Source organism: Tiliqua scincoides, chromosome 1, assembly GCF_035046505.1.
Source record: "Tiliqua scincoides isolate rTilSci1 chromosome 1, rTilSci1.hap2, whole genome shotgun sequence".
In the NCBI taxonomy this organism is placed as follows: domain Eukaryota; kingdom Metazoa; phylum Chordata; class Lepidosauria; order Squamata; family Scincidae; genus Tiliqua; species Tiliqua scincoides.
Genome location: NC_089821.1, coordinates 194,461,078 through 194,565,034, shown reverse-complemented (window position 1 = coordinate 194,565,034; position 103,957 = coordinate 194,461,078). Strand labels below are relative to the sequence as shown.

The window sequence follows — 103,957 nt, the reverse complement described above, 5'->3', positions numbered from 1 at the left end:
CAAAATGCTATGCTGACATTGGAGATGGCATAGGCATTTTAAAAGCCATAGGAGACAACCGGGAAAACTACCAGAAAATCTAAACTCGTGTCACCCTCTCCCCCTCACCCACTATGTCCCTATGCCAGAGCAAAGGACACGGAATATACTTTGCAGCCAGTCATATCAAACCAGCCCATGCCAGGGAGACCACAGAAACTGTTGCATTGGCACACAGGAACTGTGGCAATGGAAGAATGGTATACTTTGGTACTTTGGTATTCAAAGGGAGGACTTTGTACAAACAACCTGATCCCTCACAACATATATAGCAAGATACTTTAACACTTGTCTCCTTAGGATTCTTATTTCAGATAATCTGTCCCAGGACAATTCCACAAACACACACCCAGGTGGAATCTCCACTCCACCATCCCAACAGGTGGGAGGATAATGCATCCTGCAAAGGTAAGTAATAGAGAATCCTATGTCACAATGCATCAGTGCCGCATATCCCTTCTCAAACATCTGTTGCCTTGCAAAGTCCATGACTGACAGTGAACTAAAAGCCCAATCCTATGCATATCTAGTCAGAAGTAAGTCCCATTATAGTCAATGGGACTTACTCCCAGGTAAGTGTGGATAGGATTGTGGCCTAACTGGTGTAGCTAGACCTCAGGGACACCTACTGGCTAACTGTTGAATACCTTGCAAAGGCACAAGAGCCTAGCTGGCCAACAACCCCACTTGCATATTTCTCTTTCAGATGCTGCTGTTGTTGAGATTGTGCAATGAAACCTTTGACCGTCCCAATCACATTTGTTGCCTCTTGTTAGCAAATAGGGATCCATTCTCCCGCTTCTCAACTCTAGTTGTTTCTTACTGGCTTTGGGTGGAACCCTTCAGGGGAGGGAGAAGGGCCTCTCTGCTCCCATGGCTCAGTGCCTACAGCAGGGGTGTCCAAAGTTTTTGGCAGGAGGGCCACATTGTCTCTCTGACACTATGGGGGGGGGGGAAGAATTAACTTACATTTCAAATTTGAATAAATTTACATAAGTTTAACATAAATGAATATATTAAAAATGAACTTTTATGAATGAATGAAGGTCTTGCAATAGTTCAAGGCCTATAAAAGGCCTTGCACAAAGCCAGACCAGCCTTTCCTTTGCTGCCGCTACTGCATCACAGTTGTGAAACAGGAAGCAGTGGAGGAAGCCCTCATCCCACAGTTCTGCGAGAGGTCAAACAGTTGCCCTCATGCTGGGAGCAGTTGTGTCGGGCCAGTGCGGGCTCCAACAAATCTCTGGAGGGCCAGAGGCTCATTGGAGACTGGGTGCTCCCTGAGGGCTGCATTGAGAGGCCTCGAAGGCTGCAAGTGGCTCCAGGGCCAGGGTTTGGGCACCCCTGGCCTACAGCATCCTCGCTTTCTGATTCCTCGGGGCTCCAGTCAGGGTAAGCAGATGTCCTCTTTTTCCAGGACATGTCCTCTTTTTTATCCTCATGTCCTGGCAAAGAACTGAAAGGTCCTTTTCCCTGTGAACAGACCGCTGCAGGCAGCACATAGCCTTCTAGTAATTAATAAATTCTATGTAATATAGTTTTAAATTTAATAATAAGCCATAAAGTGAAACCACATGAAATCAGTATAGGAGTGTTTTTAGTTTTTATTTTGTTATGTCCTACATTTTTCTTGGATGTCCTACATTTGGGGGTGCCTTGTCCTCCTGTGGCTATGACATCTGGTCACCCTGGGAAAGGGCTATACTGCATCTCACATGAATATCACTTACAGGTGTTCCCAACACTAGACGGGCTTATTACTGAGTCAGGATGCAACCCTGTCCACACTTACCTGGGAGTAAGCCCCATTGACTATAAGGAGATTTACTTCTGAATAGACATGCCTAGGCTTGTGCTATAAGGCTCTAAGGCTGCCATCCTATCCATACTTACCTGGGAGTAAGCCCCATTGACTATAAGGGAATTTCCTTCTGAGTAGACATGCAAGAGTAGCTAGCCCGCCCACCCCAGCAGACCCTTAAAGCCAATTCTGCAGGCTCCACTCATTGCGCTCCCCATCAGCGCCCCCTCCTGCCATCATTCCGATGCATGCTGGGAGTTGTAGTTCTTCGCGTCGGCCTGGGCGCCGCTGTCCGGGGCAGCCGAGCGATCCGAAAGAATACAAGCCCCGTGGCGCTTTGCGCGCGTCGCGGGGGCTCCTCCCTCTGGGCTAGGGCGGCGGAGGGCGTCTGGTCGGATAAGAAGGAGGGGGCGGCGGGGCCGGGCGGGGCTGTGGTGACGTCGGAGCGACCCCAGCCGCCTCTCCCTCCGGTGGCAGCTGGGCCTCTGCGGCGACTGGCAGGGCGAGGAAATGGCTGAGACCGTCGCGGACACCAGGCGCCTCATCACCAAGCCGCAGAACCTGAACGACGCCTACGGGCCCCCGAGCAACTTCCTGGAGATCGACATCTCCAACCCGCAGACGGTCGGGGTGGGCAGGGGCCGCTTCACCACCTACGAAGTCCGGGTCAAGGTGAGGCGGGAAGGCGCCCCTGGGGGGCTCGGGCTGCTGCCTACCTGCGTCCTCCAGGCAGCCCAGGGCCTTGCCTCGGGTCTCCCCTCTCCCGCACAGAAGGCGGGGAGCCCGAGCCCAGGCTCTTCTACTCAGAAGTAAGTGCCACTGGAGTCGGTGGGGCTTACTCCCAGGTAAGTGTGGATAGGGTTGCAGCTGTAGAGCCCAGTCCTATGCCCGTCTCCTCAGAAGTAAGTCCCATGAGAGTCAATGGGGCTTACTCCCAGGTAAGTGTCGGTAGGATTGTAGTCTGTATGCCTGACCTGGGCATGTGAGAGTCTCTTTCTTCTCAACCAGTGGTACAGTTACCACCAGTGGTACTTGAAGTGTTGCTTGGTGGTACTCGAAGGACCCCTGCCACCTGATAGTGAGACCAGAACGTGGCACTGCAAACAGTGGTAGTAGGCTTGGCTCAGAGGGGAAGTGCTCCAAAGCATTCTTTTCTGTGCTTCAAATACCCTCCCATCCACTCTGAGCCTCTTTCTGGTGTTTGCAATGTTGCATCTGGCCTCCCAACTCAGAAGTAATGGCAATGATGCTATCACCAGTTGCTTCCTGTGGTACTTCAAATAGGTGGGCCATGTGAAGTGGTTTGGCAGAGGACAGACCTTGAGAGACATGGTTCTGAACTGCGGAGGTCTGGTGTGTTCATCTGCTCTCTTCATTCCTTTCCACCCACCCATCCTTCTCTCTGGAAAGTGTAAGGCAGCCTCCAAAGGAAAATCTTAAAGGCCCCAGAAAAGATTCTGCAGTTGCAGGCTCATAACTGATTGATATTTCTGGAACAGTCTCAACATTTTGATCTTAACTGACATCTTGAGTAGCTGAAGGTGGGGAAGGTGGCAGCTTGTCTGTCTGAACCCATCTATAGAAAAAATAGTCTTAACACAGGGGTTCTTAAACTGTTTTATGTTTAGGCCCCCAATGGATTGCTGATATGTCTCCATACACCAGACTGTCGAAATCATCCTCACTAGTCCTGTGAGGTACCAGTATGATGACAAAAGGCATAAATAGTTTAGGTTTATATATGGATAACTAGGAACAGAATATTTCAGTCTGTATTGATAATGGTGATAGTTAATAATCTAATCTAAACAATTTTCTTAAAATTGTTCCATGATTGAGTCCCATACCCCCAAGGGATATGGATACCCCCAGTTAAGGATCCCTGGTTTAATGTGTTCAAAGTGCATGCTTTCCTCTAGTATCTTGTAGTTCTCAGTCCTGTGTCCAGGCTACCAGGTTAAGGGTCATGTTGGTTCTACAGTGTGGAATGAAAAGAGTGATGCCAGCATATGGCAAAGCTCTTGAATGACAACAAATTGTCAACTTGGACACTCTCAGATTCTTGTCACTGGAAGAATGTGTATGTATTCCAATGTTCCTTATTTCTGACTCAAAAAATAACATTCTCTGTTTTACACTGTATCCTCTTGGACCCCTGAATCACCAGAGTGAGATAAATAGTGTGCATACCAGTCTTCCCATTATCATTGGATGATACTTTTAACCTCCAGCCAGACTTGTGCATAAAGGATGCATGGATGTCCCCCACTGATTTTCATGCAAATTCCTTTCATTATTTTTTTATTTTATTTATACAGGTATTTATATACCGCCTCTCTTTGGTCGTCAGATTTCTCCTCAGACTTTAATCCAAGGTGGTTTACATAGGCAGGATGTTCTAAACCCCTGTAGGGATTTTTCCAATTGAATAGTTCTAGTCTTTCATAGAACTCCTCATTCCAGCTGGATTCCTTCCCGGTCTGGCCTCTCTCTGGCCCTTCACCTCCCACGCTTCACTTGATGGTAACTCCTCTCTGCCACCTCATCAGTATATCAGCTCATACTGATATACTCATCAGTATATCAGCATGTTGTCAGTTCTCGGGTACTTCCGGTTGTCTTGAACTGGCAGCCTCAGATCTTCAGGCATACAAGGCGGCAGCTCAACCAACTGAGCCAGACCTCCTGCCTCATTATATGCTTAAACTTTTAAGTAGACTCAGAAGCACATGTAGGAGGGAGGTTCAAATGAAGGACTTTCTCTTCATATGTTTGAAGAAACACACAAAAAGCAGTTGGAGAGGCTACGGCTTGCACATGCCTTAAAAACACATATCCTTTACTGCATTGGGTCAGTTCGTGGTTAAAAATAGTGGCTAAAATTGGCCTGCTCTGAGGAGGAAGTTCCATGATACTTGCTGTGCTTTGGTTATCCACTGACTATAGCATCAGTTCAGATGTGCACACTCTGTGTGCACAACTTCTTGATTGTGGTAGGAGAGCATCAATGTGTATCAGACCAGAGGAACCTGTACTGTATGAGGAGGACCCACAATGACAGCTGGATGGTCTTTGAGACTTTACAAGTGGTGTGTGATGTCTGGAGATCAGGGTTTATTTACTGTCCCAGTGGAAACTATTTGGGAGTTTCATTTACTATTAGGTATTGATTGACTCTTTCCTTCACAGAATGACACAGCTCTCCTTTTTGAGCCCCCTCCAACAGCATTCCCTGAATTCCTGTAATTTAAAGGCTAACCAAGGAATGTGTTCTGTTGTAGAATACCTCGAAGTCATTGTGTTAATAACATATTGTGCTTCTCTTGTTGAAAAGATAATCTTAAAACTGTTCAACTGATATTATCCACTCATTCTCTGGGGGCAACATAAGCAAAGTTCTGCTGGATCTGGCTGAAGGTCCCTTTTAATCCAGCATTCTGTTTCTCATTTCTTGTTTCTAGGCCAGCATCCTCCTTGCTCCCCTGTAAAGGTATTCAATGCTGTACTATTGCTGATCCTGGATGTAGTGCATAGTCATCTTGCCTAATGGATCTAGCCATGAACTTCTTTGGTTCCCCTCTAAAACCATCCAGGCTGTCTTGGCATAGCACTTGTGACATGAAATTCTGCAGAGTAATTATGCGTTATGTGAAGAAGTGTCTCATTTTCTCTACCTTAATTCTCCTGTCAGTTGGTTTCATTGGATGACCCTGGTTCTGTGTTTTTTTTCCTTGTCATAGCAAATCAAAACCTTTATTGGCATATATACAAAGAAATGGTCCAAAAAATCATCCACATCATACATTGATTAAACTCAGCTACTGGAGACAATTATATAAACATGATAATTTAGCCATATTGATACGACATCATTCCTGCCAGTTTCAGATCCATTAAGTGACACAAGAAGGAGGAGTCAATAGCTCCATAAATCAGAATAGCAGATGCAATTTAGTAGGATATGGGGGCCTGTCTCCAAGGAACCTGAGCCACAGCAACATGCTTTGGATTGTTTAGCATCAAACCTAGCTTTCATCTCATTTGAGGGAAGAGCACTAAATCTAGCTAGGGAGAACACTCTGTGTTCATGCAGATTCATTAAGAAGATTAATTACTGCTGAAATCAGCTGCCCACGGTACTCCAAAGTGAAGTGGGGAACAGTTTTTTGGAGCATCAGCTAGGAGCTCTTGTTTTTCAATATCCCATATCCGGGTACGAAGGGTCTTAAATGCTGTTGACCATGGCATCATACCCAGCAGATCCAAGGAAAGCCCCAAAGATTGGACTTTCTTACTGAGTAAGGTCAGTCCTGGGGGATAAAAGGAGTCTTCTAAAACCTTTTTCAGTAAAGGGTCCTTTGCAGCAGCAGAGCCAATTCTGAACCAGTGTTTGAAAAGGCGAAACCAGGCTAAAAACTCAACTTTATGTTGCCGGACTTCCAGACATAAAACAGCGTAAGGTATGCATCAAGGTACTGCAAAGATTTTATAAAGGAAGAGAGACTGAATCCTCTCAACCATAATGCAGAAGGCAGAAATCCAAATGGGGATTCCTTATAGAAGCTGTGTCACTACCTTAGTTTTGAATGCTTGGAGCGCTGCAGGTGTGAAGGAATTCCCCCAAGCAAAAAAGAATTGACTAATTGCTTGGGCTGTAATATTGCTTTTTATGGATTGCTGATTGCTGGTGTACAGTCCATGAATGCCTGTAGTGAAACAAAACTCCTAGATATTTAAATGTTTTTACTTGTTGGATGACATGACCTTCAAAGGTTCATGTTGTTGGTTTCCAAGAGTGGCCAAAAACTATTTTTGATTTATCGAAATTATCAACTCGTTTTGTTTAAAATATTTTAAACATGTCATTATTAGTCATTCTAAGCCAATTTTTGTATGTGCTAGTAAAAGCATATCATCCACATATAGTAGTGGAGGCAGAGCTAATTGACCAATTTTGGGTGAATGAGTGTTTATTATGGGAGCTAAATCATTTTAAAACAAGTTTAAAAGGGTGGGGACCAACACACAACCTTGTAGGTTCTGTTGTTAGAGGGACAAAAATCTTTTTCCCCCTTAATTTCATGTCTCGATCGTGTCCCTCCCCATCTTTTTTGCAAGTTAGAAAGCACCAAATGTGGTATAGTGCCTTTCCTCCTAAAGAAAGTCCTCCAGTACTTCGATAGTTTGGTTGCCATCTTGTGTCCTTTCCAGCTCTGCAATATCCTCCTTGAGATGTGTTGATTAGAACTGTGCAAAATATTCTAAATGGGACTGCACTTTACTTGTTGGAAAGGAATATATAAATATTTTTAATTTGTATAGTGATAATATTGGTAATTTTGTTCAAAGAGCTCTAGAAGATTTGTGAGGCAAGACTTATCTTTGCAAAAGCCATGCCAATTCTCTTTAAGGCCAATTCTTCTATTTTTTACATTTTATCTTTAATTGTGCTTTCTTCCAATTTTTCCTGAGCAGATATTGACATGAATGATTCGTAATTTCCTGGATCTCTTTTAATATTGGTGTTGCATTGGTAGAGGTGTTTGTTTCCAGTGAGTAAGATGGGATTACAGCGTAAGTCTTACTAAACGTGATAGGTTTACTTCTGAGTAAAGTGAATAATATCATTTTCAAACACCAATATATCTTGGCTGCCATCTGGTCCTCTGGTACGGAAACTGATTTAAAGGCAATTTATGTGTGTGTTAGATCAGAAATCTCCCATTTGAGTTCCTTGAGTGGGTACCATCCAGATCAACTTGAAATTTATCAGTATGTTCTAGAACAGGGGTGTCATTTCATGTGGTGGGCTGAATAGCTTTCATGGTGCCTGCTGAAGGCTGGAAGTGACATCATTAAGCAGGAAATGTCACTAAGCAGATGATGGCCAGGAATAAGCACTTTGTTCTTGTCTAGAAACACATTAGCTGCAAATGACAGAAGAAGAAAATGTGCAAAATCTTGATCATATTTTCAAGATATGAGAGAGCCCAATTATCATGTAAGCCATCTTTTCAGGAGTAGTGTCAGCTGTGGTATCACTTTGCAGCTCAGCAGCTGAGAGACAGTCTGTGAAGTGATGCCTTGGCAGAAGCAGCGTTGCTGAAAGGGTGGCCTGCATGATACTGTAATTGGGTTCTCCCAGTGTCTGACAGCGTCTCCATTTCTCCCTTCTCCTTGACCCTTACCCCATAGAGTTCCCCTCATTCTGTGTAGGCTCTGAGAAGGACAGATAGAAGCAGTACTACTGAAGGGGCAGCCCTGGGAAAGTCCAGTAATCACAGGGGCTGGATAAAGAGCATCTGGGGACTGCATCCAGCTCCCCCAGGGAGCCACCCATGTTTCTTTGGAGGGGAGAGAGTTCCACAGTTTAAAAATGCCCTGCTCCTCATAAATATGCCCTGTTCCTCTTTTCTGTCAGGTGAGCTTAATTGAAAGGTGGACACCAAAGCAAGGCTTGAAATGTAGAACAAAACGTACATATAGGTGAAGATAGACCAAGTATCTATGTTCTAAGCCAGGGGTGTCTAAAGTTTTTGGCAGGAGGGCCACATTGTTTCTGACACTATGTCGGGGGCTGGGGGAAAACGAATTAATTTACATTTCAAATTTGAATAAATTTACATAAGTTTAACATAAATGAATATATTAAAAATGAACTTTTATGAATGAATGAACGTCTTGCAATAGTTCAAGGCCTATAAAAGGCCTAGCACAAAGCCAGGCCGGCCTTTCCTTTGCTGCTGCTACTGCATCACAGTTGTGAAACAGGAAGCAGTGGAGGAAGCCCTCATCCCACAGCTCACACGAAAGGTCAAACAGTCGCCCTCATGCTGGGAGCAGTTGCATCGGGCCAGTGCGGGCTCCAACAAATCTCTGGAGGGCCAGAGGCTCATTGGAGACTGGGTGCTCCCTAAGGGCTGCATTGAGAGGCCTCGAGGGCTGCAAGTGGCCCCAGGGCCAGGATTTGGGCACCCCTGTTCTAAGCCATATAGGGCTTTATAAGTAACAACCAGTACCTTGAACTGGGCCTAGGAGCATACTGGCAACCAGTGCTGATAGTAAAACTTGGGAATAATGCGATCAGACCAAAGAGGTGCTGCATGCTGTAGCACTTGAAGCTTCCAGGTTGTTTTCAAAGGCAGTCTTGTTTACAGTCCTCTAAAATAATCCAAATGTGATGTGACAAGAGCATGGGCCACCATAGCTAAATCTGCTTTCTTTAAAAACAGGAATGGCTGGTAGACCAGCTGAAGCTGTGCAAATACACCTCTGGCCACAACCATTCCTGGCACTCCATAAGAGTTGAAAAAGTTCATATTTTTGAATTGAAAAAGTTCATATCAAAAAGTATTATCAGGGTGGTCTAGCTTCACAAAATAATCATAGCTTCGTTTAATCAACTGTCTTACCTATTTGATTATCTTGACTTGTTTGTACAGACCTGCTTGTCACTTAACTTGTACCCTGTTCTAGCTAAAACTCTCAGGATGTCTTAAAACATCTAGTGAGTGAAGTTGTGGCTACTGTGTAGGTTGCTTACTTAATATCATAACTTGAACAAAAAGATTTGTACAGACTGCTTGTATATGAAGTTGGAAGAACTATACTCTAGCTAGGATATTTATTAAGGAAAACTAACTTCCCAGCTTACCTGACATTTGCTGCCTGACAGCACTAGGGTTGTTGGAACATGATGCACTTCCTGGTACTGCCCCATTGTCCTTCCTTGTACTACACCATTGCAGAATTTGTCATGTTTTGTGGCTTCTATGTGGAACAGGTCTCAAGGTTAGCTCCAGTAGAGTGTAATGAAATAGTGAAGGGTCTGAGAACAGGAACGATGTTGGCTAGATGAAGGCCTGAGACATTGCAACCTCTTCACCAGATGGAGATTGTACAAAGTACCCCTTGCTATTGCTGTAACCTGACTATGGGGGATCCTTGAGTCCAGTGATAGGTCTTGAAATGGCAAGACTATGAACTGTGGAAACTGAGATGCTTGGGTAACTTGAGTTTGACTGGATTAAGTTTTGGTCTGTTCACTGGCATCTAGTCTGGCAGTGGTTGTGGATGTTAATATTTGAAATTGAAGAGAACTAGAATTGTCTTGTTACTTTGGTATACTCCCTTTTCTTCAAAGAGCTCAGCATGGTGTGTAGGCTTATCCCATTTTATCTTAATCCTATGGTGTAAATCAGGCAAAGTGCTGCCCAAGGCTGCCCAGAGTGAGTTTTTTCAATCAAAATCAAGCACTCCATCCACTATATCGCACTGAGAACTGGAGACAGTTCACATAGTGATGTGACAATGGTAATTTTCCTATTGTCTCATAAAAATCATGGCTTGTGTTTTGATTTAAGCTTTTAATATTAATGTTTTCAGTGTCTTACCCAAGACGCACTAACCAAAAATTCAAAGTTCAGCATAAAGGGGGCTGGTAAATTCTGTCTCTATTGGTAGACTTCTCTTTGGGTTTATTGAAGGCTTTGTGTTAACTTCTAAACAAGAATATATTTGTTGGGCGCACTGCATTCCTGCATCTGCCATAACCATGCCAGATATGTAAGTTGTACATATAACTTGCACATTTAGTAGTATAATGTATCCAGTGGGTATAATGTATCCAGTGGGTCTGGATACCCACCATACTTCTGCTGCATAATGTATCCAGTGGGTCTTCCTCACTGGGGTAGGGTGAGGAGCCAAGTACTAAAAATAGGCATGCTGACATGCACTAACATAGGGATGCCCGAACCCCCGTCTGGGGGCCACTTGCGGCCCTCGGAGGCTCTCAGTAAGGCCCTCGGGGGGGCCCCAGTCTCCAATGAGCCTCTGGCCTTCCGGAGACTTGCTGGAGCTTGTACTGGCCTGATGCAACTGCTCTCAGCCTGAGGACAACTGTTCGACCTCTCATCTGAACTGTGGGACGAGGGCTCCCTCCACTACTTGCTGTTTCATGTCTGTGATGCAGCAGTGGTAGCGAAGGAAACGCTAGCCTTTTATAGGCCTTGAGCTATTGCAAGGCATTCATTCATATAAGTTCCATCTCTAATATATTCATTTATGTAAATTTATTCAAATTTTAAATTGTAAATTAATCCTTTCTTTCCCGGCCCCTGGCACAGTGTCAGAGAGATGATGTGGTCCTCCTGCCAAAATGTTTGGACAACCCTGCACTAACAAATTAACTTGGTAAGCTGTGTGCTTACCTGGGAAGCCTAAGCAACAGTTATTGGACTCTGAGGGGGAGAAAATTCTTAATGGAATTTTAAAAAAATATTAATGTGTCAACCATAATATCAGATGGTAGGAAAATGAATACCAGCCCACTCCCCCCCCCCAAAAGAATTGGGGCTAGATATTTGGGGTATAGATCAGAATCAGTCTCAGATCTCCTTATTAATCAAGGAGACCATGAAGGGCATGTTCATTCACTAACTTTTTTTTGTCCAGTGCCCAAATAAAAGTAACCATCATTTGACCAAACTGTAGGTGGTTAATAAATACAGGGCATTTATATTTTCAGATTGGTGCTCTTACCTTCATAAGCAACAGGTGAGCCTCAGGGTTATTATCAGACAGCAGAGTAAATCCTGAGTTAGATCTTCAGTGTAACCTTTTGTACAGATGAAATGCTGCTGATCATAAGTTGCATGTGTTTGTTAAATCCAAGCTGACATTAATTGAATGAGTCATAAGAGCTGTCCTGTTCATCCATCCATTCCCCCCCCCCTTTGGGTGGGATCTACTTAGATATTGGCACTGGCTGAGGGTTTATTTGATATTTGAACATGGAGTACCAGAAAGGGATCTTCTCTGAAGTTGGAGAGGATGAATACTGCTGAATAAATTTTTTTAAAAATCCTTTCCTAAATTAATGTGAGAAGCTTCTGGCTTCTTTACATTGCAGAAAAATCAGCCAGTTGCAATGTACTGCAGCTAAGAATGAGAGTATGACCTGTTGTATCTACTCCAATAGAGAGCACAGGCAACCTTGTATCAGCATTGTGATCCATCTAGTTTGAGAAGTTAGGGAGAAATTCTACTCGGTGTGGCAGTCTCTGCTTGCCCCCTCCCCCCAGCCAAGGTTATGTTTCAACTTTGTTGGAAATGATTGACATAAGTCTGATTACCTCTTTCTTCAACATGGAATGGAGGATACAGCTCGGAGTCAAATTTGCTGTACCCACTGACTCTTCAGAATCCCTGTAAACCAGTTACATATTGGTAGACGTTAAAAGATGCAGTAAAACTGGCATATTCTTAAAACCACAAGTAGTGATTAGATAGGCACCTCAGTGAGCACGTAACTTTGTATCATTTTGGGGGGACTTCTAAGGAAATTTTATCTTCGCGCTAACTGATGGCCCTCAAACAGATACAATGGGAAGCTGACAGCATAAGCTCACTTATTTGGCAGGAGGATCATGGTGCCTACGTACAGCAGAGCATAAAACTGCCTATGACAGATAGAAAATGGTATCTAAGGACCTGGACAACATTGATTGGAATATAGCCGCCTTGAGTCCCTTCGGGGAGAAAGGCGGGGTAGAAATAAAGTTATTATTATTATTATTATTATATTATTGGTGTTAGTACAAACCCTTGTTTAAGCCTCAGGAAACTAGAATGCAATTCATTAAAATGCATATTGAGACAGACCTGATTGTATCAGTGTATAGAGCTCTAATCAGAAATGGTTGGTGGTCCAGACTAGTAGCAGCAAACTTGGTTTGGACTAGATCAAGCTGTGTAGTATTGCCTACAGTAGTGGTTCTCACACATTTAGCACTAGGACCCACTTTTTAGAATGAGAATCTCTCAGGACCCACCAGAAGTGATATCATCAAGCAGGAACATTTTTAACACTCCTAGGCTGCAATCCTGCACACACTTACCCAGGAGTAAGCCCCATTTACTATCATTGTTAAAAGAATATACATAGTAGCTTGTTCAAAGTACAGGTCTAACATTTCCTCAAATGCAGGCACATACCATAGTAGCGTCAAGTCTAACATTTTAAAAATAAAATATTGAAATGAATGGGGACCCACCTGAAATTGGCTTGCAACCCACCTAGTGGGTTCTGACCCACAGTTTGAGAAACACTGGCCTACAGTGTTCAAAAACAGAACATGACAAAAGGATAAAGCAGTTGTAAGTCTTTTGTCTAAAACCCAGTTGTAAGCTGGGTCTAAAAGTAACTGTTTAATTATGAATTACAACCCAGATTTATTTATTTATATCCTGCCTTTCCCATGCCAAAGCAAATGTCCAAGGTGGCTAACAAAATTTATAAACAAGTACATAGTATAGTGACAGGTAGAAACATCAAATAAGGTATTAACAACATTAAACTTTCACATGACCTAGTGGGATGTAACCAAGACAGAGTAAAAAACTTAGCAATTAAAGTAAGTCCAGGGAGGCAATCAAGTCACAGTAGTAGTTCAGAGGCAATAGAGGGTAAGTATTCACTCGGTAGCCAAATGCCAGATGAAACAGGTATGTTTTGAGCCCTCACGGAAAAGCAATGAGAGAGGGAGTAGTTCTCTATTCCCCTGGGAAGGAATTCCATAGTTGTGGTGCCACTACAGAGAAAGCTTACCCCCAAGCTGCCTCCCCTGTCACTTGGGATAGAGGCAGCACTTGTAGAAGAGCCCTTTAAGATGACCTAAGAGGGCAGGTTGCAATGTATGAAAGGAGGTGATCTTTCAGATAGCCTGGACCCAAATCTGGAGGGCCTTAAAGGTTAGAACTAGCACCTTGAATTGGGACTGGAAGCAAATGGGCAACCAGTGTAGCTTTTGAAGAGTAGTTCAGCTGAGTCATATCACTTGGCCCCCATAACCACTTGAGCTGCTGCATTCTATGCTAATTGCAGTTTCCGAATTGTTTAAGGTAGCCTCACACAGAGGCTTTGAATTTAGCAGTCATTTTGCATGTAACGTAGGTGACATGTAGTAATACTGGCCTCATTAGACAATGTTGTCCTTTTGGGCAGATCGAATTACATCTAGATCAAATACAGATTTGAATTACATCTTGTGGGCTTTCTCCAGCTATTGTGTAAACATATGACTTTGTAAAATCAGAATACCATGATGGATTTTTGCACATTTGTTTGGAATTCTGTAACTTTGAGGATCTGTTGGTAAGGAATCTGTTATCTTTCTAGTTGATTCTGGCTTTTCTGTCCAAGCAGGAAAGTAGAGCTCACTTGGGGGAGAGAGGGGGGGAGTCAGTTCTTGTCATTATTTCTAGATATCTTTGGCTACCTGGAGACCCTTGAAGAGAACTCTTACTGTATGAAAGCGGGCCTAGGGGTGGAGGCAAGTAATCTTGAAATATGGAGGACATGCCCTGTGTTAGTCTCCTACAAAGCTTTACGCTGTGAGCAAAGTGAGTGGAATCTCTCTTGCTTTGGTAGGAGTCCATCTGTTTGTGGCTTGTGAGTAGTGGCACTGTATAAAGTTCTTTTCCTTAGAGCTCTTAAAACTTGTTTAATTGTTTAGGGGCAAGGCAATATTTAAAAATACCATTCCCATTTCAAGCTTATTTTTGAAGACTTGTTTGCCACTGTGCAGGTTGCAAACTGTCCCCCAGTGTATGCTTGCTCTACACCAGAAAGTATACTGAGGTGCAGAGAGAATGTAGGAATTCAGTTCATTTATGTCAAGGAAAAATAGCTTGTATTGCTGTGAAATTACTAGTAGGTGTGCCTACTAGTTAAAACTCTCTCCCAAGCCATAAACCTGATGGAAAAGAGAAGACTTTTGTGTATGGCTTTTATGCCATCTATGCACTTATTGTGGGGAGTTCTTTAAGTGTCTTGGATTCCCAAGGCTAAAACCAATTTGTAGGCCACACTTGATCTGAGAGCTTGGAAGGTTTTGTGGCAATAACTGACATCAACGGGAATCTGCACATAACTGGAGTATGTTGCTTTCACAGAAGACAAGGACACAGGCATTTCTTTGGCTTGACTAAAAAGTTACCATTGAGTCTTCTAATGGAAACTCCTTTTTTCTTTTTCTTTGGCAAGCCTTAGATTGGATACTTAAAAGCTATTATATCTTGCATTTACCACTTGACCTATATTAACTTTTAATACAAAGCACATGGATTTAATTCTTCATGTTCAAATTTTGAAAGGTAATTGCTACCTTAAACACTCCATTCAAGAAAAGCTTCATTGAAAAGTTGTGATGCTCTAACTAAACACACATCCTATTCTTACCCTTTTGGCTTTCTGTTATTAAGGAATCCGGGATCTGTATTAATGAAGAAAGTGGAGGTGAAGAAGGCATAAAACTCTGCTCTAACAGCACTTTAACACTACTTTTTATTTGAAATGCACCAGGCTGTTATCAGATCTTCAGTAGGTGGGGTCGACTTTCAATTACAGCAACACTTTTCACCATTCATTGTAATTGTGTTGTGATAAAATGGTGGTAGCATTAAATACTTTTAAAATGTGCTTGCTTTCATTAGTTTAAAAAAGAGATCCCTTTGAAGCCAGGTCTATTTTTGAGTGACTTGAGAAAGCTGATATGTGTAGGAAGCTAGACTAATGGAAACTTCTGCATAGGGTAACCATGAACTGGTTTCTGTGATAAGTGTCGTGAACTTTTAACTATCAATAAGACATTAGTGATGGAAGAATAGACTCTTGGGGGGGGCACTGTACTTGGTAAAGTCCCATCCTAGTAATAACACTGCTTGGATTCCTGGAGAAGAATTGTTTTCTTCTTCATAGTTCACTAAGTATGTGTTGCTTAAAAATTTTTTAAGCAGCCTGATCTATGATGTGTGCTCAGGACTACATTGGTTTGTACTCAAATTTGTGACATGGATCAGATTCTGCACTAGAAGCATATATTTGGCTTGGAAACAATGTTCTACCTCTGTTTCCATCTCTTCCAGCTGGGTCTGCTTGGTGAATAACAATGGTTATTGGGCAAATAACAATGGTAAAACTATATATGTTCAATGATTTGTGAATTGTTCAAACTGCTGCTATACAGTATTTTTTGTTGGCAGTGGCAAGCAGGAAGGAATGAATCTAAAATAGGGAAATGCTGCCCTCAGCAACCAAACTGCTTTCCAATCATAAAGTTTATAGTTGGTGGAGTTAAACCAATGCACACTCACTAAGTCACTAATTGACTTTCACTTCTCCCAAGTGAGCTACAGCAATCTAGGATAATGAGATGTCACTGTAATAGAAAGTTACTGCAAGCTTATTGTAAAGTAGAACAGCATTAAGAGCATGGCGCTTTGTCACAATAAATGGTCTACTGGCTTCTTCAGCAACTATTCAAGCTGCATGCTTCACCAGTGTATACTTTTTTCAAAATAAAGGTTTAATAGTCCAGTGTTTGACCTGAACAGTTGCAATAAAGTTGAAATTTACAGTATGTATTGGATAGCCAAAAACAGTCCCAAAACATCAAAAATTATAAAAGTATTAGAATTGTTCTCTAGGATCTCCTGGCCATTTTGAGTACAAGAATACCTGGATTAGTAGAGTTGTGTTAGCTAAATGGAGAGGAATCTGCCATTTCTCATAATAGTTTCTCACAAACTGGCTTTTTAAGAATTTTCAATATGTGTCTCACAACCAAGAACGTGAGATGTACCCTATAATTTAATATTTTATTGTAAACGTTTGGATCAAATGCTAGTTTCATTGGACTATGTTCAGGGAATCTTTAGGAAGAAGCTGTATACACTGTACTAAAGGCAAAAAGTAGATAATCCATGGTAGCGGTTTTGCCTGAATCTGTTGTTCCTGATAAGGACATGTGAGGTGTGGCTATAGCTTACTAGTTCTATGCATGTTACACCTCTGACCAGAAGTGTTGTGAGGAGTTGCTAATTAAATTAAAGTAAAAGTCCCTTGAGTAGTTTCAAAACTGGTCCCAAAAGGTCAGAAGTGTTTTTGTGGTATCTAGCAGAAGATAATAAGGTGCTCTCAGCTGTTGCAGTTAATACTTGCTGTTCGAATTTTTCCTTCCAAGTTTGTACACTGTACAGTATATCAGTTTATTTAACAATATACTGCTTTAACAACTCAGTGGCTTCTTGAAATGCCTTTTAAGGAGCAGCCATATAACTTTTATGTTCATGTCCTTAGCAATTGTGCAATTCCTGGATTGAAGCCTAACCTTTAGCAGAATACCATTCTTATCAGAAGCTCCTTCTGTTCACAGAAGGAGAGCTGCATTCTTACAAAAATCTTTTCTGCTCTCAGAAGAACCCCTTGCATGAGTGCAACTTTTGTTCCATTCATGGAAGAAGCTTCCAGTGACTGAGCATCACTTTGCCAACATTTAGGGGCCCCTCTATGGTGCTTTCACAATGTCACTTACATTGGCAACAGTTTGATCATGTGACCAAGAACAGATCCTCAGAGTTAAGAACATAAGAACATAAGAACAGCCCCACTGGATCAGGCCATAGGCCCATCTAGTCCAGCTTCCTGTATCTCACAGCGGCCCACCAAATGCCCCAGGGAGCACACCAGATAACAAGAGACCTCATCCTGGTGCTCTCCCCTACATCTGGCATTCTGACTTAACCCATTCCTAAAATCAGGAGGTTGCGCATACACATCATGGCTTGTACCCCATAATGGATTTTTCCTCCAGAAACTCATCCAATCCCCTTTTAAAGGCGTCTAGGCTAGACGCCAGCACCACATCCTGTGGCAAGGAGTTCCACAGACCGACCACGCGCTGAGTAAAGAAATATTTTCTCTTGTCTGTCCTAACCCGCCCAACACTCAATTTTAGTGGATGTCCCCTGGTTCTGGTATTATGTGAGAGTGTAAAGAGCATCTCCCTATCCACTCTGTCCATCCCCTGCATAATTTTGTATGTCTCAATCATGTCCCCCCTCAAGCGTCTCTTTTCTAGGCTGAAGAGGCCCAAACGCCGTAGCCTTTCCTCATAAGGAAGGTGCCCCAGCCCCGTAATCATCTTAGTCGCTCTCTTTTGCACCTTTTCCATTTCCACTATGTCTTTTTTGAGATGCGGCGACCAGAACTGGACACAATACTCCAGGTGTGGCCTTACCATAGATTTGTACAACGGCATTATAATACTAGCCGTTTTGTTCTCAATACCCTTCCTAATGATCCCAAGCATAGAATTGGCCTTCTTCACTGCTGCCGCACATTGGGTCGACACTTTCATCGACCTGTCCACCACCACCCCAAGATCTCTCTCCTGATCTGTCACAGACAGCTCAGAACCCATCAGCCTATATCTAAAGTTTTGATTTTTTGCCCCAATGTGCATGACTTTACACTTACTGACATTGAAGCGCATCTGCCATTTTGCTGCCCATTCTGCCAGTCTGGAGAGATCCTTCTGGAGCTCCTCACAATCACTTCTGGTCTTCACCACTCTGAAAAGTTTGGTGTCATCTGCAAACTTAGCCACTTCACTGCTCAACCCTGTCTCCAGGTCATTTATGAAGAGGTTGAAAAGCACCGGTCCCAGGACAGATCCTTGGGGCACACCGCTTTTCACCTCTCTCCATTGTGAAAATTGCCCATTGACACCCACTCTCTGCTTCCTGGCCTCCAACCAGTTCTCAATCCAGGAGAGGACCTGTCCTCTAATTCCCTGACTGTGGAGTTTTTTCAGTAACCTTTGGTGAGGGACCGTGTCAAATGCCTTCTGAAAGTCCAGATATATAATGTCCACGGGTTCTCCCACATCCACATGCCTGTTGACCTTTTCAAAGAATTCTATAAGGTTTGTGAGGCAAGACTTACCCTTACAGAAGCCATGCTGACTCTCCCTCAGCAAGGCCTGTTCGTCTATGTGTTTTGAGATCCTATCTTTGATGAGGCATTCCACCATCTTACCCGGTATAGATGTTAGGCTGACCGGCCTATAGTTTCCCGGGTCCCCCCTCTTTCCCTTTTTAAAAATAGGCGTGACATTTGCTATCCTCCAATCTTCTGGCACCGTGGCCGTTTTGAGGGACAAGTTGCATACCTTAGTCAAGAGATCTGCAACTTCATTCTTCAATTCCTTAATAACCCTTGGGTGTATGCCATCAGGGCCCGGTGACTTATTGATCTTTAATTTATCAATGAGGTCTGAAACATCTTCTCTTTTAACCTCTATCTGACTTAACTCCTCGGTCAGGAGGGGCCGTTCGGGCAGCGGTATCTGCCCGAGGTCTTCTGCCGTGAAGACAGATGCAAAGAACTCATTTAATTTCTCTGCCATCTCTAAGTCTCCTTTTATCTCCCCTTTCCCTCCCTCACCATCCAGAGGGCCAACCGCTTCTCTGGCGGGTTTCCTGCTTCTAACATATTTGAAGAAGCTTTTATTATTCCCCTTAATGTTGCTGGCCATGCGTTCCTCATAGTCTCGCTTGGCCTCCCCTATCACCTTCTTACATTTCTTTTGCCACAGTTTATGTTCCTTTTTATTCTCTTCATTAGGGCAAGACTTCCATTTACGGAAGGAAGCTTCCTTGCCCTTCACAGCCTCTCTAACTTGGCTGGTTAGCCATGCGGGCACTCTCCTGGATTTAGTGGAACCCTTCTTTCTTTGCGGTATACACCTCTGCTGGGCCTCTATTACTGTTGTTTTAAGCAGCCTCCATGCACTCTGGAGAGACTGGACTCTTTTTACCCTCCCTTTCAGCCTCCTTCTAACCAGCCTCCTCATTTGAGGGAAGTCCGCCCGTCGGAAGTCAAGGGTTTTTGTTAGAGATTTGCCTGGTATTCCTCCCCCAACGTGCACGTCAAAACGGATCGCAGCATGATCACTGTTCCCCAATGGCTCAGTAACGTTTACATCTCTAACCAGGTCCTGCGTACCACACAAAATTAAATCCAGAGTCACCTGTCCTCTGGTGGGCTCCGTGACTAGCTGATCTAAGCCACAGTCATTTAGCACGTCAAGAAATCCGGTTTCCTTATCGTGACCAGAACACAAATTGACCCAGTCAATATGAGGATAATTGAAGTCCCCCATGATTACAACCCTGTCCTTCCTTGTCACCTCCCTGATCTGTTTCCTCATTTCAAGGTCCCCATCAGATTTCTGGTCTGGAGGACGATAGCACACCCCCAGTATTACATCGCTGCTCAAGCCTGGTAATTTAACCCACAGAGATTCTACGGTGGAGTCGGACCCACCTTCAATCTCTACTTTGCTGGATTCTATCCCTTCCTTAACATAAAGGGCCACCCCACCTCCAACACGCTCCTGCCTGTCCCTCCTGTAGAGTTTATAGCCCGGGATTGCGGTATCCCACTGATTCTCCGCATTCCACCAGGTTTCCGTTATGCCCACTATGTCAATATTTTCCCTTGTCACCAGACATTCCAGTTCTCCCACCTTTGCTCGTAGACTTCGGGCATTCGCATAAAAGCAATTATACACGGAATGCCCCAGGATGGGCTGCTTATTCGCTCCTTTGTCCCCGCATCCTCTCATTGTGCCAAACTGTCTATCACATCCCATCTCCCTACCTTTCCCAATTTCTTCTCCTACCCTGCCTTTGTCTTGTTGTTCTCTAACCTCCCCATCCTCATCCCATAGGGATGAGGAGTCCCGAACCGGATGCCCCTCGGCTCCTGTCGGCCTTCCCCAGGGATCAGTTTAAAAGCTGCTCTGCCACCTTTTTAATGTTATGTGCCAGCAGTCTGGTTCCATTCTGGTTCAAATGGAGCCCGTCCCTCTTGTACAGGCCCCGCTTGTCCCAAAACGTTCCCCAGTGCCTAACGAATCTAAACCCCTCCTCCCTACACCACCGTCTCATCCACGCATTGAGACCCCTGATCTCCGCCTGCCTAGCTGGCCCTGCGCGTGGAACAGGTAGCACTTCAGAGAACGCTACCTTTGAGGTCCTGGCTTTCAGCTTCCTGCCTAAAAGCCTAAATTTGGCCTCCAGGACCTCCCAGCTACACTTGCCCACATCGTTGGTGCCGACATGCACCACAGCCGCTACCTCTCCCCCAGCACTGTCTACCAGCCTGTCTAGACGAGAAGTGATGTCTGCAACCTTCGCACCAGGCAGGCAAGTCACCATGCGGTCCTCACATCCGTCGCAAACCCCCCTCTCTATGTTTCTAATAATCTAATCCCCCACTACAAGAAGCCCCCGACCCCCCTCCTGCCGAGGAGTATCCCGAGTGCGCTCGGATACGGGCCCATCCCCTGGAGAAGGGATCCCCCCTAGGGGATTGTTTCCCTCCTCTCCAGGATGTTGTCCTCCAGTCCCGAGACTTCCCACCCGGGCAGCCAAGGAGCTGCACGCCTGAGGTTGGGACGAAGCCTGATCGTCCCCAGAAGTCTCCCCACGGTCCTCCTCTGGCTGCCTGCGCTTCTCCAGGTCGGCCACCAAGGCTTCAAGGGAGCGGACGCGTTCCCTGAGAGCCTGGAGCTCCTTGCACCGAGGACACACCCATGACTTATGCCCCAGAGGCATATAATCATACATGTGGCACTCGATGCAAAACACTGGATAGCCCCCACCCTGCTGCTGGCTGTCTGACTGCATAGCTTTTTTGTTGTTGTTGTTTTATTTAGGGGTCCTTTTAAAAACCGTACACTGGATAGCAGCCCTTTTCTCTAGGGAAGAGGAAGGGCAGTGTATGGGGCCCTGGCCTCCTCGCCCTGCTGCTGAACTCGCCCAGATGCTAAACTCTTGTGCCTTACCTGGCACTTAGTTCCCAGAGGCACTGGGTTCCCAGAGGCCACACGCGTCTGCAGAGAGCCTCACGCGATGGCCTGCCTAGCTTTATACTCCTGGCTGGCTCCTCCCCCCTCCTTCCTTCCTGATTGAAAGGGGGCTGGCCTTCCCAGGTGAGTTTACAAAAGCTCAGGAAGGCAAATGGCTGCTGATGGGCGTGACCTACTCTGCAGGCTCCTGAATGGACTGCTTGGATTAGCCTAATGGGGCTCTTAATGGGTTGGGAATTGGCCCTTCCTAGGTCCTTTCCCTCCTAGTTCTGTTCTCTTAGGCTGGACTGTTTTTGTAACCTCAAGCTAGTTTTTATTTGGGTTTGTTTAATTATTTATTGCTCTCTAGATCCTGTGTCCCAATTTACTGACCTGTTTAGGTTATGTTCCAACTTAGATTAGGTTTAACCTGGGTTAAGTATAGGTTTAATTTAAACAAGTAGAAAACCTGCTTTTCACTTTATCCTCCTCCCTTCCTTCGATTAAGTGCTACCTTAGGTGCAGCTAACTTTCAATTTTGATTTAAATGCCTGACCCTTGGGCACTTACTCATGAGTAGGACTCTGCTCCTGCTCAGAGTAGCCCTATGTACCTCCCTTAGGTGCTAACTTTCAATTTTGATTTAAGGTTGCTTTAAAGGTAAGGTTAAGGTTAGAAGACAGGGAGTTAGAAAGACAAAGCGTTAGAATGAGTACACTTACCTCCTCCTCCTGCTCCTGCTCCTGTCCTTCTCCAAAAACTCAGAGGTCTCCTTGCCTTCTCCTCGCCCAGATGCTAAACTCTTGTGCCTTACCTGGCACTTAGTTCCCAGAGGCACTTGGTTCCCAGAGGCCACACACGTCTGCAGAGTTGCTGATCAGTCTTGCCAGAAGCGCCTGTATATAGCTTTATCTCTGTGTGACCTTCAAATGCATTTAAACTGAAGACATTTTTTCCTTGAAAGGAAGGAAGAAGAATGCAGAAGGAAATCTAGAGGAGATAACTTATTGCTTGAAAACTGGTTGCCCACAAACACACCACAACTGACAAGACAACCAGAACACAAACTGAATGAATTTGCAGTTCATGAGGCCATCTGATGCACACACTGTTGGACAATCAAGACAAAATGTTTATGCTGCTGCCTGATTTAGATGAGCAAGTAGTGGCGAAAGGTCAAATAGGTCCCATGTCTAGGAGATTGGTTTCAGTGTCTTTGGAAGAATTTGGGGGAGAAAACCTAACACATCAGATCCTAGCAGTTTGTTACCCAGCCCAAGATCCTGAAAGTGGAACTTAGCCTAGTTTGACAGCACCATCAAGCCTTGTGGTTGAGATTCCTCTGTATGGATAATTCCTGGGCAGGGGAAACACCCTTCCTTAACATCCATACCATTAGAACTTGGTATTGACAAAGTCATGAGTTTGCTCTCAGTTGACTGTAGCAATGAAGAGTGAACATAGAAAGAGACTACAGATTCAAAGTCTGTTTTGGATCGTCAATTCCAAATCTCACTTGTCTAATATCTCCTTAAGAAAGCATCGGCACTTCTGCAACTTTCTAGGCTTGTCAGTGGACACTCACCAGCAGTGTTGAAGGTGCTTATTTCTCTTTAGCTTGATTTAGATATACAACCTCTTACTACTTTCCCCTCCCCACCAGCTTGTAGTTTGGGGGGAATCACTGTTGCTCACAGAAGGCAGTAGATCAGCAGCTGTTAACATAGTGTCTAGCTCTTAATGCTCTTCTGCCTTCACAGTGTACTTAAGGTAACTTTTCATTAGTGACATTCTCATTACCCTGGATAGATGCAACCAGCAAGTGACCTAAATGCATGCTTATTAGTTTAACCTCACTAGCAGTACCCTACTAGTGAGGAATACTGGCCTGACATGTGACTACTTGCACTGGATTAATGTTTTTCCCCAATGCTGGAAGAGATACTAACTTCTTGTAGTGTTTATAGCAGTGGTACTCAACCTTTAGGAGCCCGCTGACCACTGAGGCAAACATTAGAATTGTCATGGACCACATGCAACCCCTTCCATCTCCACCACACAAAAAATACAATTCAGTTTGGTAGCCTGTGGTTTGGGGTGCTCAGTGAGATACTGAAAATGCTAGCTGCAGGGGGTCCATTTTCCACCCTCTCTGGTAGTCCATGAGGAAGCATCTCATTGAGTCTACAGAATACCAGAAAGGTTAGAGAATATTACCCTCCCATAGCTGGCACTTTAGCAAGCACTGAACCACCAGAGAGGCTGGAGAATAACTACCTACAGGCATAGCCGACACTTCAGTGGTTCATGGGGAAGTGCTCACTTGGCAAGACACTGGAAGTGATCAGAGGATCATCTTTTTTTCCCTCAGACCTGACAGACTACTTCTCAGGCTCTCACTGACCACTTGTGGTCCCCAGACCACAGGTTAGGAACCACTGGTTTATAGGAACGCAGTAGCCCTCATAGGAGTACAACATTCAGCACAGCACATCCCTTTCAGTAGAAGTAAAAATAATTTGCATTTATAGCGTTCTCTGTATTACAGGGGGAAGAGGTGGCCAGCACTCTCTACCATTCTTAATACAACGTTAACAGATAGTGAAGTGTTTTATTAAGCTATTTCTGCCCAATGTTGCATATATGTAACAGGGACCAAATGTGTACACTTGTGGACTAGGCAAAAATGGGTTAAGGATAGGACTAATATTTATGAACTTGTCTCCTCCCTGTAGCTGCCTGAAGGGCAGATTGAGGATGGAAGGACACACTGAGGAGATTAGACATGGGGTATTTCACTTTTCCCCTATAGAATTCTCTTGATTCCCTCAGCAGCATTTAATCCATGGCAGCCAGGGATTGAAGAATTTGTAGAAGATGTTGAGCACGTCTTCCTCTGTTCCTGTATTCATGAGTTTGGGAATCTGCAAATGCCATGGTGATATGTAGATCTATCCCAGCATCACCAAGTTTTATAAATCAAGGGAAAGCATTCCACTTTTACTGCTAATAATTTAAAAATGACAACCTATATCTTGAGCCAGACTTAGGTTTGAGCACTTGAACTTTCTAGTGCAGGGGTTCTCAAACAGGTGAGTTGTGTCCAACCTGCCACAGAAGCCCCGTCTCTGCCCCCTCAAGGGGCAGGGGGATGGCAGCAAAGCTATCACCAGGATTGCATCACTGCCAGGGTGAAAAAGGTTTTTTCAGAAATACCTAAATCCAGTGCCAGCCCCTGGGGGTGTGGGAAGCTCTGCAGACACCTCTGCAGGGCTCCCCAAGCCTCCACAAAGCTAAAAATAGTGATTGTAACCCACTGCCAGTTTTGCAATTGCAAATTGGAAGTGGGTTCTGATTGCTTTTTCTGATTGCAGGACAAGGAGGGCAGAGAGCTTTCGATTACTGTGCCTCTTCTCCTTGCCCACTTAACTGCTTTTTTTTTTTGAGCAGCTGGGTGGGCAGGGAGAACAAGGAGGTGATGGCTGTGGCAGCAACAGTGGCCTCCCTTTTTACTCTCCTTCATCCAGGAGTCTGCACTACCCCAGTCCTCTTCCTGCTTGCTTTCAGCAAGAAGATCAGAGCAGTGGCATAGCTAACCAAGTTGCTACCTGGTGCAAAAAAAATTCTGTAGCCCCCCTCTGTGGCAATGATATCAAATTTAATTAATTAAATTGGATCTTTTTATTAAAGTGAGTGAGAAATGTTAGTTAACGTTTTAAAATAGCATGCACTTGTTGAAAGTACTTGTTGCACTTTTACAGCGCAATCTACTCAGAAGTCCCATTGTGTTCAGTGGGGCTTACTCCCTGGTAAGTGAGGTAAGGTAGGATTGCAGCCTTACACAGTTTGAGAGGTGCAGGAGGGGGCTGGAGAGAATCATGAGTCAGCAGCTATTCCTTTAGGAAGTGGAATCATGTGAATAAACGATGAGGCTGAGCCATGTGCTGCAGCAGCAACTTGCCTCCCATACTGCTGTGCCTTGCATGCTACCCTCTTCAGGTTCCTGCACATGCGCAGGTAACCTATCACAGTCAGCCAACTCAGAGCCCTATCCTCTGCATCTCTACTTGGAAGCTGGTCTAGTCAATGGGGCTTATACCCAGGAAAGTGTGGATAGGATTGCAGCCCAATCTCCTGCATGTCTACTCAGGAGCAAGCCCTACTGGCTTAGATTGCTGTGACAATCGGGCTGCTGCAGCCCTGCCAAGAGGAGGCTAAGGGGGCAGTCAAATAGAGAGAGGATGTGTAGGAAGCAGAAGAGCATAGGAGGCGCGGGGGGGGGGGGAGAGATGAACAGCTGGTCCTGCCTCATAAGGAGACCCCTCTCCTCAGTCCAGGCTGGGCTGCACAGGGGTCTCTGGGGGATTTGCCTGCTTGCCTTGAAGGGACTCCATCACACACAAACCCTGTCCTGACCAGCATCTGACAGCCCCCACTCTCCTCACAAACACAGTTCTTCCTCCCTCTCTAAACACTGGCAGGCAGGCACCCTCCTCTGCTCCCCACATGTCCTCTTGTTTGCCATTTAAGCCAAAAGGGCTTTGGGGGCAGCATGTCAAGCAGGACAGGTGGGGGAAATGATGGAGGGAGTGAGGGCTGACAGGATGGGTGAAAGAAAGAAAGGTGTGCATGTGCCTAAACAGACGGGCAGAGAAGGTATGTGCACACTGCTGCTGCCAGCTCATCCGCGGTGCCTGCTGCAAGTGCTGTGGTCCTTGATCCCTCCTGGATGCGACGGACAAGGCTGTCCCTCCCCCTGTGCACAAACCAGCAATTCCTTTCATCCGGTTGTAGGGAGGGGCAACATACAGTTTAGCCTGAAGCTGTGACTGTAGCCTCCCCTTATCCTCCTGAGTGCCTGGCAGGGATTCATGCAGCAGCCTGATCGTCATGTGTGGGCATTGCTGCCCACCCACGTTGTTGCCCCCCCAGCCACCTTGTTGCCTGGTCGATTTGCTACCTCCTGCACCCTCCTAGCTATGCCACTGGATCAGAGTGCCAGCTGAAGTGGCTCTGCTGACAGTAGTCCAGTTGAAGGAGGGAGGCAGGTGGTTGTGAGGAGCTCATTGGTTTGCTGCTTCGTGTGAGCCTTTTGACCCACATGGCTGGCCATGATATGTTGTGTTGGCATGTTTTGATGGCCTTTTGGTTCCTGGTAGTGAGTGACCAAGCTGAGCTCCAGGCTTCTCCTGTGAGGGGCTGGCGGCAGAAGGAGCTGTAGATGGACATGACTTGGGTTGGGACTGGATGGTAAATCTATACTTGGGCACTGATGTAGTCTGCTTCCCAATTGCATTTCTGCAACAGGAACATGCTTGTTTACTCATAGAAAGGCTTTCCCCATTCTGTGGAGATTATATTGGGTAGGAAAGATGTGGCTTTTGCAGAAAGTGGCCCAATCACAATTTAAAAACTTTGTTTTGGCCTGCTGTGACGTTCAAAACACAGTCTCCTTCCAGGCTTTAGATTTGTAACGGTCATCTCCCTCCAGAGAACTAAAACATTTATAAGATATCTAATGATTTTAACCAGTGGGAATTAACCAGCAGGAATGGGTGTAAGAGCACTATAATTTTCTCTTTCTAAAAGGACTTCATAGTGTGTGGGAGTTTTAGACTTGCAAATCCCCTTAATGGGCAAGGATAGCTTTGGTTACAAGGTTTGAATGTATGTCTGTCCAGATCTGCTTAGAATTATTGCAGATACTTTCACTGACTCCTGACTGCACACGATCCTCAGAACATTTTGGTTCCTCCTAATAGCACGCTGCACTCTACTGGCAAATGAGTATCAAGGCTACCATAACCTCCTTGAATAGATGCCATCAAAATTGGTGCTATGGTAACATGATGGCTTTGTCTAGAAAAAGACTTTATTTTAGGGAATTTTTACTTGCAGGTGTGCTGTGTCTTTAAATAGAAACTGGTGTCCCAAATGAGTCACATTCCTTTAAAATATGTCCTCAAATAATTATAGAAATAAGAGTAAGATGAGAGGCTTACACATAATGAAAGGTGAAATATCAAATATCCTCTCCTTCTATAGCACAGCCTGAGTGCTGTGCAGATTACAGTAATTCCCTTGACTGTGGCAATTCCACCACTGTACTTCTGTAATCAGTAGCCTTAAATGATGTTGTACTCTGCTGCTTTAGTGATGCCTTGGGTTTCTTGACAAAATTGTGTGCATAAATCTAGTGTGCTAGAAGCTAGACACTGTACAATGACCAACAAGAATAAAAACCAGGTTTTTAAAAAATTTAAATCTGGCTCTTGCTTTCCTTTTTATAAGGAATTTGGGAAACTGTAGCTCACATTTAGCACTACAGTACATGTTCTTGAGACCAGGGACTAGCAGTTGGCAGAAGTATCATGCTCTAACCCAGTGATTTTCTATCTTTTGTCTCACGGCACACTGACAAGGTACTAAAATTATCAAGGCACACCGTGCTGTTGGTGAGGGGCTCACATAACTCAATGGCCCTACTAATAAATGACCCTCCCCCAAGCTCCTGCAGTACACCTGCAGACCATTTATGGAACAGTAGTTGAAAATGGCTGCTCTAACCCATCTAGGTGACTCGTGACTGTCTATTTTATGCCTAGTAAAATAGTATAGGATTTTAGTTTTGGATTATATTCCAAGGTAAGAGGAGATGGTTCTAGAAGCCAAATTCTAAATATTCCTTCCAAAAACTTGTTTTTCATGGTAAAGGGACTATATGGGATATATATAGTTGCAGGGTGTCACTGAAGGTACACCCTTCAGTGACACCCTGAAGGCAGGCAGACTGAGGGGAGTAGCACTTAGTGGTTAGCACCAATGTCCCTTCTCATTTTTACAGGGGGTGTGCAGAGCCCATGTGGAGCTGTATGGGGGCAGCTCCAGAGCGCTTAGTGATGTTGTCATCATGTCCACCATTAGTTGGCACTCATGCACTCTTTCCCTTTTTACTGAGTCAGCAGCTGAATGGAAAGCAAAACTGATGGTTCTATCTGCTGCCACCATCCCAGGCTAAAGAGATCAGACAGACTAGGACCGTTTGGGACCCCCCCCATACCAGGAAGAGCCCAGGACCTCAGGGAGCTCTCTGTTAAAATCAAACCACAGCAGCTCCCATGAGTGATCAGACTTGATTCACTGCATCATCACTAGCCATGGGCTAAGCAGGAAAACAATAAAAATAACTAAACAAAAGGGGAGAAGATGGGAAAAAAAGCTACAAGCAGGCTGATGGAAAGTGCCTGAACTCAGCTGGGTAGATGCACAGAAAAAGCTTTATCACGTTGGATACAAGAACTACTAATGCCCAGTAGAGGGAGCCAGAATGCCATTCATGATCAGACAAACTCACAATCAGTGTGTTAATCAGCAAGTTGAACCAGTGAAGCTTACAGGTTAAGCTGTTTCTGCCCAATGCTGCATATACGCAACAGGAACCAAATGTGTACACCTATGGGCTGGGCAAAAATGGGTTTAACTTTGAGCAAACAAAACAAATGTATTTCCCTGAGTGCATCTAGCTACAAATAAGCCCCTCTTGCTGGTTAACTTAAACTGCCCCAGGAATCCCATCCCTGAACTTGCTGGAGAGTAAGTGGGTGTGCCTTCTGTCAACACTAGATTCTGCCAGGTCTGCTGGGAAATAGCATATGAGCATCACTGTGCTTGAACTTAAGTTATCTAGGTTTGATGTCCTTGTTACCCAATTGAAGGAGTGGAATATAGTCTTCTATCTCACCTACCTAGACATCCTACTTTACCTAGACAAGTTTGGCTGCTCATTTGGCAAGCACCTGCCAGTCTCATAGGCAACTTCCAGGCTTGAAGACCCTCCATCCACGTCAGCACGTGACCACCTGGCAATGGTGTTTCAGATGGATGACAGACTGCTGTAGGAATATGCCCCAGCAGCTTTTAATCTTCTGTACCTGCACAGGAACTTTTGGGGAGTTAGTTTCTAGAAATAAGAAAAAATGGGGGGAGGGGGGGAGGTAATGCGGCATTCATCACACAGGACTAAGGGGAGATCAGCACCCCCCCTTTTCTGTTTGCAGAAGAGTGAATTGGGATGCAGCATTCCCTGTTAAGACTGTAGGAAGATTGTTTGACATTAAATCATTATTTTTGTTATTGCAAGCAATTAGTGTTTACTCATGTAGAAAACATCTAAATAATAAAAAAAATATTTTAATCTAGTTATTTTAAATTTCCCTTGTGTGTATGAGCTGTGTTTATCCCATTGTGTGTGGATAAGACCAGAACGGTTCACATTGAACTTTGGCTATTTTGGTTCCCAGAGACTACAGGCATATTCTAATTGGGCTTTCTTTCGTTGTTTAAATATCTAAAATCACTGGAGAGATTCCAAATGACCAAGTTTTAATCTCTTCTTCATGAGTGACTTTGCTAGCTGTAGCCCCTCTTGTCTGTCTCAGCAGCATGAAACCAGTGACTCAGCTGCTGCCTTTGACTACTTCCATTTTTAATCTTCTAGCCATGGACTGATTCATTTGGTCGGCATTAAAATAGACCAGTCTCTAGGAATAATAGGGTGTGGAGTTCTGATAGGCAAACATCTTCTCAAAGGCTGTGATTTAACTGGTTTTATGTTCCTGGCCCCCTAACAGCTGGAGGGCTACATATTATTGCAGATTGGCTTTCTGTTGCCCCTTAGGACAAGTGGATAGGAGGAAGATGACCTCTTCTGATTGGCAACACAACATTGAATGGCTGCAAAGAAGGAGGCCTGCTACTGCTTAAGTTGCTTCTACACAACAGGACAAACCTCTAGTCCTGTGGTTTTCAAACTCCAAGTTTGAAGACCACAGTAAGTCCGTGCAGGGGAGAGGAGGGAGGCAGCGGGGGTGGAAGGAAGGCAGTGACATGATCCCAGGATCACCTTGCTAAGGGGAGCTGCAGGGACTGGGACATACTCACCAGTTCTGGTTTTGTGGAAGTGGAGCACAATCACTTTACTTTCACTCTTGGAATGTCAGGGAGCCCTGCAGATGCTTGCACAGGGCTCCCTGCACCCCTGACAGGCTGTTGCAGGAACTGGTGAGTACATCCCAGTTCCTGCAGCCCCCCTTAGCAATGCGATCCTGGGGATCAGGTCGCTGCCTTCCCCCTGCCCCTTAAGGGGGCAGAGGCCAGGGCTGTCAGGCTGGGGCGTTGACACCCTAGTTTGAATAGCTCTAGCCTTTCCCCTCCTCAAACTCTGTTCTGTTTTGAGATCTTGTTTCTACTACTGTTGCCCTTCTGTATGTTTCTTGCCTTTGTTCAGAACACTAGAATTGTCTTCCATTGATGTTGTCATTTCAGGCCACTGGGCCATTACATTACCTTACTGGCATTCTACATGCTCATGGATAGTGCAAACTCTTTGTCCTTGCTGTCAGAAGTTCTCAAAGGCCTTGCACTTCTGTCTCTCAATACTCCTATCCAGGTATTTCATTACCTACCTGTTACCTTGCCCAGCTATCTTAAGGGAACAGTAGACCTTGAATAATTTTACAATCTTTCAACCCTATTATTGTACGGTCCCACTTTTATTCAAATTTTCAGGGATCATACTTGGTCCCTAAAAGTCTCTAAAACTCCCCTTTTTAAAACCTATACCCAAAAAATATTTTTATGGCTTTCAGTATAATGTTTTAGGCATGTTGCAGCAATTCCAGCTCCATGTCTTTTAAAATTTGGTAAGTTTCAACCTGTCATCTCTGGTGTGAAGGGAAAGTGAAAATCTAGGCTTGCCCAAATCCCATTTTGGATACCCTGTTCCAGTTAAGTTATTCTGAGAAGAGTACTTGCAGTACTGAGAGTTCTTGCCAGAGACTAGGTAACAAATCTCACAGTGCTGCTTAAGGGATCACAGCCCAGGACTGATTGGAAACTCAAATCATCATTAAGCTCTGGTTTGGAGGGGGAAGGGCAGATGGCCGTAGAGCAGTAGTTCTGCTTGTTTTGGGACTGCAGTAAGTATTGGCGCATTGGGAGTGAGGCTGCAACAGCATTGTGGCACTGCTGGGAGCAAGGGGTTTTTACACTTACTGGGGGGGGGTACGCTGGCCTCTGGATGGGTTGCAGTTCCCTCTGTGGACTTCCCCACTGCTGCAAATAGCTCTGATAGGAGATCAGAACACACTTCTACCGATCAGAGCTATTTGCAGCAGCGGGGGGGGGGCCTGCAGAGGGAACTGCGAGCATCCCTGATTCTCCCAGTGTACACCCTCCCCTGGTATGTGTAAAAACCCCTTGCTACCAGTGGTGCTGCAGCGCTGTCAAGACACCTATTTCTGAGCCACTCCCCTTAAGGGTGAATGGCCCTCTTCCAGTTCCCCTGGTGAGTTGCAACCACTGCCTTAGAGAGAAATCAGCTGAACAAAAGAAGAGCCCTGCTGGGTTAGGTCAAGGGCTCATCAAGTCCAGCTTCCTCTGTCTCACAGTAGCCCACCAGATGCCTCAGGGAGCACACAAGACAATAAGATCCTTACATCCTGTTGCCACTGCCTTGCACCTGACATTCTGAGGTAGCATACTTCTAAAATCAGGAGGTTGTACCTACCTATTATGGCTTGTAACCTGTAATGGACATTTCTTCTAGAAGTCTGTCCATTCCCCTTTTAAAGGCATCTAGGCCAGATACCATCACCACATCCTGTGGGAGTTCCATGCTGGGTAAAGAAATATTTTTTGTACGTTCTAACTCTTGTCATCCAATTTTAGTGGATGTCCCCTGATTCTATGATTGCTGTTTTCGTTGTTCTCCTAGTTTGAATTTGTCTTCAGGTTCAGCATCTTCTGTGAAGCCTCTGACTCCATAGTCCAGTCATAAAGAGGCTTTCTCTTACATTGCTCTACAAAGTTCCACATATACAAAGGGTGCTACACCATTAGTTATTTGATTTTTCTCTGTAAACTGCTTTGTGAACTTTTGTTGAAAAGCGGTATATAAATACTGTTAATAATAATAATAATAATAATAATAATAATAATGTTTCATAGGGAATTTTTTAAAAGCTGAACCACTGCTAATCAGTTTGAAAATAATGCAACTATCACAGCATAATGGGGTTCTTCTGATTGCATGTTGCATGCAGTCATTTCAGTTAGTGGGCTTTTGTTTAATACAACACTTTGACATTTGTGAAGTGTACTGTAGTCTTGAAGGCAAGTCCGAGAAGGAAGTTCTTCATGGTCTGCGTGCAGTCACATGCAGTGGAGTTCTGTGCACACACAGTCCAATGTTCCCTCTATTTCAAAGTTCTGCCATGGCTGAGTAGGAGTGATTGTGGTATGCTTGATTATGTTGCCAAGCTCTGGAACATGAAAGGTGCTGCCTCATGGTGTTCCAGAGGTCTCTCTCTATACTTGGTCACCTTTTCTACCCTTGCCAACAGAGCACTGAGGGAGAGATGTAAGGGAGCACTGTAAGGGAAAGATGCTGCCAACAGGTGTCAGCCCAGCTAAGCCCAAGTAACTTTTTTCAGCTGCACTATGCTTCTGATACAGCTGCATAACTTACAGGGAAGTCTGTTGCAGTCTACCTTGGAAGCTTCCAGAGCTGCTCTGAGCATTCTGTTCCTGTGCAAAACATTCACTGAAACTCTGAACACTTCCATGGTTGACTCTGCACATGTTGACAACTCCACTATTTGCCTGGGCAGGTAATCACTAAAACCTTGTCCTTACCACTGATTTCTGCCCACCAGTAGCCAGCTATGGGAGTAACAGCTGGTCTGCCAAATCCTTTGGTTAGGATTGATTGCTGTTCTCCCAGAGCAGCTAACAGCTTTTTTGGAAATAGGTCAGTACCTGTCTGTGTGTCTTACTGTTGTAGATTGGCCATCTTACCTTGACTGTGTTGCACAGAATGTTAAGTACTGGCTTTCTAGCTGTTTCATTGTAGGGTTGCTTAACTTCCATGTTTCAGCAGCAAGTTTTTAAGCAGTTGTGAAAATGTGTAGCAGCTGTTATGAATGTTCACAGACCACTGAAGGTAAGCTTCAGATCTTTCATCTTATTGTACCGGTGTGTACATCTCAATTTACTGCAGGTCTTCAAGTGGCTGTTTGAGGTTGTTTTGTATCATGCTGAACAGGAAACTGCTTTGGAAATGGAGCAGAAGCTGTGTTGCAGTCCTAGGATTGTTCCCGAAGTTCAAAGAAGGAAAAATGGAAGGGTACAAGTACTGGCTCAGCTCATTTTACCCAACAGTGTACTTTCGTAAGCTTTGTATGTTCTTTAGAGATTAACTTTTTAAAGGTATTTCCATACCAAGAAATAGGGCAATTTCTGAGGCACTCCTTTCACTGCTTGATCTTAACTTACTACATAGAAAAGAGCAGTTAACAAGAAGGATTAAGTAACTTGAGAGAATGGAATGTTAAAGGTAAAATCTCACCTGCAGTAAGCACTAAAACTGTACAGGCTTTACACACTTACAATGACTTAATTTGGAAGGCTGAACTTTGCTAAGAAGCCAAAAGGTGAAACTGGAGAGCAATAATCCACTGTTGTATTTCTGAAAATCCTTTACCCTGAGCTCTGGAGGAACTGTATAGTAGTGTGTATTGCCTGGGATAAAAATACCTACACAAAAGCCAGCATCTTTCAATACAAGCATGACTTCTAACATAAAGGAACTTCTTAATGGTGCTTTTTTCCCTTGGACATAAATACAATGAACAATGTTGTGCTTACCTGGGAAAACGCAAGTGCCTTCTTAATTTTACCTGGATTGAGTTTCAGTCATGTACATACAAATGCTGCTATAGATTATGAAAGACTAGATGTTGCTCCTGAAATGTGAGTTTTCAAGCTCCCTTGGAGTCCCCAAATCTCACTTTTGACTTAACAGGAATGTGGAAAGAGAACTTTCAACTTTAATCAACCCCAGTGAGCTTGCACCTGATAGCACGTGTATGCTGGTGTGTTCCTATCTGCTTCACTTTCAGTAGCACTTGGGCTAGATGAAATTCTTAGATAAGAGCCTTAGAGCTTAACAGGATGTGTTAGTGTGATGTGGTGTTAGAGTATACCTGAAAATGTAAACATTGTGTGTGTTTGGGCTAAATCTTCTTGGAGAACTAGGATTGGTTACTGCTTGTTGCTGGGTGCACGCTTCTGTGAAATTCTGTTACACTCTTGAATTGGATCTAGACATACCTTAGGCCATAAAGTTAAAATCTGCATTGCCTGACTTGGCTCTTAATGATATTGGCTCTAAGAACATGGTCCACAGGTTCCCTGAAATGTAAGATGTTCTGTGCTGTACAGGAAAAGTGTTCAGAATACATCCCAGCAATCTGTGCCTGTGTGATATTGTCACTCAACTGGCATGAGGTGCCCTAGGCTGTGAAGCCTAGGCAGTGAAATGGTGGTGTGGGAGAGCCAGTATTGGGTGGAAGTGGTAGGAAAAGAGACTTCTTAGGCATTGACCTTGCAAGATTATGAAAAGGTGCCTGTGAATCTTCTTGAGCTCTGAATAGGTTAGGGAAACCTGCCAAGATGCACACTGCCTTTAAACTGTTGTATCTTCATAGGTTTAAACCTGTATACCTGACACTGATCAGAGCTGAAGGGCAAACTTTCAGATAGCAGCCAAAGGTGAATTCATAAGACTATTTGTGTTGTCCACCTCAGCTGTGTTTAGGCTTGTAACTTGTGTGTTCCTTCTTGTTAAATTGGTGGTCAGTCTTGAGTTACATGCCCTTAAGGAGAGTGTCTCTACATAGTTAAGCCCATGTTCTGCTTCATTAGACTTCACTGTTGAGCTCTCTGTGATAAACAGTGATACAACATCTCTTTCAGACGAACCTTCCTATCTTCAAACTGAAGGAGTCTTGTGTCAGGAGAAGATACAGTGACTTTGAATGGCTCCGAAGTGAGCTAGAAAGAGAGAGCAAGGTAGGACAAAATGGAAGCTCACTGGAGTGGGATATTAATGGGGTGGGGTGGGAGACTACTGATTTAAACCTGGAGATACTGTAATGGGAACACATGCTCCTTCGTGTTTCAGCATAGTAGCTTAATATCTAGCACTGAACTATCTTTCAGGTTGTAGTTCCTCCCTTGCCTGGAAAAGCTTTTCTTCGCCAGCTGCCTTTTAGAGGAGATGATGGGATATTTGATGACTCCTTTATAGAAGAAAGGAAGCAAGGACTTGAACAATTCATAAACAAGTAAGTATGACATAACCATAATGCAGTGGTTTTCAAAGTGAGGTGTCGCAATGTCCTAGCCTGAAAGCCCTGGCCTTTGCCCACTTAAGGGGCGGGGGCAGCAAGGAGGCAGGGAAGAGGCAGTGACGTGATCCCCAGGATCACATCACTAACAGGGCTGCAGGGACTGGGATGCACTCACCAGTCGCTGCAGCAGCCGTCCTGGGGTGCAGAGAGCCCTGTGCAAGCATCTGCAGGGCTCCCTAGCCTGGAGAAAGTGAAAGTAGAGCGATCGTGCCCCACTTCTGGTTTTGCGGAGCGGAACGTGATTGCTCCACTTTCACTTTCTGCAGGCTGGGGAGCCCTGCAGGTGCTCACGCAGGGCTCCCCACACCCCCAGGATACGGCTGTTGCAGCAGCTGGTGAGTGCATCCCAGTCCCTGCAGCCTCCCTGAGCGACATGATCCTGGGGATTGTGTTGCTGCCTTCCCCCACCTCTGCTGCCCCCCTCCCCTCCCCTCCCCTCCCCTCCCCTCCCCTGCAAGCAGTTACTGCGCTTTTCAAACTTCCGGAAAGTTTGAAAACTGCAGCCATAATGGATTCTGTTATTGAAGTATAGGATCCTAGCAAGTGTAAATACAGTGTTGTATGTTGTCATGTATACTAGTTATAAGTTTGGCATCAATGGAACCCCTGCTGGTACAAAGCAAAGTTTCAGCTACGTTATTAAAGACTCCTGAACTTCTCTCCATTGGTTGAACTGTCTAAGTGCTGTCAGTATCCAAGCTGAATAGTGTACAAATGCTTAACGCTGCTGTAATGATTGAAGTATTTGTAGTGACCTGGGTTTTGTTTCAATTTTGCTTAATTTATGCAAATTGCTTAAAATTACAGGCTGTAATGACAAAATCCTACAGATAAGGCTGGGGGAGGGGGAGTATACATTTCATCTGATGGAATAATTCAGTTGTAATCATGCTACAGAACATATGCCTTTCAGGTTGTGTAATATGGTAGTATACTACCTTTTAATTTTGGTGATCAAATGGGCCAAGGTAAATTTTTCTTTGATATTTGGGTAGCAGGACCTGGCAATAGTCGTAGTAGACTGGATTCACTGGGGAAGCAGTCTCTTTTTATGTCGCCCTTAGCTACTGTGTTTAGAAGGCTTTGGAGGACCTTGTTTCCTTAAAATTAAAAGGATTACAGGATAAGCTTATGGTTTTCATTAAGGGACTCCTATGGCTTTCCCCTGTAATTACAGCACTACTCTGCAGAGCCCGAAAGCAGTTAATTTTTGCATGCATTTTTGTAATTTAGCTGCTTTGGATCTTCTGCGAGTTTTCTCAATACCTAGATTCCGCAGCTATATCTGAAACTGATTGTTGCAGATATTACACTTAGGGTGCAATCCTAACCCCTTATGTCAGTGCTTTCCAGTGCCGGCATAGTGGTGCCAATGGGACGTGTGCTGCATCCTGCAGTTGGGTGTCACTCACAGAGGCCTCCTCAAAGTAAGGGAATGTTTGCTCCCTTACCTCAACGCTGCATTGCCCTTATGTCAGTGCTGGAAAGCACTGACATAAGGGGTTAGGATTGCACCCTTAATGTAATTAAAGCATTGGTATCCTTCCCTTCAACCAACAAGACTCCAAAAGTGGTTTACATAAGATCAGTGAACAGGAAATCATTACAACAAAAGGGGAGGGGGGAATTACTTCCCTACTGTTGTGTTTTCTTCCAAGGCTTGCACAGGCATTTCAGGTGGGGGTGGAATTGGAAACGGGAAGAATAACCTTCCTAAACCTTTAACTTCCAGAGTTGCGGGCCACCCTCTGGCACAGAATGAGCGCTGTCTTCATATGTTCTTGCAAGATGAAGTAATAGACAAAAGCTACACACCATCCAAAATAAGACATGCTTGAATGCTGCACAACACTTAACTGGCATTAATGTTAGTGAGTGATCCACTTGGTCTAAGATGTGTAGTTTAAGGTTTTAGCATGCTGCAGACAAACTGGCACAAGAAGCCTTCAGTATACTAACAGCACTGCTTGGTCTTTGCATTCACTTTCTGGCATTAAAGAACTCGAGATCAAACTGTTAAACTTTTTGATTAAACGGCTTTTAAAAACTCTCTATTTTGAAACTCTTCCCTTTATTCATTTGCAATGACCTTGTGATGTTTACTGACTTGGCCTTACTTGAACTTGCACTGTTCTGGTGTTGCACGTTCACTTTTATTTGATTAAAACACTAGACTGTTTCTGTACAATAACTAGTATTCAACTTGCAAACTTGGTGACTAACATAGTGCATTGTGTAAAATCAGCACTTCTGTAGTTGTATCCTTGACGGGGGGGGGGGACTTTGTACTGAGAAGCAATGAGGGAACTATCTTTATATTGTGTAAAAAGAAATCAGATTTGTATACTAAGATCATTTGTCTAAAAGTTGTTTTGAAATAAAAAGTGAAAATGCACTTGGCATGTCTTTACTACAGTGGAAACCAGCATTGCTCCTCCTTTGCCTGGGAGTAGTTCACCTCATGGACAGATGTTCCATTGCAGGCAGGATATACTTCTCTCACTTCCTAGCTTAAGTCTAAGATCATAACTACACCACGTCCTTAAGAATTGTTTTCAAGTCATGTATTTCTGTTGGATGGAGATAAGTAACTTAAGCTACAGTCTGTGCAAAGCTTGGTACAATCTGTGCTTTTCATAAGATTTCTTCCAGAAAGCCAACACGTAATTACAGCTGAATCAAGCTGTAGTACTTGGTTTTATTTCACTTAGAACCAACTTGCTAAGTTCTTAAGTCTACCTTTGGTGTGACAGAATATTCCAAATCCAAACAATTGTTTAACTATTACTCCCTTTGGAAGCCTTTTCCATTAAGCACTCAAAGGGTGCGTGATCAGGATCAGAACTTCAGCAGCAGCAAAATACGAAAAGCTGTTGACTCTTTTCACTCCAGTTTCATTGTCTTCAAACCCCCCCCACCCCTGTGTTGGGCTTTTTATTAAACAAAAAAACTAGGGGTATGTTGCATGTTCCTTGTAAGGTGTAGTTTGGCCCTTTAGTTTGCTACTCTTCATTCTGATTGATGGTATTTGTTATAAGCACATGTTGTTTCAGTATAAGAACTTGAATCTTGGAAGCATTTAACTGTAGCTCTAATCATCATGATGGAGTGGAATTGACATAGTACGATGTCAAACCTAAGTATAAACCTGTCTATTAGGTATAAACTTTCAATTATAATTTTTCAGTATTTCAGTTTAAAAAGTGATATGAAGACATCTTACAAGGGATATTAATAATGACCCAAGGTTGCATCCTTTGGAAAACTAATTGGGCCTGCAAACTATAAGCCTATGGTTTGAAATGCAGTTTTGTTTAGGTTCTTGGTCTACACAAATATGAAATTTTGGAATGTGATCTTCTACCTGTGGATAATTTTAAAGGAGTCTTTCAACAAGCTGAAGCTATATCCAAATGACCGAGCCACACTTTCAGAATCCGGGGGCCTCCTTCTGTGATAGCTCAAACAGATGGGGAAATTGGGCATTTTCACCATATCTTGTATGACTGCAAAATAAGTAACAAGTAGAATTTTCTACCAGGAGATGAAGGATCTGATTATCCAGGAAATGTGAAACAATTTTACCTTAATTTGTATTAGTTTCCAGTCAGTGTGAAAGGAGAAGAGAGCCTTGACTTTAGACCCAGTTGCTCATTTTATTTTAAATGATAAACCTTTCCCTGACATAACCCCCCAGAAGTTGGCAATGATTCTAGTACAGCTGTTTTCAAAAACTGGTATAAATCTTAATACACTTAGAGCGCAATCCTAACCCCTTATGTCAGTGTTTTCCAGCACTGACATAAGGGCAATGCAGCTCTGAGGTAAGGGAACAAACATTCCCTTACTTTGAGGAGGCCTCTGTGAGTGCCACCCAACTGCAGGATGCAGCACATGTCCCATTGGCACTGCTATGCCGCTGCTGGAAAGCACTGACATAAGGGGTTAGGATTGCACCCTGTAAGGAACACAGACTGTAGTAAGCAGCTATTTTGTTCAATGGAGTTATATCAATGGGGGTAAAGAAGCAGCAATGGAGAGCAAGATGTAATTAAAGGGCATGCCATTTTAAACTTAATATATATTTTATTCTTTGTAAATACAATGAGTACAACCTTAACTTCACAAATCAGTTAATCCACTTTGTACAAGAGAAGTTTTACTCATTCTATGATACTTCAAGTGCTGGTTCTCCTTCAGTGCTAGTTCCTAAAACAAAAACTTAAAAGTACAGCAGCTAGCTTTTTAAATTTTGTCCTACACTTCCCATATGTATATTTTCATCAAATTAAGCCATTTCTGCCCAAGCCTGTTGCATATGTGCAACAGGGATCAAATGTGTACACCTGTGGGCTCGGCAGAAATGGGTTAAGCAGCTCATAATAGGTGTATTTTGGGGTAGGAGGGTGTGTGAGATAGCAAGGCTTTCATTAGAACCTTGAGTTGTCTAAAAAGACACTAGAGAGTGTCTCAATGATCATTAGGCTCCAATCCTTTCTAATTGGTGATTCAGACTTTTACTGTGAGTTAGGTCTCCTTTTTGTACATCTCATTGACAAAGAGTTTGGCCACCATTGCCTTTGGTTTCAGCACTATGCCAATGGGACAGCGATCAGTTGATGAAATCAGTTCTCTCCATTTTTCCTTTTATTTGGTTTTGCTGCTGAATCCTGACGTAACAGAAATTTTTGCTAACTTTTATTTTTAAAGCTCTTCTGTCTGAGATGTTAAATTTAATTGAAATTTTTGGCAAGACTCAGGAGTAAAGTCCACCAATTTTTTTAAATGGGAGGCCTGACCTATTGAATCCAAAAGATACTTGCCAGCATATGTCATTAAAAATAAAATAAAATCCATTACAAAGGCCACTTCTTACTGTATGTTACACCTGACATTAATGTTTTGATAACCTGGTATTCAATGTTGCCTCTCATATAAAAGCATTCACCAACAAGCTACTTTTAAAAACATTTTTGAAGGCCACCTTATGACACATGACAACAGAAAAATGTTTGGTTACCCAATTTTCCAAAAGCATGAAATACCCCTAAAGTACCTTCTTTACCCTGTCAAGTCTGCCAGCTAAATGACAGACCAGCACAGGCTTTAACTATGAATGACAACTGAGTGAGCTCCAGTTTGATCCACTGCAGTTTTTCCGGGCTGGACAGTGTTCTTCCAAGGTCTTAAGTTGGTCTTTTCAAGGCTGCAGAATCATATCTATTGGGCTTATTTTGTCAATATGTTAAACAGTTCCAGGCTTCAGCTTCCTGTAGACTTTGTTAGCCGAGGCTTAATCTCAACTGATTAAAAAATTCTTCATAAATTTTCCTCCTGATCATTTCCTCCCCACGTCAGTTTATATGTCGCTGGATTTGTACATATCTGAAAGTAGTCTTGTAATTGGCACATTCCCAATGGTTTTTTTGAAAAATACTTCTTCTATTGTAGAAGGACTAATGGAACGTAATGCTGGCAAAAGCAGCAGGAGTTTCCCGAAACGACAGGGTTGTGTAGGGTATCTGGAAGGCAAACATGAAAATTAGTGCCCTTAATAATTAAAAAGAGCAAACTTTGTCTTCAGGCGAATAAAATCTTCCAAGTACATACCGTATTTGCAATTTTAAGAATTTGAATTCAGTTCTTGGATCCAGAGACTGACGCAGTGGATGGTTAGCTTTGGGGGACTTGGGTTGAAATCTCTGCACAGCCACTGGGTGATATGGGGCCAAGCACTATCTCTCAGATTAACCTACCTACAACAGGTTTGTTGTGAAGATTAAAATAGGATGACTCTCATGTGTACTGCCCTGAGCTCTTTGGAGACAGGGCAGGATACAAATGTAATAATAAAGCAATAGATATGATAAATGGTTGAATCAATCAGAAAGGCCATTTTTGTCCTCGTCAAAAGTTTTTAATGCCACATTTGCAGCACAATCCTACAAGGCCCACCAGATGCCTTGTAGAGCACACAAGCAGTAAATGAATGCTGCCCTTCATTTCTGTTTCTCTTCTTTGAAGAGACTCCTTCCCAGCCCATGTGATTGAGATGCCTTAAATTGTTATAGATACAAGAAATATGGTGTTTGAAAAATGCATTGCAATCAAGGATCTTCACCTGGTATGAATGTAGCTATTGAGGGTGAGCTGAGCTTCATCTTGAAGAGCTGCAATGGCGGCAGCATTCCGAAAACTTCTCAGTTCTGAACCGCTATGCGTAGGTACTGAAAAAGAGCACGGTCACTATTCAGTTATTCACAGCACAGTTCAGTGAATGTTACTGTATTGTACGTTATTACCTAACACATTCATATTAACAGCTCCAACTATGGTGTGCCTTGGTGCTTCCTGATGACTGAGAGAAAGGCAGAATATAAATCTAATAAATAATATTAATAATCATGTGGGTTGGTTGGTTTATAGGCCACTCCATCCATCTTGAAAGCTACCAGTGGATAACAATGTTTAGAAGAAATCTAAAATTCAATTAAATTTTTAGTTGAGATCAAGAAACAAAATAAACACAATATTGCTGCTGGTTCAATCTTGGTTTCCAAATGTCAGCCAAAACAGAATGAGCATGGACTTGTTTCTACAAGATGCTTGAAGTTACACTGCCATAAGTATTAGGATTTCTATAGTTGTGGAGCAACTCCTGAGAAAATATCTCTACATGCTTATAGGGCCACAGTTTCACAGCCATGTTGTGTTTGCTGGAACCATTAAGAGGGGAGCTCTTGCTTGATCATAGTGTTCAGAATGGGACATAAGGGAAGAAGTATGTTGGACTCAAACAATTTATTTGTATATTACATTTATCCCCTTTCATCTCCTTACCAGCTTTAAAAGTGACAATGCATTTGAGGCAGGCAAATTCTGTAGCATCTAACCGGAGCTGTCTAAATCTAGCCACGACCTCCTGTAACGCCTGTATTTCTGAAATGATCTTATTCAGCTTCTGAGAGTCTGTGTTGTCACCATTCATGCCTGGAACAGAAACGTGTGCCATAAAGACACTAAAAAGCCATTTACAATATGTGATAGATTGATTTCTGGGTGGGGGGGGGGGAGATCACATGTATCAATAGTGATTCAATTGTTATTTTCCAAGATCCGCTTCAACACAAAACTGACTATATTGTAGGAAAGTTAGTATGAAATCTCCTCTTGGATGATAACAAACACAGTAATTTGCATTTAAATGACAATGCAAGCAGTCGTGAATGCAACAAAACAACATTATTTGCATTTAAATATAGATTTATAAATGACAGGTATACGCTATTGTTTGCAAGGGATTTGTTATTCTTTACATGTTGTCCTTTTTCAGTAATGTATTTTTATGGTAATTTTTATAACAAAGTCATTAAATTGTGCAATTCTTACCCGATACAGCCAGTAGAGTGTTAGCATCAACTGGAATGGCCCATTGTGCTATTCCTAGAACAAACAGTTCCCTCCAAGCATCTTCCAAAAGCATCAGCTGTCATACAATAGAGGTACAATATAATATGGCGTATAATTTATAGATTGATAAACAATTTCAATATGTAAATTTGCATTGTTTGAAAAATGGCTTTAAAATGCCTGTACCGTTTCTTCCTATTCACTCCTCCTTTGGAATATTTTATTTATTCCTTGCTCATTTTGATGAAACATCCATGAGCATCAAAGATACTATAAGGACACCATTACAGAGGTCTTGAGTTAGTTTGTTAGTCAATTTATAAGCCACCAGAGTCAGAGGGTGATGTACAATTTGAAATGTGTTGGAGTACTGCTTTGAAGTTGCACATGTCAGTAGGGATTCATGTGTCTCCTCTGTCAAAACAATAAATATCTAGTTTTACACAGAGATGCTCCATGGCTGAACACTCATTCCATGAACAAATGCAGAGTTGTGTTGCACAAGGGGTCTCCCATGAATGGAAGAGCCTTTTGCATAAGTACAACTCTCCTTCCGCTTATCAAAGGAGTTTGTGGCCATGGAGCAGCTCATGCAATAAGTCCTTGCACTCCAAAGGATGAGATCTGCACAAAGTTCCACTCTGTATCAAGGGTGGACATCACCTTATGACTAAATAATCAGAGCTAAATGCAAATAGTAAATTTCACATTTCTCAAATTGAGTTGACCTTAACACCCTCTCTGCTTTTGCATGTCTCTCCACAAGCTTTGTTATGGGCATTTAAGCAAGGAAATGATAATGCCTTTGAACAAAGCAACCAAAGTATGTGACAACATTTCTGTCATATAAGTTCTCAGTGTATAGAAGCTTTTCTTTAAGGATGTGTTCATGTAGCAACATCCTTCAGTCTACTTTGGGCAGGCAGCTCCCCAGGACATCCCCTGCTTAATGTGGGAAAGCCAGCTGTGTAATTTGCCCAGGCAATGCCTGCCCTATGTTGGTCTTTTGTCAGTTGTGTTGAACCAACAAGGTCAGCACAGGCTGAAAACCACACATTGGATTAGGGTTATTAAGGAATTGAAGAATGAAGTTGCAGATCTCTTGACTAAGGTATGCAACTTGTCCCTCAAAACGGCCACGGTACCAGAAGATTGGAGGATAGCAAATGTCACGCCTATTTTTAAAAAGGGAAAGAGGGGGGACCCGGGAAACTATAGGCCGGTCAGCCTAACATCCATACCGGGTAAGATGGTGGAATGCCTCATCAAAGATAGGATCTCAAAACACATAGACGAACAGGCCTTGCTGAGGGAGAGTCAGCATGGCTTCTGTAAGGGTAAGTCTTGCCTCACGAACCTTATAGAATTCTTTGAAAAGGTCAACAGGCATGTGGATGCTGGAGAACCCGTGGACATTATATATCTGGACTTTCAGAAGGCGTTTGACACGGTCCCTCACCAAAGGCTACTGAAAAAACTCCACAGTCAGGGAATTAGAGGACAGGTCCTCTCGTGGATTGAGAACTGGTTGGAGGCCAGGAAGCAGAGAGTGGGTGTCAATGGGCAATTTTCACAGTGGAGAGAGGTGAAAAGCGGTGTGCCCCAAGGATCTGTCCTGGGACCGGTGCTTTTCAACCTCTTCATAAATGACCTGGAGACAGGGTTGAGCAGTGAAGTGGCTAAGTTTGCAGACGACACCAAACTTTTCCGAGTGGTAAAGACCAGAAGTGATTGTGAGGAGCTCCAGAAGGATCTCTCCAGACTGGCAGAATGGGCAGCAAAATGGCAGATGCGCTTCAATGTCAGTAAGTGTAAAGTCATGCACATTGGGGCAAAAAATCAAAACTTTAGATATAGGCTGATGGGTTCTGAGCTGTCTGTGACAGATCAGGAGAGAGATCTTGGGGTGGTGGTGGACAGGTCGATGAAAGTGTCGACCCAATGTGCGGCGGCAGTGAAGAAGGCCAATTCTATGCTTGGGATCATTAGGAAGGGTATTGAGAACAAAACGGTTAGTATTATAATGCCGTTGTACAAATCGATGGTAAGGCCACACCTGGAGTATTGTGTCCAGTTCTGGTCGCCGCATCTCAAAAAAGACATAGTGGAAATGGAAAAGGTGCAAAAGAGAGCGACTAAGATGATTACGGGGCTGGGGCACCTTCCTTATGAGGAAAGGCTACGGCGTTTGGGCCTCTTCAGCCTAGAAAAGAGACGCTTGAGGGGGGACATGATTGAGACATACAAAATTATGCAGGGGATGGACAGAGTGGATAGGGAGATGCTCTTTACACTCTCACATAATACCAGAACCAGGGGACATCCACTAAAATTGAGTGTTGGGCGGGTTAGGACAGACAAAAGAAAATATTTCTTTACTCAGCGCGTGGTCGGTCTGTGGAACTCCTTGCCACAGGATGTGGTGCTGGCGTCTAGCCTAGACGCCTTTAAAAGGGGATTGGACGAGTTTCTGGAGGAAAAATCCATTATGGGGTACAAGCCATGATGTGTATGCGCAACCTCCTGATTTTAGGAATGGGTTAAGTCAGAATGCCAGATGTAGGGGAGAGCACCAGGATGAGGTCTCTTGTTATCTGGTGTGCTCCCTGGGGCATTTGGTAGGCCGCTGTGAGATACAGGAAGCTGGACTAGATGGGCCTATGGCCTGATCCAGTGGGGCTGTTCTTATGTTCTTATGTTCTTATGGACATCAAAAGTTTGGAAATAGAGTGGGAAAGGACAGGAGAGGGTCAGAATGGGACAGCGATGGGGGTGGGGGTTAGTGAATCAGGTCCAGGAAGAGGGCAGGTTTGGCAGCAGCAGTGGCCACTGAATCCTAATCCTCTTCCTGGACCTGATCCTGCCATGCAGGTCCATGTGGACCTATTTCACTAGCATAGGTCCAAGTAGACCCCCCTGTGCTAAGGAGGCTTACCTCCTTAGCAAGAGGAGAGCTCCACTGCTTCCCCTCCCCATGCAGTAGTAGCCATTTCAGCACTGCTGCATTAGTGGGGGGGGGGGATGGGGAACATGATTAGGGGCTGTAAAGCTGCCATCATATAACATATCATATATATAATTGCTTAGGAATGGAACTCAATGAGGTGCATCTGAGTAAATAGACATAGGATTGGGATGCAGATAGGTCAATACAGTAATATCCTTGCAAACAGCAATTTCATATCTCTCTCTCTCTCTCTCTCTCTCTCTCTCTCTCTCTCGCATTGTGATGCGAGCACCACGCCTCCGCACCCCATGTGGAGGTGCCAGTTCATGCAAATGACATCTCTGTGCAATCTGCGTTGGCAGCCTGCTGCAGGCCCCATACTCCTTCAAGTGATCATACCAGAGCCATTGGGGTCAAGTTGGATTCGAACTGTTCAGTTGCAAAGTAGAATATCCGACATTAGAAATAGCTTGCCCGCATTATTCAGTTAACCAGTCCACTTTGCTCCCTGATGGGCTAGCTTCCTACTTGCAAGGTGTTTCTCAAAAATGGCATCTACCCCTTGCACTAGGAACGGTTTCCACTTCAGAATTCTCCCACTTTTTTCTGTTGCTTGTGTAGACCAGGTCTAAGACAACTATGTTTAATCACATGGTCTGAATTAGTCTTCAACAGTCACTTTTTTAGTTTTTATTTTGCTCATTGAGTATCAAGCTTACCTGGTCTTGTAATGATAGAGTAGAAAAAGCTGGGACACTCTTGGCCCATTTGATGCTCATGAAGAGAAGCCTTGCTGCAGACTCACAGACAGATTCAGCCGCCACCTCATACAGATACATAGGAGTACCACTGACTTCGTGTGGATACTAATAATTAAAAGATATTTTAAAAAATTATTTTGGTACATTTATTGAGGTGTTTGTTTCTGGTGAGTAAGGGCCCAATGCTATCCAATTTTCCAGGACTGGTGTAGCTGTGCCAATGGGGCATGCACTGCATCCTGTGGTGGGGAGGCAGTCACAACGGCCTTCTCAAGGTATGGGAACATTTGTTCCCTGACCTCAGGGCTGCAGTGCGGCTGCACCTGTGCTGGGAAGTTGGATAGAATTGGGCCCCAACATAGGATTATAGCCTGAGGCCCCATTCCTATCCAACTTTCCAGTGCCAATGGGGCATGCACTTGAATCCTGTGGTGATGGGGCAGTTTTGGAGGCCTCCTCAAAGTAAGGGAATGTTTATTTCCTTACCTCAGAGCTATATTGCAGCTGCATCAGCACTGGAAAGTTGGATAGGATTGGGCCCTAATATTACTGAACACGGCTTACTTCTCAGTAAAATAAACAACACTATTTTCAAGTACCTCTTAACTATTGGTTATTTGTTTCCTACAAAGGAGGGCATCATCAAAATTGAAAAAAAAATGGAAACAATATATTTTAGGAACTAACAGCCCAATCCTATCCACACTTTCCTGGGAGTAAGCCCCATTGACTCTAATGGGACTTACTTCTGAGTAGACATGCATAGCATTGGGCTGTAAGGGTTCCTACCACTGTCTTAAGGTCCTCCCAAAGAGAAAATTGAACATTTCTCTTGTTAAATGAGAATGTTAAAGAGATGTTTGATTTGGGCAGAGAAAACAATTATGGTTTGCATTTGGTCTGGATGGCAATAAGACAGTGAATGATTCAAATTATTCAACTAACACAATGAAGCAACCCAATCCAATGAACTACTGTGCAAGGGGTGAGACCCCTCCAGTCAAGGCCTTGGCAGGGGCAAAGTACTAAAGCCCTCCTATCCCCCCACTCCAGATTTGCCATCTCTTGCATCCCCCTTCACTATTTGTAAATAAAACTAACCCCCTTATCAAGCTACAGATACAGCAGCTCAAACACATTCAGCAACATTTACTATCTGGCTAGGCAGTTGCAGGGAAAATGGGTGGAAGAGGGTAAGGAACTCTTAGCGCATGTATGCAGTCATAAACAATGTGTTCAAAGGATATTTAATTTTTTTTAAACTCTCCCTAAAGGGAAAAATACAGGGAGACATTCCAGAAAAGAGGGACTGTCCCAGGAAAGTAGGGTACAGACCCGTCATCACAAAAAATATGGTATGCCCCAAACACATGATACTTGGTCGAGAAGACTGGTTTTTCAAAGCCTTGCCACTTAAACTGTGGGCAGCCAGGGTGCGAGTAAACCCTCTAGTGTCTTCCCAAGGCAGCCAGGATGAATTGCCTGCTGGATCACAGAACCTGACAAATGTGACACTTTGCTCATCTAGCTACTTGCCCAGTGTAATGCACTATTTGAAGGTGTGTCGGGAAGTTAATCATTTAGGGATGGTTTACCTTCCCAGACCTCTTGTAAGCCTCCTATATCAGTGTGGCACTGATGTGATGTGCCAACCCTGATGTAATTAGTGAGAGGTACCAGTCGCACTGGTATGTTTAGATTGGCTCCCAGCACTAGGATTGGCAGAGTGGAATTACGTACAGCTGTTTTTCCATACAGTACTAGACAGGTGAAGTGCAGCAGGACTAGGAATGACCCAGCTATGTACCACCTTAAAGGCATTCTGACCACCTTGGAGCCATCTACAACAGCCCGGTTTGACCATCTAAAGGGGTATTATGGTTCAAAGAGATTTCCAAGAATACAGGTTTAAGATTGCACTATAAATGTCATGCAATGGAATGTGGATCTTTTGTCATTAATGTATCACTTTGACATTCAGAATAGCATCTGCAGCATTTAGATCCATGTCTTTATGCCAGTATATGCCATGACTATTTTTCTATCATTTTCCTAAAAATGGGACATCTAGAAATATGTTAGTTGTGAAGAATTTTGTGAAAGGTAGTGCAGGGCACTTCCAGAAACCCAGGTGCAATTCAGTCAGAGTTTCACATTTATAAGTCACATTGATTTCAACAGAAGACTTTGGCAGCCCAATCCTATCCCCCATCATGCTGACTGCTTGCAGGTGCACCATGGAGGCAAGCACCTGTGGCATATGAATGGGGGGCCATTCATGAATGGGCCCCTGGTGCCAAGCTGCAGGTGGGGTGATAGAGGCCGCCTCCCAATTTTCAAAGTCTTGGTATTTTCAGATAATACCATCATGTTATATATCATGCAGACTGCAGTGAAACAAACCACTTTGAAATATCTCTAAGGGCACAATCCTAACCAGGTCTACTCAGAAGTAAGTCCTATTTTGTTCAGTGGGGCTTACTCTCAGGAAAGTGTGGTTAGGGTTGCAGCTGCAGTCTATCAAATGTTATAGACAAAAAAAAAAAACAGAAAAGGAAAACACAACTGCCGTATGTAACAAACAGTGGATTATACTGGGAATCCAGTAGCAAAGGTGTACATTGTAACAAAAAGTGGATTGCACTGGGATTACCACTGGGAATAAATCGCTTGTTGCAAGCATTCCAGAAAACCAAATGTATTCTCCATAAATGTACCTATGTTTTGCCCTTCTTCTATATTACAACAAAACCGCTTTTGTATGTATGATAGACCACAAGCCCAGTGCATATTATCTTGATGGGCATTCCTTCCCTGTTTTGTTTTGGATTATGATCTCTAACATTCACTATATATGTGAAACATATTATATATAAGTTCAATTTTTAAAAAATGTTCACTGTCTGTATTTCTGCTCTGGTCATTATTATTATTCTTTTCGTATCATGACTGTTACTGACTGACTATTTTGTCATGGGGAGTGCCAAAAATTTGTGTGTCCTTCGTACGCCACTGGCAAGCACTGCATGCTGTGGAGGAGGGGCATCAGGAGGTCTGTGCAAGATAATGGAAACCATTTTTCCCTTACCTCTATGTAAGCTCTCTAATGGCCTATGGGTCTACTCAGACATATGCCAGCTATATAACTAGTATAAGTCTGAAGAGAGCCAGAGGGCACGGTTGGCTGAAAAACAGAGGATAGGATCTAGAGCACTTGACTGCTGCTGGAGCCACCTCTTCCAACACATCCCAAGTTCCTCCTCTTTCCCACCCATGGCCCACCCCTGTGGGCAAGTTGCCAGTGAAATCTCCTGGAGCCACTACTGTGCCACTTGCTATTGCAGCAGTGGCCCAACAGTGCACAGCAGCAGTCTGGCTTTCTCATGACCAAAAGGCACCCTGTGCTGCTGGAATGCAAGTTCTGGCCATGCAAGGCAACCACAGTTTAGGGCCCTTCAGCCAAGTGCTTTCCCATTGAAATAAATGGAACCTAAATTCTCAATTTGGGCTGGATTATGTTCCCTAGTTTTCATTGGTTGGTTGCACTGTAATGACTGAGCTGTGGACAGGAATCATGGGTGACTCAGAAGTCAGGACTGGGAGGCAGGCTGGGAGTCAGCATCAAAGCCAGGAGTCACAGAAGAGAAAGTACCAGAGACAAGGAGACCTTGGTGTGCAATCAAGACCAGGTCCAACAGGTAGTCCTTAGCGTCCTTCCTGTTCAGACTGGAGATCCAATTCAGAGTTTGAATCTCTTCAAAGAGACCCAATTGCCGCCTGTGGACTACAGATTGAGAACTGCTGGGAAAATGTGGTTTTTCAGCAATGAGTATGAGGGACCAGGGATGACCAAACCAGGGACGGCCTGTGTGCCACTAGTGGCACATGGACACTTTCAAAGTGGCACTAACAAAGTCACCTGTTATAGTTGCTCCAGCTGACTCAGGCTCCGTGACCATGAGTGCACAGTGCTCCTCTCGGCTTGAAGCCCAGAAAGGGAGCGACAAAGGCCAGGGCATGGGAAAGATAGCAGAGCAGAGGCTTGGCAGGTCACACTGACCAGCAAAACTACCTGAGCAGGTCTGGAGGGGGCCAAAATAAGGTGCAGTGGCACAATCAAGTTTCTGTACATAAAAAGTGGTGCATGGCCTGCTGAGGGTTGGCCACTACTGGCGCAGACTGAGTGCAACAAGTGAGCCATTGCCATTCAATTGCTTATTTATGGAAAAATAAATCCCATCCAGGAAGACCATCGTTCCACATTAGGATTACAAGGCCTGTTTTCTTTTTCTGAAGTCTGCATTGCACAGAGCTGACCTTTGGAGTTGGCTGAGCCAAGCCCACCAAGGTCTGTCTTTCAGAAGTTGTGGACACTGCAGCCAGTTCTAGATTATGAGGTTCCAGTTGTGTAACAGCAGTGAAGAAGGCTGGGGCAGGTAGAGCTGCAGAAGGGAAGTGCGGCGTGGCGCCATTATCTTCTTTGTGTCCTCTGAAATACAGAGCTACTTGTTTCCTTATCGTGGATGTCCTGGGTCCCCTTTCGTGCTGAACAGCTGGAAATAAAAATCCTGTGTTAGAATGCTCCTTGGAGCCTGAAAAATATCCTTTTGACGTCCAAAGGAACCACATAGTTGGATTAATTAGCAGTGAAATACATTATATCAATACAAAATGTGTCTAAAAGCTGACTTTTGTCTGTTATCTACAAACACCAACACTTACCAATTTGTGACCTGCCATAATGTAATGAATGTCCATACATTTTCTGAGAGTGAACGTGTGAGCAACAGAATGTTAATAGTACAACTTCTGTGAAAGAAGTTTTGATGGGTAACAGAAGGGAGTCTGTGCTGGTGGTAGGAAGGCAATGGGAAAGGAGAAGCAGGGGGCTGAGAGATTTAGGCTAAAGGAAACCAGGGACAGCATGGACAAAGAGTACACAGCATTGTAGGGAGGAGAGGAGGTCAAATTTACATATTGATGTGAACTAACCAGCCAAATCTGCAGCTTCAGACCTGCAAATTACTTAGAAAGCAGAAAAAGAAAATCCTTATGGCCCAATCCTTGTGCTGTCAGAACTAGTGTTCCGGCAGCACTATGGCTATTACAAAATGTGACATGCCATTCAGTACAGCCAGATCACTGTCACAAGTGGCCACAGCTGCATGCCAGTGGCTCATTGACAACCCCTGGTGCCAGTGAGTTAAGGCGGGGAGGAAGGGGGGAACAGGGAGCAGACTGGGGTAGATCAAGGCAGGGAAGGGGTGGTGTTACTCACTTACTCACTTACTCACTTACTCACTTACTTACTGGCAGCAACAGTGTCACAGATATCCTATCCCCCTTCCCAGCCTCAGTCTGCCTTCCTGGGGGCTGTTACTGTTTCAAAAGGTAGGATAATTGGCAAATTGAGCAGTCACCACTATCTTCAAGGGGCATGAACTTTACTGAAATTTATTATTTGCCACAGACCAAATTGGGAAAAAAGTGAAAGGTGCAGCTTTCCTCTTATTTCCATATCCCCAATTCAAATTCATTGCCTTACATGTGTGAGAATGCAGCAGTGGGGCCCCAATTCAGAGATAGCCTTGTGTAAAAATGTTGTGCAGGATTACTGATGAGTGGAGGAAAACAGTGTTTGATTACTAGGGCTACCATGTAAATAGAAATACGTACTTGTCACAGGAATGTGGCACCAGTGGGAGACACATTTGGAGATGCTCCTCTGAATGCATAGGTGTCCCTACTAATCTGCACCCTCATCCTTATTTTTATAATGGCTTATCAATGTGCCATGGCTTCCAAAACTAGACTATGTGTGCGGAAGGCAGGTAGCAGCTTACACTTGCCTAGCTGTTTCCTCTGCAGGTAGCAGCTTACACTTGCCTAGCTGTTCCTGATGCAATATACTCACACCCCATGTGAGGTAAACTGCTTGATGGGTGAGGTAACTGCATTTGCAATGGTTGGTCCAAATTTTAAAGGCCTGCTAAGAGCCACAAAGAAACTGTACATTTACAATTGATGCAGTTGATAGATTGAACATGTGCCTTGCTAAGCATGAATGCTTAGAATTCTTGGTGCTCGATATCCTAGACATCCAACACATTCTGCTTGGTATGCAAAATTGATCTCTGTTTGAGGCCCCAATCCTATCCAACTTTCCAATACTGATGCAGTCATGCCGATTGGGTATGTGCTGCATCCTGTTGTGGTGGGGGCAGTCATGGAGGCCTCCTCAAGGTGAGGTAATGTTTGGGGCTGTGTTGCAGCTGCATCAGCACTGAAAGATGCATAGTATTGGGGCCTGAGAATATGAACATAATCAATGAAATCAATCAATGGGCTTAGTTAAGTTAGGGCTCTCATTATTTCCTAACCTTGTATATGGGTATACCCTCAAGCACCAGTTGGAGTTCCTCTAAGAGAACCATTTTCTTTCCCAGTGCTTGTAGTCCAAGTGTGGAAAGCTACTTGTAAGCAGAAATCTGAAATTATATATTGAATGGACTTTCAGAATTGGAAAACTTTTAAAGTGTCATAGAGGGAGAGATGTAGGAAATTATGTATATGTTGATGGGAACCCAAAGGGCAAACCCAATTTCTCAGGGTTTTTGGTCACTGTGTATGCTCATTCCTCCACTGGGGCAAAAAGAAGATGAAAGGATGCACTTGTACCGTCTTTATTCATGTTGACTTCCAAGCATTTTTTCAGCCGACATGCCCTGCATTGGTTCCTATGCGTCTTGTCCACTGGACAGCCTCCCTAAAACAGAGATATTCCTTTCATAAAAGGGGGACAAAAAGTGCATCTCAATAAAGAAATCTGGAACAGAAGGTGCTCAGTAATCCTACAAAGACACATCATTTATTAATTGCTTACATTAATAGGCTATCCTTCCTCCAGGGAGCCCACGGCAGCACACAGGGGGCATCTGTCTCGATTTTGTCCTCAGCCCTCCCCGCTCTCCAGGACATAGGTTGGGCTGAGAGATGGTGGCTGGTCCACGGCCATCCAGTTAGCTTAAGGGCTGAGTGAGACTTTGAAACCAAGTCTCCACAGTCTTCCTCTGACATTTAGTCCAGCCACCTCACTCTACTACATCCCTTTCCCATTCCCTAAGAAATAACCACCCTTTTAACAACATAAGAAGAGCCCCACTGGATCAGGCCAATATCACATCTAGTCCAGCTTCCTGTATCTCACAATGGCCCACCAGATGCCTCAAGGAGCACAACCTGTGTCCTGGTGCCACTCACTTGTACGTGGCATTCTGAGGTTCTTCTAAAATCAGGAAGTTGCACATACTGATCTTAGCTTGTAACCTGTAATGGACTTTTCCTCCATTAATCTGTCCAATTCCTTTTTAAGGAGTCTAGGCCACATGTCATCACAGCATCCTGTGGCAAGAAGTTCCACAGACTGATTACTCACTGGGTAAAGAAATATTTTCTTTTGTCTGTTCTAACTGTCCTACCACATTTAGTCGAGTCCCCTGGTTTTGATGTTCAGCAAAAGAGAAAAGAACTGCCCTCTATCCATCCCATGCATAATTTTATGTGTATCAATCATATCTGCCCTCAGGAGCCATCTTTCTAAAGTAAAGAGCCCCAAACAGTCACATGGAGCTTATTCCGCCAGCAAATGAGCTGTGATGTCTTATCATTTAGTGAAAGTGCTTGAGGAAGAAGGGAAATCTAAGTAGATTGTTCTAGAATCATTAGGCCTCAGCACCTTAGACAGCTACCTCCCACTGGAAATGGTTCCTCAGACAATGGGCTTGAGGCTGGAGAGTCAAATCTCACTTCTACAAGTTTACATTGCATGATTCTGTTGCCCCGATCATCTGGATTCACTGATGGTGGGATCTCCCATTTCTTACACCCTCCGACCAGTTTTCATTGACCTAGTCGTTCTTCTCATTATGCTTTCCCTAGACTTGCCCAGCTGTGCCCTTTGCTTTTCACAGAGCAGGTTTCATTCGCTGTGTGCATCAGGTCACTCACAGAGAGCCATTTTTGTCTTTACAAGTCCCCTGCAGTCTTCAGGGATTCAATGACTTGCCTCTTTGCTGCCCTCGCTTGTCACTATCTAGCCAATTATACAACAGAAGCATACAAAGACCAAGGCTGAAATTGTTTCGTTCCACAAAGGTGGAACGAAATGAGAGGCAAAATGTTCACCCATTGCATATACACGCATGATCATGCCTGTATACCCCATGGGCACAAAGATCACCATTCTAAAGATCAGCAGTTGAAGATACTGGTTCGAGAGACGAGAGGTTTTTGGAAAGGTTGGCTTGACACTTGACAGTAATGTTTTAGGTGTAAAATATGGCATTATGTAATTGGACAAAATGACCCATTGCAACCATAAATTCTAAGCACATTTGCTAAGGAGAAACTTCCTTTAATTGAATTAGTGATCAGTATGACCCATTAGTTTAATTTACATTTGTTCAGTTTAGTTGGGGTGTAGTAGCCATGCTGGCATTGCTGCATCACCTAACAGAGATTTAGGTAGCAATGGGCTGTTAGAAAGTAACTTTTCAGCAAGATTCATATCTAAATAAATGTAGGCTACACTTGAGGTTCTCAAACTGGGGCATTGTGATGCCCCAGCCTGAGAAGCTCTGCCTCTGGCTCCTAAAAGGGTGGAAAAAGGGAAAGGCAACAGTGCAATCCCTAAGATCGCACTGCTGCCAGGGCTGATTGGGAGGGTGCACTTACCTTTTGTAGCATTTGCCTCCAGGGGGTGAGTGCGGGGAGCCCCACGGAGCCCTCTGCAGGGCTCACCAAACCTCTGTAAATGAAAAAAGGCAATTGGAAACCGTTTCCAGTTTTCAACCACAAAACCGGAAGTGGTCTCCAGTGGGTTTTTTTTCACTTGGAGGCTTGGAGAGCCCTGCGGAGTGTTCCATGGGGAGTACTCCTGCACCCCTGGAGGCTGGCACTACGTAAGGTAAGTGAACCCTTCCCAATCAGCGTAACAGCAGCGCAATCCTGGGGATTGTGTTGCTGCCTTTGCCCCCCCTCCCCCGCAGAAACTTACCCTGGTTCCAAAACTCGCAAGGATGCAAGGGAATCTGAGGATTCCTTTTATCCAAGGATGTAAGGGAATATCCCAAGGACTTTGGGAATGGCTGGACTAGACTATTTTATTTCCATGGAGTAAGCCTGATGCCACATGTTCAAACACTTAAGTAATACCTATTGATTTTCACCCAACCATGTAATGCAATAAAGTTTGGATCTATGGAAAACAGTCCACCTTATGTGTCTTGAGGCCACAGGACACCATGGTTAGTAAAGGTTGAAAAAGTGGAACCTTTGCATAAAGGCAATCTTTCAACTTCTAAGACCAACCTAGCAGCTCTCTTCTTGACTGGAGTGAGAAACTGTTTTCCAGGTACACAGAGACATTCAGTTTTGTAAGTTATTTCAGGGAGTTCAGGGGAAAATTAAGTTTATTTTCAGATATAAACAATGATGATGAACCCACTACATAAGGAAAGCCTGACAGTCCTTGCCTATGTATGTTTACTTGGATGGAAGTTCCACCTTATCTGAGAAGACTCCTGTTGTATACAGGTCAACAGACTTTTCTTCAACAATCCACCTTGAACTTCTGCTGGCATTGAAGAACTAGCTTTCTGACATAGTGATATACCATTAGCTGCCTGTGATTTGTCCCTGGTGAGGCCCTTTTCAATGACATGAATATTGGCCAGTTTTAATCTTTCTCATTCTCTTGTCTTTGCGGCTTTACTGCTGGGATATCACTTTGCACCACCTCTCGAACATACTGGTTCAAGAGGTGAGAGGAAACTAAGAGAGGCAATCTCAGAACTAATGAGTTGGGAGGGAGGAACTAGTATAGTCCACCCTTCAGCTGGAAACAGAAGTGCTGGCACATATGAACTCACCCTGGGCAAACAGTAAATGATGGACAGTGTGCAGGATTCAAACCCGCTCATCTTGTGGACCACACAGGACAAAGGAAAAGCACCTGGGAAAGGCAAATACAGTAGTTCTGCCTGTTATCAGCACATAGGAAGAGCCCTGCTAGGTCAAACCAGTGGTCCTTTTAGTCCCGCATCATCTCCCACAGTAGCCAAGCAGCAGAGGTGCCAAGAGTCCTGGTAGGTCTGGGTGAGAAATAAATGAATTTGAATACCCATCGACAGGTTGATTTGAACCAGGGGCTCATCAGGACTCACTCCTGGATTTGTAGTCTCAGGGCTCAAACACAGGACATGTGAGCAGAAACAAAGAGAGCACTTTTTCAGATGTACAGAGCTGGGAAAGAGTGTGTTTCCCTTTGCATCTGAGACAACGTCTTTTTCAGAAAGTCCTGAGACCAAGCACTCTTTGATCTGAAATTACCTTCCATTTACCTGTCCCCTGCCATTTTCCCCTTAGAGCCTGGGCCCAGGGCAAGTAGGTGGAAAAAGAAATAAATTCAAAGAACTTCATACATGAACCCATGTGTCTAACTGTGCCATCCTATGTGTGTCTACTCAGAAGTATGTCCCATTGAGTTTTATGGGGCTTACTCCCAGGTGAGTGTGTCTAGGATTGCCACCTAAGAGCAATGATTGAGCTTCTTGCAATCTGGAGATTTAGTCTTCCTGTCTGTCTTTTTTAACTCCATAGTTCGGGGGAAGTTCATCCAACCTTAGCATAAGATCCAGAGAAAGTTAAACATCATTACATTTCATGGATTCCACTGGGGAAGATAAGGCTGCAAACCTATATGCACTTTCCTGGAAGTAAGCTCCAATGAACCCAATAGGACTTACTTCTAAGTAGACATGCAGAGGATTGTGCCCTAAAGCAAGTGTTTAATTTTCCCATTGAAATTAATGACACAACTTAGCCAAATTACATGCTTGGATTTTAGTGCCCTGAATGCTCTTCCAAGTCGAGGAACAAGGCGTAAGGATTAGAAATGTGAAGCTGCTTGACTCACTGGTAAATTGCAGCTTTGACTGTATTAATCAGATAATTAATTAATTACGACAAGGAAATTTAATTGAAACCATCCTCTTGCTTAAAGAGCATTAAGTGCAAACCCTCAGAGGTGTCCCTACGACCTATTTTATTTTTTTTATTTTTAACAAAAGCAATAGTAGCAGCAGCAGCAGCAGCAACAACAATAATGCTTTCCCATAAAGCTAACCAAATAAATAAATAAATGATCCCTGGGCCTAAAGCGTTCACAATCTAAAAAAGATGCAGAAGAGATACCAGCAACATCCATTTGAAAAGACACTGTGCTGGGGTGAAAAAGGACAGCTCCTCTCCCCACCCCCATAAATATTAAGACACCACTTTAAAAGGTGTATCTTTACCTAGTTAGCAGGGATGCAGAATTAACATGGAGGACTGCAGCTTGTACTGCTGCATGTGTACTCAGAAGTGTCACTTTTAAAGTATCACTTACTTCCTAGTAAGCTTGGAATAGGTAGGGTTGTTATTAATTTTACAAAGCAATGAAAGCTAACATTAAAACCTATGCAGTCAAAGATTCTTTGATTTCTCAAGGACTGTGGGGAAGTAGCTGCAGAATTGAAAATGACCAATAGCGGGGAGGGGGGGACAGTTCAATATTTAAATGAGTTTGATTTAAAATGAGTTGGGAGCCCCATAGGTTCCACCTAATCCTTTCATTGATGTCACAGGAATTCTTCTCCTTTGTACAACTGCTATTTAACTGACATGTGTGGGAAAAAGGGGAGGAGCTCAAAATCAGGGGTTTCTTATTTCTTGCAAGAAACTTAATGTTACAATTTAAATATTCCCAAAATCTGCATGTTTGCTCATTTGTTTTAAAAAAAGAGGATGCAAACAAGCTTGGTCATCCAAAGGCAAGTGAAGGTAGCACCCCAGGCCCCAAAGTGATAGAAATTGCATCCATTTCAGTGGGGCTTCAAAGTAAAGAGAAGGAAAGTAGCAATGTAGAAGGAATGCAACATACTGGAAATGGAAGGCTTACACAGACCTGGTCTACAGATGCAGGGTAGAAACAGCGTCCTCAGGTGGTAGAGTTGCCTGTGCCACTTCGGACTGCTGGATAATGCCTTTTTAATGCCTTACTGACCCCTGGCAAGTAAACACACTCTCAAAAAAAGGTTCAAGTCCAAGCTGCTCCCTGCTGTACTAGCTTTTTACTTCCAGGAAAGGAGTTGTTTTTTCTAAATGGAAGAACTTTCAAAAATGTGATCCCTCATCTCCTTCTAGGGTGGTACAGATCATTCTACCACTTTAGGACTCTACCACTTCTTTCCATTGCATGGGTAGACCAAGCAGTGTTCAGCAGATGGATATTTACCTTCGGAGTCCGATTGACATCAATGAAACTCATAACTTAAGCTAGCAATAGCTTAAGGCAGCCATTTTCAACCACTGTGACGTGGCACACTGGTGTGCCACGAGTGGTCCACAGACGTGCCACAGGAATTTGGAGGAAGGCCATTTATTAATAGGGCCAATGGGAGATGTGAGCCCCCACTGGCAGCATGGTGTGCCTTGTCAATTGTCAAAAACCTGGAGGTGTGCCGTGACCATTTTAGTGTCCTGTCAGTGTGCCATGAGATGAAAAAAGTTGAAAATCACTGGCTTAAGGTTAGGTACTCAGGTGCACTTAGGCAGAAACTACTTTCATGGTCATCAATTATCTGCATATCCAACTACAGATGTGGAATTCAGTATTTATTTGCCCTGAGTTGATACATCCATTTCAACCCTAGCTAGTGTCCCTTGAAGTGAACCAGAACAACAATAGGGTTGGCCCAGAATTTTATCAACTGATAGCTGGAAGGTCTCAATTTAAGCACTTTAACATCCCATTGATTTCAATGGCAGAGCTCAGAACTCACTACAATAGCTCCCATTGAACTTGCTTGCAGGATGTTTGCTCAGAGGCAGGTCCCGATGAAATCAGTGGAAATTTATTCCTTAGCAGGTGATTAGGGTTGCAGCTGTACAACCTGATTCTTACCATGATTTGGGGGATACAGCTGAAATCCTAAGCAAACCTACTGAATTAAAGGCATCCCTGCTGAATTAAAGTATGATATTTCCAAATGCTGTAAATCACACTGGTTCCAGTGGAGTTGACTCCCAAGTAAGAACTCAAAGGATTGCCTCCTTAGAAGGGTTTGACTAGATTGAACCAAACCTTTGGGAATCACCCAGATAGTCTCCCTTTATCCAAACAATAAGCATGTTTGGCATTTTCCAGATCCACAACAGGTTATCTTGGCAGGAGCAGGAAATCAGGTCTCAAGCATCCTGGTCTTTTCTCCCATTTAGAGCAAACCAAACCCAGAAGTGCTTTCATGGAGCCACAAAGCATACTTTCCCATAGTTATATAGAATTGGCCACATTTCAACTGCATGTACGGAACATGGTATACTGTTGCAAAGACTGAAGTGCCTGAGACACGTATCAGAAATATTTTGGTCCATACAGAAGGGGAATTGAACAGGCCATTAGGAAATTGGGTTATAATTGGTACCTGGTTTCCAGATTTGCAGACATAAGTCCGGTTCCTTCTGATGCTGCGTTTGAAAAATCCTGAGCATCCATCACAGGCGTAAACCCCATAGTGCTTGCCAGAGCTGCGGTCGCCACACACTTTGCAAGGGATGTCTAAAATCCGGCCTGAAAGAAGACAGAAAGGTAAGAGAGAAGGCAAAGGGAGCCATAATGGGCTACAGAACTGATGATGACGAGGACACTTGCCATCAACATGTGCCTTTCAAGGGACATTGGCTACATGTGCTTAGATACAGAGACCTGCCTTGCCAAGACCCCAGCATTGTTGCACAAGCAGAAGTTCCAGCTGAAGGGGACGTGGGAGAAAAGGTTGCATTAATCCCTGGACATGTGCAGCTTGACCCTATGCATGGTTTGCTCCAAAAGAAACCCCAGTTATTTCAGTCTGTTTACTCAAAAGTGAATCCTGGTTAGTTAAATGGGGCTTACTTCCAGGTAAACATTCAAAAGACTGTCTTACTCCCTCTAAAATTTATTTTAGGAATCAGCTCCATTGAACTACGTAAGTGAAACTTACTTCTGAGTAAACTTAGCTAGGAGTGCCATGCTTTTCAACCAGAGCTCAAACACATTTACGGCCCAATGCAACCATGTTTATTCAGAAACAAACTTCTCTGATTTCAGAGGAATCTACTTCCAAGTAAACTTACTTAGGAATGTTCCCTTGAGACTTTAGTCTTGCATGGAAGTGAATTCCAACAGCTAGGATTTGATTTCAATTAAGGCTGAAATCCTAAACACGCTTGTAGACTGATCCATTTTTACTCAGACATCAAAACCACTGATTTTAAAGTGTAGATGGGATTGTGGTCAGGCGGGGGGGGGAGGGGGGAGTCCCAGAGCAGTCAGTGAGATTTAGTTCAGTGTCAGCATATTTCAGAATCCACTGCACCAGTGCTCAAAGTCAAAGGCACAGATCCATTCAGAACAAACAGGCCTCTTGTCCTTGCTTTCGGTGGTTTGCAAAATGCGCCTTAGATTTTGACATTTGGAAAGCAGGGAAAAATCCCCCTCTCCCACATTCTCATAAACACAGAAGCCTGTGAGAAAGTCCCATTCATGTCCTTACTCTCCAGCAAATAGATGCTTCTATTTAGCATCTAAGTAGAGTAAAATGAAATGAACATAGTTGAAAACTGAGGTATACCAGCACTGACCTGAATTCCATTCTATCGACTTCTCATCTCAGTCCGCTAACTTTTCCTCCAATTCATTTAATAACACTTACTTTGGAGTGAATATGTTTCTAGTAAATATGCTTAGGGTTATGTATGCTTCCAGGTCTTTTGACATTCCATTAAAATCGCAGGCACTTGCTTGCGAATAAATGTGTTTCGGGTGGGGGCATCATATGTATGTTATCAGAAAAAGAGTTTTTCTATCCACCTTGGGGTGCCCAAGTTATGGGGTGCCCAAGGTGGATTCACAATAAAATAAAAGATCCAAATGATGACAGCATTTCAGACACAACCAGGTAGTTCCTGAAAACAGGTTTGGAGATGTTGGACCAGCTCTCCCCACTTCCTCTTCTGGAGTAGACAACTTTTGTAGCCTCAACATATTATTCAGAAGTAAGTCCATTTGCATAAATCAGGGTTCTCCAAACTTTTTGACCAGAGGGCCACATCAAATACCTGGCATGGTGTTGAGGGCTGGAAAAAAAATTTAAATATAAAATTTATATAAATAAATAAGAGCTAGATGAGTGAATAAATGAATGAATGGGCTCGTTCATTCAACCTCTATGGCCCTTAGAACATCCTCCAGGCACAACCAGAGCATAGTTCCTGTCATGTTTGGCCAAGTGGGCCAGAGGCTTTCAGGGGACAAGAGGCTGGCTGTGGGCTGGATAGAGACTCCTGGCATAAATGGATCATCCAGTACTTCATTTCATTTCATTAACCTTTAATAGGCATAAGCATGAATACAAGGAAACAAACAAAGAACAGAAATGGCCTTCCCCAAACATGAGGATTCCTGCAAACTCATATATTCACAGCTCTATGAGGAGCAAAGATATAACTTTGCATCTCTAGCATTCAATACTTCCAAATTTAAGCAGCATTTCTTTTGCTCCCTGTTGTAATAATATATGGATTTTTTCTTTGCAAGAATATTAAATGAATATTAAAACTGACATGAAACTCCCATAAAGCTGTCCCAGGGATGATTTCTCTGAGTTCTGGTTCCCTTTTGTCAATCCTTCCTCCCAAACAACATCAATTCCAGTCAGCCAATGCGAAAGGCCATACCATGAACAATTCCATAAGTAAGGTGGATTTTAAACTATCCAGCAAGATCCTGCAACTTTTGTCTGCTGCGTCAATGTTGTGTTGTCTGCATAGCATGTCACGTACCCAATCCTGTACACATTTACTCTGAATTTAGTCCCATTGTTTTCATTGCCACTTACACAGTGTCTTCTCTAAGTAACTATACTTCGGGCAAGCAGCATAACTCTCCAATCAGGAGGTGAAAGGATTTCTCAGTGCCCCGGAAGTTACAACCCTCTCCTATCATGTTGACTTGGAAACTGTATTGTGGACCCTGTATTGTGTAAATATGTGCAGGACACAGGTGTAAACTTGCCAGCTCCGACCCAAGCACATTTACTCAGAAGGAGGCGTCATGTACAGGCTGGCAGCTTCCACTCCCCTCCTCTCTGCATGTGTGCACTCAGAACGAAGTCTGGCTAGGTTCGGTGGGGCTCGCTTCCAGCATAGGGACTGCAGCCTGAAAGTTATGGGCCCAACCCACTGACCTGGAAGAAAGTTTCCCGTGAAATCACAGGGGCCTGGAGGTGTTGGGACACTCTCCCTTCGAACTGAGTGCAGAGAAACCCACGTGGAGGGGGGGGGCAGAAAAGGCAACTCCTGAGGAATCCCTTGGCCTCGGAGGAAGGGGGTGCTTTGGGGTGTGTGTGGGTGAGGAAGGGGAAGCGCGCGCTCTCTCTGTGTGTGAGTTTGTGTGTAAGGGGAAGCTGCGTGTGTGTGTGGGGGGGAGAGGAATTCCTCTGCTCCCCGGGAGGACGGGGGAGCGGCCCGAGACGCTTGCAGAGCTGCCTCCCCCGCGGAAGACAATGGAGACATTAGATAAAGTGTTAACTTCGTGATTTCCCCCATTGAGGCGCGCTTGCCGGTCTCCAATCAGCGCGGCTGCCGGCAGCTTCTCCCCAAATGAGACTCGACAGCTGCTGTGCGCGGCCCGGCCCGGGGGACGGGGATTAGGCTGGGACGGGGGAAGGGAAGGCAGGAAGGCTCGCGGGCAACTCGGTCTGCACGGGTCCCTCGAAGGGGCTTCCTCCTCCTCCTCCTGGGGCGGAGAGGTGGGCGATCTGCTCCCGAGAGCGGGGCAACTGCGCGCCCCCACCTGCCTCTTGGGCCAGCAGTGACCCGTCAAAAAGAGTGGCCTGGGAAGGCGGCGCGCACACAATGGCCCGCAGGGGGAGGCCCTCGACGCCCCTCCCTCCTCGCCGAGCCCCTCCGGGCCCCTTCCGAGCCTTAGGGTTAGGAGGGGGAAGCCAGCCACCACCGAGCCGCGCCATCCAGCCCCCGGGGGGGGGTCGCCTCTCGTCCCGGCAAAACGCACCACTGCCCGGACTGGCCTGCTGCAGATCTGGGAATCTCCCCCGCCCCCAGCCCCACTGCTCCCTCTCCGGGCGGGGGGGAGCACGCAGCGCAGCACAGCAAACAACCCCCCGTCCCGGAGTGACCCCCAGCCGCCCACCACCCTCTGCCCACCCCCTGGGGGTCGGCACCTTGCAGGCAGGGAGGCTGACTCGCCAGGAGAAATGCCCCGGGGTGGTGCTGCGCTGCAGCTCGTCGCACAACCGACTGAGGACGGCGACAACCCCGGGGAAGGCGGAGGGTCCGCGGAAGGAGCCCTCTGCCCAGGTGGACGGGGCGGTCAGGCCCCTGGGAAGGAAGCCGGCTCGCGTTCTCGCCTCGGAACAGACCCAGCCGGGGGTGGGCAGAAGGACTGCGGGAGCGCCTCCGGCTCCAAGGCCCCGCGCTGGCTCGTCCGCGGGTCGGGTGACCCACTGCGAACTCCAGGGACGCTTAAAGAAATAAAACAAAACCAAATAAATAGAAGGGAATCACGCCCTGGAAGAGACCCCGAAGCAAACACGCAGGAAGGGCCGCTCGGCTGCAACCCTTGCACGTCTCCGGGGACGGAAGGCGACACCAGGGCTGATTTGGGAGTCAACTTGCTGGGGGTGGCACGTTCTCTCTCTCTCTCTTTTCTCCACACCCCATAAATATTCTCTCCTGTATATATAGGGCCGATTGCCATGCAAAAGCAGCTACAGGGAGCGTATCATCCTCGGCAAGTTGCCTCCCGAGTCTGTCCCGGCGCTGCCTTCCCATTTCTGGGGTTTCAGATCGTACAGGCACAATAAATAAAATTAATATAGTTTTTTAAAAAAATCTGGAACTTTGGTCCCGTCTTTGGAGCATTTTAAAGGGGTGACTCCAGAAGAACTGCGTGGGGATCTCAGATGGGCAGTGGGCGCCTCCTCGCGCCTCCTCTGAAGACGATCCCACGGGGCAGGCGTTCGCCTAAATGTGTTTAGGGTTCCGAATGGGAATGATCATTTTTCCACGCAGCTTCCTGGTGCGACATTGGTAAAACGCGCTGGGAATCCGGCGAAAATATTTCAAGCAGTGAATATATAATAGAAGAACGGAAAACATTTAATTGATATACACATATACTGTAATCCACTATATGATCTATAGTGTAATCTATACTATATAATCTATTTTATATATATATATATATATATATATATATATATATATATATATATATATATATACTATACAATCTATTATATATATAATTGTACATACAATACAATATAAATATAAATTTATATATATTGATATATATAAAATCTATACCATAATCTGCTATATAATTGATCTATACTATAATCCATTTAATTATATATATGATCTATTTAATCTATACTAGATTATGATCTATTAGATATATAGATCTATTAGATCTATTAGTTATATCTACTAGATATATATGATCTATTTAATCTATATTATACTATTTGATCTATACTATATAATTGATCTATACTGTTATCTATACTATATAATCTATAATATATATAATTATGCATATAATCTATACCATAATCTACTATGTAATTGATCTATACTATAATCTATATAATATATAATAATCTAAATATATTATCTATATACTATAATCTACTATATAATTGATCTACTAGAGTTTTATTGTCACCTCGTTACAGAGGCAGTTCTGACGGGCAGACTGGGGGAAGTTCGAGAGTATACTGAATGATATCGGACGCCACTTAGAGCCTGGCCTTTCCTCGTCTTTTAAGCCAGTCGGCTGCAACTTTTCCCCTCCAGTGCCTGCCCGTGTACTGACGGTATTCACGCTCCATCAGTCCCTGCCAGGCACCTGCTTCTACTCTCGCTCGGCCGTGCGTTCGGACCTGTTGATGCTGCCCTCTCCAGTCCCAAAGCAACTGCATTGACTTCTGTTGCGTTTTAAATCAATATAAAATGACACACTGAGTGCCTTGTTTTTTTCCCCTGGGCGTTCACAAATTGAGATGATCTGGACATTTACGTAGAATTTTCTTCTCGCATCGGAGAGTTTAATGTCACTAGATCAGAGTCCACTATGATTTTTCGCGTGGGGACCATCCGGTCCACGTGGAGCTCAGGCCACAGTCCGACCCGACGCACTTCTCCTGGGAAGCAGGTCCCCAGTCTCTATTCGGTGGGGCTGGTTCCCAAGAGAGCAGTGTGCAAAGGGGGGGGCACAAGCTCAACCCCATGGAGGCCAAGGGGAGAGCTGCTTAACTCTGTCCCCATGGAAATCCCAGGGGTCTGGGAGTCCCGTTCCCCCCTACATAGGAAGAGCCCCACTGGTTCAGGCCAAAGGTCAATCTAGTCCAGCTTCCTGTATCTCACAGTAGCCCCCCAAGTGCTTCAGGGAGCGCACAAGACAGCAAGACACAAACTGCATCCTGGTGCCCTCCTCCGGAGACTGCTCCTGGGCCTTCTCCTCCGGAGACTTTCGCCCCTTCCTTCCCCTTCCTGCCACTTTTGCCCCCTCCTCTTCCCACTCTGACTGGGCCGTGTGTCCGTCTCGCTCTCCTCCCTCCCACCCCAGCCAGCCAGCCAGCCAGCCAGCCAGCAGGAACGGTTTAGCTGAGAAAAATTCTTAGGCTGCCGTCGGATGCCAGGCGAGCGCGGGAGTCTTCGCTGGAGCCCACCGAGGTCACCCGCTAGCTGCCTGACCCTCTTTCCAGGCCCCTGAAGTTTCCCGGGGAAGACAAGCGGGCCGGGCGGCGCTGGGAAAGCGCTCGGAACATCCCTCGACGGGGCGTCCCGGGGGCTCTTTGTGTCCCTTAATTGCTTAAAGATATCTGGCAGCCTCGATTACTGTAATTACCATCAGGGGCTGTTGAAAGGAGCGAGGCTGCTGGGCCAGGACTCCTCGCGGGGTCTTGTTACCACCCAAGCAGAGAGATCACGGCTGACATCACTCCAACCTGGTGGAAGGGAAAGCCGAGTCCACAAGCCGCCTTGAGCCTGACTTGGCCCCCCCCCCCGGCCTGGAATCCAAAACAGAGGCGGTCGGGGACGTCCTGGGGCAGGGCTGGGATCCTTCCCAGAAGTCCCCAAGGGGGCTTCCTTCGTTTGGGGGTCTCTTCCCCCCCAAAAGAAGGCTGGTGGGGAGCATAGAAGAGGGAGTGCGGTTTGTGGGCGCCTTCGGAGCTCTCTGCCTGAGTGCCTGTTCGCAGAGACACAAACAAGCCACGATCCGGCGGCCCAAGTGCCGCGCTTTGAGGTCTCCCTGATCTCCACGGTCTGTTTCTAAGCGTGTTGACTCTCAAGATCGCCCCCTCGGATGTCAAGGGGGTTTCCTGGCTTAGGAGAGCTGCCTGCCTCCCCCAGGTGCTCCCATGGAGATCAATGGGGCTGACAGTGACCGGTTTGGGGTTACCCCAGGCCCATGGCACCCAGCCCCATCGGAGCCCCCGAGCACAGCCCTTCTTCTCAGGAGCCAGCCCTCGAACCGAAATGCGCGGAGGCGGCGGCTTCACGGTGGACCGCCAGGAAACCTCCAGGGCCATTAAAAGCCGCGGGGGCTCTGGCATTGACGTTTATTAAAGTCAATAGGGGTGCGAAGGGAGTTGGCTGCAAAGAGAGGCCCAGAGCACGGCTGTGGAGGGAGCCGGGTCGTGGCGGTGCACACTCCGAGCCTGCTTGCAAAGAAGGCCCGCGCAGAGCCGGGAGACTCCCTTCCAGGCGGCGCCCCGTCGCATCATTGCCGGGAAGCCAGCTTCCACCACAACCCGTGGGAACGATTCGAATCAGGTTTGCAGATCGATTCGCACGGAAGCGTTCAAGACGCTCTGGAAATGGGGTTGCTCTTCATTTGGGCCTCTCCCCCTTTCCCAAACCGAATCCCACTGTCAGCACCTTCTGAAGGCGCCCAGTAAGAAGAGAGTAAGCTCCATGGACTCTAATGGGGCTTACTTCTGAGTAGGCATGCATAGGATTGGGCTCTAAGGCTGCAATTCACACTTATCTGGGGGTAAGCTCCATGGACTCTAATGGGGATTACTTCTGAGTAGGCATGCCTAGGATTGGGCTGTGAGCTCGCAGGCAGAACTGGCGCTGGCTATCCGGATCACAGAGGATTCAAGCCTCACAGGAGGACCACCCGAGACTCCCAGCACTCTTGGGCGCTTCGATGGGAGCCAGGCACCGGCCGAGCTCCGACTGCCCTCCTCTGGGTACGCTTCCCTGGGAGGAAGGGCCGTTGGACTCAGTGGAACTTACTTCCCAGGAAACGGACCTCCGCTCCGGCTGCGGAAGGCTCAGCAGCGGGCCACGACCAAGCCAGGTCCGGCTCCCAGTCCCAATTCCCAGTCTCCACGCCTCGGCACCCATTTTTGCAGTTCTGTGGTTTAGTTCCCGTGGGAGCCAAACAAATCCGAAGCGGAGGGCTTCGAAAGAGAACCAATCCGGAGCATCTCGCTCTGAAATCCCACCCGTTCACCGCTCCCTTCGGGCAGTCAAGCCATCTTGGGGACGCCTTTCTTCAAAAACTCCACTCCTTGAGGTGGGTGAATTGGTTACTTTTAATTTTTTATTTTTTTGTTTTTAACATGAGGCATTGGACGGAAATGGAGAGGACAACGCCGTTTTCCCAGGCAGAATTTCTTTATGCTGTCTGCACAAAATCGAATTTCACATTTTGACTTTCTTGGGGAAACTTTGGACTGCGATGCCGGGACAGGAGCCCTCCCCGGGGTAAAGTTAGCAGCAAACACTCTCACACGGGCACTCACACGGACCCCAAGAGAGGAAGGAGGAGGCCAAGGCGGCAGGGAAAGTAATTCAGGGGAGGAATTGGGACTCGCAGTGGAATCTCTGAAAACCAGCACCTCTCTCTCTCTCTCTCTCCTCTTTTTTAGGAGATAAAGGCTACAATCCTATCCACACTTTCCTGGGAGAAAGCCCCATTGACTTTAATGGGGCTTACTTCTGAGTAGTCAGGCATAGGATTGGGCTCTGAGGCTGCAATCCTATCCACACTTATCTGGAAGGAAGCCCCATGGAGCAACATGAGACTTACTTCCAAGTAGTCATGCCTGGGATTGCACAGAAAGTCCATTCCCTTATAGGGACGTTTTAAGAACGCTCTTCCAGCGCCACGATCCTGCTCTCTGTCGCCCCCCCCCCAATTCCCTCCTTGTCATTCGGCGTCCGTTCCCGACTGTGTGAGTTGCCCGCACACTCCCTAACTCCCTCTCCGGCTTTCGAAAGCAACTCTCAGCCCGGGAGGTCAATCAGACTGGGGGGGGGGGGGAGAAAGAGGAAGAAATCCTCCGCGGCGAGGTGTACCCGGATTTCGGATTAAGGGAAATGTGACTTCTCAGTGGTTTCTGCTTCCCCCTCCCGCCTGCAGGATTACTCCGGGAGGCTGGCAGTGGTGTGCAAAGTATTCCCGTTAAATCCGATTTCGCCCCAGCCCCCCCTCCCCCGCTCCAGCTCCACGCCATGCGATGGCATTCAGCGCTTCCATCGGGAGTCTCCGGGCTCAAGCCTTTGCGCGTCTACTCAGAAGTAACTCCTAATGTGCTTACTCAGTGGGGCTTACTCCCAGGAAAGTGTGGCTAGGATTGCAGCCTCAGGCTTCTCCCGGCGGAGGAAAGAAAGGGGCTCCGCGCCCGAAACCTGCCTGCCACCCCATCGCCCTTCTCCGGGGCAGCCACCCCCTCGACGAAGCCCTGCCTGAGTCGACCACAACCCTCCCCGCCTGCCCCGGCCCGCTTCCACCGCCCTCTCGGAGCAGAAAGGCAACCCAAGTTCTCTGCAGAGCCCCCCAAGTGCCGGCGGGAGCCTGCCCGGCCGGCAGACCACCCCAGGCGCCCCCGGAGCCCCGCAGGCTTCCCGAGCAGCCAGCCCTGGGGGACTCTCCGCCAGGAAGAGCCCGTCCCGGGACGCCGCTCGCCTCCCTCGCATTACCCACTTGTTGAGCCCGCCGGCTTGCTCATGCTGGAGTCCCTGGCGACGGGCTGCCGTCTCCTGGCTGCGGGGCTTCAGGCGGAGGGGAGCTGCTGCCGCTGCCGGCGCCCGGGCGTCCTTCTCCGGCTGACGTGGGAGCAGGTGCCTCCCCGAGGAGTCAGAGGCGCCCCCGCCGGGGAAGGCGGCGCATCCTCCCCGCCCTCCCCCAGGCACTCCTGCAGACTCCGGGGGGCCACTGGGCTGGACGGGTCTCCCTCCAAGGAGAGCAGCGGAAGGCGGCGGTGGTCGAACAGAAGGTGGCTGGGCGAGCTGGCTGGCTGAGGCGGAGACCAGAGGAGGCTGGACGGGGCGCGGGGCAGAGACCTCAGGTCGGGCAAGAATCGCGACCAGAAAGAAGTACGAGGGCTCCAGAAGTTCCTCCTCTTCTCAGGGCTACCTCGGTGCGCGGAGCCTCCAGCCCGGAGCGCCTAGAAGATCCCCCCGGAGCTCTGACAGGCAGCCGGCAGGGAGGAGGGGAAGGGGGCTGGCCGGGCTCCACTCTCGCCTCCTCCTCCCCCCACCACGTCCCTTCCCCAGCAATCCGATGGGGCGTGACGTCAGCCGGGCGCTGGAAGGGGAGGGGGGATGCGAGTGAGCTGAAGGCCCCGCTGCGGGGCAGAACTTGGCCGGGGGAGTGGAACCAGAGCCCGGGAGGCGGAACTCCTGTCGTCCCGTCGATGCAGTTCTGCCCTCCTCCTGGGAACCCCGGACCGGGCTGGCTCGAAATCCGCGGGGCGCGGGACTTGGGAGCGGCCAGCTCGACCCCCCCCGGCCTCGCCCAGTGTAGCTACAGGCCGGGGGGGGCAGGAGAGGGCAGAAACCCCCTTCCGGGACGCGATGCCGGGTGGAGTGGCGGAAAAGAGGAGGGGAGGTTTGGCACTGCGCCCCCCTCGAGGCTGCCATCAAGTTCTTCGTGCTGAAGGGGGTGAAGGAGCCGGCACACCCCTGCTTCCCACCGACTGGCTCGGGTGGTGGTGAACCAGTGGAGAGGCAGCATTTGGGGAGCTCCAAGAGGGCCCTTAACAAGTGCTGTTCAGTGCAAGGACGCCTGGGGCTGGGAGTGTCCCCCAGAGTCCCAAAGGCTGCAGACCAGCCGTCCAGCCGCACAGAACTCAGGGCGGAACAGGAGCAGAAGGGGCGACGTTTGGGGGAGACTTGGGAGCCCTATATGCGCTCTCCCTCTCCCCCCGCTCTCTGGTCCTGTTTGCTTCGCCCCAGTCCCTACTCCCCTCTCGAAGGGACTTCTGCGCAGCGAACTGCGCCCGCACTTCAGACCCCGACAGGACAAATCTTCCAAGGGTTACTAGACCACATGACCTGGAGGAAGCTTCCCAGGCTCCGCCAGATGCCCAGCAAGAAGTTGCCCCCTGCAGTGAACATGTGGTCCCACCCGTTCGCTTTCGCCGCGTCGCCGGCCAGGGCAATCCCATATCCACTGGTGATGGCCCCGATCCGGTTGCCTCAGATCGAGAAGCTTGCCAACTCCGAGCAGGTCGCCACTACAACCCTAAGCACGTGGTCAAATAGATTGTCTGGTCAAATACAGCCAGGAGGCTGCGCCCTATTCCGGGGTGACCTGATGTCATAACCTCAAAGGAGGACAAGCACCCCAAAATGCAGGACATCCAAGAAAAATGGAGGATGTGACCAAATCAAAGCCAAAACATTCCTGTGTGGATTTCATGCAGTTAATGTAAACACTAGATTACTGTTTAAAACTATACTGCATGTACTTTATTACATATAATTTGTGAAGGCTCTGCGCTGCCCACAGGGAAAAGGAGGACATTGAAGTTCTTTTCCAGGACACAAGGCTCAAAAAGAGGACATGTCCTGGAGAAAGAGGGCGTCTGGTCACCCTGCTTAATCCTGACCCCTCAAAGGGCAGGGTGGGAGGTCCTCATTTCAGAACGTCCTTCACTGAATACAGTGTGGCTGCAAAGGAAGTCCCTGGTTCGTGTCCTACTGGAGGACCTCATTGAATGAAGTTGGGGCACCTTGGTGTGCCAGAGACGTCCGTCTGTCCGTTCGTCCAATCAATCAATCAGTCTGTCCATCCATCTATCCACACTGGCGACATTCCCCGAGGCCCCGGATCTTGATCCTTCTTGGGGAGCTCCAGGAGGATGATGGAGATGCTGCCCTCAGAAGCTCAGCCTCTTGGGCCCCCTCCCGCAGAAGGCACGGTGCTGCGTCCTGCCTCGCCCCCCTCCTCCCAGCCCCCAGCCGATCCGCAGGGGCTGCTGCCCTCCCAGCCCCTGAACCTCGGAGATTCCTCAGCTGGGACTTTCCACCCACTTAGAGGCTCCGTCGGGAGAACAAGAGCAGATCAGCCTCTCCCGGGAGGGCTTTGGGTGGGAGGGATGGGAAGACCCCCTGGCTGCATCCGCCGGGGCGGGCACGTCGAGGGGCTGTTCCCCCCCCCCCCAGGCGCCGCCGGGCTTGCTGCGGCTCAGCAGTCAGCACGCCTAATTCCATCGGCTCCAGGGCCCTAACGACATAACGAGGAGGGGAGATCCCTGGCTCCGGGCCGGGGCCGAATCGGTCACGGTGCTTGTGGGATTTGCAGCAGCAAATAATCCCTTCGCTGGAAAGAGGAGCGGATCAACTGCAGAGGTGACCACAGGTGACCCTTTCCGCCTGCCCTCCTCCGCAGACTCACCAGGACGAAGCGCTGGAGCTTCTCCTGCACAGCCGCCGCGAGGGCCGCCAGTGGAAGCTGAGCAACTGCCTGAGGTTTGGAGGGCGCGCAGGAGACCTACCCAGGGTGACCAGATACAGTGGAGGACAGACTGCCTCCACCTTTAAGCATCGTGAAGAAGAGGGAAAGGGGGCAGGAGCAGCTTTTCAGACCCTTCCTTGTTGAGCTGCACCTGCCCACATTCTCTCTTCTTTACAATACTTTACCTTTAAGTATAGAGGCACTCTGTCTTTCACTCTATCTGGTTCCCCTGGACCTGCAGGAGTTTGAAACCCACAGTAAGTCTTGGGGGGCAGGCGGAAGGCAGCGACGTGATCCCCAGGATCCCGCAAAAGCAGAAGTGGAGCGTGCCCGCTGCAGGGACTGGTGAGTGCATCCCAGTTCCTGCAGCCCCATCAGAAGGAAAAGCGGAGCGATCTGCTTCCTGTTTTTGCAGTGCAGGGGTGATCGCTCCGCTTTTCCTTTTCCTGACCTGGGGAGACCTGCTGAAGGTTGTGCAGGGCCCTCTGCACCCCCAGGAGGCTGCAGGAGGCTTGGGCAAGTGCACCCAAGCGCCTGCAGCCCCCCTGAGCCTTCCCCCCCTCTCCTGGCTGCCCCCGCCCCTTAAGGGGGCAGAGGCCAGGACCCACAGGCTGGGGCGTTGGGATGCCCCAGTTTGAATACCACTGCCCTGGACCTTTTGTATCCATCAGTTCTAAGCCGCCTTGGCCCTTTGGTAGACAAACAGTCCAGGAATCTAGTAAGGGCTGCAGTCCTTAAATAAGCCTGGAGCAGAATGTTATACATGTTTACACAGAAGTAAATTCCACAGTGTTCAGTGGGACTTACTCCCAGGTAAGTGTACATAGGGCTGCAGCCCAATGGCTTACTCATACATGTTCATCCCTTGATCCCTCTATGCTTGATGAACATATAAATAATAGAACTGACTCCATTAAAAAAAATATGTTGCATCTGGGCTGGTGAGAATGTTTATCTGTGGGCTGAGATTTGCATTGACCCCATTCAAGCATCCAAGTCAGGGGTGTCAAACTCCTTTCATACCAAGGGCCAGATACCATTCGTGATGCCTGCTAAGGGCCCAAGTTATGTCATTAGGCAGGAAGTGATGTCATTACACAGGTCATAACCAAAATAAGCACTTTTTCTCACTTGTGAACTCATTAGCTGCAAATGACAGAGGAGAAAACACACAAATCTTGATCATATTTCAAGATATGAGAGAGCCCAATTTTCATGTGGGCTGCCCTTATAGCAGTAACACCTCAGCACTGCTCAGCAGCTGAGAGTCTGAGGGCCATATAAAAAGCTTCAGTGGGCCACATCCAGCCCCCAGCCCCCGGGCCTTATGTTTGACATCCCTGATCCACGTCATCACTTGATGTTACAGCCCCCTGTCTGAATGTATGAATTGGCTTAAGTGTGTTTGAATAGTTTCTGAATACACAGCATGTGAAAACCTGAATGCATGAAAGGGACTCCTCAGAGCTTAAACCACAGACCACACCTCCAGACAGCTATTCAGTCAGTTCACCTGCCATTATGGTTGCCAACTGATCAGAAGAAAGCAGACTGGCCTGCTCCTGTGTCTCTTAAAGAAGCCTGAAGTGCAGAAATTGGAAGGTGAAAGGTTTCATGCTTTGAAGATAAACATGATCAGCTGCTAATGTCTGCATATCTAGCTGCCTTTAAATGGTTGGTGGAAACGTGTACCCCAATCCTATGTATATTCAGAAGTAAATCTCAGTGGATTCAGTAGGATTTTTTTGGTCAAGATGACAGCCTTGCTACTGCAGATACTTCTAGGCTATGTTGGCTTTGGGGCAAAGTGAAGTTCTGGTGGCTTAGAACAAGGGTGTCAAACATAAGGCCTGTGGGCTAAATGCACCCCCAAGAAGCAATTCCTGCTTAATGATGTCACTTCCATCCGTTTTGCCCTATCATGTCTAGTTTTGGAGATATAGTACAGCCTCATTAGTGAATGGTTCAAGCAGCTTCCTCATGAGGAAGCCTACACCATGGCTTCCTCATGAGGAAGCTGCTTGAACCATTCACTAAAGAGGCTATGCTGTGTCTCCAAAACTGGACGTGATAGGGCAAAATGGATACCATTTTTGTGTGTTGGTTTGTGTAATTGGGCTTGAATATGACAAGACAATCATGTCTTGAATATATGAACAAGATTTGCACATTTTCTCTTCTGTAATTTACAGGTAATGAATTCCTATATGAGGACAAAGTGCTTATTTCTGGCCATCATCTGCTTAATGATGTCACTTCCAGTCTTCAGCAGGCAGCATGAATGTTAACGTCCATGTGAAAAGAGTTTGACATCCCTGGCTTAGAACTTGCTTAAAGCAATTAAAGAACAATATATACATTTTAGGAGAGAGGACATGCTCTCAAACATGGAAGCTGACATACCTGAAAGCAAGCAGGGTTCCCATGTCCAATTCTCTTTGTTGGCATTTGTTGGCTAGAACGCTGGATTTTTGGATTGGGGAGAGCCAAGTTTCACATCTCCAGTCAGTCATGAAGCTTGCTAAGTAACCAGCACATGCTATCTCTCAGGGTTGCTGTGAGGATACAATGTCAGGCCGGGTGGGAGAGAGGACTCTTCATGCTTCTCAGAGGAGGATGGGTGGGATACAAATGCAAGGAAAGAGAGCTCAATAAATAAGCAGGTGGGATTCTGATCTGTCCCTCATTCCCTCTTCCACCACTACCTGCTAATCTTGTGATCCAGGAGTGAAAGATGCAGATTGTCCTGCTATTGGGAGGTAGTTACACTCTTGTAGCTGATAAGGAGTGTGTTTGAGGAGCATGACAGTATGTTGAGAGTGATCTCTAGTTTGTTTGGGTTTTCCTGTATGGGCTCTTTTTGGAAAGGATCAAATGCAGATTTTAGAGTCAGACAGAATACTGACAAATAGGACCCAGCAAAAAAAAAACAAACAACAAAAAACAAAACAAAACAAAACAAAAAACCTCTCTGGTACTATCAGTTGCCCTAATTGGATATCACAACTCACCTCCCACCCCTTTATGGCACAATTAGACAACCAGGACTTGTGACAATATTCTGTTCCAAGTGATTATTGCTTGAAATATGATTGGGAATGGCATGTTTATGATTTGTTGACCAATCATGGTTGAGCAAACTGGTCTGCAGCTGAATTAAGACATGCTGTGAATATCAATACAGAGTGACTCTAGCTAGAGCTAGTAATTCTTCACATTTGAGCAGCACTTTCTGAGTGTGCGGTCCATTTCACCTGCATTACCTGGATGGAACCTTCCCTTGAAGATCAGGAAGTGTGATTGTCCCCATATTGCAGCAGAGGCTGACAGGGAATGGCTTGCCTAAGGGTGCTTTGTGAGTTCATGGCAAAAGTGAGATTCAAACTGGGGCAGTCTCAGTGTCTTTGATTGCATTGTTTTTCATGCACCCAGGTCTTTCTTTGGTGGCATTTAGAATGCATGTTACAGTCTGTGATTCAGTGCAGTCCTAATCCTTGAAGTGCTTTCTTTGTTGTGTGTGCAGGCCCAGTCCAAAACCTCCTGATGCCTGAGGCAGGGTGTCAAAAGGTGCCTCCCTGGTCCTGGTGATGTTCCATCCTCTGCTCCTCTCACTCCCTGGTTTGGAACAAGAAGAGGGGGATGGAGCAGGTGGGATGCTTTCAACCACTTTTCTTCTCCACGTGTCCTCTTCTGCTCCATTCCCCTCTCTGCAGTGCTGGGACCAGGAGTGGGAAGAGGAGGAGAAACTGGAGGGCACTTGCAGGGGAGAATTAGGGAAGGGAGGGGTGCTGAGTCCTTGCCCCACCAACTGATTCTCTCTTGCCAATCTCTTCTTCCCTGATATCATTCCCCCCCCCCCTGTCCAACTTTGAAAGCAAAATTGAATCTATTTGGGGGAAAGATGGTCTTTAGGGAGGGACAATTGGAAGGTGTGGGTAGGGTTATGCTCTGTATCCACAGATCCTCAGCAAAGGGGGACCTTGTCACCACATTCCTGTTATATCAGCAAACACAGAGTTGGAATCATGCATTTACAAGTATAATGGCACACATTATTTAGTAAGGTAGCTATATAGAAATTGACAGAGCTGTTACAAAATATAATGCAAATCTGAGGGAAGGAACCATGTACAGCACACCTGCCCTGAGCTTCTTGGAGGAAGGGCAGTATGTAAAGGTGAAAAATAAAAAATGAATTTGTATGGGCATCTCTCTAGCCCAACAAAAACATATCATTGGGCAGAGTTGAGGAAGAATGCCAGTGTTTAATGTTAGAATTTAATTTTGCAACTTAGTTGGACACATACCTTCAGAACTGTGTGCAGCTACAATTTTGTGTCACAGTTACAAATAAAATTTCATACAATAAGAAAAAGCATCATATACAGTCAAGAACAGCAGGTCTTTCAGATCTTTTTTAAGCTCTTTCTCCTGGCTTCTTCAGAAGTAAACATTATAACTGAGCCAGGGAAACTGACAGCTCAATCCTAATCAAATTCCTGTGCTGCAGTGCAGCCCCTGCCACATCCAGTGCTGGAATTGTGGCTGCTGAAGGTCTCCTTGATGTAAGGGGACCTTTGCCCCCTTATCCTGGATAAAGCCCTAGCAGCCTCTATGGGGCTACTTGCATCTGTGCTAGTCTTTAGCTGGTTCAAATTTGGGCCACCACATTTTGGGCTTGGGAGGGGGGATAGGATATGACAGAGGCCTCCTCCACGGTTCCTCCTCCCTCCTGGACTTGATCTGCTCTCCTCTACCCAGAAATACCCCTCCCTGCCCTGTTCCACCTTCCCCCTACTGCCTGTTGGAGATCCCATCTATTCCAGCAGGTGCTTGCCTCCAACTGGTGGTGGGATGCTGGTGCAGGCCTTTCCTCTGGTGAGATGGGCCTCTGCACTGACACAATGTGCATTATGGTATGTTTGCAACAGTGTGGGTGCTTATCTCTCCAGTTCAGGCCAGTATAGGATTGGGCTGCCCATCTATAAGCGAAGACTTAGGGCCCAATCCTATCCAAGTTTCCAGCATTGGTGCAGCTGCAGTGCAGCTCTGAGGCAAGGGAACAAATGTTCCCATACCTTGAGGAGGCCTCTGTGACTGCCTCTCCACCAGAGGATGCAGTGCATGCCTCATTGGCACAGCTGCACTGGCACTGGAAAATTGGATCGGATCAGGCCCTTAGTGGAAGTGGGGTGGTGGTAGAGGAATAACACAGACAGCTGGAAAGAATGGGATATACTGTATACTTTTTTTTGACTCTTGTACTAACCAACCAACCAGAAGTTTCCTCCTATGGAGGCTTCTGGAAGCAGAGTACAAAGCGACCTGAGCACATAAGTGAGTCCCAGGTGAGTTTAACTGGAAGCCAGCTGGGCAAGCCTGCGAACTGATTACTGACACTCAGTTTCTAATGTATCTTCAATGAAAGGCAACAGGAGGAATAATGTCTGAGCCTTGACTGCTTGCAGTAACAAAAGCTATCAGTCACCCAGCATTCTCCTGGCCCTTTCATTCAGAGCTGAAGCCAGGCAGGCGATTCAGCTGCAGTTCACTTGCAGCAATGAAACGCCCCATTAATCACAGATGCCTTTCGCAAAGGAAATGCCAGTCCTGGCTTGTACGGCTCCATTGGTATCTGACCTGTCAGAACATTTGGAGACAAATTCCCCTACAAAGCAGTTCTAACAGGGGTCTGGATTTACTTGTTAATTAACTTCTTAGGGCAGTATATTTGATTTATTGATTCAATTGTTAACTTCAGCCAAGGCTACTTTTAGACAAAATGGGCCTAAGTGGGTAATAGCATCACACTGTCAGCGCAAGCTCTGCCTTCCTTAGGGTTGCAAGCCCTGTTTTTACAGGCCTGGCTCCCAATCCTTTGACAACAACCCAGCAGCCAGAAATTAAGCATACAGAGCTTTTTCTGGCATGGGGGTCAGTGGTTGGTAAAGTTTTTCAGCAGCTAAATTTCTTCAGGCTGTTAAAGGTTTGGCAGCAGGGCCTTTCAACCATTATTCCACACAGAAAAGTCTGTTGACTAAAGAGGGTATCTTAACCTGGTTGATCTGAGGCTCCCACACTAAACTCATTTTCTCTTTGGAGAGTTCCTCCCCTGTACCTGTGGGGAACCCAGTGTAGAAACTATCTACTCCACTGGTTAATTTGTTGAAATCCACACACAAGAAATAGATTGAATATGGCTTGTGTAGTGCAGGGAGACATCATTGGAACAAAACTGCAACTCCCTCTGAGCAACTTTTGAAAATATTTTTATTTCATATATTTTTAATAATAAAGGAAAAAGGAAAGAAAAAAAAACACAGTATAAGAAGAAGAAAAATTTAAAAAAACAGACAACTTTAAAGATACATAAAAATATAAAAAATACAAAGCATACCTCTAATAATGTAGTATGGGTAAAGTTGAATGTTCTAATTATTTATAGCTTTTTAGCTTAATAATCTAAATTTCCACCCATATGAACTTTGTATCTCCAACAGCCCTTCTTATCGTCTCATTATTCCTTTCCAGATTATTATTTCAGATTAATGTTCTCTATTCCTTACAATCTAGTCTTCAAATCCACAACTCATTGACTTATTATTCTTACTCTTGTGCAGAAAGTCAAGAATTGATTTCCTCTTCTTCATAAAATGTTCTGTTGATTGCTCTTTAAGTAGGGTAATAAGTTTGTCCATTTTTGCAAAGTCCATAACCCCCTTCACCCACCATTCTTTCATTGACGGAATGTTTGTAGTTTTCCAATATTGTGCATAAAGTATTCTGGCCACACTTATCATATATAAAAATGAAATTTTGAATTTTTCCCCCTGAATATTCATCTATCATGCCCAGCAAAAAGACGTTACTGTTTCATTTGCACATTTGTTCTTAAAATCAGCTGTATCTGTGCATGTATCTATGTCCAATACTTTTTTTGTGAGTATGGCTTAAGTAATACAGAGAATATGATTTATGTAGTACAGAGAATAAGTACTGAATATGACTTACTATATGCAGTACAGGGAGACATCATTGAAACAAAACTGCAGCTCCTTTGGAGCAACTTTCTTCTCAGATAAGGATGTGATGGTGGGACAGCACCAGTACAGTCACTGCTACAGATCCAATCGGATTCAAAGAAATTGCTAAAACAACTCTTGACTCCTGGTCTGCTTCTGGGGAAAGGGAACACACAAGAGTTTGGACCATAATTGGAGGTAGAAATGGAGGCAATGGAACGGTGGGAGGTGTGGTCTGGAGGTTGAACTGTTGCCTTGCCTGAAACATGATCCATCTGTTGCTCGGATAGGAAACTGAGGGCCCAATCCTATCCAATTTTCCAGTGCCAGTACTGCTTTACCTATGGGGTATGCACTGCTTCCTGTGTTGAGGATGCAGCCACAGAGGCCTCCTCAAGGTATGGGAATATTTGTTCCCTTACACTGGGGCTGCATTGCAGTTGCACCGGTACTGGAAAGTTGGAAAGGATTGGGCTGTGAGGCTGCTACCTGGGCGGAGGAGTTGAGTGTGAGGAGTCAGCTGACAAAAAACCAGATCACAGCCTTGAGAAGCCTGTCTGAAGCTTGGTTTGCTGCTGCCTGTGAGAGCTTGGAAAGCACAGGAGCCAGCAGCCAGGGTGATGACTGTACTACAAAGGGAAACAGCTGGAGAAATGGTGGTTCTAGGAAAAGGTCTCATGGAATAATCGTAAAAATCTCATTGAAAAATGGATTTATGTTCAGCCTGCCTATGTGAACTGCCTTGAGTCTACTGAGAAAGGTGATATGTAAATACTGTAATAAACAAACAAATACATAAATGATAGTTCTATGCATTGCTCTGAATGACATCCAGTATTCGTACTAACATTTTGGGAGTATGAGCAGAAGCTCCAATAGTACTATGATCATGCATAATTAAGTTATGCATGAGGAAAGAATGCACATATTAGCAATTTAATTGCAATGCAATGCATTACAATACAATAGCAATAGCAATACAAATGATTTGTATTGACTCATTTGGTAACAAATCTGAAGTGCAGCAACCTAGACAATTGGCACAATAATCTGTTAACTGAAAGGAGTCCATGCAGAGAGATATGTGTTTGTCACAAACATCGTTGGTTCCAGGTATAATGGTATGTTTAAGAAGGATTATCCTCATGTGCACAAATAACATTCTGAAAGCCAAAGATATGGCTGCAAATGCACCTAGCGGATTAGTTTGAACCCTACAGCACTAGTATTCAACTGCTTTCCTGCAGACCAACGTAAGACCATTGACATCAAGTGGTTCTAACCAGTAAATACTTGTTAAAAGACTGCTTGGGGTTTTGCTCTATTTGAGACTGGTGTATTCAATCACCATGTTGGCATCCTTCAGTCTTGGAAAACTCTGGTATCGTGCTCTGAATGGTGGTTCTGGAACAGAGTGTCCTCTCCAGTGCACAAAGCCTGGGTAAAGTAGATATGGAGGATAGACTGTTTATTATTCAATCACTCATGGATGAACAACAAAAAGGTCCATGTCTTTCAATTTTCTCTGTGTATGTGAAAGTAGTTCAGAAATATATTCAGCAGAATGTACACATGATGAATACTCTCCTTTTTCAGAGAAAATGAGCTGGGCCAACATATCAAGGACCGTAATAGAAAGGGTATCACAAGTCCAAGCATGGTACTTTCCCTCTTCTTATTTCAACATAATGCCATGAGATACATGCATATGGCCAGTCCTAGTTCTTTCCTTCTCACTTCCAAGAAGCTGCTATATATACCTTGGATCAGAAATACTGACATGAATTTTTTTTTGGAGGAAGTACAATTAGACCAGGGGTGCCCAAACCCCGGCCCTGGGGCCACTTGCAGCCCTCGAGGCCTCTCAATGGCCTCTCACTTGCGGTCCTCAGGGAGCCCCCAGTAACCAATGAGCCTCTCGCCCTGCAGAAATTTGTTGGAGCCCGCACTGGCCCAATGCAACTGCTCTCAGTATGAGGGTGACTGTTTGACCTCTCACATGAGCTGTGGGATGAGGGCTCCCTCCACTTCTTGCTGTTTCACTCTGTGATGCAGTAGTGGCAGCAAAGGAAAGGCCAGCCTTGCTTTGTGCAAGGCCTTTTATAGGCCTTGAGCTATTGCAAGACCTTCATTCATTCATATAAGTTCATCTTTAATATATTCATTTATGTAAACTTATGTACATTTATTCAAATTTGAAATATAAATTAATTCTGACACAGTGTCAGAGAGACAATGTGGCCCTCCTGCCAAAAACTTTGGACACCCCTGAATTAGACAATGGGAATTTCAGGTCATTCTCACACACCAGGCAGTGTCAGAGTGATGATGTACAATGAACCAGAAGCCACAGCCAGACCTAACTCACTGATGTACGATACACATGACATGCCTACAAATACCAGTTTGTCTCCATTTGTTGACACACTTGACATTTTTTAACAGTACCCTTAAAACATCTTAAGTGATTACCCAACAAACTAACAAAAAAACCCAACACTATGTTTATTAGTTAGTACTTACATGCACCTATGTTGCGATTTATAGCAGCAGGACAGTGTGCTGATGTCATAAATAGCTGCTGACCATGTGGGGAGTCCACCGTTGGCAGCCATTTTCAACCCACCACTGCAAAGGGCGGCAGTATTGAAGGCCTGCTGCCACAGCTGGTAACCTGCTCTGGTGTGGCTAAGTTGGTACCTAGGGTGGATCATGGTTGGGAAGGGGAAGAATGCGGAATTATGGGAAAGGAACTGGGGTGGGGAGGGGAAGGATTCAGCAGCAATGGTGCACTCCAGATCTTTAATCAAAAATTTCCCTGCCCTTTTGCCCTCAGACATATGCCATCAAAATAGGTGGGATATATCTGAGGAGACACACAGGCAACCTGAGGGCCTACTTGGAAGTAAATAGAAATGCTTTTTACTTACCTCTAGTTTATCTTCATGGTTCCCCTCCTCAGCATGCAGCACACACCTTGGTGCACACTGCATGCTATTGTTTGGCACACCTATCCACACTTACTTGAGAGTAAGTCCCATTGACTGTATTGGGGCTTACTTCTGAGTAGACAGGCATAGGATTGGGCTCTTGGTTCAACCCCAAATCAAACTTGAAAACCAATAGGGTCTCTCACAACCCAGTCCTATTCAGAATGGGGCTGCAGGGGGTGGGGGGGTGGTGGGAAGCAGGAGGTTTCAGAGGGGAAAGGGGTTTAAATTCTTTTACCCCTCCTGTAACCCTCCCACTCTGCAATGGGTCCTCTCGGATCTGTGCCAGCTCTGTATCTGGTACAGGTCCGAGGAGAGAAAGGGGACAAGGAGGCTGTTGCTGGAAGGGATAGGACCTGGTGCGTGTCATCACTGCCAAACTCATCCCCTCCTGCAGCCTCCCTGTCCCATTCTGCAGAAGCGCGTGCGGCCTCTGGGACACCAAGTGCCTCGGGAATGAAGTGCCAGGTAAGGTACTGTGAGTTTAGCATCTGTGCAAGGAGAAGGGGAAGGCAAGTGGACCTCTGAGTTTTGGAGAAGGAGAGGGAAGACTCCCTGAGTTGTGAAGAGGAGAGGAGAAGGAGAAGGTAAGTGTACTCTTTCTAACTCTTTGTCTTCTAACCTTAAATCAACCTTAGATCAACATTGAAATTTAGCTTTACCTTTAGCTTAGCTTTACCTAAGTTAGCACCTAATCTAACCTGAGGGAGGGAGTCTAAGGTCCAGCAAGTTGCGGCACAGGAGCTAGGAGGACAATAAAAATAAATACCTAAGTGTGTACAGAGGTCTACTTGGAGCAGAGTCCTACTTGTGAGTAAGAGCCCAAGGTACAGGCACATGGAAAAATAAATAAAACAGAGGAGGATAAAGTGGAAAGCAAGTTTTTCTACTTGGTTTGAATTAACCCTACACTTAACCCAAGTTAAACTGAATCTAAGTTAGAACATAATCTAAAGGTTCAGTAAATTAGGACACAGGATCTAGGTGAGAACAATAAATAAATAAAATAAAGGTGCACACTTAATAAAAGCAGGATTTTAGCAGGGCTAAACAGGATTTCAACCTTAGTGTATAAGTTCTGCCAAGCCAAAAAACTCTTAAACCAGTGCAGTTTAAACTCAAATAAAAAAACAGCTTGAGGTTAAAAAATCCAGCCTCAGAGAACTGAAGTAGGAGGGTAAGAACCTAGGCAGGGCCAGTGCCCACCCAGCCAGGGCAATTTAGCATAGTCATTGTCCTTTAGGTCTTAGCAATTGACCTTTAGGAGTTGATAAGAGCCCCATTAGGCAAATCCAAGCACCCCATTCAGGGAAATATCACCTGGGAAGACCAGCCCCTTTTCAATCAGCGAGGAGGGAGGGAGGAGGAGCTAGCTAGGAGTATAAAGCTAGTGCCTGCCACCATGTGAGCCTTTCTGCAGAAGCGCTCATGGCCTCTGGGACACCCAGTGCCTTGGGAACAAAATGCCAGGTAAAGCACGGCAAGTTTAGCATCTGTGCGACTTTAGCAGCAGGGCGAGGAAGCCAGGGCCTCAGATACTGCCCTTTCTATTCCCTTGAGAAGAAGGCTGCTAACCCGTGTAGGGTTTTTAAGTACCCCTAAACAAAAACAAACAAAATAAAAAGCTATGCAGTCAGACAGCCAGCAGCAGTGTGGGGGCTATTTAGTGTTTTGCATCAAGTGCCACATGTATGACTATATGCCTCTGGGGCATAAGTCATGGGTGTGTTCTCGGTGCAAAGAGCTCCAGGGTCTCAGGGAACGCGTCTGCTCCCTTGAAGCCTTGGTGGCCGACCTGGAGAAGCAGAGGAAGGCAGAGAAGTTCCATGAGTAGACCTCCGGGGATGATCAGGCTTTGTCCCAACCTCAGGCGTGCAGCTCCTCAGCTGCCCAGGTGGGAAGTCTCGGGGCTGGAGGACATCATCCTGGAGAGGAGAGAAACAATCTCCTAGGGGGGAACCCCTTCTCCAGGGGACAGACCCGTATCCGAACGCACTCAGGATACTCCTTGGCGGGAGGCGGGTCGGGGGCTTCTTGTAGTGGGGGATTCAATTATTAGAAACATAGAGACGGGAGTTTGCGATGGATGTGAGGAACGCATGGTGACTTGCCTGCCTGGTGCGAAGGTTGCGGACATCACTTCTCATCTAGACAGGCTGGTAGATAGTGCTGGGGAAGAGGTAGCGGTGTGGTGCATGTTGGCACCAACGACGTGGGCAAGTGTAGCTGGGAGGTCCTGGAGGCCAAATTTAGGCTTTTAGGCAGGAAGCTGAAAGCCAGGACCTCAAAGGTAGCATTCTCAGAAGTGCTACCTGTTCCACGCGCAGGGCCAGCTAGGCAGGTGGAGATCAGGGGTCTCAATGCGTGGATGAGACGGTGGTGTAGGGAGGAGGGGTTTAGATTCGTTGGGCACTGGGGAACGTTTTGGGACAAGCAGGGCCTGTACAAGAGGGACGGGCTCCACTTGAACCAGAATGGAACCAGACTGCTGGCGCATAACATTGAAAAGGTGGCAGAGCAGCTTTTAAACTGATCCCTGGGGGAAGGCCGACAGGAGCCAAGGGGCATCCGGTTCAGGACTCCTCATCCCTATGGGACAAGGATGGGGAGGTTAGAGAACAACAAGACAAAGGCAGGGTAGGAGAAGAAATTGGCAAAGGTAGCGTGATGGGATGTGATAGACGGTTTGGCACAATGAGAGGATGCGGGGACAAAGGAGCGAATAAGCAGCCCATCCTGGGGCATTCCATGTATAAATGCTTTTATGCAAATGCCCAAAGTCTCTGAGCAAAGATGGGAGAACTGGAATGTCTGGTGACAAGGGAAAACATTGACATAGTGGGCATAACGGAAACCAGGTGGAATGCGGAGAATCAGTGGGATACCACAATTCCGGACTATAAACTCTACAGGAGGGACAGGGAGGGGTGTGTTGGAGGTGGGGTGGCCATTTATGTCAAGGAAGGGAAAGAATCCAGCAAAGTAGAGATTGAAGGTGGGTCCGACTCCATAGAATCTCTATGGGTTAAATTACCAGGCCTGAGGACTGATGTAATACTGGGGGCATACTATCGTCCTCCAGACCATTATTATTTATTATTTTATTAATTTGTACCCTGCCTTTTTGCCCAACGGGCACACAAGGCGGCTAACAACAATTTAAAAATACAACATGAAAAACAGTTAAAAACAGTTTACAATGATTAAAAAGCTAAAAACAAAACAAACCTCGTGGATTTTCATATAAAAAGCAAGAACGCCAGCCAGCCTGTCAACAATTAAAAGCTTTTTGAAATAAAAAGGTCTTCAGTCCACGCCGAAACGTTAGCAACGAGGGAGCAGTTCTCAGTTCTAAGGGGAGGGTATTCCACAGTTTGGGGGCCACCACCGAGAAGGCCCTCTTCCTGGCCGCCACCCCTCTCATATCTCTTAGTGGCGGCACAGTCAAAAGGGCCCCCCCAGAAGATCTAAGAGCACGGGCCGGATTGTAAGAAAGGAGGCGGTCCCTCAAATACCCCGGACCCGAGCTGTAAAGGGCTTTAAAAGTCAAAACAAAAAGACCAGAAACCAGAAGGGGACCTTGAAATGAGGAAAGAGATCAGGGAGGTAACAAGGAGGGACAGGTTTATAATCATGGGGGACTTCAATTATCCTCATATAGACTGGGTCAATTTGTGTTCTGGTCACGAAAAGGAGACTGGATTCCTTGACGTGCTAAATGACTGTGCCTTAGAGCAGCTAGTCATGGAGCCCACCAGAGGACAGGTGACTCTGGATTTAATATTGTGCGGTACTCAGGACCTGGTTAGAAATGTCAATGTTACTGAGCTGTTGGGGAACAGCGATCATGCTGTGATCCGTTTCGACATGCATGTTGGGGGAAGAATACCTCACAATTTGGGGGGCAAATCTCTCACAAAAACCCTTGACTTCTGATGAGTAGACTTCCCTCAAATGAGGAAGCTGGTTAGAAGGAGGTTGAAAGGGAAGGTAAAAAGAGTCCAGTCTCTCCAGAGTGCATGGAGTCTGCTTAAAACAGTAATAGAGGCCCAGCAGAAGTGTATACTGCAAAGGAAGAAGGGCTTGACTAAGTCCAGGAGGGTGCCCGCATGGCTAACAAGCCAAGTTAGAGAGGCCATAAAGGGCAAGGAAGCTTCCTTCCATAAATGGAAGTCTTTCCCTAATGAGGAGAATAAAAAGGAACATAAACTGCCAAAAGAAATGTAAGAAGGTGATACAGGAGGCCAAGAGCGACTATGAGGAATGCATGGCCAGCAACATTAAGGGGAAAAATAAAAGCTTCTTCAAATATGTTAGAGGCAGGAAACCCGCCAGAGAGATGGTTGGCCCTCTGGATGGTGAGGGAGGGAAAGGGGAAATTAAAGGAGACTTAGAGATGGCAGAGAAATTGAATGACTTCTTTGCATCTGTCTTCACGGCAGAAGACCTCGGGCAGATACTGCTGACCGAACGGCCCCTCCTGACCAAGGAATTAAGTCAGATAGAGGTTAAAAGAGAAGATGTTTCAGACCTCATTGATAAATTAAAGATCAATAAGTCACCAGGCCCTGATGGCATCCACCCAAGAGTTATTAAGGAATTGAAGAAGGAAGTTGCTGATCTTTTGACTAAAATATACAACTTGTCCCTCAAAACGGCCACGGTGCCAGAAGATTGGAGGATAGCAAATGTCACGCCTATTTTTAAAAAGGGAAAGAGGGGGGTCCCGGGAAACTATAGGCTGGTCAGCCTAACATCTATACTGGATAAGATGGTGGAATGCCTCATCAAAGTTAGAATCTCAAAACACATAGACGAACAAGCCTTGCTGAGGGAGAATCAGCATGGCTTCTGTAAGGGTAAGTCTTGACTCACAAACCTTTTAGAATTCTTTGAAAAGGTCAACAGGCATGTGGATGTGGGAGAACACGTGGACATTATATATCTGGACTTTCAGAAGGCGTTCGACATGATCCCTCACTAAAGGCTACTGAAAAAACTCCACAGTCAGGAAATTAGAGGACAAGTCCTCTCATGGATTGAAAACTGGTTGAAGAACAGGAAACAGAGAGTGGGTGTCAATGAGCAATTTTCACAATGGAGAGAGGTGAAAAGCAGTGTGCCCCAAGGATCTGTCCTGGGACCGGTGCTCTTCAAGCTCTTCATAAATGACCTGGAGACAGGGTTGAGCAGTGAGGTGGCTAAGTTTGCAGACGACACCAAACTTTTCCGAATGGTGAAGACCAGAAGTGATTGTGAGGAGCTCCAGAAGGATCTCTCCAAACTGGCAGAATGGGCAGCAAAATGGCAGATGCGTTTCAATGTCAGTAAGTGTGAGGTCATGCACATTGGGGCAAAAAATCAAAACTTCACATATAGGTTAATGGGTTTTGAGCGGTCTGTGACAGATCAGGAGAGAGATCTTGGGGTGGTGGTGGACAAGTCGATGAAAGTGTCTACCCAAAGTGCGATGGCAGTAAAGAAGGCCAATTCTATGCTTGGGATCATTAGAAACGGTATTGAGAACAAAACAGCTAATATTATAATGCCATTGTACAAATCTATGGTAAGGCCACACCTGGAGTATTGTGTCCAGTTCTGGTCACCACATCTCAAAAAGGACATAATGGAAATGGAAAAGGTGCAAAAGAGAGCGACTAAGATGATTACTGGGCTGGGGTACCTTCCATATGAGGAAAGGCTACAGCATTTGGGCCTCTTCAGCCTAGAAAAAAGACGCATGAGGGGGGACATGATTGAGACATACAAAATTATGTATGGGAAGGATGAAGTGGATAGAAAGATGCTCTTTACACTCTCACATAACACCAGAACCAGGGGACATCCACTAAAATTGAGTGTTGGGAGAGTTAGGCCAGACAAAAGAAAATATTTCTTTACTCAGCGTGTGGTTGGTCTGTGGAACTCCTTGCCACAGGATGTGGTGACAGCATCTGGCCTGGATGCCTTTAAAAGGGGATTGGACAAGTTTCTGGAGGAAAAATCCATTACGAGTTACAAGCCATGATGCGTATGTGCAACCTCCTGATTTTAGAAATGGTCTATGTATCAGAATGCCAGATGCAAGGGAGGGCACCAGGCTGCAGGTCTCTTGTTATCAGGTGTGCTACCTGGGGTATTTGGTGGGGCTGCTGTGAGATACAGGAAGCTGGACTAGATGGGCCTATGGCCTGATCCAGTGGGGCTGTTCTTATGTTCTTATGTTCATTCCTTCCTTCTCTCTGCCTGGTTTTGCTCCTCCCCCACCCCTCCAGCCTCCCCCACTGGCTTACCTGCTCTGGTGAGTGGCCAGCAGTCTGGTGACTCACAGGTTCTGGCCTTCCTGCTGGCACTCCATCAGCACACTGCTCCATACACTGCCAGAGTGCACCTTGCGGTATGTTCTGCCAGCAGGACAGACAATGTGGTTAGGCTATTAAACAAGGTATGGAATTAGGGATTTGTGTGGCAGCCCGGCAAATCTGTTATATCATTTGCATGCTATGTAAGTGGCCCAGGTAACATATAAACCAAAGCTGAATAGTAGAAGAGCTTTCTGTAATGCAAAACCCCATCCTCTTGCTGTTGTCCCACATTTTCCACCTAATCACCAACCACCATTAAAACTGAGGGGGGGGGGGGAATCAAGTATCTTCAAGCACACTTTATAGTATGTCTGGATTTGGGCCTCCTAGTTGTGAAATATTGAGACAGTGAAAATTCACTTTTCCTATACCACGCTCTCTATTACCATGACAGTCTGACCTTCCAAACACGAGGTCATGGCCTGTTCTTCACAAGCCTCCCCCTGTTGCTCCAAGACTGATGTCATCAAGTCTGAGTATTATTGAGTTTGATGTCTTTGGACTTTTCCTGATAAATCAAAAGCTTTCAATGTCTTTCTTAAAGTGCAATTTCTGAAAGAGGATTTTCCAACCAACTCTAATTTCTGAAAAGTGTGTAATTAATGATATTTCCTCGATTTTTACTAAAGGACATGCCACCCTTGATACTTTTATAAAGCCAAACACTCAGTGTCCCTCATCAACCATTTTCTGTCTCTTTAAGGTTGCATCAGTTTATACGAACTACATGGAAAACAAGCAATGATGTGACCAGAAAAACATCTACTTCCACAAGGAAGGCATGGACAATATGCGCACTGGTTTATTGGTCCTTCTGCCCATCTCTGGATTAAGGGCACAATCCTAACCCCTTATGTCAGTGCTTTCCAGCACTGACATAAGGGCAATGCAGCTCTGAGGTAAGGGAACAAACATTCCCTTACTTTGACAAGGACTTCGTGAGTGACACCCAACTGCAGGATGCAGCACATGTCCCATTGGCACCGCTATGCCAATACTGGAAAGCACTGACATAAGGGGTTAGGATTGCACCCTAAGTTAAATAAGCATGTGCTCAGGGCATCAAGGGAAAGGGGACACCACAGAGTATTTTCCAGGGCAGGGTGGAGGAAGGACCCAGGTGGGAGGAGGTGAGATCATCAGAGCTCTGCTCCACTGTATACTGAACTCTGTTTCAGGCTGGAAGGCTAGACACGGAATCTCTCAAGTCTGCACCAGCAAAATAGCTGGCGCAGACTTGAGAAGCCTCATTGTGGGGCTTGGGGCTTTCCCCAAGGGAAGGGGACAAAAATTCCATTCCCCTAAGGAGACCTTTGGCTGCTTCCTGGTGACCACTGGTGCCCACTGAATACAGTGGTAGCCACTTTGTTTTCCCTGCTCCAGCGGGAGCCAGGAAGTGCAGGTTTGGGGTGTTAATCTGGCCCTGGTACTGCCTGTGTTGGGCAGTAATCATGTGGCTATAAACCATGCATGAGGCATCATTTGAAGGTTCAGTAGTGGTGGAAAAGCAAGTTCAGTTGAGGTAGAGATTTGGTCTATGATATATTCAAATGTTAGTTGCAAAAAAGTATATTTTTAGCATCTCTGTGGTTACTTTTTATATCTACAGTATTAAACCAGAGGCATATATACTGTTGAGGAATGATCACAATAAACACACTTTAGGCCAGGGAATATTGTACCTTTGGAATCTGCAGAGTCTGAAAGTTTCAGGGAGCTATTCAAGATAATAAAGTCTTGCAATAGACCACTTGAAAGCTTGTTACAGCTATCTCTAGTGTTTCCTTCAAATACAATAGCTGAGAACTAACTTCAAAAGACCTGAAGGTGAAGATTCTTAGGATGCCAAATTCTGCGCTAGATTCTGCCTTTATATATCTGTAGATGCAAAGAGTGTGGCCATTGTTAATTGTTCCTTTGAGGGGATGGGAGAAATGATTTTGGGTTTTTGTATTTGCTCTTTGTTTTTCTTAAAGACCTTCTCTAATCTCAAGCTCTGAAAGGAAAGTGATTAGAATTCAGCTTACACCATTGTCCTGCTTCTATGGCTATTGCTACTGACATAGTAAACCTGTGCTGGGTGGTACTTCTTCAGACTGCTGGTAGAGGCTCATATGAAGATGCCTTAGAGTGAGTCACACCCTTGATCCACCTATTGCCTACACTGGCTGGCAGCAGTTCTTCAGTGTTCCAGGGGCAGATACAAGGGATTGAACCTGGAGCCTACTATATGCAAAGCATGTGCTCTACCACTGGGTTACAGCCCAATCCTAAAGGTGGCACTGCCACTGGTGCAGCGGCAAAGTGGCCACTGCTGCATCCTGTGGCATCATGGCAGCTGCCAGAGATCTCCTCCTCACCCCCAGGAAAGCCCCAAGTCCTGCAGTGGGGCTTCTCAAGTCTGCGCTGGCTGTTTTTCTGCCTGCTCCATCTCATAGATCCCTTCTTCACCTCTGCTACAGAAAAAATGTTCTTCTCAGCCTAGCCTATCTGCCCAGGCATGCCTTATGGCATGTTTGCAACACCCAGTGCTGGTGCTGGCCCAAGTCAGGATTGGGCCCTTGTATAACTCAGGCCCAAATTCCAACCAACTTTCCAGCACTGACATAGCTGTGCCAATGGGGCATGTGCTGCACCCTGCAGTTGGGTGGCAGTCACAGAGGCCTCCTCAAGATAAGGGAACATTTGTTCTCTTAGCTTGGAGTTGCATTGCCCTTACCTAACTGCTGGAAAGTTGTTAGGATTGTGCCCTCAGGGCCACCACCTGTTAGACTCTCATGCAAGCTTGGCTCATGTGATCAAATGCCACCCCCTTGCACACCATAAAATAGAATAAAAATTCCTGCATGTAACCCCTGCTAATTGGCACTTTTTCAAGTGGGTGCTCCTTTTTTTAGCAGGGGGAGAGTAACTGGCCCACCTCACCCCAGCACTGTCTGTTCTAGTGGCTGTCTGCTGGTATTCCTTGGCATCTTTTTAGATTGTGAGCCCTTTTGGGACAGGGAGCCATTTAGTTATTTGATTTTTCTCTGTAAACCGCTTTGTGAACTTTTAGTTGAAAAGCGGTATATAAATACTGTTAATACTGTTAATGTAGAAAAACTAATATGTCTGGTAGGAAGTTAAGCTATAATCTCCCTGATGGCTAGTTTTCTGTGTAGAGGGGATTTTTTTTTTAAGGAGACACATTCAGTCATGTGAAGCCTTATTTGCGATTTGACATTGTACAGGCTAGATAGAGGTTCACTTCCTTAGGGAGAATTAGGCCACCTAAATCATATACCTCACACTCAGCCTTTATATATTAAACCCCTCTGCTAGATTTTGTGTGTGCAGGTGTGTTTGCTTATATTTCTGTCCAATACAAGTTATACAGCACTCCTGATGGATGATCTGAGTTTCAGTCCAGCATAATCCTTGATGGTTCTACCAGTCCTGCTAAGAATACACAGATCACTCTCTTCTGAGTACTGCACAGCAAAGAGATTGCTGGAAAATAGCAAAAGTCTATTTCTTCATTGTTGTGCAATGGACAGACTTTCCCAACTGGATAATGTTGTATAAAATATCCCCATTGTATCCAGTGTATTGTCTTAGGAGAACCTGTTCAGATAATTCATGTTGATCTGTGTTAGTGAGGCACTTGGAGGCTGCCAAACTTGCCTGGCCTAATGCAGTGCTATGTAGTAATCATGACAATGACACGTAAAAGACTCCCACCCCCCTCACCAGGCTTTAAGAAGTCAAAGCAGCTGTACAAAGAAGCCTGCCTGCTACATCTGTCTCGGGATGAACAGAGCTGCCTGATCCATCCCACAGATCCCTTCTTCACCTCTGCTACAGACAGAATGTTCTTCTCAGCCTAGCCCACCTGCCCAGGCAAGGCCTAGAGAGAGAGAGAGAGAGAGAGAGAGAGAGAGAGAGAGAGATGTACCTTAAAGAAAGAAATTGTGTGGCATTTTGCTTTAAAGGTTGCTGCTGACAAATCTATCTATTTGGGGCAAATTGTCAGTGAGAAACTTCCGCTCGAACTCTTTGGGACAAAACTGGCTCTTTGAAAGGATAAATCCCATTGCATGAAGTCCTGAACAATAGCCAAATGTGTTGCTGTTGCCTTTGCTGCTGCTGCTGCTGGGGCTGGGCCTCTGACAAAGGGCGGATTAATTGGTGCTGTGGCTGACTGGTTCGAGATGGCTCCACTCAGAGTGCGCCACGGGGAGCCCCATTGACTGGGCCCTGAGTCCCACTTTTCACAAACTCCAAACAAAAGTCAATTTCTTTCTTATAAGACAGGGGAGAAAGACAGAGAAGAAAATCACTTGGTGTTTGAGCTAGGGAAGGTGACTTGTTGGATTAGAGGACGTCATGCTCTCCTTGGCTGTCTCTCCCATGCTTTAAAGTTGGGTCTCTAAGAAGACAAAAGTTTTTGAAAAAAAACTCATAAAAGCAAGTCATCTATTTGGGTGTGTATCTCTCTCTCTCTCTCTCTCTCTCTCTCTCTCTCTCTCTCTCTCTCTCTCTCTCTCTCTGTTATGTAAATTAAACCTAACTAACCCAAGACTTAAGATGACCATAACAGCAGGCAACTGTGTAGATGTGAGCATCAAGAGATGTAGTTCTAGCTCTTTTGAAATACAGTAGTAGCACGTTTATTTACTGTATGAACAAATCCAAATGCAGTACTTTGATGGGCACGGAACACTTCCTGAATTTTTCATAAGGCTTTGAGAAGGAATTCTGCTGTCTTGTATTGCCTAGGAGGTTATCACAGTTGACTCTGTTATTTTAAAGGGGGTCCCTTAAAGGTTTTCCCTTATTCCAAAATGACAGTCAACTCATGTTCATTGTATGATGGGAATATTCTTCATTGCTATTATTACAGCTGTTGCCCTTTGTTTTGTAGTTTCTTATTCCAAAACAACATAGCCACAGAAAACATCATAGGCTCTTTCTTTCTTTCTTTCTTTCTTTCTTTCTTTCTTTCTTTCTTTCTTTCTTTCTTTCTTTCTTTCTTTCTTTCTTTCTTTCTTTCTTTCTTTCTTTCTTTCTGCATTATTCCCTGGAACAGACATAGAGGCCTTTTATTAATATTCCTTATTTTCAAAATCCAGATCTTGTACAGTTTTTAATTTGTGGAGTGTTCTTGCAATATGGAAAACAGGCGTCAATGGGCATGGGTGTGAATTTTAAAAAATTATTCCGGTATTGACACATCAGTGTGACATTGGCATGGCGAGAACAATTGGAGATTAAATGTTGTAACTGGCACACTTCATGGGCAGAGAAGAAACTCATAGCTAAAACATAAAGCAGTCAAATGGGAAGAAAGGAGAAATCAAATATGCCCAGCTCCCTGCAGATTTTAGTTTCCTGCAGTTTTTTCAAGAGGCAGAGTTTAGAATGGATTTTTTGTGTACTACTTAATTACTTCAGTCATTACGATGATTGCATAATAGTTGATTTCTTATTTCATCATTATATTCAGGCCTCTTTTAAAATGTGATTCTCATAACACCACACAAGAGAGAAGCACAAAAATAGAGCCTGTGTCTGCTGGATCCCTCATTTCATTAGTGTAGTATAATAGACTTGTTCCACCTCCTTAGCATATGAGAGAACCCAGCCTAGATGGAGTTACCTGGGGTTTGCTTTCATGGTGGCATTTTTAAAGAGAAAATACACTTTTTCTCTCACTCATACAGTAGTGGCTTTGACACTGTCCTCACGGATTTGTGGTCTATTTGGGTGGAATTGGTGTGGCATTGATAAGAAAGTGCATAAAACTGGTGCCCAGTTCACATCCTGACAATATTTCTCGATTTGTTCCCTTACCTTGGGGCTGCATTACAGCTGCACTGGTGCTGAAACATTGGATAGGATCGGGCCCTGAGTCCACAAAGGTTTTAAACCAATGTATACTGTAATTCCAAAATTTTGCTGTTGCAGCAAATAAATGATCAGTGCAAGACAACCAAACATGAAGTCTGTTCCCTTGCCCCTGTGTAAGCCCCTCCTGGCCTGGCAGGTCTACTCGGATCTGCAGCGGTGATCATGCTGGTGTGCAAGTTAGCATGGATGCTAACTTCCATGCTATCCATACTGGGCAGGATACTGTCATGCTATCACTGCTATCCCACCATGCTATCCCTGTCATGCTATTCCTACCATATTACCATGCTATCCCTACTGCTGGGGGATGTAGCAGTAGCCATTATTGCATTGCTACATTGGATGAAACAGGCAGGATTAGGCTCTGTTAGACTCTGCCTGGAGCAAGGGAAGAACTCCAGGGTGGTGGTAAAGTTTGTTGGGGCAGGGGGGAGGTGTTCCGGGGTGGGGAGAGGATGGGGGTGGGTGAGGAAGGGAGGAGGAACCAGAATGGGAGGGAGTGGGAGGGGAGCCCTGCTCTGCTGGATTCAATGCTCCATGCTGAGCTGAAAAGCCCAACATGGAGTTCCTCCAGTCTAGACTGGCAAAATAGCCAGTGCACACCGGAGGAGACCCATTACAGGGCCTGCACCCTTACTGGGGGAAGTGGACAAATGTCCCCTTCTCCTGAGAAGACTCCAGCAGCTGTTGTGACACCCATAGGATGCAACTGTAGCCATATTTATGCTGCTCCTCCTCTGGGCACCAGTCAGTTTAGGATTGAGTTGATAGATATCAGAAGCAAAATGTCATAGTCCCACTCGGAAAGTTAGTATTCTTAACTTGATATCTGGATTTTTAGACAGATGGTCACACAAAATGGTAATACTAACTTGTCCAAGGTTAGATTTGGACTAGATTTGGCAGCTCAAGGTTGTGTCTGTGACTTCCTTGTGCTCCCAAATCTAGTCCCAGGCTGTAGAATCGTGGTTTCATCCTGCTGCAGCCAGACATTTCCACAGAAGCAATGAAGAGCTCCATCTCTTCCAATGATAAATATTTCTTTGTTTTATTTTCAAATGTTTTCTTGACATTTTCTAGACTGGAAATATCTTTGTAAAGATGCTGATAGAGATTCTGGGGGTCTGTCTTCTAGGCCGAAATGGTTTCCTGGACCCTAATAAAGGTGATTCTGGTGCCTATTGATATTGACCTTTATACATATCTCTGCGAATCTACAAATACGATACAACACCTAGAACTTGGCACAGATTTCTAGTACTGTCTGTCTTTAACGTTTTTTCTTTAACCCCTCATCTTCCTTGCACCTCTTCCATTTGGTACTACCCTCTCAACCTTTCTGATCTCTCTCTGCCAATTCCACTCACCTCATCCTGTTTGTCATTCTTCTCTTCATATGATGAATTCACTCCCAGTCTCTTGAACTCCACATTTCTGTTCCTCTCTGACACTCTCCAGTTTGGTTTCAGACACTTCACTCCAGTGGAGTTGTTCTGCTAAAATCACTAATGACCTTCTTTCAGGCAGGTCAAACAGCCCCCTTTTCAGCCTCTTTCTCCTTGATCTTTCCTCCACTTTTGATACAAATGATAACTTCTGTTCCGGGAGATAGCGTGGCCTTTTGTTGCTTTGTACCCTTCTCAAAATGAGCACCTTCAGCGACAGATTATACTAGTTGAAGCATGATAATGATAATGGTGCTGTTATAGAGTCAATAATATTAATCATTGTACTGTAGCCTGCCCTCTGAAGCTGCAATCATGCACACGAGTAAGGAAGGGCCACGGAAGCTCACGGATTAAGAAGGTTGTTTCCCCCACATTTAATGTTGCAGGTGTCTGGTTTCTACTTCACACTGGTTGAGTGCTTCTTCTTTACTGTGCTGGTAGATGTAATGGAGTCCCAACCAGGAATCCAAGAATAGGAAAGCTTCCGGACTTAGGCATGTCAGGGTGCAACTTGAAGATGCTGTCAGTTCTATAAGATTCAACGCAGCAGGTGGCCATGGATTCCTTCATCCTGCTCTTCCCTGCCATCTCTTCACTGCTCACCTTTCAACCTGCTGGGGAGGAAGCCAATAGTCTGGTTTACTTCAACAGATAGGAGAGGAGGGTGGGCAAAAGGGCTCAGTGTCATGACGGGTGCCTAGGCTTTTGCCCACAGTGGGCTTTGAACTCATGACCAGAAGGATATCATGTGAGGATTTAATTTGTGCATCACCATCTGAGTCTGGGAAACTGCTTAGGATCTTACATTTTTCTATCTCACCCAGACTTGCTGCCCGCACAGGATCCCTGCAGCCCTTGCTGCCTGGCCTCCAGCACTGCCGACAATGCGCTGGCTCTCATCCAGCCTCCCTCAAGGCATGCTGAGGTGCTACTGTGGGCTGTATGGCAGCAACTGCTGCTGCAAGCCATATGTGCTGGTCTGAGGAATGAATATGTGACAACAGAAAGTCAAATCTGGGAGGAAACTGAACTGCTACAGTAGCGCTTGTGGACCCTCTCACTGTGAAGGAGTGTACAGGAACATAGCTGCAGGACTACAGCTACTGCAGAAGGAAGTATTGATACCTGGAAATATTCTGGGATCTCTGCTGGCCTTATGGAAAATGAAAGATGGAGGCCAGGGCAACTGGGCAGGCAGACCTGGGCTCCAGAGACTTTTCCAGCTGTTGCAACTCTCCCTCTGCCCCCACCCCATTCCACCTGCCCCTATTGCTGCCCTCCCCCCACACTGTTTTGTCTCTCCCCTCACCTTTGGGAAGGGGTCTAAAAATAAATACCCTGATAAAATTCCTCCTAAAGGCTCTATCACTGAACACAGTGGGACTTACTTCTGAGTATACAAGCATACAATTGTGCTGTGAATCTCTCTACTTTGATTATTAGAAATGGTCAGCTTTGTAGCTCAGCTCATACTCTCTATACAGATGCCCAAGTACAGCAATTTTCAGGTATCAGATCTAGTCAATAACCCATACTCAAATACATACGGAGAAAACATAGATACGGAGAAGCAATAATGGTTAAAAATTTGCTTATGTTCCAAAAAGACCAGAAGTTTCCCCAGCCATGGGCATCCCAATCCTGTGATCCAAGCACCCAGGGTTGCAACGGTGCCAAAAATGGCTGCTGCTGTATCCTGTATTCATAGGCAGTGCTGGTGGCTTTTTGGGAGAAGGGGACTTTTGTCCCCTTCCCCCAGGTAAACCGAGTAGCCCCGCAATGGAGCTACTCAATTCTACGCCAGGGCTGGCAGCCTGAAACAGAGACTCAGGATCCAGTGGAGCAAAGCTCCACAAGTCCCACCTCCCTCCTGCTCTGCTCCCTCCCCCTGGCACACCTACTCCCCACCCTCTCCCCGCCCTCCACCCACCTCCTTTACCCTGGAACAGCTCCCCCCGCCTCCCCCCCATGCCCCCACCTACCTCTTTGCTGCCCAGCGGTTCACAAGACCACTGAGCAGTGGAGCTCCAGTGCTTGCTTGATGCTAGCTCAGCACTGGGCAGTGTTGGGCTAGCATCGGTTCTCCACCAGTGCTAGGACCCAGTGAGCTGGCGCGCACTGTATAGGCTTGGGCCCTTAGTCATTTTGTGACTTCCGAGCTGAAATTAATAACAGTTTATTGGGAATGTTTTTTGGCAATGACAAAAAAATTCCTTCTTTTGACCATTTTTCAGCAACCCCTTACAAAGAGGTTCACTTATTCTTCTGCATTACTCTCACTTGTCCTTACTCTCAATTACCCTCATTTGCTCTCAGTGACACTTAGACAAATCTGATTACCTACATAACATTTTAATGCCATGATCCCTGATGGGATGGGATCACTCATGTTACTAATCCAGGAATGCGAAAGAAGCAGTTAGAGAAACAATGGTGCTAGGGAAGCAATGGCCAGTAAAAACAACCGCATGAGGCTCAGAGAGTGCAGCTTTACACAATTGAAGTGATTTACTGGGGGGGCTGCCTCATTTAAATTGTTACTTATTACTTAAAATTCAAAATTTGTTCAGTCATTTGGAAATTTGTTCCTTGCTGTTCATTTGCTGTCGTAACTTCAGATGTTACAGTCCTGCATGTCTACTCAGAAGTAAGTCCTGCTGTATTAGGCAGCCCAGTCCTAAGCTACCTGGGTGCAAGGGCACCAAAATGGCTGCAGCTGCATCCAGTGGGACCAGAGAGGCTGCTGGAGCTCTCCTTGGGAGAAGGGGACTTTCATTCCCTTCCTCTAAGGAAAGCCCCAGGCCCTGTAATGGGGCTGCTTGAATCTGTGCCAGCTATTTTGCCTGCGAAGATGAGAGAAGCCCTGTTTTGCTTTACAGCCCAATATGGGGGATAGGATCTGTTGAAGGAGGCCTCTGCCAGTGCTGCCCCCTCCCTCCTGGAATACCTCCCCCCACCCCAAAAAGCTGCACTACTTCCTAGCAGTGCTACTTACCAAAGGCGGTTCATTGTCCTCCTCCTGCAGTGCTGAGGTCCAGCACTAATTGGACCTGTGCTTTATGGCATGTTTGCATTACCCAGTGCCAACAGTACGAGCATACAGCCAATGCTAGAGCTCTTAGGATTGGGCTGTAAATGTCTTATTCCCAGGAAAATGTATAAGATTGCAGCCTTATGGCCCAATCCTATCCTTCAGTTAAAACACCAAATCTCCATATATGTTGGTGCAGCAATGGCCCCGCTGGCACAGGTCCACCTGCTGATTGAAGTACCATGGACACTGGTGCAATGCCATGCCAGCATAACTTGGACACTGGTAGAAACATGGACTCTGGGTTTCTCTCATATTTAGCAGGAGGAGAATAACTGTCCCTCTCCACCCCAACACAGTGTCTAACAACAACAACAACAACAACAATAATAACAAATGGACGAACAAATAACTAAAAGAAACACTTAAAGAACTAAATGGAAGGTCTCATTCTAGTTACACAGGAACAGGCACTTGCAACAAATAATATCAAAGCTCAGATTCAGAAGACCAGTGACAATAGCAAATGTTGACTTTGTAAGATGAAACAGTTGATCATCTGATCAGTACCTGCAGTGAGCTTGCCTAAACTGACTATAAAGAACATCATAACAGGTTTGCAGCATTGTTAACTGGAATCTCTGCAAACAATACAATTTTCCTTCACCCCAAAATTCCTGGGATCATAAACCTGATAAGGTCAGAGAGAACAACCAAGCAAGATCCTTTGGGACTTCAAATTACAGACTGATAAACATCTAGAACACAGTATGCCAGATATAGCAGTAGCTGACAAAGAGAAAAATCAAGTTTGGTTAATGGATATTGCAGTCCCAGGTGACAGTAGAAGACAAAGAACATAAAAAGACGACACCAAGACCTGTGAATAGAATGGGGGAAGGAGGACAATATAACACCAGCTCAGCTCCAGAAAACAAAATTGCTTGGAACAGCGAGAATCCTACAGTGATATCTCTGGGATTCCCAGGATCTTGGTTAGATCCCCAACTGCAGACTATAACTAGCCCAGCATAGGCTGTGATGAAATAGTATAATAATAATAACAGCTACTACTAGAGCTCCTATTCAGTTGTGTGCCATCAAGTTGCCCGCTGGTTTTTTGTTGGTTACTGATTTGTTGGGTGACTGATGCTTTTTTTTGCTTCCCCTCTGCTTTTCAAGTAAAAAAAGGCTTAAAAGCCATTGGTCGCTCTGAGCAGCGCACAACTGCTCTCAGCACAACATAACCTGGAAGTAATTGGCAGTGATGTCATCATGTCACCACAATTTCTTCTGAATTTTGTCGTATGAAGGAGTGCAAAAAAATTTTGTGCTCCCAGGTGCCAGAAGCCTTAGCTATACCACTGCAGTGATGCAAGGTATTAAATTCCTGATGAGGTGCATGTTGCTTGTCTTCTGCTGTGGCTTGGTAATCAGAGAGCAGCTGTGTGGAGTGGCCAGTGCGAATTCTAGACATGCCTCCTTCTCCTGTTTTGCTTGGGGTGCTTCTGGACAGTCATACAAAAGGTGAGTGCCTTGCTAGTTAGGGCATGTCCCTTGGTTGTGCAGTGAGCTACCAGGTCCCTGCTTTGCCTGCATGCTGTTAAAGATTCCCCCTTGTGACCTATCCCAGTTGCTCCCGGACAAAAGGGTCATTCCAAGTTCTGTATGCCTCTACAGGGACTCAAACCCTTGCCCTGGTGATACTGTTCTCACTGGGCGGATATGTTTATTGTCTCCATAGACGTCACACTGATGGTGCATGGATGACACATCAATGGCATATGGACAGCACACTGATGATGCACAGGTGTCATGGTGATAACACACTGATATCAGGATGCTGCTCCATGAATGATGGGCTGTGTCAGGATTTTCATGAAAGCTGTTGGATTTTCATGAAAGCTGTTGCTGCAGAGGGCTATACCAATGTTACTGGGAGGGCTGCGCTAGTGTGGCAGGGTTGGGATATGGTGGATGTTCTGCTACTGTCCATGCAACATTGGCACAGTTTCTGTATTGAATTGGGCCGTGGGTGCAGGAATACACCAGATTACTGTATATAGTAATATACTACAACAGCATAGTATATGGCAGGAGAGCAACCATCTCAATGCTCCATATTTTTGTCAGTCAATCCCAGTGCTTAAAGGCAATACAGTTATACAGTACAATAAACCACTGGACTAACTTGGCGCAGGTCCATCTAGTTGGGCTTAACTGACTCATCAGTTAGATCCTTGAAAAATCTTTGGAGTGTGACAGATCTAATAGCAATTTAACAAAACAACAGAATGATGAGGTTCAAGGGGTGTGACTGATATGCAGATGTAAGTGCAAGCATCTCGCCTGCAGGAATAAATCATGACACTCAATCTTTTTCTGCTTCTGCATTTTGATTGAATCATGATTTTATGAAGGGAAATGATTTGCTGTATCTGCTTCTAATTGAAAAGCCAGATCATTTCAGATTCCAATAAAAACAGTGAGCTAAATTCAGTTTTTTGGCACAGTTCCATTGTGTTGTTTCTTACTCTTTAAATGAAAGTGTTATCAGGATATGTAGTTGTGTATGCACTCAGCTATTAACTCAGAAGCTTCTTAACCTCCCACAAATATAATCATTTTATAACTGATAGCTGCTGCAGTAGCAATTTGTTCATTACTGACTCACCAAAATTCATACTCCCTCAAAGCAACTCAAAAAAATGCATGTGAATTCAGATAGACTCCCCTAATTTGTTGTTAGTATGCATGGAAATATTAGTATAAAAGGTGTTTCAATTATTTTCTAAGGCAGGGACCTATGTATTCTCTATACTCATAAAGACTTAAAATTGAGTTATTTTTCCCTGCCTGTAATCATCCCCCCACTTTTAAGTACCCAGGCAGAAAAAAGTAAGTTTACTGCTCCCAGCACAATGGCCCTCTTCACTTTTAGGTTTGGGAGACCTGGGTGACCTACGAAAGTTAATTAGAAGGCTAACAAAGACTAAGGCAGAGTAGAATACATCGCCTCTCCTCCAGCCAAAGATGTCATCCATTAATTAGGGAAATCGTTAAGGTGGCCTTTATTGAATCTATTGAAAATCGGCAGTTGGCGGTCGACAGTTTTGATCAGATTTTCTTCTCCCCAATAAAGCTGCCCTTAATGGTATGAAAAGTAGAGGGGCTGAGTGTGGTGGACTAGTCAGGAGAGGGAAAGCAAGGGGGGAGTAGGGTGGTAGTGGGAAGTATGTGTTTCAGTGACATTACAGTTAAACAGCCTCCAATTGTGATGGCTTTGATTCTCAGGCTACATGGCATAGTTTCCCCATGATGTAATCTTTATTGAACCTGGAATCTGCAGGGGAAACTAGCTGCTGCTGGTCTTGCCTTTCTTGGACTTAGTTGCTCTGGAAGTTGATAGCACCGTTGTCCCGGGTAAATCTCACTCGTTTTCCCTGGTTCTTCTGAATGTTAAGTTTGCTTTTGACTAGCAAAATATTCACCTGCAGTACAAATATAGGGGCACACACATACTCTCTTGGAACACTAGTTTTCAGAATGAGTCTGTAGAAAAATGTTCTTGTTTCTTTGGTTTGGTTTCTCTTTCTCACTTTTAACTGCAACACTTTCAAAGCACCTTGTAGCTACAGGCTGAGAACGTCATGTAGCATGATATAGACGCTCCTTCATTTTCATACATTAACTTTATTTTTTGTAATGATGTTTTTGATGAATTTTAACATTTGATTAAGGCTACAATCCTTTGCACACTTTCCTGGGAGTAACTTATGGGACTTACTTCTGAGTAGACACGCCTAGGATAGTGCTCTAAGAGCCCAATCCTATCCAATTTTCCAGTGCTGGTGCAGCCGTGCCAATGGGACATGCATTGCATCCTGTGGTGGGGAGGCATTCACAGAGGCCTCCTCAAGTTAAGGGAACACTTGTTCCCTTATCATGGGGCTGCATTGTGGCTGCACCAATGCTCAAGAGTTGGCTAGGATTGGGCCCTCAGATGTTTAAGACTGGGATTAATGTGTGGGGCTTTTCCAATGCTTTTACGTTGTTCAGAGAAGGATTTTTCTCTCTCCTCCTGTATATCTTACACCAATTAATGCACTTGAGAATCTGATATCTTTTCTTGAAATGTAGTGGACAAGGACCTGAGGCATCTCTGTCTGTCCTTCTGTACAGGCCTTTTTGTAACTAGGCAACATTTCATCTGGGGAGGAGGAAAACAAGGGGGGTGGCACTCTGCAGAGAGTGTAACCCAGAAAACAGCTACTCCAGAGTGGCATGTTTACCTTCTAAGAATTTCGGCCCTAATCCTGTATTCATTGTACTTATCTAGTGACAGCTTTAAGTACTTAAAGAATGACAGATCAGGCTCCATTTGAGTGTTTGGATAAGTGCACATCTTCATTTTTGAATTTGTGCAAAACTGTTT

The 103,957-nt window shown here is 45.5% G+C and overlaps 2 protein-coding genes across 2 annotated transcripts; one reads left to right on the top strand and one right to left on the bottom strand.

The window, feature by feature from the left end:
• The first annotated feature begins 2,199 nt into the window (after window positions 1-2,199).
• Window positions 2,200-38,187, top strand: SNX3 (sorting nexin 3). The gene is made up of 4 exons (XM_066610464.1): window positions 2,200-2,512; window positions 35,356-35,451; window positions 35,602-35,726; window positions 37,525-38,187. The coding sequence occupies exons 1-4, from the start codon at window positions 2,351-2,353 to the stop codon at window positions 37,628-37,630; spliced, it is 489 nt and encodes a 162-aa protein (XP_066466561.1). The 5' UTR covers window positions 2,200-2,350; the 3' UTR covers window positions 37,631-38,187.
• Window positions 38,188-41,151: 2,964 nt separating this feature from the next.
• On the bottom strand, window positions 41,152-70,045 carry NR2E1 (nuclear receptor subfamily 2 group E member 1). The gene is made up of 9 exons (XM_066610461.1): window positions 70,021-70,045; window positions 60,437-60,582; window positions 53,589-53,676; window positions 51,228-51,463; window positions 46,869-47,015; window positions 43,182-43,278; window positions 42,633-42,782; window positions 41,914-42,019; window positions 41,152-41,314 (listed from the first exon to the last, which is right to left on the bottom strand). Exons 1-9 carry the CDS (start codon window positions 70,043-70,045, stop codon window positions 41,152-41,154), a joined length of 1,158 nt encoding a protein of 385 aa, XP_066466558.1.
• Window positions 70,046-103,957: the final 33,912 nt, after the last annotated feature.

Coding starts and splice junctions, on each gene's coding strand:
- SNX3 (XM_066610464.1), top strand. CDS start 2,351: ATGGCTGAGACCGTCGCGGACACCAGGCGCCTCATCACCAAGCCGCAG. Junction 2,513..35,355: donor CCTACGAAGTCCGGGTCAAG/GTGAGGCGGGAA, acceptor CATCTCTTTCAG/ACGAACCTTCCTATCTTCAA. Junction 35,727..37,524: donor CTTGAACAATTCATAAACAA/GTAAGTATGACA, acceptor TTTAACTTCCAG/AGTTGCGGGCCACCCTCTGG.
- NR2E1 (XM_066610461.1), bottom strand. CDS start 70,045: ATGAGCAAGCCGGCGGGCTCAACAA. Junction 53,677..60,436: donor TCTGCAAATCTGGAAACCAG/GTACCAATTATA, acceptor TCTCTGTTTTAG/GGAGGCTGTCCAGTGGACAA. Junction 47,016..51,227: donor TGGCTCAGCCAACTCCAAAG/GTCAGCTCTGTG, acceptor TTTAATTATTAG/TATCCACACGAAGTCAGTGG.